The sequence below is a fragment of the Amblyraja radiata genome, chromosome 6, assembly GCF_010909765.2.
Source record: "Amblyraja radiata isolate CabotCenter1 chromosome 6, sAmbRad1.1.pri, whole genome shotgun sequence".
NCBI lineage: Eukaryota > Metazoa > Chordata > Chondrichthyes > Rajiformes > Rajidae > Amblyraja > Amblyraja radiata.
In genome coordinates this window covers 82,870,638-83,014,816 of record NC_045961.1, presented here as the reverse complement: position 1 = coordinate 83,014,816, position 144,179 = coordinate 82,870,638, and positions in this window count along the sequence as shown.

Below are 144,179 nucleotides of genomic sequence, written 5' to 3'. Positions count from 1 at the left end.
CTCCCCCCACCTCCCCAATCTTGGCACATCCCCAATCCTTTCCGCGCGTCACTTTAATTTCATGTTTCGTGTATCTTGATGTGTTTTATGACTGTTGGCAGATCAATTTTGCTCCTGGGATAGATAAAGTTATATTGTATCATATCATATCATACTAGGAGCACTGCATAGGATTGTGGGATCCTATAATGTAAAGGGATGTAGAGGAGAGGAGAGAAAAACAACATGCCAATGTTACCAGAAATGCAATATTGTACCGGTCAAAAAAAGAGTATTTTAAAAGGGGTGAACTAATTATGAAAAATTATGACACAAGATACTGGAGTACCTCAGCGGGTTAGGAAGCATCTCTGGAGAACACAGATAGGGGACGGTTTAGATTGGGATACTTCTTCAGACTGATAGTAGCAGGGAGGAGAAAGCTGGAAGAGAAGTGGTGGCAAGCCCATCATACTTCCCCCTACTACAATCCATTGCTGGATGAAGCGTGTGGGAAGGAACTGCAGATGCTGGTTTAAACCGAAGATAGACACAAAATGCAGTAACACAAGTAACTCAGAGGCACAGGTAGCAATCTCTGGAGAGAAGGAATGGGTGACGTTTTGGGTCAAGACCCTTCTTCAGACTAGTCAGAGGAAAGGGAAACAAGAGATCAGACTGTGATGTGGAGAGATTTAGAACAATTGAATGAATTAAGCCGTGGTTATTTCAGGTGCCATGATACCATCTGCGGCTGAAGTTACCTATGAGTCAGTCTGCTCCACCACAATTAGTACACCAAAGACTAAGACAGTTCTGATATTCCCTCCAGTCCTTTGCTTTAAACCTAAATGATTTAGTCTCTGACATGAAGGATGTTATTTTTAATGCTCTTGGCAAATTAATGCACTAGAGGTTAGTGAGTGACAGTAATCTGACAAAGGTCAGGACACTGCTATCTGTGACTGTCTTTCAAAGTATTTTTCTCTAAAAGGGACAAAGTGAAGTTTTACTGTTATCCACATATATCTCTCACTGATAATGCTATTGTCTGTCCATAGGAAAGCATGATCAACGACAGGAATATTTGATTCAGGCTCCCTGATGCAATCACCAAGTGTACAAGGTTAACTTGGAGACTCTGGCCAAGGTTCTTGACCAAGTAGATGTCCCCAGTTGCCTGTGTAACAGCTGGCAATGGGTATCTTTAGTGTTCAGGCACGAACACGTCAGTACTTTTGACTATCTAAAGAGAGTAATGTCCTTATGAATCATATGTTGTTTTTAGCTTTAGTTATTCAACAAATATCTCAGCTGGTGCTTACTATACTGGTGAGCAGATGGGTTTAACTTTATTTAACAGATTCCCGTATAAACACAAGCATTAAGTTGGCTGTCCCACTGCGGCGACTTAATCTGCGAGTTTAGATGAGTTTGCCCTCAACTCAAACTCGCAGCATGGTCGACATGTGGTCCTACGAGGTATTATGAGGTCACTGGAACTCTCCTTCATGCTCGAGGGAAGTTCCCGCATACTCGCGGTCTCAGCTAGGTCGCGGAAATTTTTTCAGCATGTTGAAACATTTTCCAGGAGTAAAATTTGGTCGGCATGGTTCTTTTTAACTCAGTGCAGTGGAGTGGGGTCGCTATTTAATTACAGGCAGTCGAGGGCAGCCTTAGGCAACCTCCTTCGCTGACCGGGCATTTCGATTGGCTCATTGGAGTTTTCAGGACAAAGGAAAACCGACCGGTGGGTTAAATGCCTGCTAAACTTTATTATCTATATTACTAAAAGTCTGATCTTGACCACTTCCTTGATTTTAGAAAAAAACGCTGCCACTTACGGCTGTGATTTTTGGCCATCTTACTCAGAGTCCCCCTCCACTGCGCAGGACAAGAGGATTTTTCCCATCGATTAAAAATAAAAGTGTTATTATTGTTTAAAAAATGTTGAGATTCTTTCTCCTGAAGGCCACGCCCCTTCCGGAGGAACTATAAAACCCGGAAGTGTTGAGTGCCTCAGTCAGTCTCTGCAAGATAGGAAAAGCGAGAGGATCACGTCTCTCAGTCTGAACTGTGAATAACACTGAACACATTTCTACTAAACTGTGAGTGTGGTTTTACTGACCTTGATTGCCCTTATTATGGTTTGAAAATGAAAATGTGGTTGGTTTGAACTAAAGCACAGCAAGTGGCTGGTGGTGGTTGGTTTGAACTAAAGCGAAGCAAATGGCTGGTGTTGGTTGGTTTGAACTAAAGCACAGCAAATGGTTGGTTTGAACTGAAGCACAGCAGATGTTTGGTTTGAACTAAAGCGCAGCAAATGGTTGGTTTGAACTGAAGCACAGCAAGTGGTTGGTTTGAACTAAAGCACGATTAAAAGTCTAAACTTGACAGACTTCCTGTTTGCACTGTATATTGATTTTAGATAAAACGCTACCACTTACGGCTGTGATTTTTTTGGCCATCTTACTCAGTCCCCCTCCGCTCATCAGCTGCAGAGGATTCTTCCCATCAATGAAAAATAAAAGTGTTATTAGTGTTTAAAAAATGTTGAGAGAGTCACTGGCTTTAAATTCCTGGGAATAAACATCTCCCAGGACCTCAAATGGCAAATGAACACCGTCACTCTCGTGAAGAAGTCACAGCAGCGGCTGTATTTCCTGAGGTCTCTGCGGAGAGCAAACGTCTCACAGCCGCTGCTGCTGTCCTTCTACCGATGCGCCGTGGAAAGTATCCTCTCCTATGGCATCCTGGTGTGGTTTGCTAGCTGCACTGTGGCTGAGAGGAGGGCGCTGCAGAGAGTTATAAAAACTGCACAGAGCATTACAAACGCTCAACTGCCCTCCTTGGATGATATATATAGGGCCCGATGCTTGCGCCGGGCAAACAAACATCAAGCAGGACACATCCCACCCTGCCAACCACCTTTTCACTCTCTCACCCTCTGGGAGGCGATTCAGGTCTCTGAAGGCTCTGTAGACTAAAAAATAGTTTCTATCCATGTGCGATAAAAGAGCTTAATTCCAACAGAGAACACTGGGGAAGCAAAATGTAATTCCAAGAAATGCAACATTCTTTTAAAATTCTTTTTAAATACTTATTTATTATTTTTACTAATAAGTGTACATATGTGTCAATGGTTGTCGTGTTTGTATTTTTTAACCGGAGGAGATGCAATGGAATTTCGTTGCACAGTATTGTGCAATGACAATAAACATATCCATTCATTCATTCATTCAGAATCTCTCTCTTGTCAATCACGCCATGAAGGCCATGCCCCTTCCGGTGGGAGGGGAAGGGATTATAAAACCCGGAAGTATGGGTGTGGCTCAGGCTCTGCAAGATGGGGGAAGGAGAGGTCACGACTCTGTCTGAGCTGTGAATCAACTGAACACATTGAATGTCTACTGAACTGTGAGTGTGGTGTTTATGTGGTGTTTTGTATGGTTTTATGGTGGTTTCACCCTGCTTGAAATGGTATGAAACAGCATTTGAATGTGGTGGCCTTGCACCCTGCTTGAAGTGGTATGAAACTGCATTTGAATTCAGTGGCCTTGCACCGTGCTTGAACTGGTCGGAACCTGCACTTGATTTTGGTGGCCTTGCATCCTGCTTGAAGTGGTAGGGAACTGCATTTGAATTCAGGTGGCCTTGCACCCTGCTTGAAGTGGTAGGAAACTGCACATGAATTTGGTGTCCTTGCACCCTGCTTGAAGTGGTATGAAACTGCACTTGAATTTGGTGGCCTTGCACATTGCTTGAAGTGGTATGAAACTGCATTTGAATTTGGTGGCATTGCACCCTGCTTGAAATAGAATTTCAGCCGTGAGTCAACTGCCAGCCCACCAGCCATGAGTGAGCTGCCAGCACATCAGGCTTGAGTGACTGAGCTGCCACCCCAATAATCCATTTGGCCCACAATGTCCATACTAGCCCTCTGGAAACCGGTCCCTTCAGCCCACAACACCCACACTAGCGCTCCAGAAAGACCCCCCCCCCACTGGCCACCAATATTGGAATTGGTGGAGAGGTGGTATATTGCGTTGGGGGACCAGCCCTCCCGTGTGAACATGGGACCCAACGGGTCCCACAGTCTAGTACTTCCTATAGTGTCTCCACTCCTTCTCCCCCATCTCTCCGTTTCTCTCCCTTTCTCTCCCCTTCTCTCCCCTTCTCTCCCCTTCACTCCCCTTCTCTCCCCTTTCCTCCCCTTCTCTCCCCTTCCCTCCCCTTCTTTCCCCCTCTCTCCCCTTCTCTCTCCCCCCCCCACCCTCCCCGCTCTCTAAAGGACTTACCGTACACTGTACAAATGTCTTTTACCTTCCTCTTCATCGCGGGTGTGAATTTCAGACAGCGCTCCCCCGCTTTCGCTGGGCCCCGCCTTTGCGATGTGTTTGTGTGTGCGTGTGTGCAGTCGGTCGATCCAGCTCGCGGTTTCAGCGCTGACGGTCGATCCAGCTCGAGGTTTTCCAGGCGAGTACCCTCGAGCTTGAAGGTCGAAGACAGTCTATTTAACTCACGAATTAGGTCGCCGCAGTGGGACAGCCCCTTTATACCAATGGATTCACCTGCTGCAATAACAGAGATGAGCAATTTTAAAGCAATTTTACAAAATATGTGGAGCCGTTTTCAAAAAGCATTAACAAGTTGAAAGCTTCACTTTTCAAAGTTCATCTTGTGTTGACTAAAGCATGAAAGTGGTTTGAATTCTTACAGTGATCATCAAATTGCGCTATTGTAGTGGCCTGGTCGAGGTCAGGAAAAGACCGGACACCAGGCGGATTCTAAAGAAGCTTTTTAATGGTAGCAGTACGAGAACACACACACGACACCCTTATCTCCGCCCCTGGAGAGTCGTCAGGAAACCCCGTATCTCCGCCCCTGGGGAGTCGTCAGGAAACCCCGTATCTCCGCCCCTGGGGAGTCGTCAGGAAACCCCGTGGCAGACCAACGCCCCTGTCCCTCAATCGGCGAGGGGGATGATCCAAGGAGTGGCCTACCCCACAGGGACCGCCACAGGACCCCCCCCCAAGTACCCGAGGTACGAAACGGACAGGAGGGCGTACACGGCGGCCAGCCCGGGTGCACACAACGCTCGGCCCTGGAACAGGCGCCTGGTCAACAAGTGCGGGGCACGAAGTAGCCAGAGGAGGAGGTACCCTAGACAGGGGCCGCCCTCGCTTTCGGGGCAGCGCTACCAGCGCCGGCCGATCGATATCGATATGTGCTGGCTTCAACCGCGCAACTGAAACAGTCTCACGCCGACCCCCAATGTCCAGGACGAAAGTCGACGAGCCATGTTCCAAGACCCGGAAGGGACCTTCGTACGGCCGCTGTAGAGGTGTCCGATGTGCATCCCTGCGCAGAAAAACAAACTGGCAGTTCTCCAGAGCAGAGGGAACGTGCGGACGGAAGGACCCATGACGAGACGTGGGCACCGGCGCCAGCTTGCCCACCGTCTGCCGAAGACGTTGCAGAGCGTCCGAAGGCTGCTCCACCTGGCCACGTGCCGGCGGGATGAACTCCCCGGGCACCGTCAACGGAGACCCATACACCAACTCGGCGGAGGAGGAGGCCAAGTCCTCCTTGGGTGCGGTGCGTATCCCCAGCAAAACCCACGGTAGAGCGTCTACCCAGTCTGGGTCAGTGAGCCGCGCCCTCAGGGCACCCTTAAGCTGCCGGTGAAACCGCTCCACTAGGCCGTTCGACTGCGGGTGGTACGCCGTCGTGTGGTGCAGACGAACACCCAGGAGGCGTGCCATGGCCGACCACAGCTCTGACATGAACTGAGGCCCCCGGTCGGACGTTATGTCCAGTGGAACACCGAACCGGGCGATCCAGTGCGCCAGCAATGCTCGAGCACAGGTGGTTGTTGTGGAATTCTGTAGCGGAATGGCTTCAGGCCACCGCGTGAAGCGGTCCACAACGGTGAATAGGTACGTCATGCCCTGGGACGACGGCAGCGGCCCCACGATGTCCACATGAATGTGGTCAAAACGTTTATGAGGAATGGGGAACTCCTGCAATGGCGCGTGCACATGTCGATGCACCTTGGCAGTCTGGCACGGGATGCAAGTGCGCGCCCAATGTCCAACCTCCTTCCGCAGCCCGTGCCACTGGAACCAGGTTTCGGGTTCTTCGGTCCATAGAGTTGGGAGCTTCAACGCAACGGCGTTATTCTCCATCACGATGCGTGATGAACGACGCGGGGTCACCAGTGTAGTGGCCTGGTCGAGGTCAGGAAAAGACCGGACACCAGGCGGATTCTAAAGAAGCTTTTTAATGGTAGCAGTACGAGAACACACACACGACACCCTTATCTCCGCCCCTGGAGAGTCGTCAGGAAACCCCGTATCTCCGCCCCTGGGGAGTCGTCAGGAAACCCCGTATCTCCGCCCCTGGGGAGTCGTCAGGAAACCCCGTGGCAGACCAACGCCCCTGTCCCTCAATCGGCGAGGGGGATGATCCAAGGAGTGGCCTACCCCACAGGGACCGCCACACTATGCTTTTTACAACTGATCTGAAAATAACTTAATTGCGACAAATAGAGATCTTAGCAGCAATTTGAAGAAAACATAGGCATTTAGGTTTGACAATAAATTAAGCACTGCTGTTTGTAATCTTCTGACAAATGCAGCAAGGATTATGAGTCAAACTTGGGTGACTTTCAGATGAGCCATGTTTATTTAGGTAGGTGTAAATAACCAATCTTGGGCTTGCGTGTGTTTAAGTAGACCCCGTCTGCCCCCATGACCAGAAACTCTCTTGTGACTTTCAGGATACTGCAGGGTAAATGGATGTTTGATATTTTCTATTTGTGTTTTGTTTTAATGTGGGTACAGAATATTCTCATAATGTAAAATATGTTATCCGTGATAACAGGTACTGCGCATGGTAAGAAAGACTGTCCGTGATAACAGATATTGTCCATAGTATGGGAGACAATCTGTGGTACAAGACACCGTGCATGTTACCAATGCTGTTCATGGTAAAAGGGACCTGTCCATGGTAGACACAAAATACTGGAGTAACTCAGCGGGACAGGCAGCATCTCTGGAGAGAAGGAATGGGCGACGTTTCGGGTCGAGACCCTTCTTCAGACTGTCTCGACCCGAAACGTCACTCAATCCTTCTCTCCAGAGATGCTGCCTGTCCCGCTAAGTTACTCCAGCATTTTGTGTCTACCTTCGATTTAAACCAGCATCTGCAGTTCTTTCCTACACATACTGTCCATGTAAATGAGTACTGTCAACAATAATGGGTGCTGCCCATGGTAAGACGAATGTTCATTGCAGGAGTTAATATTTGCAATAAGGGTTACTGTTCTTGGTATTGTCTGTGATTAGAATACAATCTGTGATAGGTGTTACAGTTCAAGCTTATATGTTCTTATTCATGATAGGTGTTGTCCACATTAAAAGGTGGTGAGTCGGCTGATAAAAAGCCATCCACTTCTTTCTCTAATCATGAGTGCTTCCTGATGTGCAACGTATATTTTTGCCTTTATTTCTTATTTCTAGCATCCACTCTATTTTGTTTTGGAAGTTACTTTATTTCTCAGACAAAAGTTCTATGCTGAGTGGGGTGGGATAATTGTAGAGTACAATAGGTATACATATGCTTACAATTGATGTGGAGAGAATGTTTCCACTAGTGGGAGAGTCTAGATCCAGAGGGCACAGCCTCAGAATTAAAGGACATACCTTTAGAAAGGAGATGAGGAGGAGGGTGGTGAATCTGTGGAATTCGTTGCCTCAGATGTCTATTGAGTCCAAGTCAGTGGGTATTTTTAAAGTGGAGAATGACCGGTTCTTGATTAGTAAGGGTGTCAAAGGATATGGAGAGAAGGCAGGAGAATGACGTTGAGTGAAAGATAGATCAGCCATGATTGAATGGCAGGGTAGACTTGATGGGCCGAATGGCCTAATTCTCCTCCTATGACATGAACTCTTGAATTTACTCTTTAGAGCAAAAGAATTCAAAAATGTGAGACCGAGAGTCCCGAAAGCTGTATGGTGTTATGGTGTTATGTTTAAAGACATCTGATCTGGTCTGGAGAAAAACCTGGAATGGGAGGGTGAGGATCCAATTGACATGATCCACTGACTACATAGGTAGCAGTAGGAAGGAGGTTTGTTGAGGGATTTTGAGGAGTATGGGTAAAATTGAAAAACGGAACCAGAATGGTGATATCTCCCGATTTTGGAAATTGGCAAAAAGTAGAAGTTATAATATAGAACACTGCAGAGTGTCAAACAGGCATATGACATTTGCAATAAGACGGATGAGTTGACAGCACTGATCATAACATATGAGTTTGATCCAGGAACTGTATTAGAAGCATGAATGCTGCCAGAGGAAGCTGTAAAGGAAGATACAATTACAGTGTTTAAAATACATTTAGACAGATTCGTGATGGTGAAGATTTAGAGGGAAACAGGCTTATTTAATGCAAATAGAACTAGCACAGGTAAATATCTTGGTTGGCATGGATGAGTCAGGCTGAAGAATCTGTTTCCATGCTATATATATATCTACAGTATATAGGGTCTGGGTTAAAATAGCACGAGAAAGAAGACGGGGATGAGAGTAGTCTATAGGCCCATAAAATGTGAAGAAGGCTTTCTATAAATGGGGTAATATTCCGAATTCTGGAATCATACGAGAAGATTTGAAATTCCAGCCACTACCCCTCTGGTCCCCCTTGCTGGCCCCTCCCCCCTCCCCATGATGCACCACTCTCCCCATGGCTCTTCCACCTCTTTTCTCCGAGCTCACTCCCCCTCCCCCCTGCCCACACACCCCTCTACACCCCACAACTACCTCCCCCCACACACCCCTCTCCCCCACACAACCCTCGCCCACACACACCTCCCCCCACAAGCCCTCCTGCCCACACACACCCTCGCCCACACACACACACAACCCCCCGGCTGCACACACACACACCCTTCAGCCCAAACACACATATCTCCCGCCCACAACCGCACCTGCCCCCCCAACCCCACCCGCCCCCACAACACCCCCACCCACACAACCCCCCTTGCCTCTACAACCCCCCCACCCACTACCTCCCCCACGACATTAAATAGAATCATTACTTTAACACAAAAAAAGACCAAAGTCAGCACCGGCGACAACCTACGTTAACCTGGCGACAACTACGACAGTACCTACGTCAGGAGAAGTCAAGCTATGCTCATTGGCGTCAAACCCACTGTTGCTGACTATCTCCGAAATTTTTCGACATGTTGAAAATCCAGCGGCGACCAGAAAGACGCTACGACTCTTTGGGCAACTGAGGAGACCACACGACCATACAGGCAACACCCCGGCGACCATGTGGCGACAGCCTAGTCGCCTGTAGTCGCGTAAAAAATCGCCAAAGCGGGACAGGCGCTTAACCCTCCACTGGGTGGAGAGCGGGTGGGGCTGCGTCTGCGGGCGCCAACAATCCAGGGCCTGGTTGCTGACGATACGATGCCTGGGACTGAGGCTGGCTCTTAGGCTGACGGCTGAAACCTCGAGATCCTGGGGAGGTGAGGAGGGAAGTTGGGGGGATTGAGGGAGAGGAGGGGGATTGAGGGAGAGGAGGGGGGTAGGGAGGAGAGATGAGTTATGGAGGGAGGGAGGAAGTGATTGAGGGTAGGGGAAAGCAGACGGAGGGAGAGGTGAGGGTGGGATTAGGGAAGGGGAGGAGAAGAGGGAAAAGAAGAGGGAGGATAAAGATGAGTGGAAGGTGTGCTGGGGGATTAGGGGAAATAAGCCGCGCCTGCACAGTTAGGGGCTATGGGTGAGTGGTGGAATATTGCATTGGGGAATGGGTTGCATTGGGGGAATGGATGAGTGGTGGAATATTGCGTTGGAGGAGCAGACCCAACGTGTCTGCATTTAGTCTAGTTCCTATATTTTCTCTCTCACCTTAAACCTATGTCCTCTGGTTCTTCACTCCCCTAACCTAGGTAAAAGTCTGTATATTCATCCTATTTATTCCCCTCATGATATTATACAGCTCAATAAGGTCACCCTTCAGCCTCCTGTGCTCCAAGGAATAAAGCCTTTCCCTATAGCTCAAGCCCTCAAGTCTTGGCAACATCCTCATAACTATTCTCTGCACTCTTTCCAGCTTAATAGCATCCTTCCCATAGCAGGGTGCACAAAACTGAACACGATAGTTAAATGCGGCCTCACCAAAGTTTTATACAACTCTAACATACAGAAACTGTATACTTTTTACCCTGACTGATGAAGGCAAATGCCTTCTCTAAGACCTTATTTATATGCGATGCCACCTTCAGGGAACTATGTACCTGGACTCCTAGATTCCCCTATTCTATCTCACTTCGTAGGCCCTACCATTCACTGTAAAGGTTCTGTCATGGTTTGTCTTCCCAGAATGAAACAACTCGCACTTATCTGCATTAAACTTCATTAGCTATTCGTCAGTCTATTTCCCCAGCTGATCAAGATCCTGCTGTTATTTTTGATAATGGACTGCACAGTTGGCTGCGCTGGAAGTTTGGATGGCATGGGATCCAGAGGGATAGAGAATTGGCTTCATGAAAGAAAGCAGAGGGGGATGGTGGAAGATTGTTTTTCAAACTGGAGGTCTGTAACTATTGGTGTGCCCCAGGGATCAGTGCTGGGCCCATTACTGTATGTAGTTTATATAAATGATTTGGTTGTAGATGGCGTAATTAGGAAATTTGCAGATGATACTAAAGTGGATGGGATTGTAGATAGCAAAAATGGTTATCATAAATTACAGTAGAATATTATATCACTATGACTATCTGTGGAGGTAATGGGCAGATAATATTTTATGTTGGGACTCTTTTTTAAGCTTAACATCGACTGGCAAGATGCGAACATTAATAAAGAGGAACCAACCATTTAGGTAAACAAAACCTAGTCAACATTTGTTTTATGTTAGGCAATTGTGTCTGACACATTTGCTTCAATTCCCTGAGGATGTGACAGGGAAAATTAATAGAAGGGGACCTGTTGATTTTGTTTATTTAAATTTCCAAAGTGTGATTAGCCAGGCTTATTGAGAGGTTTGGCCTATCAAGAGTTCCTTGGAGCTTAGAACAAGGTGGTGTGAGGTTTTTCAAACAAATACAACCTTAAAGGAATCTTAAACATGTCCTGCGGGCATGAACATTGAATTCTCCCAATTTTGTTAACCCTTGCTGTCTCCTCCCCTTCCTCAGCCCTCGGGCTGTCTCCTCCCATCCCTCCGCCTCCTCCTCCTCCTTTTTCCTTTCTTCTCCCCGCCACCCCCCATCAGTCTGAAGAAGGGTTTCGGCCCGAAACGTTGCCTATTTCCTTCGCTCCATATATGCTGCTGCACCCGCTGAGTTTCTCCAGCATTTTTGTGTACCTAAAATCTTAAGGGAACTTGGCAAGTTTAAAGGTTGCAATATTATCACTAGTGGGAGAGTCATTAACAATAATAGACATTTCTTCTCTCAAAGGGTGGTAAATCACTGGAATTCACTGCTCCTGAATGTGTTGGAGGCTGGATCATTAGCAATAGTTAAGGTGGAGATAAATATATATTTGAAAGATTGAGGAATTGAGCAATATGTGGAACTGGGATTGAGATTGGGGGATTGAGGTCAGGTTACATAAACCATGATCTTATTGAATGGTGGGGCAGTCTTGAGGGGCCTGGAACCCCAATCCACCTCCAGTTTTCTTGTGTTCTCAAAAAATAGTTGCACTGAAGTTCCAAACTAAGCAGTACAAACCTGTTCATTAAGTGACCAAGACACAAGGAACTGCAGATGTTGGAACACTTGCATAGAGCGCAAAGTGTTGGAGTAAAACAGTGGATCAGGCAGCATCTTTGAAGGACATGGATAGGCGATGTTTTGGGTTGGGACCGTCCTTCAGACTAAAGAAGGGTCCCGATCCAAAACATTGCCTCTCCATGCTCTCCAGAGATGCTGCCTGACCCGTTGAGTTACTCCAGCATCTTGCATCATATACATTAAGTGATCAAACTAGCTAGATATTATCCAAAGTGAAAGATAAGGCATGTGATTGGAAGTGCAGTAAACATAATTTATCATGGTTTTAAGTGGGATGGTGGATGAGGAGATTTTTCCCTAGACTTTTTTTCCCACAACTAGTACTAAATCCTCTATATGGTGGCATTGTAATCTCTCATCAAAATGCATTCCAAATGGAATGACCTTCAGTCAGAGTATAACATGTTCATGCAATTGTACACAACATTTATTGGCGCTGAATAGAGATAATTTCTAGGCAACTAAACTTAAACTAATCTATTGCCAAGAAACACAATTAATCATCGATAGATTAGTTCATTTCTGAGGCCTCAGATTTTTTTTTTTTGTTGATTACTGATTCTGGCACACAATTGGAACAATGCCATCACAAATTATAAGGCACCTGCCTTTCAATAAACTTTGCGCATCTGCAAATTGGGACTTAGTAGTGAATTGAATTATAATTGTGAGTTGTACGAACTCTGCACCAACCTGCCTCTCTGCAAAATCACTGCAACATTACTGCTCAGTGCTGTTAATTGTGAAGAAAACAGTGGACTGCCAAACCCAACTGAAAAGGATCTCTCTGGAATAAAATGACTTGGCATCTGTTCAATGCAATTAATTAAATAACTAGAGAGCTGTGCAATTTTGCAATTAATTAAAATATGATTTGAATCATAACCAGGGAAGGGGGAGTAATGGAAATGAGACCAGATATGGATGTTCAAATATTCAGAATGGTCCTGATTTAGGATTAAAGCCCTTTGTAAAATCCCTACCATGGGACCATCACCTCAACACAGTCCCTTCACCATGACAACCAACGGTTCAATTGTACCACATCCTCACACTTTCACAACTATCTGAATAATTTAACACAAACTTTACAGGACTGGCTGGACGCAATGAGTCCAACAGAGACTGCAAATGCTGGAATCTAGAACAGAAGCAGAAATCTGGAAAAACTTAGCAGGTCAAACAGCATCCATAGAGGCAAAAGTTGTAAATTCATAATTCAGGTGAGGAAAGAGAAAAGATTGTCAGTATAATCACAGGGAGGGGGTGGGGGGGGAAGTGGTATCGAGGCTGGTTGGTGGTAGGTGGGAGCAGATAAAGTGGAGATCATGGGCAGTTGAAACCCGGCTGGGAAGAGCGTGTGATCACACTTGGCTTATCTCCCACTAAAACCCTTTAGCACATCTTCTCCAGAAGGAGGATCAAATGCTTCCTTTAATGCATCGATTTGATGAGTGTGCAAACTCATATTCATTGAAATATTTGGATTAAGATATATAGAGTAAATCTCTGATTATCCACTGAGGATTCAGAAAGACCAATGGTTTGGGATATGATCATCAGATGATTTTTGCTGCGTTCTCCATTTATTCACCGGAACCCCTCTGTTCTTGCACTCCCTGAAACTTGCCTGGTTCCTGGTCCCTGCTCTCCCTATCCATTTTTCGGGACACCTGTTCCTGCTCTCTCTGTCCACTCACTGGGGTTCCAGACCCCTGCTTTCCACCTATTCTCTGGAGCTCCAGATCCCACCTCCCCACCCATTCATCAGGGCCTTAATTCCCACACAACTTGCCCTCTTACAAAGCCCTAGCTCCCACACTCTCCACTCACCTGGACCCTGCCTCCCGCTCTTTCGAATGACAAGTAGACAGATGTTTACTAAAATTAAAAATAGAAGTGCATTGGGAGAAAACAGAAAGTTGCATGTATTTATCAAAGAGCTGGCACAGGCATAGAACATACAACGTAGAATGGATACAGCACGGGAAACGACCCTTCGGTTCCCAATGACCATCTGGAACATGATGTTGCGGTAAACTAACGTCCTCTGCTTGCACATAATATTCCTACATTTCCTGCCTATCTAAAAGTCTCTAAATGCACCCTATAGTATTTGACCCCATCAGATTGGCAGCGCATTGAAAGCACCCACAACTCTCTGCCTGTAAAACCTCTTTTAAACTTTGTCCTTCTCCCCTTAAAGCTATGCCTCATAGCTTTTTTTAATTTTCCACCCTGGAAAGAAGGTTCTGACTGACTACCCGATCTGTGCATCTCATCATTTCATTTACTTCCATCGGGTCTGCCCTCATCCCCCCCAAGCTTCAGAGAAAACAATCCAAGTTTGTCTAACCTCTTAAAAGAGACCATCGCATGATGGATTGAAATGCCTTTTGTGCTTATGCTTCTATAAATTTATAATTTGAGTGATTAGGGAATATGTAGTCTTAAATTGGCTTTTGACAAGATTGGATCATGCCAATTCAATCCAAATTTTGAATTTAATCCAAATATCCCTGCTCCCCTGCATCTCAGAAAAATGTAGCTACAACATGAACTTAACTTTCAGTCAATTAATTATGCAGATAATGAGAAAAGATCCTACATCAAATGAATGCTTCCAGGGAACGAGTTGTAGATTACATCCACATGATGTGTATCGATAGCTCTCTGTTCCATTAAAGAACACATTTCCTGTTTCCTTACAAATATAGCCATTTCGAGAGTGACCATGGTGGCCTTAACCACTTAGTGATGAGCCTCGGGATCGTTGCTGGGCCTAATGCTGTTTGTCATCTGAATCAACCATTTGGATGAGAATGTACAAGGCATAATTTGCAAGCTTAGTAATTTAATTACAGCGAATTCTTAACTAACTGGGCAAGTGGCCAAGGAATGTCTAATATAGTTTAAGTCAGTTAAGTATGAGGTGTTGCATTTTAGGAGGTCAAACCAAGGGAGATCCTTCACTGTGAATAGTAGGGTCCTGGGGAATGTGTAGAGCAGGAAGATCCAGGATTACAAGTGTATGGTTCCCTGAAAGCGGTATCACAGGTAGATACGATGGTGAAGAAAGCTTTCGGCACAATGTCCATCAGACGTCAGGGAACTGAGAATAGATGTTGGATGGACATTTGTACACATCATTGGTTTGGACAAACTAGGAGTAATGTGTTCACTTTTGTTCATCCTGCTATAGGGAAGGTGCCATTGTGCTGTATGCAGAGAAGATTTATGAGATATTGCCAGAATTCAATGGGCTGAGCTATACGGAGAAGTTGGACACACTAGGGTTTTATTCTATTGGCTACAGGTGGCTAAGGGGTGATCTTAAAGAGCTGTATAAAATAATGAAAGCATGCCACAGAGTGTGAATGCCACAGAGCCTTTATCCCAGAGTAGAGAATCAAGAACTAGTGGACATAACTTTAAGATGAAAGTGGAAAGAAACATGAGGAGCTACCTTTTCCACACAGAGGGTGGTGAGTATGTAGAATAAGTTGCTAGTGGAAGTAATGGAGCCTGGATCAATATTGACAATAAAAGGTACTTGGACAGGTACATGAAAAGGAAAGATTTAGAAAACTAAGGGCCAAACACGAGTAAATGGGATTAACTTAGATGGGGTACCTAGGGCGACATGGGCAGTTGGGTTGAAGGATCTGTTTCAATGCAATATGTTTTTATGCCTCTAAAAGTTCAAGTAAATTTTCCCAAATAAATGGGTCTTGAATTAATTCTGTTTAACAATTAGTAAGGAGTATAATATCTTCTATGATTTGCTTTGGCACAGCAGTGCAGCCAATAGAGATACTTCAGCACTCCAGGTTCAATCTTGACCTCCTATGGCTTTGACATGAACTTTGCACGTTTTCCCTGTGATTGCTTGGGATTCCTTCCAGTACTCTGGTTTCCTCCCATTACCCAAAGATTGGTTTGTTTGTTGGTTGGTTAATTGGTGACTGGAAATTGTCCCACTTCTGTAGGTGAGTGGTAGGATCTGGGGGAGCTGATGGGATTGCGGGGAGAATAAAGTTAGAATTAGTGTAAATAGGTGCATGATGCTCTGTGGTCAGTGGCCCATACTGTATGTCTCTGACTTTATCTATCCTATTTGAGAGGCTAAAAACACAAAGACTTAAGATTACAATTTAGTGATATACTGAAGAAATGCAGCTCTGTTAGAGGAGATGTCCTTTGTCTGAGATGATAAACTGAGGCTTTTCAATCTAAAGTAAGTATCTCTGGTATTAACTCACAAATGGGAGGGTTGATGCTGAGATGTTGCTGCCGATATCCATTCTTCAAGCAATATAACCATATAACCATATAACCATATAACAATTACAGCACGGAAACAGGCCATCTCGACCCCTCTAGTCCGTGCCGAACACATAATCTCCCCTAGTCCCATATACCTGCGCTCAGACCATAACCCTCCATTCCTTTCCCATCCATATAACTATCCAATTTATTTTTAAATGATAAAAACGAACCTGCCTCCACCACCTTCACTGGAAGCTCATTCCACACAGCTACCACTCTCTGAGTAAAGAAGTTCCCCCTCATGTTACCCCTAAACTTCAGTCCCTTAATTCTCAAGTCATGTCCCCTTGTTTGAATCTTCCCTACTCTCAGTGGGAAAAGCTTTTCCACGTCAACTCTGTCTATCCCTCTCATCATTTTAAAAACCTCTATCAAGTCCCCCCTTAACCTTCTGCGCTCCAAAGAATAAAGCCCTAACTTGTTCAACCTTTCTCTGTAACTTAGTTGCTGAAACCCAGGCAACATTCTAGTAAATCTCCTCTGTACTCTCTCTATTTTGTTGACATCCTTCCTATAATTAGGCGACCAAAATTGTACACCATACTCCAGAATTGGCCTCACCAATGCCTTGTACAATTTTAACATTACATCCCAACTTCTATACTCAATGCTCTGATTTATAAAGGCCAGCACACCAAAAGCTTTCTTTACCACCCTATCTACATGAGATTCCACTTTCATGGAACTGTGCACAGTTATTCCCAGATCCCTCTGTTCACCTACATTCTTCAATTCCCTACCATTTACCATGTACGTCCTATTTTGATTTGTCCTGCCAAGATGTAGCACCTCACACTTATCAGCATTAAACTCCATCTGCCATCTTTCAGCCCACTCTTCCAACTGGCATAAATCTCTCTGTAGACTTTGAAACTCTTCTTCATTACCCGCAACCCCACCTATCTTAGTATCATCTGCATACTTACTAATCCAATTTACCACACCATCGTCCAGATCATTGATGTACATGACAAACAACAGTGGACCCAACACAGATCCCTGTGGCACCCCACTCGTCACTGGCCTCCAACCTGACAAACAACCATCCACCATTACTCTCTGGCATCTCCCATTCAGCCACTGTTGAATCCATCTTGCTACTCCACCATTAATACCCAACCATTGAACCTTCTTAACCAACCTTCCATGAGGAACCTTGTCAAAGGCCTTACTGAAGTCCATATACACAACATCCACTGCTTTACCCTCATCAATTTCCCGAGTAACATCTTCAAAAAATTCAAGAAGATTAGTTAAACATGACCTTCCAGGCACAAATCCATGTTGACTGTTCCTAATCAGACCCTGTTTATCCAGATGCTTATATATATTATCTCTAAGTATTCTTTCCATTAATTTGCCCACCACTGACGTCAAACTAATAGGTCTATAATTGCTAGGTTTACTCTTAGACCCCTTTTTAAACAATGGAACAACATGCGCAGTACGCCAATCCTCCGGCACTATTCCCGTTTCTAATGACATTTGAAATATTTCTGCCATAGCCCCTGCTATTTCTACACTAACTTCCCTCAATGTCCTAGGGAATATCCTGTCCGGACCTGGAGACTTATCCACTTTTATATTTCTCAAAAGTGTCAGTACTTCCTCTTCTTTGATCCTCATAGTTTCCATAGCTACTCTACTTGTTTCCCTTACCTCACATAATTCAATATCCTTCTCCTTGGTGAATACCGAAGAAAAGAAACTGTTCAATATCTCCCCCATCTCTTTTGACTCTGCAGATAGTTGGCCACTCTGACTCTTTAATGGACCAATTTTATCCCTCGTTATCCTTTTGCTATTAATATAGCGGTAGAAACCCTTCGGATTTACTTTTACCTTACTTGCCAAAGCAACCTCATATCTTCTTTTAGCTTTTCTAATTTCTTTCTTAAGATTCTTTTTACATTCTTTATACTCCTCAAGCACCTCATTTACTCCATGCTGCCTATAACTATTGTAGATATCCCTCTTTTTCCGAACCAAGTGTCCAATTTCCCTTGAAAACCATGGCTCTTTACAATTTTTACGATTTCCTTTCAACCGAACAGGGACATAAAGATTCTGTACTCTTAAAATTTCACCTTTAAATGTACTCCATTTCTCTTCCACATCTTTCCCATAAAACATACTGTCCCAATTTACTCCTTTTAAATCCTTTCGCATCTCCTCAAAGTTAGCCTTTCTCCAATCAAAAATCTCAACCCTAGGTCCAGTTTTGTCCCTCTCCATAATTATATTGAAACTAATGGTATTGTGATCACTGGACCCGAACTGTTCCCCAACGCATACCTCTGCCACCTGACCCATCTCATTTCCTAACAGGAGGTCCAGTACCGCCCCTTCTCTAGTAGGTACTTCTATGTATTGTTGCAAAAAACTATCCTGCACACATTTTACAAACTCCAACCCATCCAGCCCATTTACAGAATGTGTTTCCCAGTCTATGTGTGGAAAATTGAAATCTCCCACAATCACTACCTTGTGCTTACTACTAATATCTGCAATCTCCTTACATATTTGCTCTTCCAATTCTCGCTCCCCATTTGGCAGTCTATAATACACCCCTATAAGTGTTGCTACCCCTTTCCCATTTCTCAGTTCCACCCAAATAGCCTCCCTAGACGAGCCCTCTAATCTATCCTGCCAAAGCACTGCTGTAATATCTTCCCTGATAAGCAATGCAACACCTCCACCTCTTGCCCCTCCAATTCTATCACACCTGAAGCAACGAAATCCTGGAATATTTAGTTTCCAATCACAGCCCTCCTGCAACCATGTTTCTCAAGTATTGCCGACTTGTAGGAGGTTCTTGTGCAGAAACGTAATTGCTGTTGTACCAATGATACAAAAAGGACAACTCTTTAAAGCTGTAAAGCCTTTGCGATGTCTTGAAGCTGTGAAAGGTGCAATTAAAATGTAATCACCAACATTGTACCATGAGGTTATTTTTTAAATCAACATAAACTTTATTCATAATAAAAAACGTATACAAAACAATAACTGTGCAAAAGTTCTTCCGACATTTTCATTAATTAGCATCGGATTTGGTAGTATTCACAGAAATATCATTATATCCAGCACCCTGCCATTGGAAGTGATATCGCTTCCAAATTAGAGGGGTTTCTCCATCACACCCTGCCCCCCAATGTCCAGCAGCAGAAGAACCCTAGACTGTGGCCATCTCCAACAGACCCATGGCCTTTGGCTGCGCCAAGCTTCAGTGCATCCCTCAGTACTCCTGCAGTGTGGAGAGGGCCGGTCGGCAACATTCCCCCATGGACATCTGATGTTATCTTGGAACAAAGTCATATGGACACACTCACCTTGTGTTTAAGTAGCATTCATCAAGGCAGACTTAAGTTTCCAAGCATTTGCAGTGAAAGGGTTCATTTTAGGCATAGAATTAGAAAACGATTCCTTGAAATCTCATGGAATTAGTATGCAAACTTAAAGCTCATGGTATTGGGGGTTCAGTATTTTTTATTTTTTATTTTATTTTTTTAATATATTTTTTAAATTAGAAGTACAGTAAATTACAGTAATACACATCACATATATCTTATTACATTTGTTGTACCACTTCGTTTTTCGAGCTTTAAAGAAAGGTAGAAATAAAAGAAGTAAGGAAAGTGAGCAAGAATCGTGAAGGTGCAGGAAAGTGTTGAGAGAAGAAAGCCCCTTAGGGAAGAAGTTAGAGAAGGAAGTAAAGAAAGAAAATAGACCCTAGAAAGAAAAGAAAAAAAAGGGAAAACAATCGCTCTATTATAACACAAAACTCCGCAAAAAAGGATATACCAACCGTGTTTTTATTTTTTATTTTTTATTTTACACCCCCCGTCACCATATCCTGGTACCATTTATTTTTTTAAATTACAATTGCACCTTATGCTTGTAATAGTTCCATAAATGCAGACCACTTCTTTTGGAAGTGGTCTGCTTTGCCTGCTAGGAGGAGTCTCATCTCTTCCAGGTGTAGTGTTTCGAACATGTTTGAAATCCACATTTTTATTGTTGGTATTGGAGCATTTTTCCAAAATTTGAGTATAAGCTTTTTTCCCATTATTAGCCCGTAATTAAGTAAGTTCTTTTGAAACACGTTTAATTCGGGGTTACCTTCCGATATTCCAAAAATGATCCATTCTGCTTTTGGTACAAGTTTTATTTTAATTAATTTTGTGAAGATTTCAAATATTTCGTTCCAGAATTTTTGGATTTTTATACAAAAAACAAAAGAGTGCGCTGTGGTAGCTTCTTGTGACTGACATTTATCACAAATGGGTGAGACATTGGGGAAAAGTTTATTTATTTTAGTTTTTGAATAATATAGTCTATGTAATGTTTTAAATTGAATTAGAGTATGTCGTACGTTGATCGAGCATTTATGCACATATAGTGTTTATCCCAGCTCTCTTTTGAAATTTTTATAGCTAGTTCTTGTTCCCAGTCTCTTCTAATACCATCGGTTGTAGGTATTTCTATATTTAAAATAATGTTGTATAAGTATGATATTAGATTTGCTGATTCAGCCTTTGTCTTCATGGCTTCATCCAATAAGTCTGGGGGCATGTTATGATAGTCTTTTGTGTATTTTTTCAGATAGTCACGGATTTGAAGATATTTAAAAATATTGATTATTTTTCAAATTATATTTCAGTTGTAATTGTTGAAATGATAATAATTTTCCTAATTCATACAAGTCTCCGAGCGTTTTGATTCCCATTCTTTCCCATTGTGTAAATGATTTATCTATAATTGAAGGTTTAAACGACGGGTTATTGACTATTAGCATTAAAAGAGATAGATTTCTTAATTTTAGATTCTGTTTTATTTGTTTCCAAGTTCTAATTGTGCTATGTATCATTGGATTTTTATTATAATTTTTGTTATTCAGATTGTTTGGTGAGAGAAGAGTCGCTCCTGTATTACACAGAGAGCAGTCCTCTCTCTCCATTACAATCCAGTCCACCTGCTGGGCAGAATTGTCCAGCAGGTGAATCATATTTTTAATATTTACTGCCCAATTATAGTACATAAAGTTAGGGAGCGCTAGACCACCCATCTCATTTGGTTTACTAAGATGTGCTCTTTGTATTCTGTGGGATTTATAATCCCATATAAAATTTGTAATGTCTGAGTCTAGTTTTTTGAAAAACTTTTTTGGAAGATATATAGGTATTGATTGAAATAAATATAGGATTTGTGGTAAAAAGATCATTTTTATAGCATTTATTCGACCTATTAAAGTCATCGGGAGCATTTTCCAGAATTTGATTAGATTATTTAGTTTCTTAAGTAAGGGGCTATAATTGGCATTAAACATAGCGTGATAATTTCTAGTGATTTCAATTCCTAAATATTTAAATTTTTCTGTGGCTATTTTAAAGGGGAATTTCAAGAGATGTGTTGAGTCTTTCGGTTTTATCGACATAATTTCACTTTTGTTCCAGTTTATTCTGTATCCTGAGAAAGATCCAAAATCCTCAATTAGATTTAATATGTTTGGTATACTGATTTGGGGTTTTGTGATATACAGTAGTACATCGTCTGCGTATAAGGATATTTTGTTATTTGAGTATTTTGTATTATAATCGTAAATATCCGGGTGTGTTCTGATTTTTCAGCTAAAGGTTCAATTACCAGAGCAAATAACAGCGGTGATAATGAACATCCTTGTCTATTGCCCCTTGATAAATGGAATTTCGTAGATAGTATATTATTAGTTAATATTCTAGCCGTGGGTTTGTTATATAATAATTTTATCCATGCGATGAAGTTCTCTCCCATTTGAAATTTTTGCAATACTTTAATCATATAATCCCATACTACTTGATCAAACGCTTTTTCTGCGTCCAATGAAATGATAGATAACTCTTGTTCTTGAGGTTTGTGAGAGTGCATTATGTTAAACAGACGTCTCAGGTTATTAAATGAATGTCTCTTGGGTATAAATCCCGTTTCATTTTCATTTATTAATTTACTAACATATTGACAGTCTTCTAGCTAGTGTTTTCGCTAATATTTCTTGATCCGTATTTAACAAAGCAATAGCTCTATATGAGCCTGGTTCTTCTATCACCAGCCATCAAAGTTGCTCCACCCCCAAATGAACAACCCCTCAGTCTCTCCACCTCTGCTGTACAAGATGCACTGAGCAAGGTGAATGAGCGCAAAGCTGCCGGCCCCGATGGCATCCCTGGCCGGGTGCTTAGGGCATGTGCTGGACAACTATCCCAAGTCTTTACCGACATTTTCAATCACTCACTGGCCCAGGGTGTTGTCCCCACTTGCCTCAAGACATCAACCATCGTGCCAGTGCCCAAACAGTCAGCCACAGGGAGCCTCAACGATTTCCGCCCAGTGGCACTCACCCCTGTCATTGCTAAGTGCTTTGAGCGGCTGATCTTGGCTCACCTCAAAGCCAGCCTCCCCCCCACACTGGACCCCATCAGTTTGCCTACCGGGCCAACAGGTCTACAGAGGACGCCATATCGGCGGCCCTACACTCTGCCCTGACCCACCTGGACAACAACAACTCCTACATCAGGTTGCTGTTCATTGATTTCAGCTCCGCTTTCAACACTGTCATCCCCGCCAGCTTGATCACCAAACTCAGCGGGCTTGGCATCTCCACCTCCCTCTGCAACTGGACACTGGATTTCCTCACCAACAGACCACAGTCTGTTAGGGTCAACAACCTCACCTCCACCACTATAACACTGAACAGGGCGTGCCACAGGGCTGTGTGCTCAGCCCTCTCCTCTACTCCCTCTTCACCCACGACTGCATCCCTAAGTACGGTTCCAACGCCATCATTAAGTTTGCTGACGACACCACGGTGGTAGGACTGATCAGTGACAACGATGAGTCAGCCTACCGAGAGGAGGTCCAGCACCTGACAACCTGGTGTGCCAATAATAACCTCGTCCTCAACTCCAAGAAGACGAAGGAACTTATTGTCGACTTCAGGAAGGTCAGAGGGGGCAGACATACCCCCATCCACATAAACGGGACTGAGGTGGAGCGCGTCTCCAGCTACAAATTCCTCAGGGTACACATCTCGGAGAATTTGTCCTGGTCCCTCAACACCTCCAAGCTGATCAAAAAGGCACAGCAGCGCCTTTACTTCCTGAGGAGGCTCAAGAAAGCCCACCTGTCCCCCCAGATCCTGACCAACTTCTACAGGTGAACCATCGAGAGCATCCTGACCGCCTGCTTCACGGTATGGTACAGCAGCTGCACTGTTGCGGACAGGAAGGCACTACAACGGGAGGTGAAAACCGCGCAGCACATCATCGGTGCCCCGCTCCCTGCCATGGATGCCCTCCACCGAAAACGGTGTCTGAAACGAGCTGGGAAGATCATTAAAGACCCCTCCCACCCCAACCATGGACTGTTTGCCCTCCTCCCATCAGGGAGGCAGTACAGGAGCCTCAGGTCTCGTACCAGTAGGATGAGGAACAGCTTCTACAATCATACCATCGCATTGCTGAACTCGGAGTCCCGCTGATAGATTCCTCCGGTCCCTCCGTACCCATTGTTTAATTATTCTGTATTTTTTATTATTCTGTATCCTCTTTTTTTTTTTTTATTTCTATATTGCACTACTACGGACTGACGCAAAACTGCATTTCGTTGTACCCATACTCAGTATTTGTGCAATGACATTAAAGTTGAATTGAATTGAATTGAATCTTTATCTTTTTTAAGTATTAATGTGATCATTGATTCTGCTAGTGTTTCAGGTAAGATTTGTTTTTTAAAAGCGTATGTATACATTTTCTGTAGACGTGGTGTAACTATGTCGTAAAAACATTTATAAAATTCATTACTGAATCCGTCTGGTCCTGGTGTTTTTCCATTCTTAAGTGTGTTTATTGTGTCTTCTATTTCCTTAGATGTAATTTGTGCTCCCAGTTCCTCTTGTTCCTTCAGTTCTAATTTTGGAAGGTTACAATTGTCCAAAAATTTTGAAACTTTATTATTGTCTATTAGCGTTTTCAATGTGTATAAATTCTTGTAAAATTGAGCAAATCTTTTATTGATATCATTAGGTAGTGTTAATAATTCCCCTCTATCTGATTTAATCTTTAAAATTGCATGATCTTTTTCCCGTTTTTTCAGTTGGCGTGCGAAAAAGTTTATGGGGTTTATCCCCAAATTCGAAATGTTCTTGTTTTGTAATTTGGAATAATCTTATAACATTCTCTGACAATAATTTATTTAGCTTAAATTTCAGTATTAAAATTTTATTATGTTTATCCATAGTTGGATCTTTAGCATTATCTATATCTAGTTGTCTGATTTTTTCTTCTAATTGTCTTTGTTCATTCTTATTCTTTTTGTTTTGAAAAGCTTGATACGAGATAATGACTCCTCTAATAAATGCTTTGAAGGATTCCCATAGTAAAGTGGGCGATATATCTGGTGTATCGTTTGTCTCAAAAAATAGGTCCATCTGTTTTTTTAGATATATACTCCCTTGTGGGTCTTTCAGAATTTGCGAGTTAAACCTCCAGAACGATTTGTTCGTAGACATTCCTTCTAATTTTAAAACAAAAGTTAGCGGGGAGTGATCTGAAATCGTATTGGTGTGATATTTAGGGTTCATAGTATAAGGGATTAGTTTTGTATCCACTAGGTCCCACATAAGAGATTAGTATACAAACTTAAAGCAAAAGGTATTGGGGGTTCAGTATTGATGTGGATAGAGAACTGGCTGGCAGACAGGAAGCAAAGAGTAGGAGTAAATGGGTCCTTTTCAGAATGGCAGACAGTGACTAGTGGGGTACCGCAAGGCTCAGTGCTGGGTCCCCAGCTATTTACAATATATATTAATGATTTGGGCGAGGGAATTGAATGCAACATCTCCAGGTTTGCGGATGACACAAAGCTGGGGGGCTGTGTTAGCTGTGAGGAGGACGCTAGGAGGCTGCAAGGTGACTTGGATAGGGTGGGTGAGTGGGCAAATGCATGGCAGATGCAGTATAATGTGGATAAATGTGAGGTTATCCACTTTGGTGGCAAGAACAGGAAAGTAGACTATTATCTAAATGGTGGCCGATTAGGAAAAGGGGAGATGCAATGAGACCTGGGTGTCATGGTACACCAGTCATTGAAAGTAGGAATGCAGGTGCAGCAGGCAGTGAAGAAAACGAATGGTATGTTAGCATTCATAACAAAATAATTTGAGTATAGGAGCAGGGAGACCCTACTGCAGTTGTGCAGGGCCTTGGTGAGATCACACCTGGAGTATTGTGTACAGTTTTGGTCTCCTAATCTGAGGAAAGACATTCTTGCCATAGGGGGAGTACAGAGAAGGTTCACCAGTCTGATTCCTGGGATGGCAGGACTTTCATATGAAGTAAGATTGGATAGACTCGGCTTGTACTCGCTAGAATTTAGAAGATTGAGGGGGGATCTTATAGAAACTTACAAAATTCTTAAGGGGTTGGACAGGCTAGATGCAGGAAGATTGTTCCTGATGTTGGGGAAGTCCAGAACAAGGGGTCACAGTTTAAGGATAAGGGGGAAGTCTTTTAGGACCGAGATGAGAAAAACATTTTTCACACAGAGAGTGGTGAATATGTAAAATTCTCTGCCACAGAAGGTAGTTGAGGCCAGTTCATTGGCTATATTTAAGAGGGAGTTAGATGTGGCCCTTGTGTCTAAAGGGATCAGGGGGTATGGAGAGAAGGCTACTGAGGATACTGAGTTGGATGATCAGCCATGTTCATATTGAACGGCGGTGCAGGCTCGAAGGGCCGAATGGCCTTCTCCTGCACCTATTTTCTATTTTTCCATGTCATAGTCGCCGTTATCAGGGGTCCCCAGTGAGCAGAGTGGGCGTGAAATGAAGTCAATGTATTGTTCACTGCATTTAACTCCTGTTAAATGCTTATGAGGGAATAAAGTGTAATTGTTATTGACAGTTTGTTTTTTTTTTAAGCAAAATGACCCAAATCCTAAGAACCTGAGGAATAAAGCCTTTCAGAGTACCATCTTAGTTTAGTTTAGAGATACAGCATGGAAACAGGCCCTTCGGCCCATCAATCCCCACACATTAACACTATCCTATCAAGCCAATTAACCTCCAAGCCTGTACGTCTTTGGAGCGTGGGAGGATAACGGAGATCTCGGAGAAAACCCATGCGGTCACGGGGAGAACGTACAAACTCCCTACAGACAGCACCAGTAGTGAGGATCCTACGTAGGTCTTGAGTAATTCTTACTCAATTTTTCTCAAACTCAAACTCAAATCCTGATGAAGAAAGTCTTGAAGTGGTGGGAAGGCAAATGGGTGAGGGGTAGGAAGTAAATGTACGATTCCTCCTCTTTGATCTGTGTGCAGAGTTAAGGGGTGAATGGTGTTTGAGTTATTGACCATCAATGTGTCAGAGTTTAAAAATAAATCCACTCAATTACCCTGGGCGCTGCAACATCATTACTGTGAGATGTATTCCTTCCCCATACATCACTATAGCCTTGTGCAGGTCCTGTGGTCCAAAGGAATTGCTGAGGGAATATCGGATAAATTGATCTTCCGAACACTTTAATATAATGGTGATGAAGGGCACTCGATCTATAATGATATTACAGTTAATGCTTGCATAATAGATTTTATCATAAAGGATTTTCATTTATTCAATTACGACGCATAATATATTGTATGTTCTATAGCATGGAACAAGATAGGTTATAACTCATAGCATTGTGGACCTGTTGTTTGTGTAAGTATACAACACACAAGAGGGTAGCAAAGCAATTTATCAACACTGACAGCTTCCATTTATATGGCACCTCTAATGGAAGAAAACATCCCTAGGCATTTCACAGGAGGGTTATCAAATACAATTTTGAGTCATGTAAGGAGGTGTGGGTCCTGGTGAATGAATGTTTGGTCAAAGCTGTGATTGATAGATTTTTATTGGATCTATTTCCTGTGGTGGTAGAAAGCGGCCATTCATAACATCGACCTTTGCAGGGTATCGGAGTTATCCTATCAGTCTCATTACCCCACTTGCTTTCTACCACACACCTATCCTAAAGGCAATTTACAATGGCCACTTAACCGTCCAGTGCACCTTAGAGATGTGGGAGGAAACCAAGGCATCTGGAGAACACTCATGCAGACACAAGGAGAACTATCGTGTGGCCAGCACAGGAGGTCAGGACCGAACCTGGGTCATTGGTTACAAGGCACCAAGCACTACCTGCTCAGCAAGCACTGTCCTGACTCACCCTGTGTGAGAAGACATAAGACCCAGGAGCAGAATCCATCACACAACCAGAACCCATCACTCAAAGGGTGGTGGGCGTATGGAACAAGTTGCCAGATGAGCTAGTTGAGGCTGGGACTATCCCAACATTTGAGAAACCGTTAGATAGGTACATGGATAGGACATGTTTGGAGGGATATGAACCAAACGCAGGCAGGTGGGACTAGTGTAGCTGGGACATGTTGGCCGGTGTGGGCAAGTTGGTCTGAATGGCCTGTTTCCACACTGTATCACTCTAAGACTCTAATTAGGCCATTCAGCCCATCGAGTCATTCAATCATGGCTGATCATTTTTCCCCTCTTAACCCCATTCTCCTGCCTTCTCCCTCTAGCCATCATGGCCAATGACCGCTATCCTAGTGGATCTACCCTTTTTAAACTTGATGAGCTGGCCTTCTGCACCCCATGTGGCAGAGTGGGCACCAAGTGCAAATAGGCCTCAGGTACTGAATTGTCGAGGCTCTGTCCTCTCAAAGCACCAAATGACCTTTGATCGTTAATTGATATCAAACTTCTTTGAACAATTTTACGGGTCTCTGATTGAGGCATTTAAAAATAATTCAAGGATATTCAATTAAATTTTTTAAATTACTGAAATAAAAGGGATGGCAGAGTGGCACAGTGGCACAGCGGTAGAGTTGCTGCCTTACATTGCCAGAGACCTGGGTTTGATCTTGACTCTGGGTGCGGTCTGTGCAGAGTTTGCACTTTTTCCCTGTGACCGCATGGGTTTTCTCCAGGTGCACTAGTTTCCTCCTACACTCCAAAGATTTATAACAGGTTTATAAATTAATGGGATTCGGTTAACAATAAATTATAAAATTGTCCCTTGTGCGTAGAATAGTGTTAGTGTACGGGGTGATCGCTGGTGGGTGCAGTGGGACAAAAGGGCTTTTTCTGCTGTATCTCTAAAATCTAATGTCTGAAAAAGATTATTGAAAGTATTAAAATAAAGTGAAACTGGGAGCTCCGATTTCCTCCCACACTCCAAAGACATACAGGTTTGTAAGCTGATTGGCTTGGTAAAATTGTAAGTTGTCCCCAGTGTGTGTAGGATGGTGTCCGTGTGCCGGGATCACTGGTCAGAGCGAATTCGGTGGGTCAAAGGGCCTGTTTCCTCGCTCTATCTATAAACTAAAGTCAACTAATCTAAACTAAACTGAACTGAAATTCAAACCCATATCTGAACATACCACTGATTGAATGGGGTCATGACTTCTATGGCAGAACCCAGTGGCATGAGGATGAGTTTCAGATACATTGCCCATCTGGCCCCTTTTCCCAGTTCTCCAGTACACGGCTGTTGGGCAAATCTCTAAGCCTGGTCAGGGGTCAACATATGCTGGTGTTTCTGTTGTTTCCAATTTTCTCCTCTGGAGACCACACATGGGAGTTGGAAAGAGCCGATTCAAGAACTACAGACAGCTGGCATTCCCTAAAGAATCACCAGTTAGGAGTTGACTGGACTCAACCCATGCAAAGGGTGACAGAACTGCGGTGGGTCAATGGAATTTGGATTACAGTTGACCTAATTTAACAGCAGAAGTGGTTTGAGGGGCTGAATAACTCCCTCTTGTCCCTATGATGGGGTAGCTCAACTATCAAGCATATTTAATAATCAAAGGCACCAGGACCAAACAATTAACTTCTTACCTGTTGCTGCTTTACAGGCACTTAAAGTGCAACCACACAACAAATAATGATGTTATAAATCATGTTATACTAGGTAAACCAGACTATAATAGTGCAAGCTAAAGTATGTAATTCATGCTTCATAGTACAAAGTCCGTAACATGGTGCAGAGGTGGGGTGTGGTTAGGATTGTGCAGGGTGGATGGTAGCTGGTTTAATGCCTAATCTGGATGGGGGAAAAAAGTAAGATTAAACGAGAACTTACCAGTTTGAAGTTTGATCTTGATTTTATGAGGAGTTACGATGAGCGATTACGTGAAGAAGGCCGTCATCCCACTTGGCGCGTCATACTTCAAAGCAGCGGTGTGGAATCACAGAAACAAGTAGTTGACCATGAACATAGTAAGATTTTGAGAACTGAAATTACCATATGAACATGATAATATGAGGGTGGGAGCGGTGGGCACATAATCGCTCATCGTAACTCCTCATAAAATCAAGATCAAACTTCAAACTGGTAAGTTCTCGTTTAATCTTACTATTTTACTTCGGAGTCATGTGAGTGACTACGTGAAGATTTCAAAGCTCTGTGATTTCACGCCAGAATCGAATCCATGCGTAACACACTGCTTGAAGTGACCATGGATGAGTGAAAAAAGATTCATGCATTGAGACATTACTTGGTTTGTTATGCTGATGCTTGATCATCCAATGAAAATAATAGCGACCCCTTTCATCCAGAGGAAACTATTAACAAGTAAAAAAATGGAGTTGGCAAATACCCCCGATATGGCAACGGTTGTATTAAAAATTGGTAAAGTATGTTCATTTGACCATCCTGCAGCTGCTAGGATGTGGTCCAAAACAACGTACATAATCCTATGAGCTGATGTGGTAGCAGCCCCGGTGGAGTGAGTGTTGAAATATTAGTATTGACTCCTCCATTCGCCAAACTCCCGTTTTACCACCTGAAGATGGTAGAACTACTTCTTATGAAATATATATATTGTTTCGTTTGGAGCCTTTGAGGCTCTAAGTGATCTAGACGTGTTGTGAATGTGTGACTACACATTCCCAAAGGTCCATCAAGTATGCCATGAAACAGTTTGTACCTCACGCCTGGTTAGCTCTATTGAGAGCTGGCTTGAGATAAGGATGTAGCTTGAGCCCCCTGCTGAAGTAATGTTAATATTACGTCATGTCCCATACTCCCATGTTACTGGGCCTGGGAGAACTTGTGTTAAGATATCCTATATAATTCTGGATATCAGAGGGTGAGGCCCGACAGAGTGGGTTCCACTTGCTGCAGCAAATATGATGAGAATCACGTTTGCACCGTTTAATGGCATAGTAAACTGAGTATTGTCAAAGACTCATAAGAAATGAACTCTAGGACATCAGTTATTCATGATGTATTGCATGTAACATGTGTATTCAGCTAGAACTGTTTCCCATCTGCTGAAGTGGAGATGTCCTGCCTCTTTTTGGTGCTATCCTGCATTCTGCAGTGAGCACTCCACGGATTTGTCTGACAACCCGCGGCGCAGGAAATCGTCTCGGAGTCTTCAAGTCAATGACTTGATGTATCATGCAGACGCTGGTCTCCCGAGTCACAGACTGTACCAGCAAGTTTTATGCTTTGAATTCCCATATAGGTTCTATATAATTCCTTATATTGGCTGCATATGTCAGTCAGGCAGATTGAGGCCTGAAGCGGTGTCTTGCTGGATAAATTGCAAAACCCCACTGATGAGGCAGAATGGAGAAACACACATGCAATAATTCCTCCATAAAGTGGCGATAATGTATCTTTTGCCACTGTATGCCACATGTTTTGCAGCTGGTGAATAAGCCTGTATGTAAATATATCAATATTCAATGTTCCTTCGAGCCAAAATGACATTAAATACTTTGTAGTCCAACATCCATCCTGTGTTTCATAGATTTCACATGAGATAGTAGTTTAAAAATAAGATTAGGTAAATATCACAGGATATTTAAACTTCATAGTACCCATGTGACTAATATATGCCACCCCCATAGTGTATCGACTTGGAGTTGAGCATGCAGATTGTGCACATTCTTACAATAACCTTTAACGTATAGAATGCACCGAGTTATAGGTAGTTGATACCAATTACTGAAAATTGGTAATTTATGCAACCCGCATCCGCCTCCGTAACTGGAGATGGCATACCATACTTCTTATCTTTGAGCACTAGTATTAATTTGTAATACTAAGTATACCCGATCAAAAATACTGGAGCAATGCTGAATACTGCCACCATCGTGATTTTGGCAGCTTCAGCTGAGAATAGCATAGGTTTATTTGTAATGACCTATATGGTACTGGAGAGGTTTATTCTTTGCATGTTTTAACTTCAGGTAATGCAAAACCCAATTTGTATCGCTGATACACAGCTGCTAAATTGTCAACTACATCTTGATGAATAGAAGCTGCTTTATAACCAACAAGGTTTTACAGGCTTCTGTTAATTGCATCTCTTGCTCCAGGGCGGAATCCCTTGTTAGTTGATAGTTAAATATTAGTCCCAATAATCAGTGGTTCTGATTGGTATCAACTTAAATTTAGCTGGATGGGTGGGACCCTGATTCTTCAAATATAGTTTAGGCCTATAACAGTTAATTTTTTTGCAAAACCTAGCGTTTAACATATTCTAGATAAATGATAACTAATGTTCTTGAGCTCTGAGCAGCCCAAGCTCCGTTTGGAAATTTGGTAGATAAACCTGGGAATTATAGTTAGCCTATTTTACAATGCTTTAACTGTTATTATAGCCCCATCCAGGTAAATTTCAAATATCTCTGGCGATTCCAGTGAATTTGAAACTGCATAGCATGCATCTTTGAGATTGATGCTTGCCATATAGCTCCTATAAAACAGTTGTTAGACCGTAACAAAAATGTACTGTTCTGAAAGTCTATACTGCACATATGAGTTAAACCTGGATGAAGTGACATCCTCCATCTGTCTTCTGTCCTGAAAGGCAATCCTGCCCATAATACTGGGCCTGCCTCAAAGACAACTCCGGTCCGAATTCCAAGTCTGCTTGGAACCTATGTATGTTGTGCAGTAAAAATAATCACATGTTATTATCTGTTTTTTAAAACCAGATCTGAAACTCATGTTATTGTCATTTTGAACAAAAACACAAGAGTAAAAATTACCAACATGTAACTGGTCCACAATCCCTTGTTTCGGTAAACCCAGACCCACCTACCTCCATGGCTACCGGTGGTCTTGTGGTAAGCCCAAAGGCCCCTGATGCGGTTTCCTTTTCTCTCCTTGATTGGGAGTAGGACTGGTAGGGAGTGTGGAGTCCATGTTTCTCCTGACCTCTGCTTGGGTCTTGGTCTGAAAACCTCATCATACTGAGCCTGCCTTGTAAGACAATTCTGGCCATAATTCTGAGTCTGCCTTGAAAGACGACTCGGTGATCATATTTCCGTGCCCAACTTTCAAGCTACCACCGGCTTCAGTGAACCGCTTACCCCCTATGGAGGTGTGGGGTGTGTTGTCGCCTACTGATGAAGTTTAGCTTGTCGTTGGTACCTTGATTGGTCCGACAGCTTTTGCTTCCTTCTGGTCTTACCTGAAGAGAGGATTCTGCGGCTGGTTTCTCCAAAGTCACCCTGATAGCGTTGTTCCCTTGCCGGCACTTGTAGCGTGCGGATATTCTGCCAACTGCTGGCTCTTGAGGCCATATGCATGTGCTTCAGTATGTTCATACTTTAAATTCGAGATCTACTGATCACTCGCACTCCCCTCCACTGAGAGTGAGATTTGTAGGCAGCCCTGAAAACAGGTGGTGCTGCAGACCCCTGAGGATACCTGCGCTGACATGGCCCCTCCAGCGGACCTAAATGAGGTTCTTGCTTTGGGTCAGAATGAAACTGACCATGGATGCTCCTCTCCTCAGAGCAGGAGACATTTGTGCAGCCCTGAAACAGGTGCCGCTGCCTGCAGGTTCTCCATAATACCCAGGCTGATAACTCCTTCCTTTGGAGTATATCATTGTGGAGCACCTCTCCATCAGGTGCTCCATGTGGGTTTTGAACGTTTAAACACGTTACCCATGAAGGAGGTAATCCTCTCCATCCGGAATCCTCCTGGCCTGACTTGTTTGCGGGCTTTCTCCTTGCGCTCCCTTCCTCAGAGCGAGAGATTAAATAGTGGCTAACCCTCCAATTGGGTTTGCCTAGGTACTCCTGGCCTGTTTTGTTTTAATGAATGGGCCTCTTCCGTGCATTCCTCTCCACAGAGAGGAGATATAATTTAATGGCTGACCCTCCAAACGGGTTTGCCTAGGGTCTTCTGGCCCATATGTTTAAATATTTGGGCCTCTTCCCTGCACTCCCCTCCGCAGAGAGGGGGATACAATTTTCTTGATAACCTTTAAAGGCTGTCCAGGTGCTGTTGGCATCTGTCGGACGCTGCTGGCTCCGTTGCCAGCGATTCGTGACCGCCGCCCGCACTGCCGCGGTCTCTGTAACGAGTCCCGCTGTCTCTGTAGCGGGACCCGCGGTCTCTGTAGTGGCTGCCGCGGTCTCTGTATAGCAATGTTACAAAATTTTGAGATTTAAAAAATCAAGTCTGCAATTTATCCCATCAGATAAAGCATAAAAATAAGTTTAATTTGACACCTAATTCACTTTCATATCTCAAGTATTTAAAAGGTTATGGCCATTTTCATACTCGGAAATTAGCATCTTGTTCCCTATTGATTTTCTATGGACATAACAAAAAAGCTGTGATCATGGACAGTCAAAAGCCCATAACATTCTTAAAAATTAAGAGAACTGAATGAAAATTTCAGTTATCATAGATTGAAGCATTCTGAAACAAATATAAAGCAATCTTACTTGGATAACCTGAAATTAAAGCATATAATTAGTTAGTTAACCAATTGTAGCTAATTCCAAACTTCAATTACTAGATCTAAACATCTATCCATTTCTTAAGAAAAGATTAACATTTTTAAATAGCCTAAGTGTCCAAATAACATTCACAAAGAATTCACAATAAAACATGATTTTTAAATCTCATTTACATTAATCTATAGGCCAAATGGAAGGAATTTAGTGTTCAATTGCTGTAAATTAATGGCCATTTAAATCAGCTTTCGAGTGGGATCCCGTGGAACGTTCACATTGCAGTAGATTTGTGCCCCAAATGCCCAGAAAAATAATGCGGGATTTAATGGGGCCCCAAATTAGCTATTCGCAACATAAAACTTTGTATAAAGGGATCATAAGAAGCACTTTTTAATGTAAAAATAAACAACCTACCTTCCGTTGTCCCCTGTATGAGATCCGACCCGTTGTCGGCGGTCGCGGGTTTAGAGGTTAATTTTTAACTTGCTATAATAATTAAATAAACCCGTAAAATGTGAAAATAGCTCCAGCGAGTGAAACTTCAAGCGATTTTTCGTCAGCAACTGAGGTAGGCTGAACAAGCTCGATTTGAACAGCCTAGGGAAAATCGTGTTTTAAACCCGCCCCCCTCTAAACGGCGCCATAATCACACACACGGGCTGGGACAGATCTGCAGCGACGCTTAAGGTAGGTTTTGCAACATACCTACTCTGTAGCGGCTGCCGCGGTCTGTAGCGGGTGCTGTGGTGCCGTGGTGCCGCTCCATTCCCGAGTATCCCCGAGGTCATGACCGGGATTCCCTCTGTTCCGTGACGGGTTTCCCGCGGTCCGTAGAGGTTTACCCGCGGCCCGTCCGGACTTCGCCCTAATCCAGCAGGCAAACTCTGAAAATTAGTTTCCTGCAAAACAAAAGTAATTCCAGAGGTAAGTTTAAAAACTTACCTTGTTGGTATAAAACTTACCGCTGGACAGCGCGAATGCTGCCGCCACTCGGCTCGTTTGCGCAAAGCGAGTCAACGTAATGATGCGCCAAGTGGGATGACGGCCTTCTTCACGTAGTCACTCACGTGACTCCGAAGTAAAATCAACGTTATTCGTGGAGGAGGAAGTGGGCATTTGGGGATAAGGGGTTATGGGTTTTATCCAATTCCCATTGGCAAGGTTATTTCGCCTACCTTCTCAGCTAGCAGTTGTGGTGCAAACCCTGAAGAAGGGTCCCCATCCAAAACATCGCCTATCCATTTTCTACTGAGATGCTGCCTGACCCACTGCGTTACTCTAGCATTTTGTGTCTATCTTTGGTACAAACCCTTCTGGCTTTCAACTTTCATGGTAAGCAGAGGAGATCTGGATCTGGATGGTTACAATCTCACTGATAATTTGGAATATATTGAATGCATGGCTTCAACAAACGTTATCATGCTCTTTCAATCAATGCCCTAAAATGTTCATTAAAAATCATCTTGGCACTGATTCAATTAGATTCAGGCTGATAAAGTAGTCGCATTTTTTCAAATTTCAACTGAGTTCAATCTGGTTTTATTGCAATGCCCCCTGGTCTTTTTGCACGACACACCATCTAATCTTAACAGCATTTTAGGATTATCTTTTCAAATTCCCTTTCATTAGTTCAAACTGCTAGATTATGCATGGATTATCCGATCTTGGATCAGTAACATCTGACTAGTTAGACCAAAGTCAGCATTGTTGGACTAGTCACAAAAACAACTCCCATGACATTAATTTTGCGTTCTCTGAGTGCAGCCAATTGTTCTTAGTTTGAAAATTGACTTTAAAAGTGGTGAGTCATTCACATCATTTAAAGGAAAACAATTTCTGACTTTGTGAAAACAATTTCTGACTTTGCAAATGTAATCTCCAAAAGTCAACCTTGTTAGGTTGGACAATAATTGGCCAAAATTCAGTTTAAGAGATTGGAAAGATTAGGAATCAATATTCAAGCAAGCCTCTTGGTTAAGAACTTTAAAAAAAAAATTGTGGTTGTTTATGAGCTGAAGTATCCAAAGTACAGGTGCACAACCTTTTATCCGAAAGCCTTGGGACCAGACACTTTTCGTAATTCGGAATTTGTCGGTCTTCGGAATGAAAATTTTTTAGCGTAGATTTTAATGGCTGGCTCAGTGGTAGAGTGCTCGGCACATATCCGCAAGGTCGCGAGTTTGCGCCTTGATCCCGGCAGTTCCTCGGTCGCGAGTTTGAGTCTTCAATGTAGTTTTTTCTTGCAGAATAAATGTCTGTATGAAATGCAGTGTGTTGAATGAATTCCTGAATTTATAAATGTGACCGCAGCATTGAATCACTTCTCGCACTCATGTCACGTTAGCGGGGCTACATGCCCTTAGGCGGCCTAAGGCGAAATTTTCACACTCTTATATCCGTGTGCAGCAGAGGCGACGTGCGTTTGGCGCCAAACGTGAGCTTCGGTGTGCAGACGACATCCTGGAAAAAATGTCCGGTTTCTTCCAGGTAGGCGATATACCCTCCCGGGCAATATACCCTCCACTTCTCTTTTATGAAGGGGATTTAGTTCCCCTTTCTTCCAGGACCGACCGGAGGTTCCGCTGTCACCTCTGTGGGCCGCCCTCGGTGAACGTCCTGTCTCCCTGTCCCTGGGATAGTAGGGGGCGATCAAACAGCACAATACCCCCCTCCCCCTCCAACTCCAGAGGAAGCCGCTCCCCGATGGGCCGCTACGGCGACAAGTGGCAGTTCGCCCACAGCCCGAGCTGCGCGACCCCAAGAACAAGACGTACCTTGCACACCATCAGCTTCTGCCCCTACAGGGAGCGTGTTCCTCTGGAGTTGGAGCGGGGCTGGGCTGGAGTTGCTGATCTGGGATCTCCGTGCTTGCAATGGGCCTGGGGGTCAGTGTCCCGATGAGGGGGCTGTGGGCGAACTGCCACTTGTCGCCGTAGCAGCCCATCGGGGAGCGGCTTCTGGTGGTCCTGATGTCTCCGGCCAGTTTGCAGTTTCCCTCTGGAGTTGGAACGGGTCTGGGCTGCTGCTGGCTGTGGGTCTCTGGGATCTCCGTGCTTGCAGTGGGCCTGGGGGTCGGTGTCCCGTTGGTCCTGACGTCTCCGGTGACTGGCACTGACCTGCTAGCATCGCCGACATGAAGACAGTGAATAGCCCCCGCGGCGGTGCAATGGGCGGGGAGCTGGAGAGGGGAGGGAAGGGGTCACACACATGGCCGGGAAGCAGAGGGGTGTAGGTGGGGTGAAACTGAAGGCAGCGACAATCTGCTGCTGCTGCCTGCCCGCTGAGTTAAAAAGTTCCCACGCAAGACTCACGATACACTGTGTATCGTGCTACCGTGGGAACTTTTTAACTCAGCGGGCAGGCAGCAGCATATTGTCAATTATTAACCCTCCCGCGCAATATACCCTCACCTTCTCTTTTATGAATGGGGATTTAGTTCCCCTTTCTTCGAGGACCGACCGGAGGTTCCGCTGTCACCTCTGCGGGCCGCCCTCGGTGAACGTTTTCAAGGACCTTTCTTCAAGGACCGAAAAAATGTCCGCTATTCGGAGGTTTTCGTTATTTGGATCTTCGGATAAAAGGTTGTGCACCTGTATTGGTATGTACAATATCAAATGAACACAAGGTACAAAGGATCACCTTGTCGTGGCACCTAGGGGTGGGGTTTTGTATTCAGAACCCTCGTCATTGGTCGGGACTGTCACGTGAGCGGGGGGTTCGTTCGCGGGCTTTTGAGAGTAATCAGTAGTTAGCGCTCCTCCAATCGACAGGAGCTGTAATAGTTATTTCTAGACTAGGTACGCGGTGTTTCGAGCATTCGTTTTTGTTAATAAAGAATATTTCGCTCAACCTGCCTGGTCTCACTACAACCTTATATTTATATAGTTAACTGTGCAAAATAATAATACAATTAGTCAGCCCCCTCCTCGTCTTCCACAGGGCACATCAGCCTTTGTTTCTAAATTACCCCCTTCCCCCCCTAGCCCATCATCCCCCACTACACCTGGTTTAATGTAGGGGTTCACTTACCAACCCCTGTCTCATCACTCCCTCTCATTTCTTTATACTGGCTATCTCTCCTCTACACTCTCGCTCCTAAAACAGGATCATGACCTGTAATGTTGATCATCTCTCTGACTCCACAGATGCTGCTTCACCCGCAGAGTGCCTCCAGCAGTTTGTTTTTTGCTTGGAAAAGATATCTTGGATTATCAGTGGCATTCAACAAGGTGCATAAGAGGTAATTAAACAAAATCAGAGCACACGGGTTTGGACATAAAAAAGGAATCAGACTGAGCGTTGACAATGACAAGAAAACAGAAGCTGAGTATAAACAGATCTTTATGGAATTGGGAGGTTTTCACTGGTGGGGTGTCGCAGGAGTTGGTGCTGGGGCCCCAGTTGCTGACAATGCCCATGTTAGATGTCCATCTTTGGTTTCTTGAGGAAAACCTTGTTCGTGAAGAAGAAATGGGAGAGGTTCAGTGACTGCACATCATAGGGAATTAATTCCAATGCTTCCAGGATCCAATCTTAGAGCAATTAGAATCAGAGATGTGACAATGGAAGGATTAGGGGAGCCCAAAGATCCGAAAATAATTGCAAGGTTTGAATGAAGAATGTGAAAATAAGGGTGAGCATTTTAACGTTTAGACACTGATGAACAAAAGAGTCTTGTCCTCTGTGAAGGGCTGAGAGTGCCTTAGTATGTTGACTGCTTATAAAAGATGCAGGTTGTTATTATTATATATCAACACACGTGTGATGGCTGAATTGAACTGGGTACAGGTTGGGGAATAGTCAGGATATTCCTTTAGACCATCTTATAGCTGGCACTTACTCTCTGTGTTAGGGTACTCTCCATCACTACTGTAGGATAAGACTATGCTGTACATGTATGCAGAGCTCATGTGTCCCCATTCTGTATAGTACCAGTAAAATAAATGTTTTTAATATCAAAATTTCATTTTTAAGAATACAAAAACATTAAAAAATAGGCTTTGGAGGAAGCCATTCAACTTTCAAACCCGCCTTAATTGATATGCCTAGACATCGTCTTTTTTTGTTGCCAATCTCCATTGCCCTCAATTACTGGGCTTTTAAAAAAGAAATCTACCTCCTCTTTAAAACTCCCCCAATAATCCCTATGGGGTGGGGAATCGCAGTAATTCAGCACATTCCTAGCGTTAATCCTATGCACCTCAGTTTCAAATGACCCATCCCTAATCTTGTACCTAAATTCCCTTGTTTGAGATACTTCATTGGTTGAACCATCGCAATATATTTCCTGCTATGACCTCAGGATCTTATATAAAATCATCCGTCTCTCTAGAGCTCCAATTTTTGACCTGAATGGAATGAATGATTTTTTAATGTGCAGGCTCAGTATTAATCCCCATGGTGGTGTAAAATGCATAAAACTCATGTTCTCTCTGAACCAGTTGGCTTTGAAGGCACTGTTTAAAAAAAATGCATGACATTTTGCATTTTATCTTGCAAAGACTGTGATTCTAACTAGATGATCAAAGAGGCAGAGTTCCATCAGTGTCAAAGTTGGTTGTGCTATAAGCAATATTCCAAGAAAGTGCACTGCATCTTTACTAAAGCTGTACTTGAGGAGCATGTATACATTTTAGGGGGTTAATCTCCGTTTGTCTGGATGTGTACAATTGGAACAGTACTCAAGAAACTCAGCAACATCCAAGGCAAAGGAGCATTTCTATTGGCACCACATTCATCATTACTGAGCATTCACACCCCTCCTCACTGGCATGCTATTGCAAAATGGTGTGGGGATGATTTTAGAAAAGAACCTAAAGAATGCCTCGTACAAATACACCAAGCTTTCTATATAGCACCTCCCAACCACCATCACCACCACCCCACACCCTTCACCACCACCAACACTGCCACCGGGAAGGATAAGCATGGCAACGCCATATCTTTCATCTCACACACCATTCAAAGCTATATGTGAACTAATGGAAATATATTACTGTTGGTTCAACGTTACTGGGTCTAAATCCTGGGACACACAATTGAACTCAACTGTAGAGAATATCTTCACCACAGGATCCCCCTACCTTTTAAAAAGGCTGACACAAATATTTTCATTACATTTTGTCGAGTTTATGGTTGACATACGATCCTTTGTAATGTTAGACCACCCACAACTCAGCTGGCTGAATTCTAACTCAAACCATATCCTTTCACCCATCATCCCAGCAATCATTGCTCTGATTTCTTTCCCGGTCTTCTCGACCCGAAACGTCACCCATTCCTTCTCTCCAGAGATGTTGCCTGTCCCGCTGAGTTACTGAAGCTTTTTGTGTCTATCTCCCATCTATACTAGTCCAACCTGCCTGCGTTTGCCCCATTGTGTGTGGCACTGTAATGCATTTGGTAGAGCTGTTTTCTCACAGTGCCTGAGACCCGTGTTCAATCCTGACTTCAGGGGCTGTCTGTGTGTAATTTGCACATTTTCCCTATGATCGCGTGGGTTTCCTTCGGGTGCTCCGGTGTCCTCCCACACCCAAAAGACATGCAAGTTTATATTTTTTATTGGAATCTGTAATTTGCCCCTAGTATGTACAGTGGATGTGAAAGTGTAATAACATCAAACTAGTATGAACAGGTGATCGATGGTCCAGCTAGAACTTGGTGGGTTGAAGGACCTGCTTCCATGCTGTATCATTCAATCAATCAATGTTTTGATTTAAAGATCTCATCCTTGCTTTCAAATCATTTCATGGCCTGCATCCCTACAACCCCATCTACACTCCCCCAGTTCTAGAATCCTCGGCCTATTCCCAATGTTCTTCATTTCTCCAGTGAAGGCCCTTTAGTTGCTGAAGTTCTTTTTTGTATGTTCCCTCCCTGTACCTCACGTCTATCCGAGTCTGTCCTTGTCATTTAGTCTTCAGCTAAGCATCAATCGTAATATCACTTTCTTTAGCTCAGTATCAAATTTCACAAATGGTTCGGTGAGCCGTGCTACTGTTGTGATGTTACTGATGTTCTTAAACAATATCGTCAAAAACAAAGTTGTGATATCATTATTCTTCCTTTGTTCTGTTGCACATCATTAAAGATGGAAACCTCAAAAAGCAATGAACGTTTTCCCGGCTTGGACGTTAGGGATTGATAGATGTTATTTCTTTCCTGACATACCAGGACTCTGTTCGATAGTGAAAATTTACTCTATTTTACCTTGGGGACATATTTGTGTTCCACTTAAATTCAATGAAGCATCAATGTAAGTGTTTCAGACATAAAACAATGCAAAGATTCTATTGGTGTGAATCTCAGTCTAAAGTACATTTCAATCAGAGAATACATGTGTATAGGTGAGAGATTTTTTATGATTGTAACCATGTCAATGTCATTCCTGTTTGGATTATCATCAAACCAGATTGGACCAATTATTCAGAACATAACTCGCCTTTTTATTTCGACAGAGAGCAAATGTCAGCAGCCATGGCAGAGTGAAGGGATATTATGCTTTTAGACAATAGACAATAGGTGCAGGAGCAGGCCATTTGGGCCTTCAAGCCAGCACCGCCATTCAATGTGATCATGGCTGATCATCCACAATCAGTACCCCGTTCCTGCCTTCTCCCCATATCCCCTGACTCCGCTATTTTTAAGAGCCCTATCTAGCTCTCTCTTGGAAGCATCCAGAGAACATGCCTCCACCACCCTCTGAGGCAGAGAATTCTACACTCACCACTCTGTGAGAAAAAGTGTTTCCTCGTCTCCGTTCTAAATGGCTTACTTCTTATTCTTAAACTGCGGCCCTTGGTTCTGGACTCCCCTAACATCGGGACCATGTTTTCTGCCTTTAGTGTGTCCAAACCCTTAGCAATCTTATATGTTTCAATGAGCTCCCCTCTCATCCTTCTAAACTCCAGAGTGTACAAGCCCAGCTGCTCCATTCTCTCAGCATATGACAGTCCCGCCACCCCGGGAATTAACTCCCTCAATAGCAAGAATTTTCTTCCTCAAATTAGGGGACCAAAACTGCACACAACACGCCAGGTGTGGTCTCACTAGGGGTCTGTACGACTGCAGAAGTACCTCTTTGTTCCTATATTCGATTCCTCTTGTTATAAAGGCCAACATGCCATTCGCTTTCGTCACTGCCTGCTGTACCTGCATGCTTACTTTCATAGACTGATGTACAAGGAACCCCAGATCCCATTGTACTTCCCCTTTTCCCAACTTGACGCCATTTAGATAGTAATCTGCCTTCCTGTTTTTGCTACCAAAGTGGATAACCTCACATTTATCCACATTAAACTTCGTCTGCCATGCATCTTCCCACTCCCCCAACCTGTACACGTCACCCTGCATTCTCATAGCATCCTCCTCACAGTTCACACTGCCACCCAGCTTTGTGTCATCTGCAAATTTGCTAATGTTACTTTGAATCCCTTCATCCAAATCATTGATGTATATTGTAAATAGCTGCGGTCCCAGCACCAAGCCTTGCGGTACCCCACTAGTCACTGCCTGCCATTCTGAAAGGGACCTGTTAATCCCTACTCTTTGTTTCCTGTCTGCCAACCACTTCTCTATCCATGTCAACACTCTACCCCCAATACCATGTGCCCTAATTTTGCCCACTTATCTCCTATGTGGGACCTCATCAAATGCTTTCTGAAAGTCCAGGTACACTCCATCCACTGGCTCTCCCTTGTCCATTTTCCTAGTTACATCTTCAAAAAATTCCAGAAGATTAGTCAAGCATGACTTCCCCTTTGTAAATCCATGCTGACTCAGACTGATCCTGTTACTGCTATCCAAATGTGCGGCTATCTCATCTTTTATAATTGACTCCAGCATCTTCCCCACCACCGATGTCAGGCTAACTGGTCTATAATTCCTTGTTTTCTCTCTCCTGCCTTTCTTAAAAAGTGGGATAACATTAGCTACCTTCCAATCCACAGGAACTGATCCTGAGCTTATAGAACATTGGAAAATTATCACCCATGCATCCACGATTTCTAGAGCCACTTCCTTAAGTACCCTGGGATGTAGACCATCAGGCCCTGGCTTGATTTGAGCTTATTTTGTTTGAGGGGTAGTTCCCAACCCAGGTCTCTCCCTCACAAAACACAAAACCCATTGGCAATCACTGCCTCGCCAACAGTCTGTCTGTCCTTTCCTTCTTTGTGTTTTAATTGTATGTGTTAAATGTATGTTTTTAGTGTTCTTTAGCTTGTTTTATGTGGGTGGTTGGGGGAAACCTTTTCTAATCTCTTACCTTGATGGAGCTGCAATATTTTCCATATCATCGATGAGTTGGCGACCTTTGCTGAGACCAATTTTGAGAGGTCCATCGTGGGTGCCTGTGGGACTTTAACATCGTGGAGCCCGCAATCCCTTTGGACCTCGGAGCTCCAACCGTGGGTGCTTGCGAACTTAACATCACGGAGCTTGAGGTTTCTGGTCAGAGACCGACTTCGGGAACCCCAAGCTGCGGGGGCTTTGACCGCCGGCTGTGGGAGCTTCGATTGCCCCGATGGATGGTTTGACTGCCCCGACCATGGGAGAATGAAGAGGAAGAAGATTGAACATTTTTGCCTTCCATCACAGTGAGGAATGTGGGGAATCTGTTGTGGTGGATGTTTATTTTAACTTTTATGTAGTTGTGTGTCTTGTTGCTTTATTTTTTGTATAGCTGTATGGTAATTTGCATATCACTGTAGTATATGTGACAATTAGTAGTACATGTGACAATAAAAGACCTTTGAACCTTTGAATAAACTTGTTAACACTTGCCTGCCGAAACTTCCCTTGAATTGAATTGAATTTATTTGTCATTCAGACCTTTCGGTCTGAACGAAATTTCGTTTCCCTGCAGTCATACATATAATAAAAATGACAAATCAACACAATCAACACAAATTTAACATCCACCACAGTGAGTTCACCAAACACCTCCTCTTGATTAAAGGCAAAGTCTTAAAGTCTCTGTCTCTTCCCTCTTTGTTCTCCCTCTGCACCGAGGCGATCCAGGCTCCAGATGTTGTGACCCCACCGGGTGATGGTAAGTCCTGCGGCTCAACTGTGCTCCGCGAATGGGCGGAGGTCGCTGCTGCCGCCGCCACAGCTCCGAGGCAGAGTCGGGTCGCCGCTGCCGCCACAGCTCCGGGGTCGAGTCGAGTCGCCGCTACCGCTGCTGCTGCTGCCGCCGCCACAGCTCCGAGCTCCGCCATTAGGCCTCGGCGCAGACGGAGACGGGGAATACGACAGAAAAAAAAGTCGCATCCCCCGAAGGAAGAGACCAAAACATGTTTCTCCCACCCCACCCACACACATACACAAATTAATAAAGCAAAATTAACTAAAAACAGGACAAAGGAACAAAAAAAAGAAAAAACAAACGGACTGCAGGTGGGCCGCAGCTGTTAAGCCAGCGCCGCCATCTTGAATTGAGGAGACGATGACTACATTCACTCAGTAATGTCCACAACACTTAGTATAAGTCATTGAATTGTAGTCCCAATCCAATTCCAGGGGGCTATTCAGGTTGATACTGACACCAATCAAAGGATATTTTTAAGGCAGAGATTGATAGATTCTTGATTCGTACAGGTATCGGGGGTTATGGGGAGAAGGCAGGAGAACGGGGTTTAGAGGGAAATATAGATCAGCCATGAGTGAATGGCAGAGTAGACTTGATGGGCCAGATGACTTAATTCTGCTCCTATCATTAATGAATTTATGAACTTATAATACCTCATTATAGCACTGAGGGAGTATTACACTGACAGAGCTGCTGTGATTTTGATGAATCATTAAGCTGAGGTTCCGTCCATTCACTCAGATGGAGAATCCAAATGCATTGTTAACAATATGATTAGGAGATTTTTGAGTAAATTTAATGAACATTAAAGATAAACTGTTACTGGTATTGATATTGGTTTTATATTGTTAGGTGTACTGAGATGCAGCGCATAACCTTGCTCTCCCGGCAAATCATACCATGCATGTGTACAAAAGAAAGAATAAACAAGGTGCAGAACACAGTTACAGAGAAAGTGCAAAACAAACAAAATGTGTGAGGGCTGCAATGCGTTGGATTGAAAGTTGGGGAATTCATTCCTAACATATATGAGGTCTGAAGATAGACACAAAATGCTGGAGTAGCTCAGGGGGACAGGCGGCATCTCTGGATAGAAGGGATGGGTGACATTTCGGGTCGTGACCCTTCTTCAGAATTTCTCTGGCAAACTTCCTTCCTACATTTATGAGAGGTCGGCTCAGGTCTAATTACAATGGGAAGTAAACTGTTCTTGAATCTGGAGGTACGTGCTTTCAAGCTTTTGTATCTTCTGCCCGATGGGAGAGGGGAGAAGAGGAAATGGCTGTGATGGGTGAGTGGTACTTGATTATATTAACTGCTTTCTTGAGGCATCGTGAAGTGTCTATAGAGCCAATGAGGGTGGAGGAGCTGGTTTGTGACTTTATCCGGGCTGCTGGAAACCTATAATTAGAACGGATGATGTTGGAAACATTTTGCGAGAGGCAGTGCCTGCAGGAAAAGAAACAGAGTTAATGTTTCATCAGAGCTTGAAAAATGATAACAAGTTGCACAGAAGGTGGGGAGGGATGGGCAGGGCTAAGGGAATATCACCGGTAATGCGAGGCCAGGATTATTCAGATGATCTCAATGTTAACCGATCTATAAAGGAAGTCAGAGAAATAAAAAGCTAATAGAAAGTTAAAGACATGAAGTGCTGATCAGAGCTGTCGCTGAAACTTGAATCAAAAGGAGAATGCTAACAAGTTTCAGCTGCTCTGGCAGTGTCTGTGGGCAATGAAGTATTGAAGAAATGAGAGAAAACATGATGGATACACTGACCTGGCTAGATGAATTGCAAACAGCCCAAGAAAATTAGTTGAATTTGGTATTAAATCCCAAATGCTGCAATGTGCCCTGAAGAAAAGAAAATGTTGGTGCAAAGTTTACATTTGGCCTTGATGGAGATTCTCCTTCGACTCTTTGTTTTCAAGTATTGCTGGCTGTTTTTTTTTTTGTCTTTTGTGAAGGCTGACACAAAGGATTTGCTTAACAAGATGTTTCATTGTATCTGCACATCACTATACGTGTGCATCTGATAATAAACTCAACTAGAACTTAACCATATAACCACCCTGCCATTTCGGAATTTTCCTCTATATTGGCTGCCCTCACTAATCTTTTCCTCTTTACATACTTACAGACTCTATTGTGTTCCTCTTCAGTTTCCTCCCCTATTTTGCCCTCATTTTACATTAATTTTGAGTTCTCAGTCCTATTGAGTTCGAAGTTACACTCAATTCCCACATCTGCTGTTATTTCTGTCAATTTTATAAATCTCTTTAATTTTTCCTGTCTGTCATGGATGGGTCATTTTTCCTGTTTCGTTTTGTGTTTAGAAGGATTGTTTAGTATGGCAAATAAAGATGATTTATTTATTTAAATGCTAGCCACTGCTGGTTCATTCTTTTACATTTTAATGTAGTCTCCCTATCAACCAAAGAGACCTCTTTCAAACATACAGAACCCCCTTCATATTGTAACAAAACACCAGATTAGAATGAAGACAGAGAGATTGCAGATGTTGGAATCTTCAGGAAAAATGAATTGCTGAACATTTCAAGACCAAAAATTCTCATCTGTCCATTTCCTTCCACAGATGCCACCTAACATTGACTTTCTCTAATAGTTTGATATTTTTGCACTATAATAGAATGTTCTACATGAATACCTGGAGGAGATGCAGAGGTGCACGTACTACCCACTGAACAACAACTGGTAGCTGGTCAGCAGCCAATGTATTTACTTTGAAATGAGCAGTGAATTTATTCTGCTAACTTTCTTCCAAGCCTAAGTTGTTGAGAAACAGTGTTACAGATAGGAAGGTGACAACACTGATTAGTGTCTTTGTTGCCTCTCTGTGGATCATGATTAGCAGCTGTGATTTAAACAGGAGCTTCAAAGATCAAACTGAGAAAGTTACTGACGCTTTCATGACATCGTAAGACTAGTATTGTTTATTAAGTGGCAAATGCTTCCTGTATTGCCTTAGGACCTTTTAGTTTCTCTGGTCCTTTAATGACTGTTCATTTTCCTTGTCAAATCTTCTTAGATGAGCGGACAGGACAGGTAAATTTATCATATTGAAGCCAATCTACAAATTCAGCATGATGCCTGTCCACTAGATTCATTCCGGAAACAAATGGTCTGCTGCTCAAGTGATTAGCTTCTCAAAGCCTTGCCTTCTTCCAATCTGAAGACATCACTGTTTTACACCTGAAAATGAATCACTCCAGACAAGCCAAGTGAGGTCATAAAGTCCTACATAATGGAAACTGGCCATTTGGCATATATGCCAACCAAGATTCCTCATCTAAGATAGTCCTATTTATCTACATTTGGCCCATGGCCCTTTAAATGTGTTCTATCCATGTTCTTGTCCCAGTCTCTTTTTTGCAGCTGCTTCAACTACTTCCTTCAGCAGCTTGTTATATACACCATCATCTGTGTGAAAAAGTTGCCCCACAGTTTCCTATTACATCTTTCCCCTTTAACATTAAACCCATGCCATCTAGTTCTTGATTCCCCCAAAAGAAAACATTCATTCACTCTATCTATGCTCCTCATTATTTTATTTCTCTCTATAGATCACTCACCCCCTCACTCTTCTGCACTGCAAAGAATAAAGTCTGAGGTAATGTTCAATAGTCTTGGACATATAAAGGTGGCCACAAGACTACTTGTGTTACATTGTGCCATAAACAACGCTATGTATTATTGCGTGCAAAATATTTCACATGAAATATTAAACCAAGTCCCATTACCCTCTGTTTAAGAAGGAACTGCAGATGCTGGAAAATCAAAGGTAGACAAAAATGCTTGAGAAACTCAGCGGGTGAGGCAGCATGTATGGAGCGAAGGAAATAGGCAACATTTTGGGTTGAAACCCTTCTTCAGACTCATTAACCTCTTCCAATCTATGTTTCCATGGTGTCAATTGAAGAAGAGGAGAGAACCAACCCACAATGTTGAGAATTCATTTCTCATGCAGCTAACACATCATGGTTGATTGAATGGTCAGTTGATTCATTGTTTCTAGATCAGATTGGAGTCTGAAGAAGGGTCTCGACCCGAAATAGACAATAGACAATAGGTGCAGGAGTAGGCCATTTGGCCCTTCGAGCCAGCACCACCATTCAATGTGATCATGGCTGATCATCCACAATCAGTACCTCGTTCCTGCCTTCTCCCCATATCCCTTGACTCCGCTATCTTTAAGAGCTCTTGAAAGCATCTAGATAACCGGCCTCCAATGCCCTCCGAGGCAGAGAATTCCACAGACTCACTACTCTCTGTGTGAAAAAGTCTTTCCTCATCTCTGTTCTAACTGGTTTATCCCTTAGTCTTAAACTGTGGACCCTGGTTCTGGACTCCCACAACATCGGTAACTTGTTTTCTGCATGTGTCCAAACACTTAACAATCTTATATGTTTCAATAAGATCCCCTCTTATCCTTCTAAATTCCAAATGTCACCCATTCCTTCTCTCCAGAGACACTGCCTGGCCCGCTGAGTTTCTCCAGCTTTTTGGTCTATCTTTGGTTATTATTTGCCTGAATAACAAAAGTAAACCTATTTCATTGCGTGCATGTATCAGGGTGAGATAACTCTTGAGATGATAACTAGAATGAATAACAGAATACCAATTCAGTACTTCATGGTGCAATGTTGGAATAATGGCCAAAAATATGTCCACAGGATTTTTACAAACAATAACAAGAAAATATCCGGACCAGCATCTTGGTTTCGTCTTTGTTTTCATACCCAATTCATTCTTTCTTTCTTTATGGGTTATTTTATGGCTTCTGAAAAGCTAAGATTAAAAGGCAGATTAAAAGAGAGATGTAGCTCAGAAACAGGCACTTCAGCCCACTGAGTCCATTGACCACCCATTTTTACACAAATGCTGTCAGGACTCATTTTATTCTCCCTACATTCCTTTCAACTCCCCTTCATATTCTGCCCTCACCTACACCCTGACGACAATTTACAAATGCCAATTAATCCAACACCTCATGTATTTTTGAGATTTGGAAAGAAACAGGACCACCCATGTGGTCAACATGCATCTCTACGCTTGGAACATCAAAGATCAGGATTGAACCTGGGTCACTGGAGCTATGAGGCAGCAGCTTTACTAGTGCCAAAAGGTGCTTCCTGTCAAATGCTCACTCGCCTTTTGGTAAGCAGGTTTACCGGAGATGTGTTGTCTCCTTGAGGAGAAGACTTCAGAATGGTTGAAATCACCCTGTCTGATATTTGCACCAATCCCATTAGCCTGTGCATATGAACATGCACTGTTTAATATTTTAACACTCTGTTAATCCATTGCAAATAAATAGGTCCATGACTTCCTTAAAGCAGCAGTTGGAGGAAGCTTACGCAAATGTATTCATACTTTTATTACCAGAAGCACACAGTGTTGTTTCAATATTGAAGAGATGATGAGATCATGACTTAAAAACATACCCACAGATTATTAAATACAAGAACAAATACAATTTGCAAAAGTAAACATGCTAAACCAGTGGAGCGAATCGGAGAAAGGTAATTGCATGGAGCATTAGAAGAAGCTAGAGAGAGCAAAATATTTGTCTAAAAATAAATTCACATTGAAAGCAAAATATTCTTGACATTGAGCTTTAATATTTCAGACCATCTTTTATTTTATTACACATGAGCAATATTAAATATTAAATACGCAATATTGCTTACGGCAAACCAAACAGCGTGGCTGAGGTAGTGGATGGTAGGAAATACCCTGGTACACTTGACAGTTATGGTTAGATACAACCAATACCACAAAGTGGCCACAACTTTGGATAAGTTGTTGATTGATTAATTCCACATTTAACGCACAGTTATCAGAAATAGAACCCTCCCGTAAACTGGAGAGGACCTGTAAGTATCTTTCCCCATAATGCATGACTCTGAAATATTTAGTTTAGGCAATAGACAATAGACAATAGACACTAGGTGCAGGAGTAGGCCATTCGGCCCTTCGAGTCAGCACCGCCATTCTATGTGATCATGGCTGATCATCCCCAATCAGTACCCCGTTCCTTCCTTCTCCCCATATCCCCTGACTCTGCTATCTTTAAGAGCCATATCTAGCTCTCTCTTGAAAGTATCCAGAGAACCGGCCTCCACCACCCTCTGAGGCAGATTCCACACTCACAACTCTCTGTGTGAAAAAGTTTAGTTTAGTTTAGAGATGCAACGTGGAAACAGGCCCCTTGGCCCACCGAGTCCGCACCGACCAGCGATCCCCGCACATTAACGCTATCCTACACACGCTAAGGACAATTTACACTTATACCAACCCAATTATCCTACAAACCTGTACGTCTTTAGAGTGTGGGAGGAAACACAAGATCTCAGAGAAAACCCACGCGGTCACGGGGAGAACGTACAAACTCCATACAGGCAGCACCCATCCCTGGGATCGAACCCTTGTCTCGGGCACTGCTGGCGCAGCAAGGTAGCACCTCTACCACAGCGCCACCATGCCGGGCTATGAACAAGCAAGACTAAAGGCTGAAAGCATTAATGCCCAAAAGTGATATAACTCAACAAAACCAAGATATGAGTTTTAAGTAAAATCAAAAACTACTGGTTACACACTCCATGTCATGGGACAACCTATCTTATCCAATGAGGATATTTACATCAGTCTCCTATTTAATGATGATATTTCCGACTTCAACATAATAAACCCAACTAAATAAGTTTCCAAAGTCCCACGGAGAAGGCAGCAGCACCCCTGCCACTAGATCTTTGACTTTCTGACCCATGGACCACAATCAATGAAGATAGACTACAAAATATTCTCTGTGATAATTCACATCACTGATGCCCCACAAAGGTGTATTCTCAGTCTTTTACTGTACCCCCTATACACATATGAATATGCAGCCATATTCTGCTGTAATAAAATTCCCAATTTTGCAAATGATACCAGGCGATGGGCCAGGTCTCAAACAATGACTGGACAGAGTACAGGAAAGAGATAGAGAACTGAGTAACAACCTGTCCCCAATGATCAAGGAGCTCAATATTTATTTCAGAAATTGAGCTGGCATACACGCCCCAGTCAGCATCAATGGTGCTGAAGTGAAGATGATTGAGGCCGTCGTTGCTAGGTGTAAATATCACCAGCAATTGGGAAGATTACCATGCCTCTACTTCCTTACAAGATTATGGAAGCTTGTCATGTCTCCAATGACTCTTATCAACTTTTACAGATGTACTGTCGAAAGCATCCGATCGGGATGCATTACAGCTTGGCTTGGCAACAGCTCTGCCCATGACCACAAGAAATTGCAGAGAATTGTGGATGTAGCCCAATCCATCACACAGACCAGCATTCTTCTCATCAACTGCATTTGCATATCCAATTGCCTCGGGAGAGCAGCCAACATAATCAAGGACCATTTACACCTGGGCCATTCTTTGATTCCAGAAGATACAAATGCTTGAAAGCATGTACTACCAGATTTAGGAACATCTTATTCCCTGCTGAGTGGTCATCCCATAATCTAAGGGTGTAGTCCCATGCATTTTTATCATTTGCATCTTCTCTGCAGTTGTAACACTATAACGCTGTTACACTGTATTTGCACTCTGTTGGACTAATGCATGACCTGATTGCACTCATGTATAGTGTGATTTGACTGGAGAGCATGCAAATATTTCACTGTATCTTAGGACATTCAACAATAATAAGCAAAGATCAAGTCACGAGTCAGTCATGAGTCGAGAGTATTTAATTGTCATATGGACTGAAAAATTGAAAATTAAATTGTTACTTGCAGTAGCATAACAGGCCTATAAATGCAATATACACAGGTAAAATATAATAAACAAAATAAAATCATTAGTAACCTAATACTAGTGCAATAAAACCCTGAAGTCCTTGGTGCAACTAAAAATAGTCCACAGTTCATAGTTGAGGTTAGTATTGCATAGTGTTCAAGAGACTAATGGTTGTAGGCAAGACGCTACTCTTGAACCTAGTGGTATCAGGGATTACAGACTCATATACCTTCTTCCCGAAGGTAGATCATAGCCAGGGAGGTGTAGGTCTTTGATGATCCTGCCTGCCATAATGAAACAGTGCCTCCTATAGCTCCCTTTGATGGTTGGTAGCTCAGTTTCTGTGATGGACTGCGCAGTATTCACCACTCTTTGTTAGCTCTTTCATTCCTGGGCATTTGAGTTGCCGAACAAGCAGTTAATATGATCTCTACCATACACCTGTCAAGTTCAAGAGATTATTTATTGATGCCAATACTTAATCCTCAAACAATGTCACTAAAAGGTAAAGCAGGAAATGCTGGAAATATGCAAAAGATCAGACAGAATCTATAGAGAGAGAAATCATGTTAGCATACTAGATTAATGATGGTTTATTTGAAGAAGAAAATCCATATGCTCGCTATCAGCTCCAAGGAAAATACTGGATCATTTCACAAGTAGAATTTCTTGTCATGATCATGATGGTATTTGTGAAAGCTCACTGTTCAAAAACTAGCTCGTATGTTTCTTACCATGCAACATTGAGCATACTTGAAAAATCTTAAGTGTCATTTTCTGAAATATCAAGGTTGTGAAGGTGACAAAATAAATCTGTCTTTATTTTTTTTTGGATTTCCAGCATTAGCAGGTATACATGTTCCAATCGATAATCCATTCATTTGATGTTTAAGTAGAATCTGAGGCAATATTTTTGTTTGAGATGATAAACCAACATATTGAATTTTTTAACCCTGTCAATGTACTGTGCGTGGTGAAATCATCACTGGTTTAATTAATAATGGTTTTCACAAGATGACACAAATACTACATTCACAGGAAAACAAAATATTTGTAAATTGTACATAGCTGTTATGATCACTGACAATTCATTAAAACATGCACTGCAGGTATTTATTTAGTGTGATATACGTCCCATTTTCTTTACCATATGCTCCAAAGCAAGTGTCCATGGAAGTGTTACCACATGTACTTCTGCCTCTATCTGGCCCACTATAGCTCTCTTTCCATGAGGGGCATCTTTTTCACATCGTTGGCAGTGGATGTATTGAACGTGCTGGCAGAGGACATAGTTGAGGCATTGTAACAACATTTAAAAGACATTTGGACAGATATGTGGAGAGGAAAGGTTCAGAGGGCTGGGTCAAAAGCAGGCAGGTAGGGCTAATGTAGATGGGGCATCTTGGTCGGCACTGGCAAGTTGGGCCAAATGGCCCGTTTCCATGATGCATGATTCTATGACTCAGGTTCTAATGTGATTATCAGCCATATCAAAGGTTCATGACTCCTTAACCTTAAGGGGAAACACTCTTCATTTTTATCGCTTGCTTCTTTGCAGTGGGAATTTCATGTCAATGGACACGCCAAATCGTTTTAGGCCCCCTTTGGTCATGGCTGACCATGGGTGTCTCCAAGGTGCTATTCCCTATATGGAGGACGCCTGTGCGTGACTTTGTTTAATGTGGGGAGACTCGTGCACAGACAGCCACCACACGGTCCTTGACAGATCTGGGTCAGGATCCAGTGGCATGGAGTCCAAGATGGCTGGAGACCCATTTCTGCTGCAGCCTTCATCCGTCTTCCCAGCCGTTGTGACGCTCCACTAAGATCAGCCATCGTCCTCCGCCTGTTCCACCGTTGAGGTCTTGGTTGGATTGCTCTTTGTTAGAGATCTCCCCCTCGACCTTACCGCCATGTGTGGCCTTACCAGGAGCATAGCTCCAGACGGCATCGCTCTCAGGATCTCAGGTCCACACAAGCTTCTCCACCATGACAAGGTGACAATCCACAGATGACACTTCAATGGACCTAACCAACAAAAAAATAATTTACTGCAGTATCTTTCATATTGAAAAATATTCCAAAGCAATTCATAAGAAGTCTGACCAAAGAATTGCTTGTCAGTCAAATGTGTGACCAAAAGCTTGGTCAGAGATATTTATTTAAGGTAGTTCTGAAAGGGGTTGAGATATGGAAGAATGGTAGGGAGTAATTACCAAATTCTTGCCAGTATGAGCAATGATTTTAGGGCAATGAGATATGGGATCTACAAGAGATTAGAAAAATGGAGAGTTGGAATTGTGGTTAGGGCTGAGAAAGTCGATATATGGATGTTGGAGAAGAAAGTGGATTCTGTTCTTGAATGCTCGGCAGTAGATAAAATTGGGCAGCAAGAGAGTTAAAGCTTGTTCCTTTTAAAATTACTTGTGGGCCAAGAAGTCAAAGAATGGTCATATCTTGCATTTTTCAATAAGATCACCTCTCATTCTTCTGAGAAATGGAAATGTTTACTTTCTCTCATCTCTTCTCATCTCATTTGTGCCAACAAGCACAACCGCAGTGGATCAAGGTTGGCTTAATGTGCGCCATGACAAGTCTCTCATAGAAACATAGAAACATAGAAAATAGGTGCAGGAGTCGGCCATTCGGCCCTTCGAGCCTGCACCGTCATTCAATATGATCATGGCTGATCATCCAACTCAGTATCCTGTACCTGCCTTCTCTCCATACCCCCTGATCCCTTTAGCCACAAGGGCCACATCTAACTCCCTCTTAAATATAGCCAATGAACTGGCCTCAACTACCTTCTGTGGCAGAGAATTCCAGAGATTCACCACTCTGTGTGAAAAATGTTTTCCTCATCTCAGTCCTAAAAGATTTCCCCCTTATCCTTAAACTGTGACCCCTTGTTCTGGACTTTCCCAACATCGGGAACAATCTTCCTGCATCTAGCCTGTCCAACCCCTTAAGAATTTTGTAAGTTTCTATAAGATCCCCCCTCAATCTTCTAAATTCTAGCGAGTACAAACCGAGTCTATCCAGTCTTTCTTCATATGAAAGTCCTGACATCCCAGGAATCAGTCTGGTGAACCTTCTCTGTACTCCCTCTATGGCAAGAATGTCCTTCCTCAGATTAGGAGACCAAAACTGTACGCAATACTCCAGGTGTGGTCTCACCAAGAACCTGTACAACTGCAGTAGAAGGGGGAAGGGGGAAACTACCTTTCAGGGTCCCTACCTGGTCGGAGAGGCAGCTTTTCTCTGGGCTGCACCATCGATCCGTCCTCGCGGCCTACCAGCGGGCCTGGAGCGGCGTCTCCTGAGGGGACCGCCCAGAACTTCGGCTTCGGCGGCGGCACAGCGCTGGAGCGCTATTGAGGAGCGGGCGATGCCTTGCCCGGGTCGCCACACTGGAGCTCCGGTGAGCTGAAGACCGCCGAGTAAAAACATCACGGAGCTGCGGGTCTGTGAAGCGGCCAGCCGTGGGCGGTGGCGCTGAACTTTTCAGCGGGAGCCTGGGATCTCGCGACGAGATCACCAGTAGTGGAGCTCCATCCGGTGCGGCCGTGTTGGCATCGGAAGCCGCGGTCTCGAGTAAGGAGGCGGCCGTTCCTGGTTTCCCATGCCGCGGAGAGGACTCTCCCGATGCCGGAGCACCATCACCCGGCGAGAACGGCCTGGAACATTGGGCCTCCGTAGCGTCGACTGCGGAAGCCTCAATAGGCCCGACTATGGGTGGACATGGGGATGGGGCTGGACTTAGTGCCTTCCCTCATAATGGAAACCATTGTGGGGGGATGTTTTTTATGTTAAAGTTCTTTATTATTATTATCATGTTTGTATTCTTTTTTTATGTGCTGCATTGGCAACAAGAATTTCACTACACCTAGGTGTATGTGACTAATAAAGAAACCTTGAACCTTGAACCTAGAACCTCCCTGCTCCTATACTCAAATCCTTTTGCTATGAATGCTAACATACCATTCGCCTTCTTCACTGCCTGCTGCACCTGCATGCCTACTTTTAATGACTGGTGTACCATGACACCCAGGTCTCGTTGCATCTCCCCCTTTCCTAATCGGCCACCATTCAGATAATAGTCTACTTTCCTGTTTTTGCCACCAAAGTGGATAACCTCACATTTATCCACATTATACTGCATCTGCCATGCATTTGCCCACTCACCCAGCCTATCCAAGTCACCTTGCAGCCTCCTAGCATCCTCCACACAGCTAACACTGCCCCCAGCTTCGTGTCATACGCAAATTTGGAGATGTTGCATTCAATCCCCTCGTCCAAATCATTAATATATATCGTAAATAGCTGGGGTCCCAGCACTGAACCTTGCGGTACCCCACTAGTCACTGCCTGCCATTGTGAAAAGGACCCGTTTACTCCTACTCTTTGCTTAGCCAGTTCTCTATCCACATCAATACTGAACCCCCAATACCGTGTGCTTTAAGTTTGTATACTAATCTCTTATGTGGGACCTTGTCCAAAGCCTTCTGAAAGTCGAGATATAACACATCCACTGGTTCTCCCTTATCCACTCTACCAGTTACATCCTCGAAAAATTCTATAAGATTCGTCAGACATGATTTACCTTTCATAGATCCATGCTGACTTTGTCCAATGATTTCACCACTTTCCAAATGTGCTGCTATCCCATCTTTAATAACTGATTCTAGCAGTTTCCCCACTACCGACATTAGGCTAACTGGTCTGTAATTCCCCGTTTTCTCTCTCCCTCTCTTTTTAAAAAGTGGGGTTACATTAGCTACCCTCCAATCCTCAGGAACTACTCCAGAATCTAAAGAGTTTTGAAAAATTATCACTAATGCATCCACTATTTTTCTGGGGCTACTTCCTTAAGTACTCTGGGATGCAGCCTATCTGACCCTGGGGATTTATCAGCCTTTAATCCGTTCAATTTACCTAACACCACTTCCCGGCCAACCCGGATTTCACTCAGTTCCTCCATCTCATTTGACCCCCGGTCCCCTGCTATTTCCGGCAGATTATTTATGTCTTCCTTAGTGAAGACAGAACCAAAGTAGTTATTCAATTGGTCTGCCATGTCCTTGTTCCCCATGAAGCACTTCATGATGGTCGATGTCAAAGCCTCTGAATGGTAGTCATTTATGTGCGCTATCTTACTTTTCTTTGGCATTAGGATGCTTGATGATGTTACAAGGCCTCGGGGTTGGCTGCTGTGAAGCTTCGCGACGATGGGGCCTCGGTGGTGGTGATACCTCACGGCAGTGGCGACGCCTTGTGGGTCGACCCATGGTCGACGGTCGATGAGAGCATGGAGGACTGCCATGAGGGAGGTGGGGGGAGAACAATGGACAATGGGGGAACTGGTGGGGGGCTGGTGGGGGACTAAAGGGGGTGCCAGCCTGCTTTGTAACTTTGTCAGCGTTGTAGGTGGCTGCTATTTGTATACATTGTGTATGCAAGCGAATAATTCCACTGTGTCTAGTCACATGTGACAATAAATAATTGTTTTAATGCAAAAATGTGTGCACTATGAATGGTTTACCTTGACAGAATTCAAGAAAAACTGAAAGAAACCCACAATCATCCTAATGCCAAAGAAAAGTAAGATAGCGCACCTAAATGACTACCATTCAGAGGCTCTGACATCCACCATCATGAAGTGCTTCGAGAGACTTGTCATGGCGCACATTAAGCCAGCCTTGATCCACTGCAGTTTGTTCTCCCTTGCAACAGGTCTGCAAGAGACATCTCCCTGGCCCAAAACTCATATCTGGATCACCTGGATGACAAGAACTTGCAACGCAGTGGTATGAATATTGACCTCTAACTTCACGTTACCCTTGCTTTCCTTCTCTCTTCATTTATCCCCATCCTACTTCTCCGACCAATCTGACTTACTAATTACATTTTTATCTTAGTATGCTTCGTTGTCACCATCCCCTAGCTAACAATGATCTATTCTACATTTTCCTTGAGCTTCATCCCCTTTAATGTCTTGTTTTCACACCTTACCCTTCCATATCTCTGTCATCTTCTCCTCTGACTCAGTCTGAAGAAGGGGCTCGACCTGAAACATTACCCATTCCTCTATCCAGAAATGCTGCCCTTTCCGCTGAGTTACTCCAGCATTTTGTGCCTATCTTCGGCATCTGCTGTTCGTTCTTACACAAGAACTCCTATGTTGGATTCCTATTTGTCAACTATGAAAGCCCTTTTCGTAGTGTAATTAAAAATCTCCATCAATGTTAGGAATCACATTATAAACGCACAATCATGCCAAGCCTAGCTAAAATTAATAGGATACATGTTATTCTTAAACTTACCGAAGGTCGAGTACTTAAATTGTTGCAGAACTTTGCAACAAATGATCCTTTACACAGAATATGACAAAGAAACACAAAAGGAATTGTAATTTTGAAACAATCTATATTCCATTGAAAAGAGCTAATGCAATATGGTTTAATAAGAACACAAATTAAGTTCTAGTAATTTTGAAGGCAAAGTGGTTAATTTAGCGTTGATTGCGATATTTACAGAATGCTCCAATTAAGATAATTAACAAAGTAAGAGAGCAGTATAAATTCAAATTGTGGAATCCAAAATAATATTAGACAATTAAATTATTGACAATGTGAGTTGGAGGTGAGGTGAAACTCATAGCAAGTGTGCAAAGAATTTCTGTGGAATGACAACAGAGTTCTGAACTAAAACTGTAGGAAGGTCTCCCAATAACAGAAGGTTATATTTTCTTGCAGAGAGCAGAGAATGGAGGATAGTTCCGTCATGCAAATAAAATGCATGGTGCTCCAGCATGGAGCTGGAGAAGTCGGGCACAAGGCGTGTGCTGGTAGGAGGGTGAACTGGGGTAATACCTCCAGCGCCTTCAAGGTAGGTTGCAGGAGACACCCCCGGGACACAAAGATGACGAGTGACGAGAGCGGCGTCAGTTTCCAGGAACTGCTCCAGTGCACTGAGCGTGTGGGCCGACCAGAGTTTGGACTTTGTAGAATGGTGCCAATAATGAATAATAATCACTCTTAAAGAAACCTGGTCTTGATCCCTCCTCTCTCATTAACTACCGCCCAATCTCAAACCTCCCCTTTCCTTCAAAAACCCTGGAGCGTATCGTTGCGTCACAACTTCATTCCCACCTCCTCGCGTATAACCTATTCGAACCCCTCCAATCTGGATTTCGCCCCCTCCATAGCACAGAAACTGCTCTCCTCAAAGTCCTCAACGACCTCCTCACCTCTGCTGACACTGGTTCCCTCAACATCCTCATCCTTCTCGACCCGAGTGCGGCCTTCGATACCGTGAACCATAATATCCTGCTTACCAGACTTAAAGACCTTGGCATTGAAGGTTCTGCACTCAGCTGGCTCCGTTCCTACCCTTTCCAACCGATCCCACTTCATCTCTCTCCATAACCACACCTCTGCTACAGCCACTGTCGCTCAAGGCGTTCCCCAAGGCTCTGTTCTCGGTCCCCTCCTCTTCATCATCTACATCCTCCCCCTTGGTCATATACTCCGTCACTTCAAACTGGACTTCCATTGCTATGCTGATGACACCCAGATCTATCTCAGCACCAAATCCCCCCACCACCCCCCTCTCTCCCATATCAACTCCTGCCTGTCAGCCATCAAATATTGGATGCAACTCAACTTCCTTAAATTAAACAGTAACAAAACAGAATTTCTCCTCATTGGCTCCAAATCAACACTTACCAAAATTAACAACCCCACTCTCACTATTGACGACACCACTGTCTCCCCATCTCCTCAGGCCCGCAACCTTGGCGTGATCTTTGACTCAACCCTCTCCCTTGAGCCTCACATCCGCCATCTTGTCAAAACATCATTTTTTCACCTCCGCAACATTGCCAAAATCAGACCCTCTCTCACACCCCCCGCTGCTGAAAGACTCATCCATGCCTTCATCTCCTCCCAACTGGACTACTGTAACTCTCTTCTCTTTGGCATCAATTCCAGCAACATCAACCGACTCCAACTGGTCCAGAATGCAGCCGCCCGACTCATTACCCACACCAAATCCTGGCACCACATCACCCCAGTCCTCAAAGAACTTCACTGGCTTCCCATTTCCCACCGGATCATCTACAAAATCCTGGTCCTCACCTACAAAGCCCTCAACCACTTGGCCCCCTCTTATCTCACTGACCTCCTCTCCCCCTACCAACCCTCACGGTCCCTCAGATCCATTTCAGCCGGTCTCCTCTCCATTCTGAAATCCAACCTCTGCACTTTTGGAGACAGAGCCTTCTCCAGGGCAGCTCCCAGGCTCTGGAACTCCCTCCCACAATTGATCCGAACTTCTGAGTCCCTCACCATCTTCCAGTCCCGCCTCAAGACCCATCTCTTCACCTCTGCATACCCTTAGTCCCCTGTCCCCCTCCCCTTTGCATCTCTGTCTTACTGCTCTATTTTGTTTTGTTCTTGACTCACCATGTAAAGCGACTTTGAGTCCTTGAAAAGCGCTATACAAATAAAATGTATTATTATTATTATTAATAATGGCGGCGCTGCATGTGTAGTATATGCAAAAACAATTTCACTGTGCAGTTGCATATGTAACAAATAAAGCACCATTGAACTATTGAATTACGTGATTAAGAAGAAACTGCAGATGCTGGAAAAATCAAAAATAGACATAAAATGCTGGAGAAACTCAGCGGGTGAGGCAGCATCTATGGAGAAAAGGAGTAGGCGATGTTTCGGGTCTTCAGGATCGAGACCCTTCTTCAGACTGATGTCGGGGGGTGGGGGAGGGGGGCGGAAAAAAGAAAGGAAGAGGCAGAGACAATAGGCTATGTGGGTAGTTTAACAGCGGTATGAACATCGACTTCTCTAATTTCTGGTAGTCCAGCTCTCCCACATAGCCTACTGTCTCTGCCTCTTCCTTTCTTTTTCCCGCCCCCCCCCACCACCCAAAGCAAAAAAATAGTAGATACTTGAAATCTAAATTAAGAGCAGAGATGCTTGAAATACTGAGCAGGTCAGGCAACAGATGTGGGGAGAAAAACAGTGTTAGCCTTTCAGATCAATTAAACTTCATTAGACCTCAATTTAATAAATACGGATCAAACGGGATTTATACCCTAAAGACAATCATTTAATAATTTGTGAAGGCTTTTCAATATAATGTACTCTCACAATGAGGACAATGAAGCTATTTCAGTTGTTACGCTGGATGCAGAGAAGGCATTTGATCAGGTAGAATGGCAGTATTTATACAAGGTACTCCAAAAATTTAATACGGGAGAGAATTTTATTAGATGGGTTAAACTACTTTACGATAGACCTACGGCAAGAATATTAACTAACAATATACTATCTCCAACATTTTACTTATCAAGGGGTAATAGGCAAGGGTGTGCCTTATCACCATTGCTATTTGCCCTTATGATAGAAACGCTGGCCGAAAGGATTAGAAATCACCCGAATATTCACGGATATAACACTAAGGACAAAGAATAAAATTTCATTATACGCTGATGATATCCTTTTATATATTACTAATACACAAACGAGTATACCCACCTTATTAACACTAATTGAGGAATTCGGCTCTTTTTCAGGATATAGAATAAATTGGAATAAAAGCGAAATTATGTCTTTAAAACCACAGGATTCGAGACACTTACTAAAATTCCCCTTCAAAATTGTAACAGAAAAATTCAAGTATCTGGGTATTCAAATTACGAGAAGACACAAATCATTATTTAGTGCCAATTTTATATGGGATTACAGAGCACACAGAATTCAACGAAAGCATTTGTGTAAACCTAAAGAAGTTGGGGGTTTATCATTACCTAACTTTATGTATTACTACTGGGCAGTGAATAATAAGAACATAATGTACTGGCTGGATAGTTCCACTCAGCAGTTGGAGTGGATAAGAATGGAGAAAGAGGAGTGCTATCCGCATGATATAGGAACGATCTTGCTCTCACCGATAAAATTGAATAGTATAATATATAAGAAGAACCCAATTATTCACAATACAATAAGAATTTGGAAACAAATAAAAGTATCCTTGAAATTAAATAATCTATCTGTACTAACCCCACTATTGAACAACCCCGCATTCAAACCTTCTCTCATCGACAACACATATCAACAATGGGATAGACTGGGGATTAGGAAAGTAGGGGATATGTATGAATTGGGCAAACTGTTATCATTTCAACATTTAAAATTAAAATTTAAACTGAAGGATAATCAATATTTAAAATATATACAGATATGCGACTTTATGAAGAAATATACACATAGATTTCAAACTATATTTTTAGACCCTTTAGAAGAAGCAATGAATATTAAGGCTTTCACAAAAACTAATATCATACTTTTATAATAATATATTAAATAGAGAATTACCCTCAACAGAAGCACTAAGAGAAGATTGGGAACATGAGCTAATGATAAAGATCTCGAAGGATAGATGGGAAATGTATCTGATGAACACACATCATTGTTCTATTAATGCAAGACATAATTTAATTCAATTCAAATTATTACATAGACTATATTATTCAAAAACGAGGTTGAATAAATTTTATCCAAACGTCTCTCCCAGATGCGATAAATGTTTGTTTCAAAAAGCTAATATAACACATTCATTTGTAGGATGTACAAAGTTGAATGAGACTCCGACTAATAGATAAATATGACCAATTCTTAAGGAGTTGGTCTCCTTTCATCGACTTTTTGGAATCATGTGATGCAGCGGTACCATAAAGATGGCTGATTTCAGTTCATGCCGTGGATAGATCTACATCTCCGAATACAGATTTGAAAATTTCTCTTTTAGGGGCCTTCTCTCCTATTTCTACTTTCCACTTTTTCTTTTTTTTTATATACACACTTCAAGTTTTTCTATTCTCTACCATCTATTTTTCCTCTTTTTTCTCCTTTCTCTTGTCTTGCTTACTTCCTTCTCAAAACATAAAACTAGAGGTTGTACATAGAATGGATTACGGTATGACATAGTTGGCACCTAAAATTAGGTTCCACTGTACTGTTTTGTACTGTATTAACTTCTAATAAAATAAACAAAAAAAAACAAAACAAAAAAAAGACCTCATTCATCTCCTGCAACAAACCTAAGGGCCTGTCCCACTTGGGAGACCTCCACCGCGACCTCTGCCGAGTTTGCCCTCGACCCATAGTCGCGGGAAGGTCACCACGAGGTTGTAGGAGGTCTTTGTCACTCTCCTTCATGCTTGAGTGTGGTCTCCGTGTAGTCGAAGCTTCAGCTAGGTCTCTGTGTATTTTTTAAAGTTTACCACGATATAAATAGGCCACCGTGGGAAAAATTGATAATTTTTTAGTCGTAGGTCTAGTTGAAGTCAGTCGTAGTAGGTCGTGATGCTAATCTTAGGTTGTCGAAGGTGGTCGAAGGTAGTCGAATAGCTCCGGGGTGAAAAAGAGGTCAGTAGAAAAAAAAGATAATATAAACCACAGCACGTGATCTCTTTCACTCCAGGGAATGTTCATTCATAGCTGGAGAGTTTTTTGGAGAGGAGACTTGTGTTTTAGAGATGGCACCAAAAAGGCCGCAGCGCAGGAGGAGGGCACAACCCTAAAAAATACCTGCCATGCAGGTGTTGCCCACCCAGGAGGAGGAGTGGCAGAAGGTGATGCCACAGGAGGTGATAGTGCAGGAGGAGGTAGCCCTGCATGAGAGACCCCTGGAGGAAGAGACCAGGGTGGCAGTATATGTGCCCCACCACCACCCCATCCTTCACTGCCTCATTTGAAGGCAGCAAAGCAGCTCTTTCTCCTGTGTCTGACACAGCATCAGAGGCAGATGCCCCATTGATGGTGAGGGAGGGCTGGAGGAAGGTTATGCCCTACACCTTCACCAGGCAGCAGGAGGGGGACCTTGAGGAATGGTTCCAGCAGAATGCCATCCTGTGCGATAAGGAAAATGAGGGGTACAGGGACAGGGACAAGAATGGCATGCTTGCCATCCACTGCCCCACATGTGTGCTTAAAGTTCCCATCTTTTGTCAAAGCCCAGCGCCACTCTCTTCCAGTCATCTGGTGTACTGGGACAGTCCATCACATCATCTCCCATTGAGACCTCTTCTCCTGCTTCCTCTTCACGCTTGCTCTTCCCCTTCTGCCTTTCTTAAAAGGCTGCTGAAGCAAAAGGGCTACTGCAAACAGCAGTAGTTGTATTTTTACTAACATCCTCCAAACTAGTTCCTTCCTTGCTTACATGGTTCAGAATGATTTTTAAAAAAAAGCCGGGAGGCATTTGTTTGAGAGAAAAAAATGCAGACATGACATCAATTTATCAGGTGATCATTTGAGCTGTAGACACTCCTCACTGGTCGTTGTTGGTTTTCAGTGTGGTCCTCTGAGGTGGAAGGGGGTCGTGCTCATTCACGGACCAATTTGCCAGAGACCATCCTTGAGTAAAACGCACATGGTCGAAGCCAGTCTTCAACATAGTCGAAGGAGGTCAAAGGAGATCGAAGGAGGACTGCTTCATAGTCGAGGGAGGTCTTCAACATAGTCGTAGGAGGTCATACACATAGTCGAGGAAGGTCGTAGGTCATCGCGACCTTGATTTTTTTTTTTAGTCGCTTAAGATTGCCAGAGGTCGCGGTGGAGGTCTCCCAAGTGGGACAGGCCCTTTACAGCACCAGACACCCGGGTTCGATCCTGTCTACGGGTGCTGTCTGTACGGAGTTTGCATGTTCTCCCTAGTCTGAAGAAGGGTCTCGACCCGAAACGTCGCCCATTCCTTCTCTCCAGAGATTTTGCCTCACCCGCTAAGTTACTCCATCATTTTGAGTCCACCTTTGATTTAAACCAGCATCTGCAGTTCTTTCTTACACATTGCATGTTCTCCCTGTTGTCCTCTGGTGCTCCAGTTTCTTCCCAAATCCCCAAAACGTGCAGGACTTCATTGGCTTTTGTAAAATTGTCCCGAGTGTGCAGGATATAACTAGTGTACGGGGTGATCAATGGTCGGCATGGACTCAGTAGGCCGAAGGACCTGTTTCCACTCTGTATATCTGAACTAAACTAAACTAAACTGCATCTGTTGATAACAAGAAGAAAGTTGAGCTGGCACATTTCTGACAATAAAGAGACTTAGTCAATAATTTAGATCTCAGAAATTGCTTCCTTTTCATCAGCATGTACTATTAACTTGCTAATGGGAACCCTGTGAGGCAGTCATTGAGAACTGAATGGAAGGGACAAGTCTCTTGGATACCCAGAGTTGGAATCAATGATGTACGCATGCATATATTAAGTTGCCTGCTGTTAAACTAAAGGCCAACTAGATGAACATCAATCAGATCAGATTTTTTCTTCTGCGCAGGATGTTTCATTTAATTTAAGTCTGTACAACAGCAATCCACCCAGCACATGGTGCAGATCATTGCATCATGGCTTAGTTCAGTAACTTGAATGCCCAGAAACAAAGGAGATTACAAAAAATGTTGGACACCTGGTCCACCATGGGCACTGACCTCCCCTCCATTGAAGGGATATATCGGAGGCTCAAAATGGCAACCAGAATCTTCAAGGACCCACACCACCATGGCCATGGTCTCATTTCACTCATGCCATTGGGAAGAAGAAATACAGTACGAGTCCAGTTTCAAGAACAGCTTCTTCTGTACAACCATCAGGGTTTTGAACTGTACAAACACTAAATAAACAATGAACTGGGAACAGTCTTGATTGCACCAATGACTTTGGCATTTGTACATTAATATTGTGGTTTTTAAGTAATTGAATATTTGTATTTATTATATTATCCATGAGTACTGTGTTTATAGGCTTATTATGCAGTTGCAAGTAAGAATTACATTGTTCCATTTTCAGTATACATGACTATCAAACACTCTTGACTCTTGATAGATTCGAACCTTTGCCTACACACAATGGGCAATTTACACTGATCAATTAAGCTACCAACTCATATGGGGATATGGGGAAAAAGCAGGGACAGGGTATTGATTCTGGATGATCAGCCATGATCATATTGAATGGCGGTGTTGGCTCGAAGGACTGATTGGCCTACTCCTGCACTTACTCTCTATGTTTCTATATTTCTACATGCTTTTGACATGAGCGGAGAAACCAAAGCATCCGAAGGAAACCCACATAGTTACAGAGAGAACGTGCAAACTCCACACAGACATGACAGTAGACCAGGATTGAATTTTAGTGTCAGCAGCTCTACTAAGTTCACCATTGTGCCAACTCTACACATCCCTGAGGCTTTGTCACCCCATGTTTCCAGTGAAATAAGTTGATTTCTTACCTTGCAGGCTCTACTTGTAATGTACTGGTCCTCTCCCACATCAAATCCAGCATCCCTGCCTCACTGGACTCTCATCAATTTGCATACAGGGCAAATAGATCAACAGAGGATGCCATCTCTCTGGCTCTTCACACTGTCCTGACTCACCTGGACAGACAGGGCACGTACGTGAGGATGCTCTTCATTGACTATAGCTCTGCAATCAATACGGTCATCCCCACCAAGCTCATCACCAAACTCCACCAGCTAGGCTTCAGCTCGCCGATATGCGATTGGACCCTGAACTTTCTGACGGAGCAACTGCAGGCAGGGAGACTGGGCCCGCACCTGTCCTCCACTATCACCCTGAGCACCGGCACACCACAGGGCTGTGTAATAAGCCCCATGCTCTACTCCCTCTTCACTCACGACTGTGTCCCTGCATTCGACACCAACACCATCGTGAAGTTTGCAGACGACACAACAGTGATTGGGCTGATCACCAACGGTGATGAAACAAAATACAGGGCGGAAGTGCAGAACCTGGCGGACTGGTGCACACGTAACAACTTGTCACTAAACACCTCCAAGACCAAGGAGCTGATTATTGACTTCAGGAGGTCCCATAATGGAGAATACGCCCCAATCTCCATTTACGGGGAAAGTGTGGAGAGAGTGTCCAGCTTTAAGTTTCTGGGCACTCACATTTCAGAGGACCTCACATGGTCCACCAACACCGTTGCGCTGGTCAAGAAGGCACAGCAACGACTGTTCTTCCTGAGGACATTAAAAAAGACTGGTCTGCCCCAACAGCTGCTGACAACGTTCTACCGCTGCACCACAGAGAGCATATTAACGTATGGCATCTCTGTGTGGTATCTCAGCTGCACGGAGGAGAGGAGAGCTCTTCAGCGCGTCGTCCACAGAGCGCAGAGGATCATTGGGACACAGCTACCAGCCTTGGAGGGCATCTACCACATACGGTGCCTCAGGAAGTCCGTCAGCATCCATAAAGAGTCATCACACCCTTGTAACGGACTGTTTGAACTACTTCCCTCCGGCAGACGTTACAAGGCCTTCTACGCCCGAACCTCCAGACTCAGAAACAGCTTTATTCCCAGAGCTATAGCGGCTCTGAACCGGCCCTGCTGAGTGCCCCCCACCCCCCCTGGACTGTCTCCCTCGGATGGCCACGTCACACAGCTTATTTATTTATTTTACTTTTCTTTTACATCGGTTGGAAGCTGCATACTAAATCTCGTTGCACTGACGTGCAATGACAATAAAAGAAATTATTATTTTTATTATTATTATTATTATTATTATTATTATTATTATTATTATTATTATTATTATTATTATTATTATTATTATTATTATTATTATTATTATTATTATTATTTATCCAAGGAGTATTTGATCTCACTTTTATCCTTACAAGACTTCACCCTGCCTTGCACTGAATTGGTTTCCAGGCTCCTTCTATGACCACCCCCTCCCCGGGCACTTTCCGTTGCAACCGCAAGAACCACCACCCCCTCCCCGGGCACTTTCCGTTGCAACCGCAAGAAATGCAACACCTGTCCCTTCACCTCCCCCCTCGAATCCATTCAAGGTCCCAAGCAGTCGTTCCAGGTGCGACAAAGGTTCACCTGTATCTCCTCCAACCTCACCTACTGCATCCGCTGCTCTAGATGTCAGCTGATTTACATCGGTGAGACCAAGCGTAGGTTGGGCGATCGTTTCGCCGAACACCTCCGCTCAGTCCGCAATAACCTACCTGACCTCCCGGTGGCTCAGCACTTCAACTCCCCCTCCCATTCCCAATCCGACCTCTCTGTCCTGGGTCTCCTCCATTGCCAGAGTGAGCAACAGCGGAAATTGGAGGAACAGCACCTCATATTCCGTCTGGGGTCCTTGCGTCCTTATGGCATTAACATTGAATTCTCCCAATTTGGCTAGCCCGTGCTGTCTCCTCCCCTTCCTTAACCCTCTAGCTGTCTCCTCCCACCCTCCCATCCGCCCGCCCTCGGGCTCCTCCTCCTCCCCTTTTCCTTCTTTCTTTCCCCACCCCCCATCAGTCTGAAGAAGGGTTTCGGCCCGAAACGTCGCCTATTTCCTTCGCTCCATAGATGCTGCTGCACCCGCTGAGTTTCCCCAGCAATTGTGTGTACCTCCTTCTATGACTCTCTTGACAGTGTGACACTGTAGCTATTGTAGAACCAAGTGGGCTTCAAGATCTAGCGGAATGGAAGAATACAAAACAAGTAAAGAAGAACAGCTTAGCTGGTATATCCAGGCTTGTGAACCTTGAGAATTCAGCATTGAATAATGAGAGCCCGGAGCTGATAAATTCTGTGAAAATTTGGATTGGAAAAGCACATTTCATCTTCTTACTTGCTCTGCATTGAGCAAGGTGAAATTTGCATTAAATGGAAGCATTGTTGTTCACTTTTTGTAACTAATTGAATGATCAACTAATTGAATGGTTATCATCTTAATAATCTTTTTTTTTTTGCATGGTTAGATAGACATATGTCAAAGTCTTCATGGGATTAGAACCAGACTTGGCAGTATTCGATTTGTATTCTTTAATAATTTTGACAAATAAAATCAATGTTTATTTTTCGGTGTTTATTTTGATAGATTTGTACAGAATTACTGTGCTGGGCCGGAAATTTATCAATGTTAGCATCCCATTGAAAGCTTCACCTAATCACCTGTCAAAATATTAAAAGTAACTATCTAAATATCAATTAGATTGTACATGAGTTAAATAATTGAAGGTACACAAAATTGCTGGGGAAACTCAGCGGGTGCAGCAGCATCTATGGAGCGAAGGAAATAGGCGACGTTTCGGGCCGAAACCCTTCTTCAGACTGATGGGGGGTGGGGGGGGGGGGGGAAGATGGAAAAGGGGAGGAGGAGGAGGAGCCCGAGGGCGGGCGGATGGGAGGGTGGGAGGAGACAGCTAGAGGGTTAAGGAAGGGGAGGAGACAGCAAGGGCTAGCAAAATTGGGAGAATTCAATGTTAATGCCATACGGATGCAAGGTCCCCAGACGGAATATGAGGTGCTGTTCCTCCAATTTCCGCTGTTGCTCACTCTGGCAATGGAGGAGACCCAGGACAGAGAGGTCGGATTGGGAATGGGAGGGGGAGTTGAAGTGCTGAGCCACCGGGAGTTCAGGTAGGTTATTGCGGACTGAGCGGAGGTGTTCGGCGAAACGATCGCCCAACCTACGCTTGGTCTCCCCGATGTAAATCAGCTGACATCTAGAGCAGCGGATGCAGTAGATGAGGTTGGAGGAGATACAGGTGAACCTTTGTCGCACCTGGAACGACTGCTTGGGTCCTTGAATGGAGTCGAGGGGGGAGGTGAAGGGAAAGGTGTTGCAAATAATTGAGTTTAGTTTGTTGTTGCATTGCATTCATAAGGGAAAAATGAAAAATACAAGCGTAACTACCTCAATCTATCAACCCCAATTGAAAAGGTTTACTTGATGGTGAGATTCATTATAGAATTCCAATCATTAATGATCTCAATAATTTTTCAAAGATTTATGAATGTAATCCGAAGGCATAATTTATTGATGTTTGCTCATAATATTCCATTCTCCTAAGCCTTAATATAACATCTAGGCTCTGATAACAAAGATTTCTCTAATACACACAGTGGCCCCAGCAAATATCAGAGAGTGAATATTTGTATTGGATTGTACTTTTAATGTAGTAATAAATGCACCAAAGTGCCTGGGATGGAATTATTTGCTTTTACTGAATTCAAAAAGTTGGTGCAAACTTGGGTCATTTGAAGTGAGGATAAGGAGGATCTTGTGCTACATAAATACCAGAATGAGTCTGATGGGCCAAATGGTATGTTTTGTTTTCAGCTCTGGGTTTTGCTGCCAAGATTGTTTAGCCCATAACGGATGTTATAGCCCATTTCTGATTGCCTCGTGATAAGGCAGTAGTGAATCATAATCATAATCATACTTTATTAGCCAAATGTATTGTAACATACGAGGAATTTGATTTGCCATAGTCATACCAATAAAAAGCAACAAAACACACCAAATACATTTTAACATAAACATCCACCACAGTGACTCCTCCACATTCCTCACTGTGATGGAAGGCGAAAAAACAGTTCTTTGTCTTCCCACGGTTGGGGTCCTCGATCCTTCCGTTGACGATCTTGGCTCCCATAGTCGGCGGTCGAGCCCTCTGCATCGGGGTGATCAAGCTCCCGCATCGGGGGGATCTTAGCTTCCCTCACCGGGCGATCGGACCCCGGGTCGGGGCTAGTCGAACCTCTTGCGACTTTGGAGCTTCCCGACATCAGTCTCTACCCAAGACTGCGAGCTCCTCGATGGTGAAATCCACAGGCCGCGGTTGGAGCGCCGATCCCAGGCAAGGGATCCCAGGCTCCAATGGTAAGTCCACTGCCCCGCGGTGGGGCTCAAAGTCAGTCTCGGGCAAGGCCTCCAGCAAGGCCTCCAGCTCCCTGATGATAGGCTGCAGAGTGACCGGAGATACGATCCAGAAAACAATCGCATCTCCGGCAAGGTAAGACATTAACACATACTTTTTAAAACACACTAAAAATAACAAAAAAGACGAAAAGGCAGATAGACTGTTGGCGAGGCTGCCATTGCTGACAGCGCCACCAGGAATTGCTGCAATGCTACTCCCACGGTGTTGTTTGAATGGGGAGTGCACGATTTAAACCCAGCAGTGATGAACGAACGGGTGATATATCTCTCAGTCAGATTTGGGTATGACTTGGATGGGAAGGATTGGTTCCCATGCACCTACTGCCCACGACTTAAAAAATAATTCACGGTTAGGGTGCTACTGTTGTAACAGCTTAGATAGTTGAATGATTCAATAGTGCTTTATTTGTAACATGTGCAACTGAATACTTTTTGCATATTTACGCATGAAGGCGCGACCAAGGTTTGGCACTATTTCCACAATCCAAAGTCCGGTCCACCTGTACATTTGGTCTTCTGGAGCAGTTCCTGATCCTGGAAAGCCCCGGGCTCCTGCAGGACCTCCTCTGTCACCTTTGACCGGATCGGAGCGCGAACCAAAGCCTCTATCCTCGCCCATGGCGTCTATCGTGTCCCAGGGGTGCCTCCTGCAGTTGACCTTGAAGGTGCCGGAGGCATTACCCTGGTTCACCCTCTTCCCGACCCTTGCTGCTCACATCTGTCGTCTCCAGCGGCTCCCTCCCGGTTCCGCCGTCTGCCAAACTATCGAGTCTTCAGGACATTCATCCCGTTCTGTGGCCCACTGAGCTTTCAGGTCCACCGGCGGGTTTCCGGTTTAGCGGCCGTGGCAAATCGTGAAGGCCTCTGCCCTGTGGCACCTGCATAACTGCAGTATTCATGTAGCCACTGTGCACCAGTGAAGGAGATAATGAATGGTCAGGGTGTTCATAACTTCATAAGTTCTAGGAGCAGAATTAGGCCATTCAGCCCATCAAGTCTACTCCGCCATTCAATCGTGACTGATCTATCTTTCCCTCTCAACCCCATTCTCCTGCTTTCGCCCCATAAACTCGGACACCCTTACTAATCAAAAGTGGATGAGGTATCATTCAAACTTTGTCCTTGATGGTGTTGAACTTCTTGACCGTTGTTCATGCTGCTGTTATCAAAGGCAGTGGAGAGTATTTCATCAACCTCCCGACTTATGCTTTGTATACTGTGGAAATGCTTTGGGATATAAGGAGGTGAATTGCTTATTGTAGAATTCTCAGGTCCTAATCGATTCTTCTTGCTATGGTATTTATGTGGATGGTCCAGTTGAGTTTCTGGTCAATGGTGCCTCCCATCCCCACCCACTCAAGACATTGACAGTGGAGGATTGGATGATGGTAATATAATTGAATGTAAGTAGATGGTGATATTTTCCCTTGTAGGAGATGGTCATTGCCTATGGTGTGAATGTTATTCACAAATATTCTCTGCTGTACTTTCAGTTAGTTCTATGTAGATAAAATAGAGACTTTATCACTGGTGAATATAACAAAATTGTTTCAAAATGTGATCACCAATCAGTCAAATTTTCAAAACTACAAGGACCATTTGTAATAGATTACACCTAGAATAAATTTGCATTTATTTAAAGCAGCCAATACTTTAAATAATAAGTGATATAAATGCTGCTATATCTTTCTCATTACAAATACAATGCATTATGCATAACACAATATTTATTTTTAAAGTAATTGCATTGAGCACGTTTATCCTGCAAGTACATTTATTAGGTAACAATAGGATAAATGATCTTCCTCGACACTGCTCTCTGATCGTTCCCTGAATGTTTAATAAATAAATAAAGTTATACGTTCAATCTCCACATTTTCTCGCAGTGCAAAACAGTAATTCCTCACTGATTAAGGATGATTTAGCTGTTATTATATGTTTGCTGAAATGGCTCCATGAAAGGTTTTTATTTTCAAAACATTGCCATGAAATTCATCCTGATCAGCGTTGCTAAAGGGGTCTTACAGTTGTGACAGAGCATTGTATCTGCCTCTCAAGTTCATTCCATTGACTTCAATGAAATGAATTTAATAGACCCCCACTCCAACCTACCTCGGAGTGACCCTTGACAGGACCCTATCCTTCAAGGAACATCTTAAAAGAACAGCAGCTAAGGTGAAGTCCAGAAACAATCTCCTCAGTAAGCTTGCTGGCTCAAAGTGGGGGGCAGCAGCCCCCACACTGCGCATTTCAGCACTAGCCCTTGCATTTTCTTCAGCCGAATATTGTGCCCCTGTTTGGTCCAGGTCATCCCACACACACCATGTGGATACCCAATTGAACTCAACAATGAGGATCATCACAGGAACAATCCGCTCAACACCACTCCCCTGGCTCCCTGTCCTATCCAACATAGCCCCTCCACACATCCGGCAAGTAGTCCTCACTCAAAGGATGCTCCAAAAGACCAAAAACTCCCCTCATCTGCCAATTCACATGGACATCTTCAACCCACCCACTGCTCGACTTCCATCTAGACGACCAATTTGGAAGAACCCACCACCAGCTGATTTCACCATCCAATCAGCTTGGAAAAGGGAATGGGAGTCCAAGGACGTCCCAAATAAACATCTGGTGTCAGACCCCACCCTACCGGTCCCTGGCACCAATCTCCCAAGGAAGCAGTGGACGACGCTGAATAGATTCAGGACTGGACATGGCCCCTGCTTGGCCAGCCTTCACAAATGGGGCAGCAGTCCAACCCCATGGTGTGCTTGTGGAGAGCAGCAAACAATGCAACACATCATTGAAGCATGCCCTCAACAAAGACTCAAAGGAGGACTTGTCACCCTTCATACAGCAGATCAAGAGGCAACTGCTTGGCTAAAGGACATTGCATTCGCTAAATAAATAAATAGACAGTATAGCATATTCTGATGTGGTTATACACTTTATTTACTACTGCTAACTAGACTGATTTTCTGCAGGCCTACATATAGTCATAGGGTGAATTAGTGGGGAAACAGACCCATTGGCCCAACTTGCCCACACCGGCCAACATATCCCAGGTACATATCCCAGTCGCACCTGACCGTGTTTGGTCCAAATTCCTCCAAACCTGTCATAGGAACATAGAAACATAGTAAATAGGTGCAGGAGTAGGCCATTCGGCCCTTCGAGCCTGCACCGCCATTCAATATGATCATGGCTGATCATCCAACTCAGTATTCTGTACCTGCCTTCTCTCCATACCCCCTGATCCCTTTAGCCACAAGGGCCACATCTAACTCCCTCTTAAATATAGCCAATTAACTGACCTCAACTACCTTCTGTGGCAGAGAGTTCCAGAGATTCACCACTCTCTGTGTGAAAAATGTTTTTCTCATCTCATTCCTAAAGGATTTCCCCTTTATCCTTAAACTGTGAACCCTTGTCCTGGACTTCCCCAACATCGGGAACAATCTTCCTGCATCTAGCCTGTCCAACCACTTAAAATGTTGTAAGTTTCTATAAGATCCCCCCTCAATCTTCTAAATCCTAGCGAGTACAAGCCGAGTCTATCCAGTCTTTCTTCATATGAAAGTCCTGACATCCCAGGAATCAGTCTGATGAACCTTCTCTGTACTCCCTCTATGGCAAGAATGTCTTTCCTCAGAGTTGGAGACCAAAACTGTACACAATACTCCAGGTGTGGTCTCACCAATACCATGTACAACTGCAGTAGAACCTCCCTGCTCCTATACTCAAATCCTTTTGCTATGAATGTTAACATACCATTCGCTTTCTTCACTGCCTGCTGCACCTGCATGCCTACTTTCAATGACATCCATGAAACTGTCTAGTAGTTACATAAATGTTGGGATAGTCCCTGCCTCAACTAAATCCTCTGGCAGCTTATTGCATACACCCACCACCCTTTGTGTGAACAATTATACCCCTCAGATATTATTACTTTGTAATCTATTGCCTTTTATTCCCCCTCTCAATGTGCACAATGTCAACCTTAGTTGCTATCATTGTGTATTTTAATGATTTATTTATTATCAGGTGTACCAAGGTACAGTGAAATACTGTTTCTTTGCATTCAGATCTGTAAACCATCACCGTGCATAAGCCCCATCCCCTGGTTAAGGACGGAATGTACAGAAAATCCCTCTGTGTCCATATGCAAGAGACATAATTTTGGCACATTTTACAATCCCAGCCTTCTTCCAAGTGAAAAACAACAGCAATTTCCAGTAATGTTGCACCTTTAGCAAAGATATCTAAGAACTTGCAGCAGAGACATTTTGACAGGAACATGGATAAGAAGGATTTAGTGGGATATGGGTAAAAAAAATGTTGGCTGCTGTGATCAAGTTGGGCCAAAGGGCCTGTTTCCACGTTGTATGACTCTATGACTCTAAATACGGGAAAATGTGAAAAGCATAGATGGGCATCTTGGTTGGCATTGATGAGTTGGACCAAAGGGCCTATTTCCAAGTTGTGTGGATCTCTGACTGTTTTTCCAAACCTCCTCATGAGATCAGATCAAACTAAAACTAATCCACAGTGGACATACTGACGCAGTTAACTAAATGCCTTTTCAATTGAGTTTTTGAGGAATGTCTTAAAGGGGAAGAGAGTGGGGGAGATGGGGAGAGGTTCAAGAAATGAATTTCAGAATCTTCCCACTAGCCTTTTTCCCCTCTCTCCTCCCTGTGCCCCATCTTGATGTGTACCTATTTCCTTTCCCCTTCCTCTCCTTTCCCCTTTCACCTATATTCCATCCTCTGGCTTCACATTTTGCACATCTTCTATCCTTATCTCCTTATCTCATGCTTTCGATTTCATCTCTAGCCTTTGTTCAACCATCTGTCAATTAATCCCCCCCCCCCCATCTTTGTCTACCTATCATTTGCTAGACTTTTTTCTGCCCCACCTCTCTTCCAGTTTTCTCCCCACCTACAACAATCAGTCTGAAGAAAGGTCCTGACCCAAAATATTGTCTACTCCAATAATATATATATTATACTCCAGCATTTTGTGTCTTTTTTTGTTGTAAACCAGCATCTGCAGTTCCTTGTGTTTCCATAGAAAGCAAACTGTTGGGTTGCACCACAAGTTGGTGTGGGAACAGCTCTGCCCAAGGGTGCACAAAATTGCAGAGAGTAGTAGATGTAGCTCAGTCCATCACACAGAGCAGACTACCCAACATTGATTCCATCTATACATTACATTGCGTCGGAAAACATAGTCAAAGGCTCGTCCCACCCCAGTCATTCCTTCTTCTCCCTGTGCCCGCCAGCAGATGATACAGAAGCTTGGAAGCGTGCACCACCAGTTTCAGGAACATCTTCTTCCCCTCTGTAATCTGGTTTCTGCATGGTCCTCTCATAAGCTAGAGTACTGTCCGATTCACCTCTACCGGATTGCTAGTATTGGACTTTGTCTATGGAACTGGCACGCTACATTGCAGAGAACTATATTATGTCCTTTGTATCTCCTATATTCTATCTATTGTATTTGAGTTTGACTTGATTGTATTTATGTATGGTATCTGATCTGATTGGATAGCATGAAAAACAAAGCTTTTCCATGTACCTCGGTACACATGATAATAATAAACCTAATTTTAAACCTAAACCAGAACTAAAATATTAAAATATAAATTAAATTACCAAACCTTAATGTTTTGTGAAAACTGGAATTTATCAAATTGTGTTCTGAACCTTTAATGCAGTTGCACTTCTGATATATAATTTCTTATGCTCCAGTTTTCTTACAACATCCTTACCTTGCACTTTAGAATTTCTTCCTGAGACTTTTCTGTGGCTCAATTCAAAACAGCTTTGTACTGTCTGATTATCTTTCACCTCTGATATCACAGAGTGTATAGCCTGAGATGTGTTCAGTGAATTGCTACTGTTCAAATAATTGCATGAGATTTTAACCGTGCCTCAGATGCAGACTGCAATCTCTCCTTCTTAGACTATAATTGGTAGTCTATTGCCTGTCAGGTTATAAAAGTGACCTTGGTCTTGAAATACTCTTATCTAATTCTCAATTACTGGTCAATAGATTGTTACCACATCCCTGGGTTGCAACAAACTTCTGAATGTTTAATTCAAAGATGTAACATCTGGTTCCTTTGACCTAGATACAAATTCATCTTCCCCTGTGCAGAGCAGCATGGCTACCTGACAGTTCTGGCTCAGTGGGTTGACATTCATCTCTGAGTCAATAGATGTGGGCTTCAGATCCTACTTCAGTACTGAGTTTCAGTGCGATGGAGAGGGGGTCACTGACTCAAACAGCACAGTATTAGGCCCTTTTCCCACCACGGGTAAGCCAACCATCAAGTACCAGCACTTGGTCCATAGCCCACTATGCCATAGTGATTTAAATGCTTATCATTAAAGTCACATTTTGTGAGTTTCTGCCTTCATCACCTACTCAGGCAGTCATCTCCTGATTCCAACTATTTTCTTGGTGAAATCTCTTTCCTCAGATTCCCTTACTTCAAACAAACCTATGCCTCTGGTTTTATTAATGTTTAGTGTTTTCTGAGTCATTCGTCTGGTTTTAGAACTGTCATGGGGAAAGGTTTCTTACTCTTTACTCTTTTCATGCTTCTCAAAATTTAGTATACATCTATCAGGTTCCCCCTCAGAACCTTCTGTTCCGAGGAGAATAAACCGTGTGTCTCCAGTCTCATAACTGAAACATTGCACCCTGGACAATATCCTGGTACATCTCCTCTGCATACTCGCCAGTGCAATCACTGCTGCACCTAAGGTGATTGCTTTAGACTGGTTGCTAGACAGAAACAGAAAATAGCAGGAGCACCCAACAGGTCAGGCAAGATCCATCAGGACAGAAACACAGCTGATTTCAGACCCCATAATGTTAACTCTGCTCTCTCTCTCTCTCTCTACATATGTTGCCTGAGTTGTCGAGTGCAAATAAACCTTTAGATTTGCCAAAATCTGCAGTCTTCTATTTGCTGAGTTCTGCTCAGGTATAAAATGAAAAACAGTTCCAACCATGGCCACTCCAAACATGGCCTCTAGACATAATGATTCCCAGACTTGACCCTGATGTTTCAAAGGAAACGGAGCAGGAAAAGCTTACTTAGTTACCTGCTATTACTTAGGTACTTACTGTAGGTACTTAGGTACATTGCTATTAAGTAAGTAAGTAGGTTTATTGACCAAGTGTTTATTGGCCAAGTGTTCACATACAAGAAATTTGCCTTGGTGCTCCGCCCACAAGTACCAACATGACATACAGTGACAGTTACGAATGACTCAGAAAACACTAAACATTCATAATAATAAAACATTAATGATAAAACACCATTGATCAAGCATGTGAACCAACAAAATACTAGATCAAAGGGAGGCTACAGATTTTTGGCTGTTGAGTAGAGTAACTACTCTTGGATAAAAACTGTCTGGCTGTGGCAGCTTTGGCAGTCCGGAGTCGCCTTCCAGAGGGAAGTGGTTCAAAGAGTTTGTGGCCAGGGTGAGAGGGGTCAGAGATGATCTTGCCTGCTCGCTTCCTGGCCCTTGCAGAGTTACATTATAGAGTCATAGAGCCATGTGATACAATGTGGAAACAGGCCCTTCGGCCCATCTGGCCCACACCGGCCTACATGTCCCAGCTACACTAGTCCCACTTGCCAGCATTTGGTCCATATCCCTTCAAACCTGTCCTATCCATGAACCTGCCTTAAGGGCCTGTCCCACTAACGCGATTTTTCAGCGACTGTCTTCGACCTTCGAGGGCACTCGCCTGAAAAACCTCGAGCTGGATCGACCGTTAGTGATGAAACCACGAGCCGGATTGATCGTCTGCACACACAAACACAAACACATCACAAAGGCAGGGGCAAGGGAAAGCAGGGGAGCGCTGTCTGAAATTCACACCCGCGATGAACAGGAAGGTGAAAGACCATATAACCATATAACCATATAACAATTACAGCACGGAAACAGGCCCTTCTAGTCCGTGCCGAACACGTATTCTCCCCTAGCCCCATCTACCTGCACTCAGGCCATAACCCTCCATTCCTTTCCCGTCCATATAACCATCCAATTTATTTTTAAATGATAAAATCGAACCTGCCTCCACCGCCTCCACTGGAAGCTCATTCCACACAGCTACCACTCTCTGAGTAAAGAAGTTCCCCCTCATGTTACCCCTAAACTTCTGTACCTTAATTCTCAAGTCATGTCCTCTTGTTTGAATCTTCCCTACTCTCAGTGGGAAAAGCTTATCCACGTCAACTCAGTCTATCCCTCTCATTATTTTAAAGACCTCTATCAAGTCCCCCCTTAACCTTCTGCGCTCCAAAGAATAAAGACCTAACTTGTTCTACCTTTCTCTGTAACTTAGTTGCTGAAACCCAGGCAACATTCTAGTAAATCTCCTCTGTACTCTCTCTATTTTGTTGACATCCTACCTATAATTAGGCGGCCAAAATTGTACACCATACTCCAGAATTGGTCTCACCAATGCCTTGTACAATTTTAACATTACATCCCAACTTCTATACTCAATGCTCTGATTTATAAAGGCCAGCACACCAAAAGCTTTCTTTACCACCCTATCTACATGAGATTCCACTTTCAGGGAACGGTGCACAGTTATTCCAAGATCCCTCTGTTCACCTGCATTCTTCAATTCCCTACCATTTACCATGTACGTCCTATTTTGATTTGTCCTGCCAAGATGTAGCACCTCACACTTATCAGCATTGAGATAGGGCTGGCACAGTTACGGTAAGTCCTTCAGAGAGCGCGGAGGGAAGGGGGGGGAGGGGTGGAGGGGTGGGGAGAGAAGGGGAGAGAAGGGGGGAGAAGGGGGGAGAAGGGGGGAGAAGGGGGGAGAAGGGGGGAGAAGGGGGGAGAAGGGGGGAGAAGGGGGGAGAAGGAGTGGAGCCACTTTTAAAAAGCCAGACAACTTTTAATAAAGTTTAGCGGGCATTTAACATTACCGGTCGGTTTTCTTTGGTTCTGAACACTCCAATGAGCCAATTAAAATGCCTGGTCACCAAAGGAGATTGCCTACGGCAACCTCAATTGCCTATGGCAACCTCAATTGCCTAGCGACCCACTCCACTGCAATATGAGTTCAAAAGAACCATGCCGACCAATTTTTACTCGCGGGATTCAACATGCTGAAAATTTTTCCTCGACTAAACTGAGGCCACGAGTATGCGGGAACTTCTCTCGAGCATGAAGGAGAGTTCCAGTGACCTCCTAGGATCATGTGTCGACCATGCTGCGAGTTTGAGTCGAGAGCAAACTCTTACAAACTCGCAAATTAGGTCACCGCAGTGGGACTTAACTGCTTCTTGAATGTTGGGATAGTCCCTGCCTCAACTACCTCCTCTGGCAGCTTGTTCCATACATCCACCACTCTTTGTGTGAAAAAGCTACCCCTCAGATTCCTATTAAATATTTTCCCCTTCACCTTAAACCTATGTCATCTGGTCCTCGATTTACCTACTCTGGGCAAGAGACTGTGCATCTACCTGATCTATTCCTCTCATGATCTTATAGACCTCTATTAGATCACCCCTCATCCTCCTGCACTCCAAGGAATAAAGTCCCTGCCTGTTCAACCACAGCCTACAGCTCAGACCCTCTATGCTGGCAAAATCCTGGTAAATCTTCTCTGTAGGCTGGTATTGCTAGGCTGGGTCAATAGCGAGGTATCCGACCTGAATGATCATGTCAGAATATGCACCTAACACATCTCAAACACAACACATGCAGTCTGATTCCGTGACTTCATGAACGACTGCCCTCTCAACTGGTATACACAATCCCAATGCATTATTTCAAGCAAAATCACATGGGTTATTCCTTATGTCTTGTTCAATATTGCTCAACCATTATCGCCCTGCTAATTAGGTAGAATTCATCGAAGTTTGATACCCTTGTGGAATAGAGTCATACCAGCACACTCCATCAAAATGAATGGAGTGAAATTTTGGAAATGGAGAAAAACATGCAGTTGCTTCACAGCCTGGTTCGGCAACTCAAACGCCCAAGAACGAAGAAGATTGCAAAAAGTGGTGAACGCTGCCCAGTCCATCAGAGGCGCTGACTTCCCCACCATCAAAGGCATCTACAGGAGTTCCTGCATCAAAAAGGCAACTAGCATCATTAGAGACCCATAGCACAATCTCACTTCACTCCTGTCATTGAGACAGGTGTAGGAGTTGTAAAACTGTAAAGTCCAGTTTCAGGAGCAGCTTTTTCCCAACAGCCATCAGCCTATTGAACACTACAACCTCCACATAAACTCCAAACTACATGGACTTTGGGGAGCATTGTTTTTGTTTTTGGACTATTATGGTTTGATTGTTTTTTTACATATTGAACTTTTTTTTGCTGTTTATTGGAGTAATTACAAAGTACTATGGGTACACATCTGTTGTGCTGCTGTAAATAAGAATTCCATTGTTCCGTTTCATGACATATGACAATAATACACTCTAGACTCTTGACTTGCAAATGTTGTGTGTACTTCCATATCAACATTGCTGCTATATGGAGATTGGTGGCCCTACTTCCAGTCTTACGATAATGAATCCGCTCCAAAAGTACTTCACTGCTCGATAGCCCTTCACGTGGAAAGGGTTATTAAAATCGCCACAGTTTGCCATTCCAAGTATTGTCATTTTCAACTGAAGTAAGTGATTAGAATCGCCAACATTATTTAATTTTAGCTCACAAACGGACAATCAATTTGGATATGAATTGAAGTCCTGTAACGTTGCTATTACATATCAGAAAAATTATCTTAATATTGATGACTTCTAAGAGTAACATCTTTAGGGACACAGTAAAGGCACATGGATGTGTAATTATGCTCCTAGAACTAACCTCCCTTAATCTAGTTCAATAAAACACTGAGTCAAGCACTGGACCACTAAACTTTACTTTATGAAACAATAACGAATCCCCTATACAATACCTAACCACTGCGGGATCGAATCTTGTCTCTGCTTGTCCAAGCTCTTCAGCCTGGTGCAAGCAGACACCTCCAAAAGGTTACGCAGTCCCAAGCGCTCCTCCAGAAGATCAGCAACGAACCTTGTGGGGGTTACCTTTTATAGGTCATCGAACCCTGTGGGCAGAACTACATGAGGGTGGTAACCCCTACAAACCAATCACAGATATCGATTACATTAAGGTGTTATTGACAGTTCCCCAACTCAATTACAAAGCACCCCATTACAATGTTTCTGCAGAAGCTTCTGGAAAGAAGTCAGTTGACCTAAGTAATGCAACATTCTCCTGGGGAGTATAAACAATTCCAGCAGGGCTTCACACTTCAGCCAATCATCAAACAGTAACACAAAAACCTTGCAACATTATTAACAGTATTTACAACCCTTCTGCAGGTTCCCAATCCTGCTTATGCATCTGCAACACCTCTGGGTTTCTCTGCAAAGTACTTCAAAATATTTCAATCTAGGACCTAGACTTCCTGGCACTGACTTGCAGCTTTACACAGAAATTGACCAAACAGGCTCAATTTTATATACTATTTTGGCCAATATTAACAGATGCATACATGACAGGTTTAGTTTAGTTTAATTTAGTTTAGAGATACAGCACAGAAACAGGCCCTTTCGGCCTACCGAGTTCGCGCCGATCAGCAATCCCCACACACTAACACTATCCTCTACCCACTATGGACAATTTTTACATTTATCAAGCCAATTAACCTACATACCTGTATGTCTTTAGAGTGTGGAAGGAAACCAAAGATCTCGGAGAAAATCCACGCAGGTCACGGGGACAATGTACAAACTCTGTACAGACAGCACCCGTAGTCAGGATCGAACCCGGATCTCCGGCGCTGCATTCAGGCTTTGCATAAGGCAGTAACTCTACCACTGCGCCACCGTCCCGCGTATTTTGATGTTCAGTAATTTGCAATCTTGGCACTGGAACCAAATCTAGACCTCATTCCCCAGGCATTACTAAACTGTCACTGTATGCTTTTTGAGACATTACAATGAGTTGGACTATATTGGTGCTTCCACCACCAAGAAAGACTGCGGTAGCATGAGCAAAGGAACAGCAACACGTTCAAATGGCACACCATTATATGACTCGGAAATTTATCACCGTTCCTTCATCCTCCTTTGATCTGAATTTTGGAGCATCTCAACAACACCGTGGGAGTATCTTTAACAGAATAACTGCAGAGTTTCAAGGTGGGGACCACCTTGACCTTTTCAGGGCAAATAGAGATGGGCAATAAATGCTGATGATATCCACATTGCAGGAATGAGTCGGTTAAATTATTTCCAATTCAAAGGAATGGCAAAATATTTAGGCTGCATTGGTAAAACGCAAGTTAAGGATCTAAAACTTTGGTGACTGAGATGACAAAAGAGACTCACATACCTTAATTTCCTACCATGTTGTTTTATAATACTGGCTTTTTATTATAATGCATATTTTAATGTTCTCAAAATTCTATTTCTCATTAAGGACTGAGCTGTACTCAATGTTCTTGGATGCAATATTGATTGTTATGTGAGACTTGAATTCAAATAGGTAGAATTCCCTGTTCAGATGCTTGCTTTATTTGCATCTTGTCCAACCTGGCAAAACCAGATATGCTGTTCACCACTCTAATACACATCTTTGCAAATTAATAGACGTCCATTATTTCTATTTTGATTCTCAGGAGTGAAAGTTCAAATGACTCTTGAGTTGGAATCCTGCTGTGAATGATGTTTCCACAAAGATGTTTCTCTCTTTTAGTATAATTGTTAGGCTAAAAGCCTTGTTGAAGTATCAAACAAAAGCACTCCAACCCAAATGATTTGACCGTGACTTGAACAAGAAAATATGTGCTTTTGCTGTATCAGGAATCCTTGCACTCATTTAAATTGGCGGCATCAATCGCGATCGGGAATATCATTATTTGCGTTAGTTCTGTGGAAAGAATGTTATTTCTGTTTTCTCCACAGATTCCTGTGTTACATTCATTAAAAAAAAATTTTTTTGCTCGGGTTATTTAATGTATTTTGCAAGTGATACAGTGTTTATTCACTTATTCACAAAAAAAACATACACCCACAGAAACAGAAAAATAATTAATCTAATTTCCCTCTTAAACAGATGGTGCTATGTCAGAAAAAAAACTAGATTCCTGTCTCTTCCTCTCTAATTAAAGCCATTCACATTGAAGGAAGAGATGATTAAATAGGGACTAGAGGGACCCAGTTAAAAAGTCAAACTAAATCTCACAGGCTAAAGCATTCTCTCTCAGCATAATATTACAAATAAAAAGGGGTGTAGTCCATTTGAAATGTTCTGTTGCATTGAAGCCAATATAATATCTTGTTCATCCATGATATCCTGGGCCATTTCATCTTGATTTCCATTTAGGATGTTTACTGTTGAAAGGGACAGAAGGGGAAAGGTTTGACATTTGTAACAAGATTATCGTTATTTGTGAATCTTCAGAATTCTCTGCCGCCAGAGAGCTGTGAGTTCTCAGTCAGTGAGTATATTCAAGGTTAAGATAAATTGATTTGAGGGTACAAAGAAAAGCAGGGATTGAAAGGCTATTCCATTGCCCTTTGGGGCTAAAACAAAATGCATTTGGAAGAAAATCTTGTTTTCTCTGAATTTGGAATGAGGTGATGTTAATTAGAGAATTGCTTTGCATACACTTATTTGATATGATTTTGAAACATTTGCCTAATTGATTAGAAGGCCCTTGGCAGGCAGCAGTTGTTTTCTTTGTAACAGAGGAGATTGAGATGATATTTATTTGGAGGATATAAAATTGTAAGGGGGGCCAAAATATTGTGAAAAAGAACAAATTTGCCTTAGCAGCAAAAAAGTTCATTAATATAAGGTGATATAAGACATATGGATATTTGTGGAGAAATCTTTTCAGAGGGTTGTAGGAGTCTTGAACACAGTGACTGGAAGAAGGCAGGAAGCAGAACGTGATTACTTTTAAAAGGCATTTGAAGAGCCATAAACTATAAGGCTATGCACCAAGAGCTGGCAAATGGGATTGGGCTGGATCTCTTGCAAGGGCATGAAGGGGTAAAATAGTAAGATTAAACGAGAACTTACCAGTTTGAAGTTTGATCTGTATTTTATGAGGAGGAACGTTGAGGGAATACGTGAAGAACCCGCTTCCAACGCATGCGTGTCATTCTTTAAAGCAGCGGTGTGAGGTCACAGAAACTATAATGACCTAACATAGTAAGATTATCAAAGAGATACCAGTTTTGATATGATCATAGGAGGGTGGGAGCGGAGGGCACGTATTCCCTCAACGTTCCTCCTCATAAAATACAGATCAAACTTCAAACTGGTAAGTTCTCGTTTAATCTTACTATTTTACTTCGGAGTCACGTGAGTGACTACGTGAAGATTTCAAAGCTCTGTGACCTCATGCCGTGGAACGAGTCCATGCTTCACAACTGCCTTGGGTATTGGGAGAGAGTATCATTAGCAATTTTAGACACACTTATACAAAGACTTGTGTGATATAACGAGAAAATACATTTATTAATTGAAATCATAGCCCTGTAACCCTTCGGGCAAATTATAATATTGAACGTAAAATGCTTTCCGAAAATGATGATGGCTCCAAAACTGGTTTATTATAAACCCTTTGGAAAGTCCTTTCGGATGACCATCCTGCTATTCTGAGGACTTGGTCCGTGGGTACCTCAGAATTTTTGCTGCGGATGTTGCTGCAGCCCTGGTGGAATGAGATTTAAAACCATTAGTGTCTATTCCTGCCATCTTTAGGACACATTTGAGCCACCTTGAGATAGTTTGGGTCGTGACCCTTTTGTGCGGTTTCTTGTAAGAAATTAACAAAGCCATTTCCTGACCTCGAATGCTCTTAGTATATTCCATGTATAATTGGATATGTCTTGCTATCCACAGACGTTCGTCATATGGATATGCCATAAATTCAATCACTTGACCCGATGAACCTGGTCTGTTTGTTTTATTAACTCATGTATGACAAACACCAGTTTCTCTCGTGAGATGATCAAGGAGTCCAGGCTCAGTTTGCTTAATGACTGGACTCGTTGTGCAGAAACTAACGCCATGAGCATAACCATCTTCATGGTCAGTTTCTGCAGTGATAATGCTGTTTATGGGCGACCAGCTCCTCAGCATGTTTAAAACGACACCCACATCCCAGATTTTGGAGTACCTGGTTTTAGGGGGATTTGCATTGAATATGCCCCTCATAAGTTTTGTTACCAGGGGGTGCGTTCCCACCGTGTGCCGCTCCGTTCCTTGTGATAGGTAATTAGAGAGTGCACTTCTGGCACTATTGATGGCACTGTAGCCCAATCGTTTATCATAATGGAGGTTTGTTAAGAATTCCAATACGGCCGGAATGTTCTTGGCCCTTTGGTCTAGGTTGTTGTCAAAGCAGTATATGCCCCATTTCTTGATGTGTCCGAGGTACTGCTTCCGTGTTGACAGTCTTTGTGCGGATGTGATGAGATTCATCGTCCTGTCTGACAGCCCCATGCCGTGTAGTGGGTCTTTCAGACTCTACAAATCAACAAATCCATAGTCTTATGGCATGGGTGACTGCCCCCCCCCCAGTTACTGGATGAATTAATAAATTCGGGCTATGTCCAATAATGGAACATGGTTCTAACACCATCCCCTGTATGACCGAATACCACGGTTGAGTAGGCCAATCGGGTACTATGAGAATCCCAGATGCCGAATATTGTTGAATTTTCCTTTGTACCCGATTGATGAGGCAGAATGGGGGAAAAGCATAAAAAACGCCATTTCCCCCAATGCAGTGAGAAAGCATCTGTAGCTTCTGCCCCAGGGTCTGGTTCCCAGGACACATACCTTGGTACACAAAATTGCTAGGGAAACTCAGCGGGTGCAGCAGCATCTATGGAGCGAAGGAAATAGGCGACGTTTCGGGCCGAAACCCTTCTTCAGACTGATGGGGGGTGGGGGAAAGAAAGAAGGAAAAGGGGAGGGGGAGGAGGAGCCCGAGGGGGGGCGGATGGGAGGGTGGGAGGAGACAGCTAGAGGGTTAAGGAAGGGGAGGAGACAGCAAGGGCTAGCCAAATTGGGAGAATTCTATGTTAATGCCATAAGGACGCAAGGTCCCCAGACGGAATATGAGGTGCTGTTCCTCCAATTTCCGCTGTTGCTCACTCTGGCAATGGAGGAGACCCAGGACAGAGAGGTCGGATTGGGAATGGGAGGGGGAGTTGAAGTGCTGAGCCACCGGGAGGTCAGGTAGGTTATTGCGGACTGAGCGGAGGCGTTCGGCGAAACGATCGCCCAACCTACGCTTGGTCTCACCGATGTAAATCAGCTGACATCTAGAGCAGCGGATGCAGTAGATGAGGTTGGAGGAGATACAGGTGAACCTTTGTCGCACCTGGAACGACTGCTTGGGACCTTGGATGGAGTCGAGGGGGGAGGTGAAGGGACAGGTGTTGCATTTCTTGCGGTTGCAACGGAAAGTGCCCGGGGAGGGGGTGGTGCGGGAGGGAAGGGAAGAATTGACGAGGGAGTTGCGGAGGGAGCGGTCTTTGCGGAAGGCAGACATGGGGGGAGATGGGAAGATGTGGCGAGTGGTGGGGTCACGTTGGAGGTGGCGGAAAGACCGCTCCCTCCGTAACTCCCTCGTCAATTCTTCCCTTCCCTCCCGCACCACCCCCTCCCCGGGCACTTTCCGTTGCAACCGCAAGAAATGCAACACCTGTCCCTTCACCTCCCCCCTCGACTCCATCCAAGGTCCCAAGCAGTCGTTCCAGGTGCGACAAAGGTTCACCTGGATCTCCTCCAACCTCATCTACTGCATCCGCTGCTCTAGATGTCAGCTGATTTACATCAGTGAGACCAAGCGTAGGTTGGGCGATCGTTTCGCCGAACACCTCCGCTCAGTCCGCAATAACCTACCTGACCTCCCGGTGGCTCAGCACTTCAACTCCCCCTCCCATTCCCAATCCGACCTCTCTGTCCTGGGTCTCCTCCATTGCCAGAGTGAGCAACAGCGGAAATTGGAGGAACAGCACCTCATATTCCGTCTGGGGACCTTGCGTCCTTATGGCATTAACATAGAATTCTCCCAATTTGGCTAGCCCTTGCTGTCTCCTCCCCTTCCTTAACCCTCCAGCTGTCTCCTCCCACCCTCCCATCCGCCCGCCCTCGGGCTCCTCCTCCTCCTCCCCTTTTCCTTCTTTCTTTCCCCCACCCCCCATCAGTCTGAAGAAGGGTTTCGGCCCGAAACGTCGCCTATTTCCTTCGCTCCATAGATGCTGCTGCACCCGCTGAGTTTCCCCAGCAATTTTGTGTACCTTCGATATTCCAGCATCTGCAGTTCCCTTTTGAACACACATACCTTGGTAATTGGTGATTCAACCTGGACGCAAAAATATCAATATCTGGTCTACCATATTTTGCTGTAATTTCAGCAAATACATTTTTATTTAACATCCATTCCGTGTTTTCATTAAATTTGCGTGACCTGGTGTCTGCCACTGAATTTAGCTTACCTGGTAGGTATGTTGCCGATATCCAAATGTTTCTTTGGATACACCATTTTGTAATACCATAGACGTGTTGTCAATAATGATGGGGTTGGAGCAATACCTAATGCTATGTTCCCACCACTGTAGTTCAATTATAGCTTCCGTAGGCAGCTCCATAGGTCTATCAAAATGACCTTTGTTAAATTTGAGTGCTCTAATTTTTGCTCTTTGCAAATTTTGATAATGTAATGGCCCAAAATGTGTGGCCGGGAATGTAGCCACAATCTTCCCAATTATCCGGCCTACCCGTCTAATGGAGGGTCTGTTGGTGTTAAGAAGCTCGCTGCAATCCTCCTGTAGGGCTGCGGCTTTATTTATTGGTAAAGTTACTAACATATTGACCGTGTTAATGGTGAATCCTAGATAATCCATATTCGTTTCTGGTATCAATTTACACTTAACTACCGTCTGTGTTCCCCTCTGAAGGGTACTGTATAGTATGCATCTTTTAAGTCAATGCTTGCCATATAGAAACCAGCTGATACTAATTCTTTAGCAGTGATAAAGGTATCCATCTTAAAATGAACATATTGAACGAATGTGTTTAGGGTTGAAAGGTCAATGATAATCCTGCAACCGCCATCTTTTTTATTTTTAATAAATATGTTTGATACAAATTTTAATTGTTCATGAGTAGTATGCTCAATCACACCTTTTGTATACAATCGTTGTAGCTCCATGTGGGCTTTAGATTGTTCGGTTTTTGTAAGGACGAAATTCCTTTCTGGTGTATGTTGTACTGGGGGGTTATTGGGATGAGTAAATTCTATCAGATAACCCTGAATACTGCTTAGAACATACGAGTCTGTAGTGATTTTACACCATTCGTCACTGTAGTATTGCAATCTCCCTCCCACCGTCGTGGGTCCCTTTTTTACAAAAGAACCACATCCACCTACCTCCATGGTTACTGGTGGTTGTATTATTTTCTTTGTTTTTTGAAAAAAGGGGGTTTTGTTTTTATTCGTGTTCGTGGTTGTACTGGAGGTTTAGGCTTCCGCATCTTCCAGGGTGGCCGTCCCTGGCCATACCCTAAAAGAAGGCTGCTGCGGGTTATATTGGGTTCTGGCACTGCCACTGATATAAGCCACACTTTTCGGTCTTCCACGTGGCTGGTACCGTGATCCAAAATAAGCCTTTGCGCTGGTTTTGATGAGCCCCAGTGTCTTGGCTTCCCCAAACAAAAGGGTTGGGGTTTTAACGGCTCTTTGTTTGCAAATTGTTGCATATTTAGGATCCAGTGCTGGCTGAATAGCAGCCCTCCGCATGCTATTCAGCTCATATTGTACATTACAGAACAGGGCTAGTGCGTCTTGGTGGCCTTTAGTTTGCTCTGTTTTGTCCAGGGTGCGGATGTAAGCTGTGATCCCTGCCGTAAGCCCCTTTAAGGATTTCTGGATTTTGAGATCATGGTTCCTGATGTCCCTCCCCATATGCTTCCAAATGCATTGGTTGACACTGGGGATTTGTAATGCATCACAGTTACCAGGTGGCAGATGTCTGGCCAGTGTCTCTGTGAATATTTGTTGTTGGAGTTGATGGCCAGACATGTAATTAATACTGGCTGCCATCCTGGAATCCAAGTCTGCCCCTGTTTGACTTGGTTTGAAGTAATCAGCCACCATGTCCAGCAGTGTATGTTTTTCTGCAGATTCAGGATCATGGGAAGCTGTGTGATCAGGGTCTGGCCCATCAGGGTCCTGCCCACTCTCCTCCGAAGAGGTCGAGATTTCAGGGGGTCCCTCACGGGGTACCCATATGGGGCTTGTCTGCCCACTGTGGCTAGTCTCCACATTCATGGGACTGCCACTGTGAAGGAGCTCCTCCAGCAGCTCCTTTAGACGGTCTTTACGTTGAGCTGCACTTGCTATTTTTGGCTGCTCCCATTCCTGCAGCCTTTCAGCAGTGTGCTGCTCTTCTCTGTATCCCAGCTGTTCCCGTCCCCGGTACTCACGGGTGCTGGTTTGCGGGCTTTCCTCATCCCGCCGCTGGCCACACCGGTCCTGACTGTCGGTCCACGTCTGTTCCCGGTCAGCTGTTTCTCCTGGCTGCTCCGTATGCAGCCACTCATAGCGGGTTTGTTCCGTCTGCCGCACCCGTTCAGCCCTGGTCCGATATTGATACGGGCTGGTCGCCCGCTGCTGCTCCAAGTCGGGCTCTGCTAGATGGTGCGTTTTTGTTTGAACTTTGCCTCCCGGCCGGTGAGTAAGTTTCGTCGGTGCCAGAATGATTTCTGGCACAGCTGATTCCTCTACCGAGGCATCTAGAGCCGACGGCTGCTGTCTCTGCCGTTCATCCACGTTTACAACGCGTTTCTCGGGCAGCTTTTTTGCAGACCGCTTCCTTTTCACTCTGTCCATTTTTCTGTGAATAAAAATGCAGAGTCCTTACCTGCCTTTTGCTGGTCCTTTTTTCCTTCTCCCGTTACTGGGGGACGTCCTCCACCCTTCTGTTGACTCGTGCAATGCGTGTAGCGATATGACACGCATGCGTTGGAAGCGGGTTCTTCACGTAGTCACTCACGTGACTCCGAAGTAAAATAGCATCTCATATAGACGTTTATAATATAGTGGGAGGCATAGATAGGGTAGACAACCAAATTTTTTTTAATCCCGGCGTGGAAACGTCAAATACTAGAGGGCATATTGAAATGGAAAAAAAGTGTAAAGAAGTGCGGAGCAAGTTTTTTTACACAGAGAGTGGTGGATTCCTAAAATGTAGTGCCACGGGTGTGGTGCAAGCAGATGTGATAGTGCTATTTTATATGCTTTTATATGTAAATAAATATACAGGGATGGAGTGATAACATGCAGGAGAAGGAATTAGTTTAATTTTGCATTGAGTTTGGCACAGATTTTGTGGACCAAAGGGCTTGTTCCCATGCTGTGCTGTTCTATAATACTCCTTCTTCTTGCATATGCCGTGCACAGCCTAAAGTTGTAGGTCAACTTGTTCTATTTGATCTATTTGTTTGTGCACGTCGGGTTGATTGCATTAGTCGAAATAGGGTGGGCCACGTTAAGGTTACAATCTCCCACCCCGTTCTATGTACTATGTTCTATGTAAATGCCTTAAACTTCCAAGATGTGATGAGTCTATAATCTAGAAAGCAAAATGGCAGACTTTCGTACATCAATGCTTCTGAGACGGGCTTTTGCAAGCCAAACTGTGGTACATAGCCAAAGCCTCATAATGAATCAAATGAGAGTCATTAATTTTAACATAGTGTGCTCTGTGGCTTGAGAAACAACCCACAAGTCAATCGATCAAGAAAAAGATTCCATTTTGTTACAGCACCAGAGAGGTTTTTGTGATTCTGTGGAACCATTAACAATAAAAATGTTTATCTCAAAAGGCCTCACCATCTGTTCCAGCTAAAACGTTGCCAGCTCTCAGCTTGCTCAGCGACTGCAAAAAGCATTGGTATCGGCCACAGCATGAAATGAGATAGTTTCACTCTTGCTTTATGAGTTTTGCTGTTGCTCGACAGCTTTTATAAGTCTTCCAGACTGGGTACATGCGTCAGCTGCATGATGGCACAGTGGTAGAGTTGCTGCTTTACAGCGCCAGAGATCCGATTTTGATCCTGACTACAGGTGTTGTCTGTAGAGTGTTTATATGTTCTTCCCGTGATCAGCGTAGGTTTTCCTCAGGATCACTGGTTTCCTCACAAACTCCAAAGACTCACAGGTTGTAGCTTAATTGGCTTGATAAAATTCTCTCTGTGTAGGATAATGTTAGTGTGCGTGGATCGCTGGTTAGCGTGGAATTGGTGAGGCGAAGGGCATGTTTCCATACTGTATCTCTAAACTAAACTGAACTAAACTAAACTAAACTAAACTAAACTAAACTGAACTAAACTAAACTAAACTAAACTGAACTAAACTGAACTAAACTAAACTAAACTAAACTAAACTAAACTGAACTAAACTAAACTAAACTAAACTAAACTAAACTAAACTAAACTAAACTAAACTAAACTAAACTAAACTAAACTAAACTAAACTAAACTAAACTAAATTAATTACATCAAAGCAGCAAGTGCTGACTTCACCAAGGAAGTTGCCAAGATAGGACAATGTTAGCCATTTGAAGAAAGTGGCTGTACTGGGTTAGTTTTCTTGGGAACACAGGTCAAAGAGAGATTTAACTGTGTACAGTGCATTCAGAAAGTATTCAGACCCCTTCATTGTTTCCACATTTTGTTACGTTACAGCCTTATTCTAAAATGGATTAAATAATTTTTTTTATCATCAATCTACACACAATACCCCATAATAAAAGATTGAACTCTTTGGCCTGAATGCCAAGCGTCACGTCAGGAGGAAACCAGGCACCACTCATCACCTGGCCAATACCATACCTATGGTGAAGCATAGTGGTGGCAGTTCTTGTCGCTGATGTTTTTCAGCGGCAGGAAGTGGGAGACTGGTCAGGATCGAGAGAAAGATGAACGGAGCAAAGTACAGAAAGATCCTTGATGAAAACCTGCTCCAGAACATTCTGGACCTCAGACTGAGGCAGAAGTTCACCTTCCAACAAGACAACGACCTTAAGCACACAGCCAAGACAACGCAGGAGTGGCTTCATGACAAGTCTGTGAATGTCCTTGAGTGGCCCAGCCAGAGCCCAGACTTGAACCCGATCGAACATCTCTGGAGGGACCTGAAAATAGCTGTGCATGGACACTCCCCATCCAACCTGACAGAGCTTGAGAGGATCTGCAGAGAAGAATGGGAGAAATTACCAAAATACAGGTGTGCAAGCTTGGAGTGTTATAACCAAGAAGACTTGACACTGTAGTCACTGCCAAAGGTGCCTCAACAAAGTACTGAATAAAGGGTCTGAATACTTATGAAAATGTGATATTTCAGTTATTTCTTTTCAATGACTGCAAAAAAATCTAAACACCTGTTTTCACTTTTTTTATTATGGGGTGTTGTGTGTAGATTGAGGATAAACAAATAATTTAATCAATTTTAGAATAAGGCTGTAACGTAACAAAATGTGGAAAAGTGAAGGGGTCTGAATACTTTCTGAATGCTCTGTACAATTATAAGTTCACAGTACGGGGATTATAAATCCCTTGGCAGAATGATATATAATGAGGAGGTATACATTTAAAATAATTAGTGGAAGTCTTGCAGGACAATTGATGAGGAATGTTGTCACCTAAATATTGGTGAGGGCCTGGATCTCACTTGCTGAAAGATTTGGGAAATGCTCAATATTATTAAGGAGTAATAACCATATAACCATATAACAATTACAGCACGGAAACAGGCCATCTCGACCCTTCTAGTCCGTGCCGAACACATAATCTCCCCTAGTCCCATATACCTTTCCCATCCATATAACTATCCAATTTATTTTTAAATGATAAAAACAAACCTGCCTCCACCACCTTCACTGGAAGCTCATTCCACACAGCTACCACTCTCTGAGTAAAGAAGTTCCCCCTCATGTTACCCCTAAACTTCAGTCCCTTAAATCTCAAGTCATGTCCCCTTGTTTGAATCTTCCCTACTCTCAGTGGGAAAAGCTTTTCCACGTCACCTCTGTCTATCCCTCTCATCATTTTAAAAACCTCTATCAAGTCCCCCCTTAACCTTCTGCGCTCCAAAGAATAAAGCCCTAACTTGTTCAACCTTTCTCTGTAACTTAGTTGCTGAAACCCAGGCAACATTCTAGTAAATCTCCTCTGTACTCTCTCTATTTTGTTGACATCCTTCCTATAATTAGGCGACCAAAATTGTACACCATACTCCAGAATTGGCCTCACCAATGCCTTGTACAATTTTAACATTACATCCCAACTTCTATACTCAATGCTCTGATTTATAAAGGCCAGCACACCAAAAGCTTTCTTTACCACCCTATCTACATGAGATTCCACTTTCAGGGAACTGTGCACAGTTATTCCCAGATCCCTCTGTTCACCTACATTCTTCAATTCCCTACCATTTACCATGTACGTCCTATTTTGATTTGTCCTGCCAAGATGTAGCACCTCACACTTATCAGTATTAAACTCCATCTGCCATCTTTCAGCCCACTCTTCCAACTGGCATAAATCTCTCTGTAGACTTTGAAACTCTACTTCATTACCCGCAACCCCACCTATCTTAGTATCATCTGCATACTTACTAATCCAATTTACCACACCATCGTCCAGATCATTGATGTACATGACAAACAACAGTGGACCCAACACAGATCCCTGTGGCACCCCACTCGTCACTGGCCTCCAACCTGACAAACAACCATCCACCATTACTCTCTGGCATCTCCCATTCAGCCACTGTTGAATCCATCTTGCTACTCCACCATTAATACCCAACCATTGAACCTTCTTAACCAACCTTCCATGAGGAATCTTGTCAAAGGCCTTACTGAAGTCCATATACACAACATCCACTGCTTTACCCTCATCAATTTCCCGAGTAACATCTTCAAAAAATTCAAGAAGATTAGTTAAACATGACCTTCCAGGCACAAATCCATGTTGACTGTTCCTAATCAGACCCTGTTTATCCAGATGCTTATATATATTATTTCTAAGTATTCTTTCCATTAATTTGCCCACCACTGACGTCAAACTAACAGGTCTATAATTGCTAGGTTTACTCTTAGACCCCTTTTTAAACAATGGAACAACATGCGCAGTACGCCAATCCTCCAGCACTATTCCCGTTTCTAATGACATTTGAAATATTTCTGCCATAGCCCCTGCTATTTCTACACTAACTTCCCTCAATGTCCTAGGGAATATCCTGTCCGGACCTGGAGACTTATCCACTTTTATATTTCTCAAAAGTATCAGTACTTCCTCTTCTTTGATCCTCATAGTTTCCATAGCTACTCTACTTGTTTCCCTTACACACATAATTCAATATCCTTCTCCTTGGTGAATACCGAAGAAAAGAAACTGTTCAATATCTCCCCCATCTCTTTTGGCTCTGCAGATAGTTGACCACTCTGACTCTCTAATGGACCAATTTTATCCCTCGTTATCCTTTTGCTATTAATATAGCGGTAGAAACCCTTTGGATTTACTTTTACCTTACTTGCCAGTAAAGGATGGACATTTTAACATAAGGATATGGGCTAACAACTAGCAAGTGGGATTAGGTTCTTCATCAGCAGGCATGGCCTTGAGGGCCACAAGTACCATAAATTTCTGTGATTATATTCCAACTAAATGTTGGAAAAGATTTTGAAATAAATTTTATCTTCACAAACTCGATAAGATCAATGGCAAAAAATGTATGTCGTCTCTTTCCAATTGACTTCTTTTAACACCAACGCTGTAGTTGTAGTGCAAGTGAATCATAACATTAAAAGTGCCTTTGAAAAGCAGATGCCTCGTTAACCTCCTGGAAGCTCTTTGCTGGATACCTATACCCATGTGGTTATAGTATGGCAGTAGCAAATGTTGGATAGCCTATTCACAGTTAGAGAACATAAGAAGCAACACAAATTCCAGTGTTATCTTTTGATCATATTTTCTGATGAGAATGAGTCCCAGGGCAGTTCATTAATCTACAGCAATAACTTTGATTATCTACACATTAGGGGCCTGACTTTCTGTTTGTATTTTAGATTTCCAGTATTGGCAGCAATTTGCCTTCATGTCAAAATATTTAAGCTGGGTCTTTGCACAAACCTGATATTTGCACTTTTTGCTCAGCATTTTGCATTATAGATCAAACTGAGGGTTAGGCAGTAGACAATGCTAGAGAGGCTAAATAAAAAAATCAATTCTGGTTGGTTTTGACTGATACAGAAACGTCCAAAGGGAGTACAAACCTTTATTTAAAGAATACCAAAGAAGATCTGCCATTTGCATTTATTTATTTATTTATTTAAAAAAATTTATTTATTAGAAGTAGACATATTATAAAATGTAGTTACATATTATAGTAAAAAAACTTTTCATATACATCAGTCATACATTATTGTTGGTAATCGTCAACTTTTGCCAGCTGCGGGAAAATGTAAAACTTAAAAGAAGAAATATATAGTATAGTATCCCCTCTAAGCTGGTATGCAAGCTCATGAAACTGGGCCCTCTGCATTTGGATCCTCAACTTCCTCATCCACAGACCACAGTCAGTTCGAATTGGCAGAAACACTTCATCCTCACAATCAGTATTGGAGCACCTCAAGGCTGCGTGCTCAGCCCCCTGCTTTACTCACTCCATATCCATGACTGTGTAGCCGGACATAGTGTGAACTCCATCATCAAGTTCGCCGATGACACCACTGTTGTTGGACGAATAACAGATGGTGAAGAGTCAGAGTATAGAAGTGAGATCGACCGATTGACAAAATGCTGCCAGCACAAACAACCTGCCTCTCAACATCAGTAAAACCAAGGAACTGATTGTGGACTTTGGTAGGGGATGGATGAGGACCTACAATCCTGTTTACATCAATGGGAAGATGGTGGAGAGGGTCAAAAACTTCAAATTCCTGGGCGTGCATATTTTCAAAGATCTTTCCTGGACCCAGCACACTGATGCAATTATAAAGAAGGCACATCAGCGACTCTACTTCCTGAGAAGATTACGGAGATTCGGCATGTCAAAGAAGATCCTCCTGAACATTGACCTCCCCACCATTGAAGGATTCTATCGAAGTCGCTGCCTCAAAAAGGCAGCCAACATCAACAAAGACCCACACCATCCTGGCCACAAACTCATCTCACCACTGCCATCGGGAAAAAGGTACAAGAGCGTGAGAACTGTAACGTTCAGGTTCAGGACTTCCCTACAGCCATCAGGCTATTAATCATGACAACAAATAGGCTCTGAACTGCAACAGACTATTATTAGTGCTCTATATTGAACTTTTTTTCTTCTCCCGTTATGTACTATATGTTTACATATTATGTTGTGCTGCTGCAAGTAAGAATTTCTTTGTCATATCTGCGACATATGACTCTTGACTCTTGTTTCTTTGGAAAATTAATCTGCCAAACAATCTCCTAATGATATTTCAATTCAGGGGTTAAATTATTTTTAATGTAATTTCCAGAGACAATAATAGACAATAGACCATAGACAATAGGTGCAGGAGTATGCCATTCGACCCTTTGAGCCAGCATCGCTATTCACTGATCATGGCTGATCATCCACAATCAGTACTCCGTTCCTTCCTTTTCCCCCATATCCCTTGACTCCGCTATCTTTAAGAGCTCTATCTAACTCTCTTGAAAGCATCTGGAGAATCGGCCTCTACTGCCTTCTGAGGCTGAGAATTCCACAGAAACACTCTGGGTGAAAAAGCTTTTCCTCATCTCCATTCTGAATGGCCTACCTCTTATTCATAGACTGTGGCCCCTGGTTCTGGACTCCCCCAACATTGGGAACATGTTTCCTGCCCCTAGCATGTCCAAACCCGTAATAATCTTATATGTTTCAATAAGATATCCTCTCATCCTTCTAAATTCCAGTGAATACAAGACCAGTCACTCCATTCTCTCAGTGTATGACAGTCCCGTCATCCAGGGAATTAACCTTGTGAACCTATGCTGCACTCCCTCAATAGCAAGAATGTCCTTCCTCAAATTTGGAGACCAAAACTGCACACCATACTCCAGGTGTGGCCTCACCAGGGCCTTGTACAACTGCAGAAGGACCACTTTGCTCCTATACTCAACTCATCTTGTTATGAAGGCAAAAATGGCATTAGTTTCTTCACTGTCTGCTGTACCTGCATGCTTACTTTCAGTGACTGATGTACAAGGCCACCCAGATCTCGTTGTACTTCCCCTTTTCCTAACTTGACACCATTCAGATAGTAATCTGCCTTCCTGTTCTTGCCACCAAAGTGGATGAACTCACATTTATCCACATTAAACTGCATCTGTGATGCATCTGCCCACTCACCCAACCTGCCCAAGTCACCCTGCATTCTCATAGCATGCTCCTCACAGTTCACACTGCCACCCAGCTTTGTGTCATCTGCAAATTTGCTAATGTTACTTTGTGCTGAAGTAAAATGGATATTCATTTGATAATCACAATGGGTTCAAAAGTGTCAAGCAGCTGTTATGTTGCTGATGGAATAAACCAACTTCTATATGTTTTGTGAAACTAAAAGCTTGTCATCATAGCATCATTGGGCTCTGGTTTCCGTGTCAATTGATCTCATTGGTAAAAGCTTTGCCAAGTTTAAATGATATTGCATATTATACCAGAATAATTTATGAATTTTTGGCAGTGACATATATTTTCCCAAACATTTGTATATTACAAGCACATAATGATTGTCCCAAAAGTGAAGCAGTTTTAATACCTCAGGAATAATCAGGAGCTGAAATTTCTTCCACAGATTTAACTACATTATCTGCTGCACAGGAGTTGCGGAGATATGTTAATTACTGACCTCATGGTACAGACACCGGATAGACATGCAGCAGTTATAATGCATTCAGCTGTTGATGAACACAAATTACTTTAAGCTCTTTTGTGCCGATACTGGGAGAAAGCCAACATTGCAGCGCATAGTCTCTGCTGGAGATTTCGGACTACTGTCAAGATGAAATATTGTTTCATGAGTATTGGGCACCATTTGTTCAGGACAACATCCATCAGATTGACTTAATACTTGAGCAAACAGGGCCTAGACATCATGCATCAAAGTGACATTCAAAAAGAAAGCAGTTCAGAGAGATGTCCAAAATAAATCCCAGATTATACATTTTCTCTTTAATGGAGATTGGAAGGAATTCATAAAATCAAAGAAAACCAGAATGCACAGAGTAATGGTGTATTTTAAAAGTGAGACAATGTACTAATCTCTCGAAACCGGATTACCCCATTAGCAACAGACTTGCTCAAAACATGTGGAGGTAATCAAACTTGTCAGAAAATAGGTTGGCCTGTTATTTTCAGGTTTATCTTTAATCTGCTTTTGAACAAGGGTGTAATATTTGAAATCCTCCAGTTTTTAAAGTTGCTCTGTTGACTGGAGTTCTCTTCATTTCTAGATACAAAATGCTGTGGTAACTCAGTGGGACAGGCAGCATCTCTGGAGAGAAGGAATGGGCGATGTTTTGGGTCGAGACCCTTCTTCAGACTGAATTTCTGACTGGTGATTGTCACATTATTTCACATTATATAGCAGGCTATGAGACATTGAGCTTCACTTGGCTGTCTAGCCCCCTGGCAAGTCTCCAGGGTTTTATTTGCCTTAGTTGACAGGATCCAAACAGGGCATGATCAACGTGACTACTTAAAGTCTGAGTGCGGAATTAAAAAAAACCCTCTCTGGCTGCAAATGGGGAAACCCAGAACAAATACTACCTCACGTAAGCACATTTTGTCTCCTGCAACAATATGAAGGTGATATGCTAAAGGCAAACTTCCTTTCTAAAAGCAGGTCAGAGCAGCTTTGAAACTTCAGTTTCTTAGTATTGCTCCAACCACAGGCAAGAAACAGAAGAGCTCATCAGCTGGACCCTTGTATATAATTGTAGGAGGGGTGTCTGGCATCTCTCCACTTCAAGTACAAGTTCAAGTTTATTGTCAGATGCACAAGCATGGTGAGGTACCAGTACTTTGAAAAAATGCGCTTGTCTTTGAGGATGTTACCAGCAAAGGTGAATACAGGAAAACTAGTAGAAGCAACATATTTGGATTTCCAGAAGACATCCAGGTGCCGCATTAAAAGTCACTGCATACGAATTGCATGAGTTAGAGCTAATATATTGACATGGTTTGCAGCGTGGCTAACTAACAGAATATGGGAAGTTTGGATTAATTGTCTTTTTTGTAGTGGCAATCTGCAACTTGTGAAGTGATATGGGCATCTGTGCTCAAGCGTGCATTGATGACTTGAATGAAGGAATGGAGTGTACAGAAGCCAAATCTGGTGATGATACAAACATAGGCAGGACACAGCCAACCTGTAAAAGGTATGGGAAAGAACGGCAGATGCTGGTTTCAATCGAAGGTAGACACAAAATGCTGGAGAGAAGGAATGGGTGATGTTTCGGGTCGAGACCCTTCTTCAGTCTCACGTTTCGGGACGAGACACTTCTTCAGACGGATCTCGACTCGAAACGTCACCCATTCCTTCTCTCCAGAGATGCTGCCTGACCCGCTGAGTTACTCCAGCATTTTGTGTCTACCAACCTGTAAAAGGATTTGTCAAAAGTAGACAAAAGTGCTGGAGAAACTCAACGGGTGCAGCATAGGGAATGCAGGGAGCATAGGAAATAGGCAAAGTTTCGGGCCGAAACCCTTCTTCAGACTGATGTAGGGTGGGTGGGGGAGGGGGGGGGGGGGAGAAGAAAGGAGAAAGGAAGAGGAGGAGCCCGAGGGCTGAGGGAGAGCTGAGAAGGGGAGGAGACAGCAGTGGCTACCAGTAATTGGAGAAGTCAATGTTTATGCCGCTATGGTGCAAACTGCCCAAGCGGAATATGAGTAGCTGCTCAAAAGTCAAAGTAAAAGTCAATTTTATTCATCCCATGCACCCGAAGGTGCAGTGAAATGTAAATATAAAGGTAAATAAATGGGCAAAAAACTGACCGATGATATGGGAAATATAAGGTCATCCAGTTTGGAAAGGGAAACGAGAGATATAGATGATAGATAAAGAAGAATGAATGAAAGATATCCAAAAAAGTAACAACGAGAGGACAGAAAGGTCTGTGTAGGAATGGGAAGGAGAATTAAAGTGTCCAGCAACCGGGAGATCAGGTTGGTTCACGCAGGCTGAGCGAAGGTGTTCCGCAAAACAATTGCCCAGTCTGCGTTTGGTCTCGCCGATGTATAAGAGTCCACATCAGAGGAGGTGCAAGTGAACCTCTGCCTAACCTGAAAGAACTGTCGAGGTCCCTGGACAGTCGTGGGAGGAGGTATAGCATCTTCTGCGGTTGTATGGGAAGGTACCTGGGCTGTGGTGGTTTGGGTGGGAAGGGATGAGTTAATCAGAGAGTAATGGAGGGAACGTTCTCTGCGAAAGGCAGAAAGGGGTGAGATGGGAAAATGTAGCTAGTGGTGGGATCCCGTTGGAGGTGGCGGAAGTGGAGGAAACTTTTCTTCTATCTCTTAATTCGACTGAGATACGATCTTTTTCCGTATAATATCTCTGTCCCCACTGCAGCCTAACATCATGGAGTTGCCGGTCTTTCCTGGAGACCGACCCAGTGCTCCAAGACACGGGAGTCTGTGGGACTTTAACATTGCGGAGTTTCGGATTCCTTTGCATCAAAGCTCCAACCGCGGGGCCTGTGGACTTTAACATCGTGAAGTCCGCAGTTTCTGGTAAGAAGAGGCCGATTCGGGAGCTCCATGCCACGGAGATAGTTTCAACCGACCCGACACGGGAGTTTCGATCATCCTGATGGGTGCTTCGGTCGTCGGCTATGGGGGCTTTGATCACCCCAACTGTGGATGGTTTGACTGCCCCGACCGCTCCACTATAGTCGATGTTTATGTTAACTTTTATGTTGTTGTGTGTCTTGTTGCATTTCACTTAGTATGGCTGTGTAGTAACTCAAATTTCACTATACCTTAACTGGTACATGTGACAATAAACTGACCTTGACCTTAACCTTGAAGTTGATGAAGAAACCAAAAATGGAGAATACATTGATCTGAGAGGTAAAGTAATGATTATATATCACAACCTAATAGGATCAGTGAACTAAAGAAATAACAGCAGATAATGGGCTTGAAAAATACGATGAGGAATAGAATCGCACAGTTCTCTGGATAGGAGTAATGGGAAATGGACATCCGACAAATGGCTGAAAAGTTTAACCATTCAGGACATAGAAATGCATAAAGGTTTCTCTAAACCCCAAGTTTAGCTTGCTGCAGGTGAAATTCAGAAAGGTAACCCTCTCCAAGACAGACGTGAAGCTCACCGTTTGACCTGTTTTTACAAAATGTTAAATGGTCAGCTCGACATAGACTACAAGACATACACCAAACCCAAACCAATTAGGGGCAGACGAGGGCATTCGATCCAATTTGTGATCCCAGCTACAAAGACAGATGTATACAGCAATTCGTTCTTCCCCCGCACAATTAAAGCATGGAATAATCTCCACCCAACTATAGTTACCCAACCCGATGCAACTAAATTTAACGTAGCTCTTTCTTCCCAATAACCCTTTCTGGCTTAAGCCCTCCCTTCACCACCTCCAGTTTAAATTCCATTTGGAATATTTTGGAGGACCAAGAAACCAAGAACCAAGAACCAAGTAACTATGTTTAAAAATACTTAAACATAGCCCAGTTTTGAGCTGAGGAAGTGTGCTGACCTTCCTTAAAAGAAGTTAATGCATTCAAAGCCTAAATGCCTAATACTGGAGCTGGTCATGAAATCTTCACGATGAAGCTTCACATCAAGCATGTGTTACTGTTCACAAGAAACATTGGCTCTTTTTTTATAGCCAGCAGAATGTCACGAAATTGAATACACATTTAGTTGCATAAAGGCACTGATTTATTCAAATTAGAGTTTGACACAACAACGGCTGGTGTTATATTCTGGACGGCAGAATGAAGAACTAGACTTACACACTGGTTGCCTGGATCTAGAGAGAGATATTTATTATCCAGCAGTCCCTGCTTATATTGAACACCAACTCATTGACATACATGTGAATATGTATGAATACATTAATTTTAAGTATTAAATCTAAGTACTCAGTTACAATTTTGTTGTTGTGATACTTGATTTAAACCAGTATTTATTTTACATATCTATACATTTTTCTTTTACTTGTGCAGTGAGTTATTTAACTTACAAACCTAACCTGACTACTGGTTTATGGATCCTGCCTGATCGTCTAACAGTAACAGGCGTAACAGGTTTAGGTGTTGACTCAACTGTAGGCTTGTTCGGCACTGTTTTAGTACCCTGACTTTGACCAGAGGTATCTGTTTCTTTGTCTGTACGAACTGAACTTTGTGTTTCAATCACAGTGGTCTCTTCCAACTCACTTTCAGATAAAAACCTCAGGGATTAGGGCTTTATGCTCAGTTTTTGGTTCATCTTTGGCTGGAATCATTTGATCAACATGAACACTTTTGATCCAATCTCCAACTTCAATTAGGTATCTTTTTGTTCCACACACTTCCGCTATTTCCCCAACATCCCATTTGTTTTGACTGGACTTGTTGGGAGGACTGAGAACACGAACTTGCTCATCTGGCTTGAAGTTCCTCACCTTTTTGTGGGAGTCAAAATGGCGTTTTAGAATTAACTGTTTTTGCTCAAAACTCGTCCAAATTGGGTTGAACTAGACTTAGGCGTATTCTTAGCCTTCTCTTCATCAACAGTTCTGCAGGTGAGTAACCCGTTGTTGTGTGTTGTGTGGTTCTGTACTTCAGCAAGAAACTAGCCAAACGATGTTTCATGCTGAGCTTTGACCTACCCTGCAAAACCTTTTTCTTGAGAGCATCTTTGACAATTCTAACAGACCTTTCCGCCGCCCCGTTGGATAGTATGGGGGAACAGGTGTGTGGTTTACACCATTCCACTGCATGAACTCTTTGAACCGTTCTGAACGAAACTCAGCCCCGTTATCAGAAACAAGTTCTTCCGGTAAACCATGGCATGCAAAAATTGATCTCAACTCATCGATGGTACACTCAGTAGTAGTGCTTGACACCATAGGCTGAACCTCAATCCATTTGGAATGACTATCTACTTGTACAAGAAAGTGATCATTACCCTTTTCACAAAAGTCTACTTGAACTCTCTGAAAAGGTCTACTTCGCCATGACCAGGGTTGAGGTGGTGTTTTTGGTGGTTTACTCCAGCAAATTTGGCTGACACAACATTTGCTCACCAGTGACTCGATGTCACTGTCAATACCAGGCCAATATACAAAACATCTGGCAATTGACTTCATGCTTACTATGCCAGGATGTTCGGCATGAAGTTCATTCATAATTTTGTTTCTCATAGACTCTGGTACAACCACTCTGTAACCCCACTTAATGCATCCCTGCTCAAATGATAATTCATGGCGTCGATTATGGAAAGGCTTCAGCTCTGAGTTCAGAACTGAGTTCAATCCACTATCGATTTCAGTCCAACCGTTCAATGTCTGTTCATAGACCCTCTTCAGCACAGTGTCTTTCTCTGTTTCTGCTGCAATTTCTGTTGCAGTAACTGGAAAGTCTTCATTTACAACTTGAAGTGTGTAGATTGAGTTCTCACGTCTCACGTCAGAGTTCTCATGCGGCAACCGGGACAACGCATCTGCAACTGTGTTGCACTTGGTGCTTCTGTACTCAACCTTGTAGTCATACTGGGAGAGCAAAATTGCCCAGCGCTGCAGTCTTGATGCCGCCATGGAAGGGACCAAGTATCACTAGTAGTGGCTTGTGATCAGTCACTAGGGTGAATGGTCTGCCGAGAAGAAACTGATGGAATTTCTTGATTCCGAACATGATGCTGAGTGCTTCCTTTTCTATTTGTGCATAATTGCGCTCACTCGGTGATAGGGTGCGGGATGCAAAAGCAATAGGCTTTTCCTGTCTGTCATTCATTACCTGGCAGATCACTGCACCTACACCATAACTTGAAGCATCACAAGCAAGTTTAATCTTGCGTGTCGTGTCGTAGTGAACAAGGAGTTGGTTACTTGTCAAGTATTCCTTGCAGATGTCATATGCAAGTTGTTGTTCCTTTCCCCACGTCCATTTCACATCCTTTTATAGCAGATGATGTAGTGGTTTTAGCACAGTTGCTAAATCTGGGAGGAATCGTGCATCGAACTGCACCATCCAAAGGAATGATCGTAGCTCTGACACATTGTTGTGTTTTGGAGCATTCACTATTGCTTCAACTTTCGCCTTCACAGGGCGAAGTCCGTTGACATCTACTTTGAGTCCAAGGTAGACCACCTCTGACTGTGCAAATGCACATATACTTTGTCGCAGTTTGACATTGTGGCAGTTCAGTCGTGTGAGAACTTGCTCTAGGATTTCCAGATGTTCTACCATGCCCTCTGTGAATATTAGAAGGTCATCCTGGCTGCACACACATTGCGGAATGCCTTGTAACATTTTGTCCACGAAAGACTGGAAGATATTCGGGCAGAATTTCACACCATAGGGCAGCTTTGTATACGAATACAAGCCCTTATGTGTGTTGATAGTCAAGTACCGCTGACTTTCCTTGTCGACATTGAGTTGGGCGTAAGCGTGAGACAAATCCAGTTTAGTGAAGACTCTTTTAGCGTACAGATCTTGCGAGGTTGGTAACGGATATTGTTCGTCGTCAACGGCTTGGTTGATTGTGAGATTGTAGTCACCGCATAGTCGAACAGTTTTGTCGGCCTTGGGTACGGCCACAATTGGCGTTGCCCCGTTACTCTGGTCTGTCTTCACGAGTACTTCATTCCACTCTAACCTGTCGAGTTCTTCCTCCACTTGTTGCTTTAGTGCATATGGTACAGGTCTTGATCGACGATACGCAGGTTTCACATCTTGCTTAAGCTAAATGTGTGTGGTGTACCCTGTTATTCCCGTGTAACTGTCGGCAAAATTTTTTGCATGTTTGCTTATGACGTTTTCAAGACATGATTTGGACAAATCGACGCTGAAAATGTTCTTCCAGTCTAACTCTATTTTACTCAGCCAATCCTTTCCAAGGAGGGTTGGTTTATTTCTATAGCTGGCTACTATGATGGGCAGTGTTACTGACTGACCATTATGCTGAACTTTACAGTTCATTTGTCCACATGTCTCCAAAACTTCTCCCGAGTAGGTTCCCAGCTTGACCTTACTCTCAAACAATGGTATAGAAACATAGAAACATAGAAAATAGGTGCAGGAGTAGGCTATTCGGCCCTTCGAACCTGCACCGCCATTCAATATGATCATGGCTGATCATCCAATTTAGTATCCCGTACCTGCCTTCTCTCCATACCCCCTGATCCCTCTAGCCACAAGGGCCACGTCTAACTCTCTCTTAAATATAGCCAATGAACTGGCCTCATTGGCTATATTTAAGAGGGAGTTAGATGTGGTATCTGTGGGAACTTTGTTTCATACAGGTCTTTGCTCATGACCGAACAATCTGCTGCCGTTTCAATACACATATCGATTAACTGTTCATTAATTAATAATTTATTTCGGAAGTCCTTGACTTGGCTGGTTGGAAGCTTATCAATGTTGGTTGCATAAATGGTGTACAACCCAAGTTCATCTACATCTGGGTTAATCTCCAAGTTATGAACTCCTCTCTGGTGTTGTCACTTGCTTCCTGCAGGTTGTTGGTTTCCTGATTTAAGCTTGGCCCGACGTGCTGAGGCGATATGGCCTTTCTTCTGGCAGTTATAGCACTTGGTCATTTTGAACTGACAAAATTGGGATGAGTGATTACCGTTGCAACGATAACAACAGGCTGAACTTGGCTCCCTGCCATAGCTTGGTTTTGGTTTGGCCATAGGCACTGCCTTGTGACTATAAACGTCCACTACGAAACCCGCGAGCATTCTTTGATGCCATCTCCATTGTAGTAGCAATGCTTTCTCGAATGTAAGATCTGGAGTGCTCATGAGTTTGGACTGAATTTGTTCATCCACTAGACCACAAACAAATCTGTCGCATAGTACACGTCCAAGAAAGGTTCCAAAGTTACAGTGCAAAGTTACGTTTTCAAGGCAACAATGTTCTCATTGACTCTCATTCTGCTTCTGGTTTTTAATGCTGAATTTATAGCTTTCTGCAATTTCCAGAGGCTTTGGGTTGAAGTGCTCATCCAACTTCTTCATAATGTCATTGAATGGCACATATTTTGTCTTTATGGGTGCAAGGAGATTCACGAGTGTGCCATACATTTCAGGACCGATCTCCGTGAGCAGAATCGCTTTAATGCGTTTAAGGCCTTATTTGTTTCAGTCACTAACTCTCCTTCACCGCTAATCTCCATTATGTTGGTTGCCGTGAAAAACATGTTTGCTCTCTCCATATCGGAGCTGAACGGTTCTCTACTCCTGTCGAATGCCAATGTTTCCGAAGTAGCCTGTGGACATCGCCATCGTGTCATTCTCTTTCTTTTTTAAGTCCATTCAAAAACCCCGATTTCCTGTCTTTCTGGTGTAGCAATTCACCTAAAACTTAGCTGTACAAAGGCTATACAGCTTGAGGAACTCGACAAAAAAAAACTCAGTCTAAAATCCTATACAATCCCAAGAACGCCATCTTGCCAGGTAGACACAACATGGAGATAGCCTGACAAACTCTCGACGATTTGTACAGCTGTTGTTTTAAACTACAATCCCATGCGTAGAAGCATCTGCAGCCTATTGTGTCCAGTTTGCAAACAACTGTGACACAGTTCCGTATTTGGGTGATTCTACAGTAAGTGTCTACTTTTAAGTTTCTGGAAAACCGATTATCTATATACTATTACAAAAAACGCACATCTTGACCACTTGTCTGTGTTGTATTTAAATTGTACCCTATATCACTAGGATTACTCGTCACCTTACTCACCATTCTCCTCTGCTCCAAGCCACCAAGTTTTGTTCCGATCCGTGGAAGATTACAAAAGTTATGAAGGTTTAAAAAATCGTGAGATCAGCAGATTGGTCTTCTTGCCTGTCAGTCACCATGAAGGTAATACCCCTTCCGGCACCTGCTGTAGAATAAATCCACGGAGGCGGGGCTGAGTCCGTGAGCACGACCAGAAGCTGCCGCCCGTCCAGAAGCCGCCGCCCATCCAGAAGCCGCCGCCGGTCCATGAGCCGCTGAGAATAAAGCTGAAGCAGCGGAGTGTGGGCTGTGTTCCGCGGGCAGGGGCTGTGAGCGCGACAGGCGCTGGGGTCGGGAGCAGCTGAATGAGTCCGGAGCCAGGAGTGCGGTCGGAGCCGGGGACTGGAACCGGTGATCCCACACACCCTCTCCCACAAACCCCCTCCCTTACACCCCCCTCCCCTACACTGTCCCCCCCCCCCCCCCCCCCCCCCGCCCACCCCCCCCCCCACTCCTCTCCTCCCTTCCCACCGCACACCCGCCTCCCCTCTTCCCCTCCCACACATGAAGAGGAGGGGGGGGGGGAGTGCTGGGGGATGAGGGGAAATGAGCCACGCCTGCGCAGTTAGGGACTATGGGTGAGCGCTGGAATATTGTGTTGGGGAATGGGTTACAATGGGTCCTACTTAGTCGAGTAAAATTTAAATTTGGGTTACAATGGGTCCCAATTAGTCGAGTAAAACTTAAATTTTTGCAACTTTGTATGTTGTTTCACGTAGATGATCATCTCTACTATGGGGGAAAATATGTTTGGTGCAATCTTTTAGAGAATTCAATTTATTTTTTCCTCCTCGTTTTCCAGGTTGGCCATTGCATTCAGTCATATCCGTCACATTTTTATGATGAACAACACTCTAAAATATCTGATTTAAGAATACAAATTCAAATATTTGTCCCAGTCTTTCAAATTATAAGTATCTTCCTCAAATAAACCACCAAAAAAGTACTTTTTCAGTCTAACACATTGATTTTAAACCTTTACTGCTGAAAAAAGTGGTGATTTTCAGCAAACATGGTAACCGTCACATAGCTTTTCACCAACTTCCTCTAAAACGATATTAACTTCAGATGAATAGGCAAAATCATACTGTTCATTTATCAATTACAATTGATAATTATGATCAATGTTGTATTATTTTACACATTATGAGCATAAAATACTCATGTGACAGAGTGATGGAGATGATCAAGTTCAGGAGATTGTGCTAGAGCTACAGCTAAAGATAGAGATAGAGATGGAGACAGAGATAGAGCTGGAGATGGAGCTGGAGGTGGAGATGGAGCTGGAGCTACTGGAGGAGCTGGAGCTGGAGATGGAGCTGGAGCTAGAGCTGGAGGAGCTGGAGCTGGAGCTGGAGCTGGAGTTGGAGATGGAGCTGGAGATGGAACTGGAGCTAGAGCTGGAGATTGAGCTGGAGATGGAGCTAGAGCTGTAACTGGAGCTGGAGATGGAGATGGAGCTAGAGCTGGAGGAGCTGGAGATAGAGCTTGAGCTGGAGATGGAGATGGAGCTGGAGATGGAGCTGGAGATGGAGCTGGAGGATCTGGAGATGACGCTTGAACTAGAGCTGGAGATGGAGCTAGAGCTAGAGTTAGAACTGGAGATGGAGCTGGAGATGGAGCTGGAGATGGAGCTGGAGATGGAGCTGGATATGGAGCTAGATCTGGAGCTGGAGCTGGAGCTGGAGATGGGGCTATAAAACAAGTAAACAACAAAAAGATATGCCTGGTCTGGTTCTGACCAAACTTTAAGTGACCGTCACCCGGGAGATCAGGGGTTAAGTAACAGAGATGAGCGTTATTGATATGATGGGCCAAACCTTTAGCCCAGCATGGCTTCGCTGGAAGGCGATGCCTGGTGATATTGTTTGGATGTATAGCACATGGCATGAACCTATCTGCACTAAAAATCAAAAAAGAATGAACATTTTTGATTTTCTATGGGTTCTATAGCGTTCTGATATGATGATGATTTAAGGCAGGCTTCCCGTCCCGCAAATCAGGAGAAACTCACATGGTAGGTGACTTTTGAATTCTGCGGTCTTTGAAGACCGGAAGTGTGCGTCCATTCCATTTATACCCATGAGGAATGACGCAACACAGGTGAGTGACGGCATTTGACTCCAATCGTCGGGACAAGAAATTTTCAAAAAAAACAGGGAGGCCTGGTCCCCCAACGCATCCCATTCCCCAACGCAATATTCTACCACTCACCCGTTCCCCCAACGCAATATTCCACCATTCACCCATAGCCCCTAACTGCGCAGGGGTGTGTGGCGGTATGGGAGTGTGTGCGGGAGGTGGGGGGTTTGGGGGAGGGTTGGTTGTGGGGGCGGAGTGTGCAGGCGGAGCGGTTGTCAGGGGGAGGGGTTGTTAGGGGGTTGTGGGGAAGGGGAGTTGTGGGGGAGGGGGGGTTGTGAGGCAGGGGGAGTTGTGGGGGCTGGGGGGTGGGTTGTGGGGGCGCAGTTGTGGGGGGTTGGGGAGGGGTTAGGTCCAATTTAGGGGAATATGGGAGGAATGCACAAGGATAGAATACTGAAGACGTTTCAAGGTAAAGCCATAGAGTTATACAAAATGAAACAGGCACTTTGACCTTATTGCTCATCAGCACAAATTAAACGTTGCCCTTGTTTGGACTGCACCCTTCCATGACTAGCCTGTTTAAGTGGCTGTCTATATGCTCCTTACACATAGTGATTTCATTTGATTCCACCACCTCCTCCAGCAGCATGTTCCAGATATCGACCATTCTCTGTGTAATAAACTTACCCTTCTGATCCCCTTTAAAACTCCTACCTTTTACCTTAATTCTCTGCCCTCTTGCTTTTAACACCCTGAACATAGGATTTTTATTTTGGACTATTTGCCTTAGAATTTGGATAGCAGTAAAAGGATTAGTCCAAGTCAGCATGGATTTGTGAAAGGGAAATCATGCTTGACTAATCTTCTGGAATTTTATGAGGATGTGACAAGTAAAATAGATGAAGGGGAGCCAGTGGATGTAGTGGATCTAGACTTTCAGAATGCCTTTGATAAGATCCCGCACGGGAGACTGGTGACTAAAATTAGAGCACATGGTATTGGGGGTAGGGTGTTGACATGGATAGAAAATTGGTTGGCAGACAGGAAGCAAAGAGTATGGGTGAACGGGTCCTTTTCAAAATGGCAGGCAGTGGCGAGTGGAGTGCCGCAAGGCTTGGTGTTGGGGCCGCAACTGTTTACCAAATATATTAATGATTTGGAAGAGGGAATTAGGAGCAACACTAGCAAGTTTACGGATGACACAAAGCTGGGTGGCAGTGTGAACTGTGAAGAGGATGTTAGGAGGTTGCAGGGTGACGTGGACAGGTTGAGTGCGTGGGCAGATGCGTGGCAGATGCATTATAACATAGATAAATGTGAGGTTATCCACTTTGGCGGCAAAAACAAGGGAGCAGATTATTATCTCAAGGGGGTTAGGTTAGGTAAGGGGGACGTGCAGCGAGACTGGGTTCCTGGTACACCGGTCACTGAAAGTTGGTGTGCAGTTACAGATTGCAGTGAAGAAAGCTAATGGAATGTTGGCCTTCATAACAAGAGGATTTCAGTAAAGGAGTAAAGAGGTTCTTCTGCAGTTGTATAGGGCTCTGGTAAGACCACATCCGGAGTATTATTTACAGCTATGGCCCCCTAATTTGAGGAAGGACATCCTTGTGATTGAGGCAGTGCAGCGTAGGTTCACGAGATTGATCCCTGGGATGGCGGGACTGTCCTTTGAGGAAAGATTGAAAAGACTAGGCTTGTATTCACTGGAGTTTAGAAGGATGAGGGGGGTCTTATAGAAACATAAAATTATAAAAGGACTGGACAAGCTAGATGCAGGAAAAAATGTTCCCAATGTTGGGCAGGTCCAGAACCAGTGGCCACTGTCTTAGAATAAAGGAGAGGCTATTTAAGACTGAGGTGAGAAAAAACTTTTTCACCCAGAGAGTTGTGAATTTGTGGAATTCCCTGCCACAGAGGGCAGTGGAGGCCAAATCACTGGATGGATTTAAGAGAGAGTTAGATAGAGCTTTAGGGGCTAGTGGAATAGAGGAAATGGGGAGAAGGCAGGCATGGGTTATTGATTGGGGACGATCAGCATTGATCACAATGAATGGCGGTGCTGGCTCAAAGGGCCGAATGGCCTCCTCCTGCACCTGTTTTCTATGTTTTCTAAAAATAGGCCAAGCTTCTAACACCAGTGTTCTCAATCATGCATTCCACTAACTAAAGCCAGCCTTTTGTAGGAAAGGATGAATGCTTTGAGAATGTGAAAGAGAAACAATGCCAGACATATGTAAATCATTCAGATTGGGGAAACGCACGCCTTATCTCTGTAATATAATGCAAAAATTATTCAACCAGAAATAATCCTTTCATTCTGAGAGGTTGAACAATAAATAACTCAATAAGCTGATCGCGAGCTTGAATTATTTATGGTCTGCTAATCATCCATCTCTGCTGTGGTATTGGAATATTTCAAGCTGGCACCTCTCTAAATGTTAATTAAAGCCATTTCGTAATAGCTTTTGGGTATCATTGGGACTGTGCTGGATTAATTTAACATCACTCATCTTTGGAAAATGTTGTCACCAGAATGCTATCAATGCGCAATTTAGGACTTCAATCTCATTAGATGCTTTCGGTCACGTGGTGGAAACTTTGCCTAATTAATGTGTTTTTAAGTTCTCAGCATGGTCTTCGTCCCGACAATGATAAGAATGCTGTTCATGCTCTTCGGACACGTTTGTATAATTTGTTATCATCGCTTTATGGATGGGTTGAATGTAAAATAATAAATATGTAGCAATATTACTTGGAGAGTAATTGGAATATTTCCATACTTTCAAACTAAGGTAAAGCAAGTTTAAATTGGATGGCATCAGTTAGCTCTTGCTCAGCTCCCTTCTACTCTAGCCTCATTTTTCTGAAAACATTCTTCCCAAGTTTTCCATGCAAATGCAGAGTTGGAACCAATTATACTTCCTCGCACTTTTGTTCAGGAGCTGAACAGTTGCTTCACAGAACAGTTCAGGAGGAGGTACGTCACAAAAACAGGAAAGTTGGCTCTAACTACTCCTACAGCACACCAGTGCTTCTACACCACACCAGTCTCAGTGTACTCATCTCTAATTCATTCCATTCCTCGCTCCCTCAAGTGTTTATTCAGCAACAATTTTAATATTTTTATGGAGAACATACTGACTGGTTGCATAATGGACTGGTTCAGTAACTTGAACACTCAAGAATGAAGGAGGAACAGAAAATGGTGGACATTGCCCAGTTATTAACCCCATCAATGGGTACTGACCTCCACACCATCGATGGGGTTGACAGATGCACTGCTTCAAGAAGATCCACATCCACCCTGGCAATGCTCTGATCTTGCTGCTACTATTGGGAGGTATAGGAACCTGAGAACCTTCATCTTCATGAATAGCTTCTTCCTGGGCTCTGAAACCACTCTGCACAACTCTAACCACAATCTTACCTCAGAACCAAACTACTGCAGCCTTGTATCACTAATGTTGCTCTACATACTTTTGTTTTCACCATTATTGTGAGCCCAAAGGAAGTACATAGTCGTGAACTGTAAAGCATGTTGAACCATTTTTCGTGTGGGGGGAAGAAACCTGTGCAAGGTCAACCAGGGTTCAGGGGAAAAAGAGTGAGGGGGAAAAGGTAAGGGGGGGGGGGGGGAGGAGAAGGAAGTTGTTTATCGAAGTTACCAAAAAATGGAGAATTCAATGTTCATACCATTGGGTTGTAAGCCACCCAAGCAAAATATGAGGTGTTGTTCCTCCAGTTTATGTGTGGCCTCACTCTGGCAATGAAGAAGCCCAGGCCAGAAAGGTCAGTATGGGAAAGAGAAGGGGAGTTAAAAAGTCGTCGTTAGGTTTATTGCCATTTGTACACATACAGTGAGGTACAAGTGCAATGAAAATTGCAGTAGTATCACAAGTACATAGATCCAGACAAATATACAAAATAACATACAGAAATACGTGTACATTTCTAAAAGAAAGAAGACTGTGCAATAAACAAATTATCGGTGTAAAAACATTATAAAATAAAATAAAGTCCATGATAGACTGTACTCTTCCTTTATCAAGGTGAGATTATGTTGTGCAGGTCAAATCAAGAACCTGATAGTTGTAGGGAAGTAGCTATTCCTGAATCTGGTTGTGTAGACTTCAGGCTCCTGTACCTCCTGCCTGACAGTAGCAGCACGAAAAGGGCAAGACCTGGATGGTGTTGATCGTGATGATGGATGCCACCTTCCTGAGACAGCACTACATACAGATGTTTTTGATGCAGGGGAGGGCTGTTCCCATTATGAGCCGGGCGGAATCCATCACCCTGCAGCCATTTGCATTTCTGTGTGTTGGAATTGCCATGCCAGACCAAGATAAAACTGTCAGGATACTTTCTACATTACATCTGCAGAAGTTTGTTGAAGCATTCGGAGACATTTTGAATCTCTTTAAACTTCTAAGAAAGTAGAGGCAGCTCCTTTCTGATTACAACTATATGCCGGGCCCAATCCCTGTTCAATCCAGAATTTAGGCGCTGTGTGGTAGAGTTTGCACACTATCCCTGTGACTTCAGGGGTTTCCTTCCAGTGCTCCAGTTTCGTCCCTAATATGCCGTGTCACCTTAGAGATGTTTATTTTAAATTATTTTATCTGCAGGTGTTGAAGCAAATAATTAGCGCTTAGTATTTAAACAATTTTAAAATTTCTCCTCCAACTAGTCAGAGTTTAACTGCAAAGGTTCAGGCTGAAAAATGTTAATTGTAGGCAACCACATTATAAATTGGGACATTTACATAAGATGCACATATACAAAGAAGTGGATGTCCACTGGGACCATACTTAAGAAGGAAATGAAGAGCAACCAATATAATTTACGGTGATCTTACTCCGCTTTACCTCCATTAAGTGACTAATATCATTTTTTTATGACATGCATTAAGTAATTAGTCTTTTCATACCAGAAGTGGCTAACATCCACCAGAGTGAACATGCATAGAGTACTAGGGTACACAAAAATGCTGGAGAAACTCAGCGGGTGCAGCAGCATCTATGAAGCAAAGGAAATAGGCTAGAATACTTCTGAGAGGTTGGCAACAGATGGTGCACACTTTGGTGTTGGAGGTGAACATATGCACTGAAAAAGATATAAGGCCTACATTTCACTTGCTATGTTACCCGTGATGCAAACGAACTCGGCATTCTTCATGCCTGAATCCCAAACATGTGATTTAGTTTGAGAAGTAATGAATTTATGTTTTTATTTGGATAGGATCGAAAACAAATTGATAAACGGCAAACAGTATATTATTTCACTCCATCCACAATAGTCCTGTTTTAATTTAGTTAGTCGTTTAAAGTTAGAACCATCCAGAAGATTGCAGGAAATTATGACCAACAATTATGTTTTTGTAAATGTAAAAGAAAAGGCAAAAATATTTGGCATTTTATATTTATCCCATTCGTAACTGGTTCTTAGGCCTCACACAAGCAGAGACTCCTGGTCGAATCATTTTATTTTATGCACATACTCTCCTACTCCTTGTTTCCCTTACAGCTGATCTATCACTTGGTGTGGGAGCACGATGTCAAACTATTGCACAAGTTATCAACAAATGTGACACCAATCTTCCAAGGACATGAACCCAAAGTCCCCACTTTCCTTAATTAGTGTGGGTATCAGGGGTTATGGAGCGAAGGCAAGAGAAAAGAGTTGAGAGGGAAAGATAACTCAGCCATAATTGAATGGCAGAGTAGACATGATGGGCTAAAAGGCCTTATTCTGCTCCTAGAACTTATGAACTTATGAACCCTCATTTGGAACTTTTAGGGTATCATTCATTTTCGGGATTCATGTTTAATTGAAGTAATTGGAATTGAGAAAAAGAAACTAGCACAAATAATAATGGGACTAAAGTTACCAGACCACCATAAAATCCAAATAGTTTTCCTGTCAGTGGCACTGTGAGATTTGACTCTGACCTCAATTCCCCATTCCTGCCATCCCTGACATCTTGCACACCCTTGCTTATCAATTATCTATCTATATCTAACCTTAAACCAACCAAGGTCTCTGCTTCCTCTGCCCTTTGAGGAAGAGAGTTAAAATGACTGATAATTCTCTGGGAGAAAACAAAAATCACCTCATCTCTGTCTTAAATGTGTAACCATTCAGTTTTAATCAGTGGTCCCCAGTTCAAGATACCCAACATGTTGAAACATTCTCTCCACATTCATCCTGTCAATCTCAGCATTTTACATGTTACAATCAAATTGTTTTCAAACAAAGCAAGCCACAATCAAACAGTTTCACAATCAACAGACTTCCATTCAGCCATCCTCCAATCTTCTGTTTTCAAGACTAAAGAACCTCAACCTGTTTTGACTTGCCAGGTAATTGCAACCTACCCGTTCTGATAACATCCAGTAGACACTAACTTTGTCAGCCTAATAAATCCAGACACACATTGACAACCTTAGAGAGATGCATAATCAGCAGGGATCAATGACTTGATTTCTTTACGGCCCCTCATGCATTCTCCACAGAATTCACTCCATTAACATAGAAACATAGAAACATAGAAATTAGGTGCAGGAGTAGGCCATTCGGCCCTTCGAGCCTGCACCGCCATTCAATATGATCATGGCTGATCATCCAACTCAGTATACCGTACCTGCCTTCTCTCCATACCCTCTGATCCCCTTAGCCACAAGGGCCACATCTAACTCCCTCTTAAATATAGCCAATGAACTGGCCTCGACTACCCTCTGTGGCAGGGAGTTCCAGAGATTCACCACTCTCTGTGTGAAAAAAGTTCTTCTCATCTCGGTTTTAAAGGATTTCCCCCTTATCCTTAAGCTGTGACCCCTTGTCCTGGACTTCCCCAACATCGGGAGCAATCTTCCTGCATCTAGCCTGTCCAACCCCTTAAGAATTTTGTAAGTTTCTATAAGATCCCCTCTCAATCTCCTAAATTCTAGAGAGTATAAACCAAGTCTATCCAGTCTTTCTTCATAAGACAGTCCTGACATCCCAGGAATCAGTCTGGTGAACCTTCTCTGCACTCCCTCTATGGCAATAATGTCCTTCCTCAGATTTAACCATTTCAAATGTTAGAAAAAATGCCCAATCTTCATTGACAAAACTGTTCTATATAATGTCCCATATTTTCCAACTAACCTTCACCTCTGCAACAGTAGGGACATTTGGGAGTCCTGCAGAAGCAGGTGTGAATGTTTAATTCCCGAACCTCCTCACAGCTATTCATTTGCAGTGGTGGCACAGTGGTAGAGTTGCTACCTGTGGGTGTGCTACATGTGGGTTTTTGCCGAGTGCTCCGGCTTCCTCCCACATCCTAAAGATGTACAGGTTTGTAGGCTAATTGGCTTGGTAAAATTGTAAATTGTCCTTGGTGTGTGTAGGATAGTGTTAGTATGCAGAGATCGTTGGTCGGTGCAGACTTGATGGGCCGAAGGGCCTGTTGCTGCTGCGTGACATCTTTAAACTAAACTAAAATTTCCTGTTTGCACTCTGTCCTCACCATGGAATTTGGGGGGAGCTTTTCAGAATTCCTTCCCAGGTGTCCCACTGGAAAACCTGCCCACTGCACTATCTACAATATCTTTGAATTCAGTGGAAAGGAACAGCTTCAAAGGAAAGAGGTTAAGTTTCAGGTAATATTCACTCAATATTATTAGATGAGTTCTCTTTAGTGATTTTAATTATGCTCATGTGTTTTCTAATGCTTTCGTTATTTTACAAAATATGATTGTTTGACTTAAGTTTCAAAATTTTGAGCATGATTCATTTGTAATAGTATTTGGTTCCTTGTGAAAGTCTGGCACACAAAAATTCACACTTTATGATAGTTGGTTAGGGAGGATAAAGGTGGGGAGGTAGGGTGTTGGTAGGCCATGGGCTAATCTGGTTATCAACTAATTTCTGTTGGCAGGGTGTTCAGTGGGTCTTGTGGCCAAATGGCTCCACAAATGAATCCTGATCCGAAGGTTGAACGTTCCCCGCGCTGTGAGAGCAAGGAGGGATCCGCGATCAACCGCTGAGAGTGAGGTGGGCCGTCGGAGAGCGAGGTGGGCCGTCGGAGAGTGAGGGGATCGCCGAGGAGCGTGAAGGCCATCGGAGAGCGAGGAAGGCTCTCGGACAGTGAGGTGTGAAAAAATTGCCCCACACGCTCCGATTCAATTTATTCCCTCTCACAAACCTATGTCCTCTGGTTCTTGATTCCCCCTAAACTGGGTTTAAAGACTGTGTTCTCCCGCTATCTATTCCCCTTATGATCTTTGGCATCTCCATAAGATTACATCACCCAGCCTCCTGCACTCCGAATAAAGACCTAGCTACCCCAATATGGTTAGGCTCTCATGTCCTGAGAACATCCTTGTAAATCTTATCTCTGCACTTTCCAGCTTAACAACATGCTTCCCATAGCTGTGTGACCAAAACTGAACACAATACTCCACATGCGGCGTCACCAATGTCTCCTACAATTGTGAAGCAGCATCCCAACTTCTGTACTCAATAACTTGAGTGATGAAGGCCAATGTACTGAAGCCTCCTTGACCACCCTATCTACCTGTGATGCCATTTTCAAAGAACCCGGGACCGTTGGAGACAGTGGGGGAGGGTCAGGGCGGTGAGTACTTAAATCGGGCACGGGGCTTGTTTTCACAGAGGCCCGGGACCGTTGGAGACAGCGGAGGAGGGTCAGGGCGGTGAGTACTTAAATCGGACACGGAGCTTGTTTTCACAGAGGCCCGGGACCGTTGGAGACAGCGGAGGAGGGTCAGGGCGGTGAGTACTTAAATCGGGCACGGGGCTTGTTTTCACAGAGGCCCGGGACCGTTGGAGACAGTGGAGGAGGGTCAGGGCTTTTACCAAATCCCGTAACGTTCCACACTCCATAGGGAGGGTTTCTGGTGGAAGCCGCTGATTGGTGGAAGCAGACTAGAGGAAGCAGCTGATTGGGTGCAACCTCAGGTGCAGTTTAAAGGGCAAGAGGGAGCAGCTGTTTGTGTCAGATACCTGCTGATTTCTCCCAGCAGTTTCTATTGTATTATACTGGTATCGGATCCAGGGTAAGGCGAGAGAATGACAGTCAGAGCAGTGTACTGTTCTGGATGTCAGATGTGGGAGGTCATGGTGGTGGATGGCCCTCCAGACGTCCACATCTGCACCAGGTGCAGAGAGATGGGGCTCCTAAGGGACCGTATTAGGTTCCTGGAGCTGCAGCTCGATGACCTCTGTCTGGTCAGGGAGAGTGACGAGGTCATAGAGGGGAGTTATAGGGAGGTGGTCACTCCAAAACCACAGGAGAGAGACATGTGGGTCATGCTAAGGAAGGGCAAGGGGCAGAGGCAGGAACGAGGGAGTACTCCAATGTCGGTACACCTTGCAAATAAGTACTCCTGTTTGAGTACGGATGAGGATGACAGCCTACCCGGGGGTAGCAACAGCGGACGGGCCTCCAGCACAGAGACCGGCCCTGTTGCTCCGAAAGGTAGGGAAAAAAAGAAGAGGGCAATAGTAATTGGGGACTCTATTGTTAGGGGGTCGGATAGGCGTTTCTGTGGACGCAGTCAGGAGACCAGGATGGTGGTCTGCCTCCCTGGTGCCAAGGTCTCGGACGTGTCTCAACGCATCCAAGAGATCCTGAAATAAGAGGGAGAGGAGCCTGAGGTCGTGGTACATATTGGTACAAATGACATAGGTAAAAAAAGTGAAGAGGTCTTGAAGGGAGGATTTAGGGTGTTGGGAGGAGAGTTAAGGAAAAGGACCAAAAAGGTAACAATCTCAGGATTACTGCCTGTACCACGCGACAGTGAGAGTAGGAATGGAGCGAGGTGGAGGATAAATGCGTGGCTGAAAGACTGGTGCAGAGGGCAGGGATTCAAGTTTCTGGATCATTGGGACTTCTTTTGGGGAAGGTGGGACCTGTACAGAAAGGATGGGTTGCACTTGAACCCGAGGGGGACCAACATCCTGGCGGGGAAATTTGCAAAGGTCACTGGGGAGACTTTAAACTAGAATGGTTGGGGCGAGGGACTCAAATAGAGAAAGCTAGTAGACAGAATGGGAGGCAGGAAGCAGAAAAGGGAAGCACTCGGACACAAGAGGAGAAAGAAAAAAAAGGAAATAAACAGAGAAGAAGAGACGGGGGTTTCTTAAATGTGCATATTTTAATGCTAGGAGCATTGTAAGAAAGGTGGATGAGCTTAGAGTCTGGATAGACACCTGGAAGTATGATGTTGTGGCGATCAGTGAAACATGGTTGCAGGAGGGCTGTGATTGGAAACTAAATATTCCAGGATTTCGTTGCTTCAGGTGTGATAGAATTGGAGGGGCAAGAGGTGGTGGTGTTGCATTGCTAGTCAGGGAAGATATTACAGCAGTGCTTTGGCAGGATAGATTGGAGGGCTCATCTAGGCAGGCTATTTGGGTGGAACTGAGAAGTGGGAAAGGTGTAGCAACACTTATAGGGGTGTATTATAGACCGCCAAATGGGGAACGAGAATTGGAAGAGCAAATATGTAAGGAGAGAGCAGATATTAGTAGTAAGCACAAGGTAGTGATTGTGGGAGATTTCAACTTTCCACACATAGACTGGGAAACACATTCTGTAAATGGGCTGGATGGTTTGGAGTTTGTAAAATGTGTGCAGGATAGTTTTTTGCAGCAATACATAGAGGTACCTACTAGAGGAGGGGCAGTGCTGGACCTCCTGTTAGGAAATGAGACGGGACAGGTGGCGGAGGTATGTGTTGGGGAGCACTTCGGGTCCAGTGATCACAATACCATTAGTTTCAATATAATTATGGAGAAGGTCAGAACTGGACCTAGGGTTGAGATATTTGATTGGAGAAAGGCTAACTTTGATGAGATGCGAGATGATTTAAAAGGAGTGGACTGGAACATTTTGTTTTATGGGAAAGATGTAGAAGAGAAATGGTGGACATTTAAAGGGGAAATTTTAAGAGTACAGAATCTTTATGTTCCTGTTCGGTTGAAAGGAAACAGTAAAAAATGGAAAGAGCCCTGGTTTTCAAGGGAAATTGGACATCTTGTTCGGAAAAAGAGGGAGATCTACAATAATTATAGGCAGCATGAAGTAAATGAGGTGCTTGTGGAGTATAAGGAATGTAAAAAGAATCTTAAGAAAGAAATTAGAAAAGCTAAAAGAAGATATGAGGTTGCTTTGGCAAGTAAGGTGAAAGTAAATCCAAAGGGTTTCTACAGCTATATTAATAGCAAAAGGATAACGAGGGATAAAATTGGTCCATTGGAGAAACAGAGTGGGCAGCTATCTGCAGAGCCAAAAGAGATGGGGGAGATATTGAACAATTTCTTTTCTTCGGTATTCACCAAGGAGAAGGATATTGAATTATGTGAGGTAAGGGAAACGAGTAGAGTAGTTATGGATACTATGAGTTTCAAAGTAAAAGAAGTACTGACACTTTTGAAAAATATAAAAGTGGATAAGTCTCCAGGTCCTGACAGGATATTCCCTAGGACATTGAGGGAAGTTAGTGTAGAAATAGCCGGGGCTATGACAGAAATATTTCAAATGTCATTAGAAACGGGAATAGTCCCCGAGGATTGGCGTACTGCGCATGTTGTTCCATTGTTTAAAAAGGGTTCTAAGAGTAAACCTAGCAATTATAGACCTGTTAGTTTGACTTCAGTGGTGGGCAAATTAATGGAAAAGATACTTAGAGATAATATATATAAGCATCTGGATAAACAGGGTCTGATTAGGAACAGTCAACATGGATTTGTGCCTGGAAGGTCATGTTTGACTAATCTTCTTGAATTTTTTGAAGAGGTTACTAGGGAAATTGACGAGGGTAAAGCAGTGGATGTTGTCTATATGGACTTTAGTAAGGCCTTTGACAAGGTTCCTCATGCAAGGTTGGTTAAGAAGGTTAAATTGTAGGGTATAAATGCAAGAATAGCAAGATGGATTCAGCAGTGGCTGAATGGGAGAAGCCAGAGGGTAATGGTGGATGGCTGTTTGTCGGGTTGGAGGCAGGTGACTAGTGGGGTGCCTCAGGGATCTGTGTTGGGTCCTTTGTTGTTTGTCATGTACATCAATGATCTGGATGAAGGGGTGGTAAATTGGATTAGTAAGTATTCAGATGATACCAAGAGAGGGGGTGTTGTGGATAATGAAGAGGATTTCCAAAGTCTACAGAGTGATTTAGGCCATTTGGAAAAATGGGCTGAAAGATGGCAGATGGAGTTTAATGCTGATAAATGTGAGGTGTTACACCTTGGCAGGACAAATCAAAATAGGACGTACATGATAAATGGTAGGGAATTGAAGAATACAGTTGAACAGAGGGATCTGGGAATAACCGTGCATAGTTCCTTGAAGGTGGAATCTCATATAGATAGGGTGGTAAAGAAAGCTTTTGGTATGCTAGCCTTTATAAATCAGAGCATTGAGTATAGAAGCTGGGATGTAATGTTAAAATTGTACAAGGCATTGGTGAGACCAAATCTGGAGTATGGTGTACAATTTTGGTCGCCCAATTATAGGAAGGATGTCAACAAAATAGAGAGAGTACAGAGGAGATTTACTAGAATGTTGCCTGGGTTTCAACAACTAAGTTACAGAGATAGGTTGAATAAGTTAGGTCTTTATTCTCTGGAGCGCAGAAGGTTAAGGGGGGACTTGATAGAGGTCTTTAAAATGATGAGAGGGATAGACAGAGTTGATGTGATCAAGCTTTTCCCTTTGAGAATAGGGAAGATTCAAACAAGAGGACATGACTCAGAATTAAGGGACAGAAGTTTAGGGGTAACATGAGGGGGAACTTCTTTACTCAGAGAGTGGTAGCGGTGTGGAATGAGCTTCCAGTGGAAGTGGTGGCGGCAGGTTCGTTGGTATCATTTAAGAATAAATTGGATAGGCATATGGATGAGAAGGGAATGGAGGGTTATGGTATGAGTGCAGGCAGGTGGGACTAAGGGAAAAAAATTGTTCGGCGCGGACTTGTAGGGCCGAGATGTCCTGTTTCCGTGCTGTAATTGTTATATGGTTATATGGTTACCATTAACTGTGAAGTTCCTGTTTGGTTTAACTTCCCAAAATGCAACACGCTGCACTTCTCAGCATTAAATTCCATTAACCATTCCTCAGCCCACTTGCCCAACTGCTCAAGACGCTGTCATAGCTTTTGACAACAATCTTCGCTATCGACGATCTACCACCTATTTTAGTGCCATCTGCAAATTTATTGTCATGTCTTGTACATTCTCATCCAAATCATTGATATAAACCACAAGCAGCAATGGGCACACCCACTGCCGACCCCTAAGGCACACCACAGTCTTGAGACACAGTGAAAAACTTTTTTTGCATATGATCTTGGCAGATCAAACTATGCTTCAGTACAACAGGTAGTTGTAGACACCTTGCCCATGAAAACCAAGTTAGCAATCTGGGCTAGTCTCATTTGTCTGCATTTGACCCAAATGCCACCAAACCCTTCCAATTCATACATCTGCCCAAATGTCTTTAACATTTATAATGATATCTTCTTGTATAGCTTCCTCTGGCAGCTCCAGAAACATACTACCTTCTGAGTGAAAAAGTTGCCCCTGAGGTCCCGTCCCTCTCAAATCTGTTTCCACTTTTCTTGAGCCTATGCCTTCTAGTTTTAGAAGTGTCTACTCTGGAAAAAAGACTGTGAGCATGCATTTTATCCCTGTTTCTCGTGAGTTTGTACACCTCAACAAGGTCACTCACTCAGCCTCTTATGCTCCAAGGAAAAAAGTAAAGCGTGTCCACCCTCTCCCTATAACTCAAACCCACAAACCCAGGTAACATCCTCATGACTTCGATCTGCACCCTTCCCAACTTAGCCGTACTCACTAGGTACGATCAGTTCTGGGCAAATATTTTAATCGAAATTCTGCCCACATGGGCTATTAGGGCCCAGTCGCTGAATAGATTCAAGGCAGAAGTTTGGACATTCAGGGAGCCCGGAAATCTTGCTTGTTAGGTGGCACAGTGACACTGCTGATAAAGCTGCTGTCTCACAGCTCCAGAGACCTGAGTTCATGTAGAACTTGTATACTGTCTGTGTGGAGTTTGCACTTTCTCCCTGTGACCTTGTGGATATTCTCTGGGTGCTCCGGTTTCCTCCTACATCCTAAAGTCATGGGTTTGTAGGTTAATTGATCCCTGCGAAATTGCCCTTTGTGTGTAGGGAGTGGATGAGACAGTGGGATAACATAGAACTAGTCTGAACGGGTGATCGATGGTCAACGTGGACATGGTAGGCTAAGGGACCTGTTTCCATGCTGTATCTTTATACCTGAGGTTTGTGCAGGAGAAAGCTGCTGAGATAATAGATGAAACATGATTTTGTTGAATGATGGGGAAGGCACAAGTTGTAGCCTGGTCTATTCCTGCTTCTATTTCCAATTCTCTTATGTCGGAAAACTCATTTAAATTGAAAATTGACATTGTATTCTTTCCACAATCTGATCAAATTCATTTTTTTTGTGGATTTTCAACTAGGTTGCAGTGCATCTTTTAACTGACAGAACATTTTAAAATGGTTAAAACCAACATACTTACAGGAGAGACCGAAATGACTTGATGCATGGCTTCAGTTTAACAGTAAGTTCACAGTGCCTACTTCTGTGCTGTAATTTATGAAGAGAACCGGCTCAGGAAATGAGTTTCAGCATTTGTGAAGAACGCAAGCATGAATTTAAAATCCTCAAAGGGTTTGGCTGAAATATCATCAGACAATTATACTTCCAGTGCTGTAACTCAAGTGCAATGGACTGATTTTAAGATGCTATGATGCTGTGCAAATATTTTGTTAGAGTTTAACGCTGCAATGCCTGATATAACCTATTATTTTAAAATATGGACAGTTGGAAAAGTCACTTTTGCTGTTTCTATGTATTTAAACCACATTTGATTAATTCTTTGAGCTTCGCAAGTTATTGGATATACTCCAGAAATGTCACAGAGCACTGAGTCACAAAGGCAAAGTCATGGATCCATACAGCACAGAACAGACCCTTTGGCCCACCTCATCTGTCCTGGCCATCAAATAACATCTGTACTAATCGCCTTTTACAGAATTCAATCTATAGTCTACCGTTCCTTGGAAATTTTAATGATTATTCAGATATTCCTTGTAAAGTAACATTCTTTCCACCACCATACCAGTGAGTTCAAATGTTTTAACCATCCTCAGGCTGAATGCAATTCTCCCTCAGATCCCCATTAAACCTCTTGGTCCTTCCCTCAAACCTCTGCTCCCTGGTCCTAAGTACGGGGTACATTTCCCAATCAGAGTCACTCTCCATTGTCTCCGTTCACCGATGCTGCCAATTGAAGCAGCCTCATGGTAAACACTGTTTTAACGCATACAAACAATGCAACCGATGTAGACTCAAAGACTCTCATGAACGTATGTGATAAAGACCAGAAAATGGTAATGTGGGATAAATATTCAACACTGAGGTAAATCCCATTTTCTTCTGGATGATCTTGTACCTCCTCTGGATAGAGCCAGTTCTGCTTAACATTTCCTCTGAAAGATGACTCAACTCCCACAGAGTAGCACTCCCTCATTGAGGAAGAAATAGAGGACAAAATTGAGGACAAAAAAACTAGAGATGCCGGTTTAAACCAAAGAAAGATACAAAGTGATGGAGTAACTCAGTGGGGCAGGCAGCATCTCTGGAGAAAAAGGAAGGGGGTTGTTTCAGGTCCAGAAACATCACTAATAATTTTTCTCCAGAGATGCTGCCTGATTTACATCAGCACTTTGTGTCTATCCCAGCATTGAGAAATCAGATTAAATTTTGGGCTCAAGTCTCTAGAGTGGAACATGACACTACAATTTAGTGCGGAGGCAAGGATAACCACCAAATCATAGTCAATATAGAATACAATGGATTTGTTTCAAAAAGATGAACATAAAATGATAGAAACCTTTAGCAGATCAGGCAGCATCTGTAAAAAGAAAAGCCGAGCTTACGTTTCAGATCAATTTACCTTCCCATTCTTAAAATCTTTTCCCCACATAAACAAAATGTGTTTGATACTAACTGTGTTTTCAACGTGAAAATTCCTTATTATTGGCCTGAAATTCGAGCCAGAATAACAAAAGAATCAATAATTCGACTGCAATTGTATAGAACCACTTATTTGACCTTAACGTGACAGTGATGATTTGATTTCTATACGGCTTCAAATCAGAATAATTTACCTTTACCCTAATATTGTGAAATAAGTTTGAGCACATTTCAAATAAATACCACATAAACTAGTAGGCAAATGACACACAGTTGATAAATCTTCCCATAATTACTTTGAATATCAGTGGAAGAAATGTATGCAATATAATTCTGTCCAGAGGCACATTATGATTTCCCCCAGTGATTATTAATCAACTTGATTTGACAGCTTTAAATTGAATATTGCACTATTTAGAGACTGCATTGTAAAGTTTCCATTTTTTATCAGGAACTCCAGTTGAACATATTATAAAACCAGAATTCAAATTGAATCTACTTTTATTAAAGTGTAGTGGTCCTGGTTCACAACAGTCAGCCAGTTCATCTTCCAGAATATGTAATTCAAGGAGGTAACTAACTTTTTGCTCTATTTCAAAACTGTGCAAATTTCACGTAATTGGGAGTGCAAGTGATGGACCTCCCTTCCATTGACTCCATCTACACTTATAATTGCTTCAGCAAGGCCACCATTATCGAGGATGAGTCTCACCCTGGTCGTTTCATCTTCTACCCCCTTCCATCAGTAAAGAAGTACAGGTGTGAAAATGCACTTCGCCAGATTCAGGGACAGTTTCTTCCCAGCTGTTATCAACATTTTCCTTCTGTAAAGAAAAGTGGTGAATGCCATGAATGGCTATTGCAATGCTACTAGTTTTGTATTAAATCTAGTTTAGTTTATTAATGTTAAGTTTACCGAGGTACAGTAAAAAGCACTTGTTTACCTGCTATGCAGTCAAAGAAAAGACTATACTTGATTACAATCAAGTTGTGTGCAGAGCAGAGAGAAAGAATGACGGATACAACTTTTAGTGCAAGATAAAGTCCGATAAAGTTCGACTCAAGTTAGTCCAAAGGTTTACAATGAGGTTGATGGGAGCAGCCTACTTTGCATTTGGCCTCACCATGGCATCGGACTTGTGGCCTAAGTACCACACAACCAATGATCAGGCCACAGTATAAATGTTCTTCAATGGTTGTAATTTGTCTTGGCTTATCCTGAGGTTTCGGATGATGCAATAGAAAGGAAATTCATTAGTAAAATAATTCTCCTACATTTTACAGATATGATGAAGCTTCTGAGAATACATTGCATCCAAAAATTGAATGACCAGTTTTGTCTTCATTTCTGACTTTGTCACTCCTGGGCCAGAGCAGGTAAGGTTTTATTTCGTTTGAGGACATTACTGAAGCATACATACGTGTTTTTTAATCAAATTCACAATTTTGTGATTGCCATTAGTAAAACTACTATTTTAAATTCCATAATTTTTTATCCAATTAATTAGCAGCTTCTAAATTTCCATCAGATTTCAAGACATAAATTAACAATTTGATATCCTGTTTCCAGATTATTAATACAGGCGTCCGATTTGCTAGACTTGCAATTTAATCACGGCACCACCTTTAAAAAGGTCAGAGATTTTTCATCATTTGTTAATATTTTTTAAAGTTAAGTTGTCAATTCTCGACATTAACATGTCTGCAGAGAAGTCTCGTGCAAATGTCAGCATTGTTTATAAATCATAGCTGATGACTGGCTCTGTCTTTCAACTCTTCAGTTAGGTACAGGACCTCTTCTGTGCTGTTAAATTGTAGTGTGAGAATGCCTTGTTTCCAAGCTGAGAGTCTATTACAGTGTATTCTGAATTTACTGTCACAAGCAATATTTCTTCAGAACCAATGAAGAGGAGCTGCAGGGTGAAACGACAAAGGGATTAAGAATATGTTCTTAATGTTTGATAAACTGGACATTTGAAATTCAAGGTTGACATCAATGTAATAACTATCCCCAAAACTGTCTAGCCTCCCCAGCAATATCCAAATATGTCGCCTGAGATTTAAAAAAAAAGCTCAATGCAGAGCCCTTTCGAGCATCCCAATCGTTTAGTAAAAGAATAAATGGGTTTTGTCCAGCTTCCAGCCGGATATAAATCCCAGTGTGTGAAGAGTTAAAGCCAAATTGAAATGCTTTTTTGCTTATATTCCAAATGGACTTACTAATAAAATGCTCCATCAGTGACTGTGGCATAGAATCCAAACGCAAAATAACAGAGGACAATGAATCAGATGATCATCCAAGCCTCGTGTGATTCCCATGGTTGGGTTAAATTGCCTTGAATTACCACAATACTTTACAATATGTTGCAAAGTGCTTCACAGCTGATGAAAGTGCAGCCACTGTTACAATAAAGGAATTGCAGTACCCACAGCTAATATATGCACCAAAAGTGAAAGAGGGAACAAGGGTAGGGGAGGGGTAGAACAAGAGCTGGTAGGTGATAGGTAGAACTGGATGGAGGATGAGGGGTGAATGTTAGGCAGGTAGAGCCAGGTGGAGGGTGGGGGAGATGTGGAACAGCTGAAGAAAAGGAAAGAGACCCTGGGTGAACTGGTGGGAGTGGAAAAGAAACATGGTATACAGTGTCTACGTTACCAGAAATTGTAAAATACAATATCTCCACCATTGGGCTGTAAGCTACCCATGTGGCATACAAGGTGCTGTTCTTAAAGTTTGCATTTGGCCTCACCATGGCATAGGACATGGCTGTGGACAATGCTTCACAGCTGATGAAAGTGAACTTTAGTTTTTTAATTTAGTTTAGTTTAGAGATACAGCGCGGAAACAGGCCCTTCGGCCCACCGGGTCCACGCCGCCCAGCGATCCCCACACATTAACACTATCCTACACCCACGAGGAACAATTTTTACATTTACCAAGGCAATTATCCTAAAAACCTGTACGTCTTTGGAGTGTGGGAGGAAACCGAAGATCTCGGAGAAAACCCATGCAGGTCACGGGGAGATTGTACAAACTCCGTACAGACAGCACCTTTAGTCAGGATCGAACCTGGGTCTCCAGCACTGGATTTGCTGTAAGGCAGCAACTCTGCACCGTGACAAGTATTGAACTGCGGGAGGTTCAATACTTGTCCCTGCGTCTCCTCCCACACTGTTATCCAGGGTCCCAAACAGCCCTTCCAGGTGAGGCAGAGATTCACCTGCACCTCCTCCAATCTCCTCTATTGCATTTTGGGCTGTGATGAGTCCTCCTCTACATTAATGAGACCAGTAGATGTCTTGAGTTTCCAGTTGTGGGGTACACAAATGGTGGAAAGAAAGAGATGACATCCAGTTGTGGAGAAGACCATAACTCGAGGCTGTCAGTGTAAGATGGTCATAGAGTCATACAATACAGAAACAGGTCTTTTGGCCAACTTGCCCATGTCAACCAAGATGCTCCAAATACAATAGTCCCACCTACCTGCATTGGCTCTATATCACTCTAAATCTTTCTTATCCATGTTCCTGTCCAAATGTTGTTTAAATGTTGTTATAATGCAGCCTCATTTATCTCCTCTGGCAGCTCATTCCATATTCCCACCATCCTGAGAGTTGCCCCTCAGGTTCCTATTAAGTCTTGCCCCTCTTACCTTAATCTTATGTCCTCTGGCTCTTGATACTCTGGGGAAAAGACTCTGTGAACACCCTACTTATTCACCCTCATGTTTTTATACACAAATCATGAGAGGAATAGATAGGGTGAATGCGCAGGGTGATTGAACAAATCTAATAAGCAATTCAGAGGAAAGCTCTTTACTCAGTGGAGAATGTGAAACTTATTTCCACAGAGAGTGGTTGAGCAGAATAGAAAAAAAGGCACTTATAGTTTTGGTTAAGCACATGAGGGAGAAGAGAAAAGAGAATGGTCAGCTGATCGAATAAGCTGAGGAAAGATTGGAGTCTTCCCAAGAAATGTAGCACCTCACATTTTCCAGCATTAATTTTTAGTTGGTATTAGTATAGAAACATAGAAAATAGGTGCAGGAGTAGGCCATTCGGCCCTTCGAGCCTGCACCGCCATTCAATATGATCATGGCTGATCATCCAACTCAGTATCCCATCCCTGCCTTCTCTCCATACCCCCTGATCCCTTTAGCCACAAGGGCCACATCTAACTCCCTCTTAAATATAGCCAATGAACTGGCCTCAACTACATTCTGTGGCAGAGAATTCCACAGATTCACCACTCTCTGTGTGAAAAATGTTTTCCTCATCTCAGTCCTAAAAGATTTCCCCCTTATCCCCCTATCCAGTCTTTCTTCATATGAAAGTCCTGCCATCACAGGAATCAGTCTGGTGAACCTTATCTGTACTCCCTCTCTGGCAAGAATGTCTTTCCTCAGATTAGGAGACCAAAACTGTATGCAATACTCCAGGTGTGGTCGCACCAAGACCCTGTACAACTGCAGTAGAACCTCCCCGCTCTTATGCTCAAATCCTGATTGGCATATTATTGCCACATATAGCAAACTACAGTGAAAAACTTAGCTTTGCATGTTATTCTGGCAAATCACACCATACATAAGTATAATCAAAATGTGCAGAAGTGCAACAGGTTGTGCAAAGAGAAAAACAGTGCAGAATACATTGTAGAAATAGTGAGTCTGAAGAAGGAAAAATGAGTCTCAAACCAAAATGTTACTAATCCATCCTCTCCAGAGATGTTGCCTGATCTGCAGGATTACTCCAGAACATTGTGTCCTTTTCTGTGGAATATAGTGTTGCAGTTACAGAGAAACTGCAGATTAAAAAAGTGCAAAGACCGCAGTACGGTAGAGTGGATGATCGGAGATCAGATCTACATCCTTACCTAATGAGAGATCCATTCACTACACCGTAACAACATGGATATGTTATTTTTGAATCTGGTACATGTTTTCCAGCTTTTGTATCTGCTGCCTGATGGGAGAGGGGAGAAGCGAGAATGACCGAGGTGTGTCCGATCCTTGATTGTGATGCAGTGTGACGTGTGGATCAAGTTGTTGGGAGCCAGACTGGTTTGCGTGATGTTACAGATTGAATAGATTCAACCCCTAACCAAGTGTGCTGTTCATGAAACCTCAAAGTTTACAGTTTAGTTTAGTTTAGAGATACAGCGTAGAAACAGGCCCTTCAGCTCACTGAGTCTGCGCCGACCAGCTGAGTCTGCGCCGACACTAGCATTGTCCTGTTCAGTTCAATTGAGTTTATTGTCATGTGTACAGAGGAACAGTGAAACGCTATTTGTTGCGTGCTAACCAGTCAGCAGAATACAATACATTATTCCAATCAATCCATTTACTGTGTATAGATACATGAAAAGGGAATAACGGTACTGCAAGGTAAAGCCAGCAAAGTCCAAGGGGGATCAGAGGTAAATAGTAGTTCAGCACTGCTCTCTGGTTATGGTAGGATAACTCAATTGCCTGCACACGAAGGACAATTTACAAATTAACCTACAAACCTGTACGTCTTTGGAGTGTGGGAGAAAACTGGAGCACCCGGAGAAAACCCATGTGGTCACAGGGAGAAGGTACAAAATCCGTACAGACAGCCCCCACAGTCAGGATCAAATAAAAGGTTTCTGGTACTGTAAAGCAGCAACCCTACTGCCACTACACTGCTCCTTCTTAAAATTATATTATTGAGTCCAGGTCTGGACAACCCAGAAAAAAATTGCTTCTGAAGGCTTGGACGTGTATATTCTAGTAGTTCATTTACAAGTTCCATTATTCGTTGTCATCCGGAAATATTAATTGTGGTAGACAATTAAGTTTTACTTATTAAAGCCAAAGATTATTCCAGGTTAAGGGAAGTTAATCAAATTGACTGCAGTATTTACATAGTTCAGAATAATGCAACTATTCTGGTACATCACAAAAAACATTTGTGTCCAAATGTTGGAAGTCAATTCAAATTCTTGAATTTTATTTTATTTCAGGTAAATAAAAAGAAAATGACCAACTTACTTTTCCTCCATGGATTTCACACCCCTTGTACGATTCCAAATCACTTTATAGCCAATGCAGGTTATGAATGTAAACCTTTTACAACATAAGATATAAACCTTGGCAAATCAATCAACCTTCACTATTAATATTTAGCTGGACTATTTATGAAACTTATAATGAAATAATTTCATGGAATATATATCTTCGTAAGGAGTGTAAATCATAAAAAATGAAAAGTCTGCATAAACTGTGCTTACTGTGAATGTTAATAAATGTTCTATGGGGAAACAAGTCTTTATTTATTTCAATTTTATATTCAAAGTTTAATGTCAATGCTGCATTTCTAAAATGACCAGATCACTCGCATGCACAAGTAAAGTTAAACTTACTAGACATGATAGAAAATAATATTTGAGGGGGAACGTACATTTTAGAGGACATCCAGAAGCAGAGGGAAGACTAGGCCATGATTCTTGTGCCAAGCGATGAGCCACACCCTGGCCACTCCCCCTTCTCCCCTCACCCATCGGGCGAAAGGTATAGAAGTTTGAAAACGCACACGTCCAGATTCAGGGACAGTTTCTTCCCAGCTGTTATCAGGCAACTGAACAATCCTACACAACTAGAGAGATTGGCGATCCTTGGACCATCTTTGATTGGTCTTTACTGGTTTTATTTTGCACTTAATCCTATTCACGTTATTCCCTTTATCAAGTATCTGTGCACTGTAAATAGCTTGATTGTGATCATTGTCTTTCCACTGACTGGTTAGCACACAACAAAAGCTTTTGCTGTACCCCGATACACGTGAGAATAAACTAAACTAAACTAAACTAAGATGAGACATTTTCTTCTATTTCCTTTGCTCCATAGATGCTGCCGCACCCGCTGAGTTTCTCCAACATTTTTGTCTACCTTCGATTTTCCAGTATCTGCAGTTCCTTCTTGAACATGTTATCACCATTTGTTTGTTTATTAGACTTTTGTATGTTTCATTACCAATAAAAGAAATCCCTGACTTTTTAACCTCAAATTGTTGTATGAAAAACATTATTTTTCATAGTAGTCCCTCATGTCATCACATATCTCATATTTCATTGCTCATAAATTTAGATCATTGAAACAAACACAAACGCAAGGAAAGAATGCATTGTACTTAAAGTTTGACTTTTCACATGCACTGCATTTAAAAGGATTTCATTTTTATATATCTCGATAAATCTAACACTAAAACAAGCAATACACTGAATTTAAAAGAACGTCTGAAAAATCTAACGTCATTTTTTTAAGTGATCTTACGACTATAGAGTTGTACCCAGTCGTAGCTTTCTGTGATCGTGGGTGTAGTCGTCAGTAAATCGAAGGTGGTTGTCTTCAGTCCCCACTATTGGTTACAACTATGTAGGGCAAGCTACGACTATCTACTAGTGCATCGGCAACTAAATCGTAGATAGTCGTAGCTTGCCCTACATAGTCGTAGGATGTCTTCTACTGAGTCGTAGGATGCGTTTGATATATTCACTTTTTCGGCGATTGAACAAGACTATGACAGCCGCCAGGTCTCGCAAAATAAGTCGCCTAAGTGGGACAGGCCCTTTAACGTTTCAGGTTGAAGGCACTTTGTTAAAGTTTAATTTCAAATTCACAGCATCTGCGGATGCATTATCTGATTTTTTATTTTTATTTATTGATTCTGAAAAGTTTTTGGTGTCTTCGCCTACTAAACAAGAGATTCAACCTGATCTCACATTTTCAGTTTTAATTCTCAATGCTGAAACCCGAATTAAATACATTCAGTGATGCAGAGCTTTAGACACTTAAATTTGCATCTTGCAGTTTAACTAATGTTGACATTGTCTCTATCATCCAAATCCAGTCTCATGTGTAACACTGGACTGAACAATAAGGGGAATGTTGAAGGAAGTGAAGTTTGCATTGGTTCATAACATCATAAGTGATAGGAGCAGAATTAGGCCATTCAGCCCATCAAGTCTACTTCGCCATTCAATCATGGCTGATCTATCTCTCCCTCCTACCCCATTCTCCTGCCTTTTCTACATAACCTCTGACACCCATACTAATCAAGAATCTATCTATCTCTGTCTTAAATATATCCGCTGACTTGGCCACCAGAGCCTTCTGTGGCAAAGAATTCTACAGATTCACCACCCTCTGACTAAAGAAATTCCTTCACATCTCCTTCCTAAAAGAACCTCCTTAACTCTGAGGCTATGACCTCTAGTCCTAGACTAGTAGAAACATCCTCTCCACATTGACTCTATCCAGGCCTTTCACTCTTCTGTATATTTCAATGAGGTCCCCCCTCACTCTTCTAAACTCCAGCGAGTACAGGCCCAGTGCTGTCAAATGCTCATCATATGTTAACCTACTCATTCCTGGGTTCATTCTTGTGATCCTCTTCTGGACCCTCTCCAGAGCCAGTACATCTATCCTCAGATATGGTGTCTAGAATTGCTCACAATATTCCAAATGCAGCCTGACCCACCTTACAGAGCCTTAGCATTACATCCCTTTTTTTTGTATACAAACCCTCTCGACATAAATGCTAGGTGTAGATTTGTTACTACTCCATACCTGAATAACCTTTCAATATGAATACATTCAAAAAAGGGTGGAACTCTCCCATCTCAATGCACTGAATTACTAAGAAATTGTCTGAAGAAAGGTTTTGGCCCAAAACGTTGACTATTTCCTTCACTCCATAGATGCTGCAGCACCCGCTGAGTTTCACCAGCATTTTTGTAGACCACTGAATTACTAACTCAGGTCATTTGGGATGGGCTCACACAGCTGGAGGGATTTGTGTTGCATTTTAATTGATTGGATTGTGGGTTCTGGGCTTCACTGAGAATTGCACGTCTGTGACTGGCCTTAATAAGGTGTCAGTGGGTGCATCCCATTGCGCTACAGATTGAGGTAATTGGAGGATTCCAATGATGAAAGATTCAGGGTGGTCTGTGATGTGATAATGGTTTTTTTTTTTGAAACACACAGCTGAATGGTACCACACTGCGGAAATATTTTAGCAACGGCCCTTCATTAAGGCCTGACAAACCATGAGGGAATGCTGCCGAATGTACACCTCGGAAGGCTGAAAGCTGCCATGAAGACAGGGTCCAGATGAATCATTTGGATGGGCTGGACAACATCCTTCTCTTCAGAAGTTCCTACCAAATGCCGCCTCCAGCCTTTGCGTTCCTGAGAAGTTTAGACATTTGATTACCATCAGCTTCTTCAACAGAGACACAGAGAGAAAAAAAGTGAAAGTAAAATTATGTTTTCTTGAATATTTCCAATGCCTCAAGTAAAGCGGAAAGGAAAAGCATTAAGAAAAATGTCTCATTTGTTTCCTTTGAGAGGGTAGCAGGTAGCTGGTAAAATTAGTAAAGGTTTGGACACTTGATAAAGCTGACTGCACTCAATGAATATAAATCCTGTAAACCCATTGGCTGCAGTTTGTATCTGGGACAGATTTCTCTCATTGCTCCACCATAATAGTGCCTCATGGGGACTTAGCTCTCAGAAGTTGCTGAATCAACAATATCCAGCATATTGATAGATCTCCTGTCGGAGTGTATAAGGCATTTTGGCTTGGTGTAATTGAAGCCTTGAGTTTTAATACTATAAGGTTGCTTTTAGATAATATACACTCTATAATGTTCACTCTTGTGACCAATATTAAAAGAACATCTTGAATTTTATATAACATTTGTATTCTCTGGCAATTCCAAGGCATTTTACGTTGAGTCATTGAGTGATACAGTGTAGAAACAGGCCTTTCGGCCCAACTTGGCCACACCGGCCAACATATCCCAGCTACACTCATTCCACCTGTCAGCATCTGGTCCATATCCTTCCAAACCTGTCCTATCCATGTACCTGCCTAACTGTTTCTTAAATATCTTATTTTATGATATCTTTTGAACTGCCTCTACTATAGGAATGCAGTAAGTGTAGTAAAGGGCCTATCCCACGTAGGCGATTTTTTAGGCGACTGCCGGCGACTAGGCTGTCGACACACATTCTCCTGTATGGTTGTGAATAGTCTCCTCAATCGCCCAATGAGCCGTAACATTTTTCTGGTCGCTGCTGGATTTTGAAATGTACAAAACTTTTTGGCGACAGTCGGCTTGTCGTAGCTTGTCTTCTCCTGACGTAGGTGCTGTCGTAGGTTGTCGCCAGGATGACGTAGGTGTTGTCACCAGGTGATGTAGGTTGTCGCCGATGCTGACTTCGGTGAATTCCATTGTCGTAGTCACCGGCAGTCGCCTAAAAAATCGCCTAAGTGGGACAGGCCCATTAGTCCAGTCACCGTTTTATCGACGACTTGCTATGACTATGACAGTCGATTTTGATTTGATTTGATTTAATTGATTGTCATTGTCTACAATGAAGCGACAACAAAATTATTTTTCCCTAACAGTCATACAAAAAAATAAAATAAATAAAAACACAAAACACAGAGGGGGATCGTGTGGGGGAGGGGGTGTGGGTGTGGGGGAGGGGAGGGGTGGTGTGTGCGGGAGGGATTGGGTGGGCGGGGGTGTGGGAGAGGAGGGTGCTGGGGATGGGGTGGTTTGGGGAGGGGTGTGTGGGGGAGGGGTGGTGTGTGGGGGAGGGGGGTGAGGGGGAAGGGGGGTGTGGGAGGGGGATGTAGGGGAGAGGGTGTGTGTGGGGGCAGGGGATGTGTGGGGGAGGGGTGTGTGTGGGGGAATGGTGAGCGTCTTGGGGAGGGGGTGTGTGGGGGAGGGGGGGATGTAGGGGAGGGGGTGTGTGGGAGAGGGGAGGTTTGGGAGGCAGGTGGGTGTGGGTGGGGGTAGGGGGGTGTGGTCAGGGGGGAGGGGTGTGTGGGTTGAGGGTGTGGACAGGGGGGAGGGGTGTGTTTGGGCTGGGAGGAGGCGGGAGGTGTGGGTGGGGGGGGAGAGAGCTCGGAGAAAATACGGGGGTTGTGGGGCATATCACGGGGGAGGGGGGCAGGAGCCAGCGAGGGCGACCAGAGGGGAAGGGGCTGGACTCACAGCGGTCGCTGGTCGCTGGTCGCTGGTCGCTGGTTGCTGGTCGTTGGTCGCTGGTCGTTCTCCTCCGCCGAGATCAGATTCTCCGCTTACCGTTTGGTGACATTTCCCATGCCGGTCCGGGCCGGGCAGTTTCCAGTCCCTCCGAAAATTGTGTCTTGTTGGAAACCACCGCTGGCTATCCACAGCTCCAGTAAAGATGCAATGGCGCAGGAAGGGGCGGACCGTCCCGCTGAGTGACAGGAGAAAAGACCAATCCACGCGGCGCTGAACGGCAGGAGAGGAGATCGATCTGCGCACGTGTGGTTTTTAAGATTTTTAAACCTCGCTAAAGTTTACATTTGAGCACCAATTGGAATGTGCTGCAATCGCAGTGCAGGAGAACGGTGAATAAGCTGGCGAAAAATCGTAGCGTTATCGTGTAACGTTTTTGCGCAAATAGAATGACCACGCAACCAGAAGATAATAAGGTCAGTGCTTTAGTTATGTATAGATAGAAGATTGGCTTCGATGAAATTGTAAATTGTCCTTAGCGTGTAGGATAGTGCTAACATATGGGGAACGCTGGTTGGTGCGAACTCAGTGGACCTTAGGGCCTATTTCTGCGCTTTTTCTCTGAAGTCTAAAGTCTAAAGGATGAACACTTGAAAAGACACAACAGCAAGGCTACAGATTGAAAACTGGAGAGTGGAGAAATCTTTTTTATTTACCAGCAGTTTCAATGGACTGAATAGACCACATACATTTTATAAATTATTTTTAAGATGTATGATGGATATCAGACAATCATAAATATAAATGTTGTATAGTATATTTCAAATATTACCATTATATTTTTTGCTATATATTTAAATAATATTTATTATATGTGTGTGGGGACTGAGGAGCTCAACACTGCACATAATCTACCGAGCTACTTCTCTGAAGGATTATAAATGCAATTAACAGAAAGATATTATTCAAATATTAATTACCTGTTTTACATTTAAATTATCCCAGTGGCTGCACACATAGCCTCTCAGAAAATAGTTTCCTTGTCTCAAAGCAGCCTAACTTAAAAATCAACGAGGGGCTTTTTTCCAAGCTCTTGTTTTCTACGTAATATAAATTGGAGACATTTGAACAAATATCAGAGAGTTGGCTTGTGCTGATTTTTTATTGATTGTCAAGGGTACCAGTGCAAATTCAATAAGAAGGTGCATTTATGTTCTCAGTTATTAACAGGGGAGGGTAGCCTGAAATCAGTCAAAGAACCAGCCTATTGACAATTGATGTTTATCCCAACTCCACAAATAGTTGGGAACTGCCATCAGAGTAAACCACCGAATATATTTGATCAAACAATCATGACGATCAATCGACATGATGTTCTAAACTTCTCATGGGTTAACAGAGACCATTGTTCTAGTGCTGGATGGGAGAGGCTTCCTTGTTGAGATCCAACCTTCTCCATCACTATAAAGTGAGAAAATAAATTAGACTAGGGTGGCACCAGGGCCGGCCTTAGGTGCGGGGCCCAATTGGGAACATTTTTGGTGAGCCCCAGGTTCCCAGCCAAGGTCTGTAGAATCATAGAAATACAAATAAAGTCTATTATAGTAGGTATGTTGCAAAGCCTACCTGAAGCGTCTTTGAAAATCTGCCGCTGAGGGTGTGCGCGATTTTGGCGCCGTTTAGAGGGGGCGGGTTTAAAACGCGATTTTCTCTAGGCTGTTCAAATCGAAGATGTTCAGCCTAGTTAATTATTAACGAAAAATCGCTGAAAGACCCCGTCGCAAAAGCTATTATTAGTTTTAAAGGCCTCGTATAATAGTTATAGTAGTTTAAAAATCAATCTCTAAACCCGCGGCCACCAGCAACCGCTGGGTCTCATAAAGCAAATAGCAGAAGTTGGGTTGTATATTTTTACATTAAAAAGGGCTTCTAAAGATCCCTTTATACAAAGTTTAATATTGCGAGTAGCTCAATTTGGGCCCATTATATCGCGCAGTGTTTTTCTCGGCATTTGGGGCACAAATCTACCGCAATGTGAACGTTCTAAACCAGCGCGTTCCACAGGGACCCACTGGAAAGCTGATTTAAATGGGCATTTATTTACAGCAATTGAACACTAAATTCCTTCCATTTGGTCTATAAATTAATGTAAATGAGATTTAAAAATCATGTTTTATTGTGAATTATTTGTGAATATTATTTGGACATTTAGGCTATTTAAAAATGTTAATCATTTATTAAGAAATGGATAGATGTTTAGATCTAGTAATTGAAGTCTGAAATTAGCTACCATTAGGTAACTAACTAATTATATGCTTTAATTTCAGGTCATCCAAGTAAGATTATTTTATATTTGTTTCAGAATGCTTCAATCTATGATAACTGAAAATTTCACTCAGTTCTCTTAATTTTTAAGAAAGTTATCGGCTTTTGACTGTTCACGATCACAGCTTTTTTGATATATCCATAGAAAATCAATAGGGAACAAGATGCTCATTTCCCAGTATGAAAATGGCCATAACTTTTTAAATACTTGAGATATGAAAGTGAATTAGGTGTCAATTTAAACTTATTGTTATGCTTTATCTGATGGGATAAATTGCAGACTTGATTTTTAAAATCTCAAAATTTTGTAACATTGCTAATTATAGCATTCATATCTCTATGGTAGAATGGAAAGTAATCAAAATGTGGCCTTAAAAAGTACCTGCGAGTTAATGGACCAAACAAATCTAAGCTACATTTTAATATAAAATTGCATACATGTAAGCCTACAAGTAACAAACAAAATGTGTAGATCACCTCTGAAAAGTGCATAGTTACAGTACCATTTGTTTTAGTGACTGTGAAATGAAAAAAAAAATTAACTAGATCCTGGAAAACCAATGACTATAGGCGAAAAACCAGTCCAGGCATTAAATTTTGGGCTTCAGCCCCATCCTACCCTTTGGGCTTCTACCCCATCTAAACTTAGTTGTGTGTGTGTGTGTGTCTTAGTTGTGTGTATGTTAGCTGTCTGTGTGTGATGTGTGTGTTAGTTGTCTGTGCGTTATGTGTGCGTGTGTGTGTGTGTGGGAGGAAGGAGAGGAGGGAGGGAGGGAGAGAAGGGAGGAAGGAGAGAAGGGAGTGAGAGAAGTAGAGAAAGAAGGGAGCTGATTCAAACCTGCATCTCTGGCGCTGTAAGCACTGTAAATAAGGCATCAACTCTACCACTGTGCCACCGTGCCACCCATTTATTGAAAGTAAGGGATGAAGATGCAGTCAAGATATTAAGCAAGATTCAGTGCAATGATATGGGAAGAAGTGGCAGGTTTAACAGTTTATAGTCAACAGATTTAGTCAAAAATCTTTTTAAATAAAACAAATACCAGTTCAATGTTATCTAGGGAAAGGTGTATAGTAAGAAGAGGGAGCATTCCTTTTAGTATTCAGTTTAATTCACAGGATTCTTCCCACTGGGGAAAAAGGATATTACCATTTCTTGCTGAGTATACGAACAGTGAACTGGACCAAGGAGGACAGAAAAGTGGATTATACGCATCCAATGCTTTTAATTATATATAGAACTAGACCAAGTGCAGACCCGTTGTGTCTGTTCCCCCAACGTGCGGTTGTGGGGGGGGGGGGGGGGAGGCGGCATGCAGCGTCACACACACTAACTATCCCCCCCCCGCACTCACGCTAATTACCCCCTTGATATTATATTAATATTATTAATTTGCTCCTTTTACCCCATAACCACCCTATCTGCTGACGCATAGCCCCCAACTTGCAGTCACATCTAGAGAGGGGGGGGGGGGGGGGGGGGAACGGGGGGGGGTAGAGAGTGAGGGCAGAGAGAGAAGGGGCAGAGGCAGAGAGAGAGACAGAGACACAGAGAGAGGGGCAAGAAGGATAGGGGGTGGAGAGGAGGATAAGAGGGTGGGTGGGTGAGGGGGGTAAGGTGGAGGAGGAGGGGAGGGGAGAGAGAGAGAGGGTGAGAGTGAGGGGGAGAGAGAGGGGGTGCTGAGAGGGATGTGAGGTGAGGGGGAGGGAAGGGGGAGGGTGGAGGGAAGAGGGTAGGGGGTGTGGAGAGGAGGGGGTTTAGGGGAGGGAGGGAGGGTGGGGGAGGGGATGGAGGGGAGTAGGGGAGGGAGGGAGGGTGGGGGAGGCGATGGAGGGGAGAGAGGAGGGGGGAGAGAGGGGGGAGAGAAGGGGGGGGAGGAGGGGGGGAAAGAGGGGGAAAGAGGGGGAGAGAGAGGGTGTGCTGAGAAGGGAGGGGGAGAGGTGGGGAGCAGGGAGGGGGAGGGAGGGTAGGGGGTAGGGGTGTGTGGAGGGGAGGGGGTTTAGGGGAGGAATTGTGGGGGGGAGGATGGGGTGGGGAGAGGAGAGGGGGGGGAGGAGAGGGGGGAGAGGAGAGGGGGGGGGAGAGGAAAGGGGGGGAGAACCTAAAAAACATTTTAGAACCAAAAATACACATTCTGCAAGCATTGTAGAACCAATAAACACTTTTTGCAAACATTCTAGAACCAATAGACACATTCTGCAAGCGTTTTAGAACCACTTAGGACACTTACATTTGAGTTCACATGTGTTCAGTGTTATTCACAGCTCAGAGAAACGTGACCCTCTGCCTTCCTCCAGCTTGCAGACACTGATTGAGGCACACCACTTCCTGGTTTTATAGTCCCTCCCCCCTGCCGCCAGCAGGGGCAGCAGAGAGAATGGGGAATTTTGTAAAATCATGAATATATCTGTCATTTTTCATCGACGGGAAAAATCCTCGACACACGTACGGCGGAGGGGGGCTCTGAGCAAGGTGGCCAAAAATGACGGCCGTAGGTGGCGGCGTTCTCTCGGAAATCGCAGCACAGATGGCCAAAACCGGTCAAGAACAGACTTTTAGTAATATAGATATGTTCTTTGCAAATGCACGCAGCAAAAATACATTGATTATATATAGAGAAAATGTATAAGATTTAAATACATTTCATTTTATTTATATAAAAAATATATCACATATAATATGTACATTGGAGACAATGCAGGTGGCCAAGATCTTCCAGTCAGCTCCAGGGTGAGTCAACTTCAAGAGTGTTAACTCATCCAGTAATGATCATCACTTTAGGTTACACACTCAGTCATGGAACTTTGAGAAGAGATTAATGCCATCAGAGTCTGGTTGACAATGAATGTGTCCTACCTGTTACTGTTAATCCTGGTCAAATTGGAGAGGCTAGGACCCTAAAATTGAGTAACGGCTTCTGGGCTGCTAGGCCATTTGGTCAATTTAAAAGTGCTTTCTGTAGAAATGGGACAATCTGCAGAATGGTGCCAGTTTGGCTAGAGCCTAGATCAGAGCTGCAGGAAGAGAATGGGAACATCTGCAGACCCTGAAAATTAGATGCAAAATGCATAGAATGGATTGGATGAATTCAAACCAGACATACACATTGTAAATAATGTTGCAAAGCTTTACTTTGCTGGATGTTGATTGGATTAAGTATTGAGCCTTGTCTGGTTTTCTTGCATATCAGGGCACATGTTGCGATGTTTGTATCCTCTGAAAAACACTGTTTGAATACAATAAATTAGCCACTGTATTATTGGGTTAGGGAAATGTCTGTCATGTATGGGGTTAATGTGATATTGGATTGTAAAGAGACCACCCCCAAGTGGGTCGGCCCCTTGAGGTCTGGGGTCCCATAAAAGTCCGCTACCACAAAGTCCTGTGTCGATCTTCAGGGAGAGCGCTTAGGACTGTGTGACCTTCTGGAGTGTCTCTGTATGAGCGAGGCCAAGAGAGCTTGATCAGGCAGATACGAGGATCAAACCCGCAGTGGTTAGGTACAGGAGTGGGACCTGTAATTGTGTTTAGTCAAAATAAAGTTTAGATGCGCAAGTGCTTGACTCAGTGATTTTTGACTGAAACTAGACAAGGGGGAAGCTTAGAACGAGCAATTTACATTGCAATAAGTATAACACTGATTCATTGCTTGGAATTTACTCTCATGGACTAAGCAGCTAACATTCCATTGAACAGCAACCTCAATAAGATTTGAAATATCCCTTTTGACATAGTGAACCACATAATTTCAGAAGTAGCATTGCACTCATTAGTTAAAATTGATTAATGGCATGGAAAAGCAACTGCTTCTTGAAACAATTTGGGACATAAAGTGCTGGAATAACTCAGTGGGCCAGGCAGCATTATTGGAGAACATGGATAGTTGATGTTATGGGCAAGACTTCCAGAAGGGTCCCGATTCAAAACATTACCTCTCTATGTTCTCCATAGATGCTGCCTGATCTGCTGAGTTACTCCAGCACTTGGTGTCCTTTTGTGCGGAATATAGTTTTACAGCAACAGAGAAACTGCAGATGAAAAAAGTGCAAGGGCCATAACAAGGTAGAGTGGAAGATCGGATATCAAGACTACATCTTAACCTTGTGTAAACCAGCATCTGAAGTTCCTTGTTTCTACTTGATGCAAAGTGCGTTATTCAAACAGTTTAACTGAGGAAAAAGCTTTTGTGCTCGGCATCTTTTCAGTTAGGCTGAAAGTGCTTTATGCCACTTAAATAGCTTCCAGGAGTAAAGCTTCTGTCTCACAGCTCCAGAGAACCCATGTTTTATCCTGATCTTTTGGTCTATCTGGGTGGAGTTTTTACAATCTTCCTGCAACCACGTAGGTTCTCACTGAGGTTTCCAAACTCCACCACATCCCAAAGATGCATGGGTTGGTAGGTTAATTGGCAACTGTGAATGGCTCTTAGGTGTAGGTGGGAGTTAGAATCTGTAGGAAGTAGATAGAAAAGTGGAGATAATAGGATTAATGTAGTACGTGGGTGGTTGATCGCAGGGTCACAGCAGATCGATAGGTCTGTTGTAGAAACAAGGAACTGCAGCTCCTGGCCTACACGCAAAATGCTTGAGTAAAGTGCAATGTGCTCAGCAGGTCAGGCAGCATCTCTAGAAAACATGGAGAGGTGATGTTTTGTGTCAGGACCCTCCAGACTTCTGAAGAAGGGTTTCAACCTGAAACATCACCTATCCATGTTCTTTAGAGATGTTGCCTGACCCGCTTAAATACTCCAGCACTTTGTGTTAATAGGTCTGTTTCTGTGTTGAATAACCCTGTGAAACTGTTGTATTGTTGTGAAGGCCTGTCTGAAATCTGTGCGATTCAATCACTCACAGGTGACAATGGGAAAATGACCAGATAAATTGTGTTTAATATGTTTACAGAGAGATAAACACTGCTACGACACCAAGAGAATGCATTCACCCTTGCTTCAGGACAATGCTGTGGGAATTTTACATCCACCAAAAGAG